This window comes from Aquarana catesbeiana, linkage group LG10 (genome assembly GCF_042186555.1).
Source record: "Aquarana catesbeiana isolate 2022-GZ linkage group LG10, ASM4218655v1, whole genome shotgun sequence".
Classification (NCBI taxonomy): Eukaryota; Metazoa; Chordata; class Amphibia; order Anura; family Ranidae; genus Aquarana; species Aquarana catesbeiana.
In genome coordinates this window covers 173034127-173178305 of record NC_133333.1, presented here as the reverse complement: position 1 = coordinate 173178305, position 144179 = coordinate 173034127, and the positions used below count along the sequence as shown (strand labels likewise).

The 144179-nt window shown below is 44.5% G+C and overlaps 1 protein-coding gene across 1 annotated transcript; it reads right to left on the bottom strand.

The window, feature by feature from the left end:
• Nucleotides 1-57450: 57450 nt before the first annotated feature.
• LOC141111043 (transmembrane protein 26-like) lies at nt 57451-136194 on the bottom strand. The gene is made up of 4 exons (XM_073602982.1): nt 135942-136194; nt 103587-103802; nt 68271-68394; nt 57451-63977 (listed from the first exon to the last, which is right to left on the bottom strand). The coding sequence occupies exons 2-4, from the start codon at nt 103781-103783 to the stop codon at nt 63363-63365; spliced, it is 936 nt and encodes a 311-aa protein (XP_073459083.1). The 5' UTR covers nt 103784-103802; nt 135942-136194; the 3' UTR covers nt 57451-63362.
• Nucleotides 136195-144179: the final 7985 nt, after the last annotated feature.

Genomic DNA, 144179 nt, shown 5'->3' with positions numbered 1-144179 from the left:
CAGTAAAGTTACCACAATTTTTTTGTATAATGTGAAAGATGATGTTACGCCGAGTAAATAGATACCAAACATGTCACCCTTTATAATTGCACGCACTCGTGGAATGGCGACGAACTACGGTACCTTTGAATTTCCATAGGCGACGATTTAAAAATTTTTTACGGTTACCAGGTTTGAGCTACAGAGGAGGTCTAGGGCTAGAATGATTGCTCTCGCTCTGACGATCGCGGCGATACCTCACATGTGTGGTTTGAACACCGTTTACATATGCGGGCGCGACTTCCGTATGCGTTTTCTTCGCTGCGCGAGCTCGCGGGGACAGGTGACGTCGCTTCCGCATTTACAACAAGAAGGCTGCAACAAAGCCGCTCGCAGCTTCGTTCCAGCCCGCCCCCAGCCGCCGAAGGCAGCCGAACGGACACCGGGCCTCCCGATCGCACGGGAGGCCCGGTAACAGCGGCGGGAGGCAGCGGGAGGGGGGGGATGTCCCCTCCCGCTCCTCCGGTATAACAGCCGAGCGGCTTTTAGCCGCATTGGTTGTTATACTCGGGTAGCCGATCGCCCGCTGAAAACAACGGTACTGGGATGATGCCTGCAGCTGCGGGCATCATCCCGGTATAACCCCGGAAAGCCGAGTACGCATATGTGCATTCGGTCGGCGGGAAGGGGTTAAACTGTATGTTGAGCTACATACACGCCAGGGGCAAACGTGTAGCGAGAACCGTACACAGACCACAGGACATGGTTCTAGTAATCCATGTCCTCAGTCTGCTTGTTTTCAGCAAACTGTTTGCGGCCTTTCTTGTGCATCATCTTTAGAAGAGGCTTCCTTCTGGGACGGCAGCCATGCAGACCAATTTGATGCAGTGTGCGGCGTATGGTATGAGCACTGACCGGCGGACCCCCCACCCCGTCAACCTCTGAAGCAATGCTGTCGGCACTCATACGTCTATTTCCTAAAGACAACCTCTGGATATGACGTGCACTCAACTTCTTTGGTTGACCATGGCAAGGCCTGTTCTGAGTGGAACTTGTCCGGTTAAACCGCTGTATGGTCTTGGCCACAGTGCTGCAGCTCAGTTTTAGGGTCTTGGCAATCTTCTTATAGCCTAGGCCATCTTTATGTAGAGCAACAATTTTTTTTTCAGATCTTCAGAGAGTTCTTTGCCATGAGGTGCCATGTTGAATATCCAGTGACCAGTATGAGAGAGTTAGAGTGATAACACAAATTTAACACACCTGCTCCCCATTCACACCTGAGACCTTGTAACACTAACGAGTCACATGACAACGGGAGGGAAAATGGCTATTTGGGCCCAATTTAGACATTTTCACATAGGGGTGTACTCACTTTTGTTGTCAACGGTTTAGACATTAATGGTTGTGTGTTGAGTTATTTTGAGGAGACAGCAAATTTGCACTGTTATACAAGCTGTACACTCACTAATTTACATTGTAGCAAAGTGTAATATCTTCAGTGTTGTCACATGAAAAGGTATAATAAAATGTTTACAAAAATGTGAGTAGTGTACTCCCTTTTGTGAGATACTGTATATATATATATATATATATATATATATATATATATATATTAGCAGACAACCTAGGGAATAAAATGGTGGTCATTGCAACTTTTTACGTTACACGTTATTTGCGCCGCAATTTTTTATAAAAAATAAAACCCCCACTAAAGTTAGCCCGATTTTACCTCTCTGCTCACATTCACGAGCATGGAGGGAAAAATGGCAGGCTCCTTGCGTATCTTGCCCACGGGGATTGTCAGGATGCCTCGATTGCCACAATTCAACTCCCGGACGGGTCGACTACATCTGACACATTGACTATTAACCAAATTTTTGCAGATTTCTATGGCACATTGTACAAGGATACGGCTATCCCTTCAGAAACAGACTTTTTGGGCTTTTTTGGAATCCCTTGACCTCCTGGCACTTAGTAACTCCCAGCAATCCCTTCTAGATAAACCCATTATACTGGAGGAGGTCACTACGGTCATACGTCTCCTACCCTCTAATAAAACTCCGGGCCTGGATGGCCTTCCCTCAGAGTGGTATCAGACACACATAGAGGAGCTGGCTCCCAGGCTCCTCAAGACATTCCAAGTCTCCTTTAAATTGGGGGAACTTCCTGACTTTATTGCCGTGTACACACGGGCAGACTTTTTGACCGGACTGGTCCGATGGAACGAATCCGTCGGACAATCCGACCATGTCTGGGCTTCATCGGACCTTCAGCGGACTTTTTCTGTCAAAAATCAGACGGACTTTAGATTTGGAACATGTTTCAAATCTTTCCGATGGACTAGAGTCCGGTCGAAATATCCGTTCGTCTGTATGCTAGTCCGACGGACAAAAAAGGACGCAAGGGCAGCTATTGCATACAAAAATATATATATGACTGCGCTTAGGATGCCGGATAGGTCTGCAGCCCCCCTAATAGAGCTCCCCTAGGGGGTCTCCAGGTAGACACAAAATAATAAATAGGGGTGAATGGTGCTACCTATTCATGACTAATATCAAGACATGAACAAAGAAAGGGGAGAGGGGGGGCTGAGTGCTACACCACTAATGGGTGTGCCACACCTATACCTAATGTATATGATCCCACCTCAAGTGTAATACCAGTGAGTCAGATATAGGTGTGTCTATGATCTGTCACTGAGTATTAGGTTAGCATCCTAATGCTTCTGTGACAAGTAGTGCGTCCGCTTAGTGCAGTCTCATCCTTTTTGCTATTTGGATTTTGGATACACACATGGTGATATTTTTATGAGTGTGGTTTATAATTTAATGATTTTATTTTATTTTCTTGGTATCAGGTCTTATACTCTGGTTATTAGTACCAGGGAACCACTAGGGAATCAATAACAGGCTACTGTATAGTGGGTTTTATATGTTTCCTAAAAATAATCTTTTGGGACACATTTTTCACGGATCACATTTAGTTCAGTTTATTTTACTTGCACTAAAAGTTTGAACACTTCTGCAAGGTCGCATATGCACATACCCCTATGGGGCATGGAATGTTAATATATATCACAGATTTATTTAATTTTGAAGTAATGGTGGTATAATTGAGTGTGGGTTTACATATTATTATACCGGATGCTACCCTAATACTCAGTGACAGATCATAGACACACCTATATCTGACTCACTGGTATTAAGCTTGAGGTGGGATCATATACATTAGGTATACCCCTATTTATTATTTTGTGTCTGCAAGGGCAGCTATTGGCTACTGGCTATGAACTTCCTCATTCTAGTCCCTTCATACGTCATCACGTTCATACCAACGGACTTTTGAACGGACTTTAGTCTGTACGTGTGTGGGCAAGTCCGGTTGTCCGAAAGTCCGTCTTAATTCCGTCGAAAGTCCGCTGGAAAGACCGTCGGATGTTTGATGCTGAAAAGTCCGCCTGTGTGTACACGGCTTATGAATGAGGCACTCGTTGTTATAGCCAAACCTGGTAAGGACAGGCAGCAATGTGGGTCCTACCGGCCCATCTCACTCCTGAACAATGACGCCAAAATTCTAGCAAAGATACTCGCCCTTAGACTTCAGACGGTCATTCTATCCCTCATACCGCCTGACCAATCCGGTTTCATGCCTGGCAGGAGTACATTTGATAACATTCATAGATTGTACTTGCATGTCCATGATGCAGCACGTGCGAAACGTAGTGGTTTAGTCCTGTCCCTGGACATATTAAAAGCCTTTGACACTGTAAGTTGGCCTTTCCTGTGGGAATCTATGGCACGGATGGGTATTAGCCCATACTTTATCCAATGGGTTCTATTACTATATGTGGACCCGAGGGCCAAGTCTGCATGAATAAGGATATCTCTGCAACGTTCTCTTTGAAGAGGGGTACTTGGCAGGGGTGCCCTCTCCACGTCTGTTCGCAGTGGCCATTGAGCCACTGGCTCTGAGATTGGGGGCATCCGATCTGGCCCTCTAGAAGAGAAGATCTCTCTCTATGCAGATGGTGCCCTGGTATACTTGGATGGTAGGGAGAGCTCTTTTACTAAATTATTACAGGTTGTAGAGGAGTTTGGTGCAGTCTTCGGGTGGGCTGGGAAAAGTCCCAGGCCTTTGTTATTGGTCCCCCCTCTCCTTAGGAATATTTACAGAGGTCACGTATCCAACTAACACCCTCCTTTAAGTATTCAGATACATACTGACCTCTCTAGGTATGAAGAACTCAATGTTGCCCCTATAGTTCATCAGATGACGGATAAATTCCGTACCTGGTCGTCGTTGCCCCTCAATCTAATTGGTCACATAAATATATTTAAAATTATTTATTTACAGAAATTCCTCTATTGCTTTAGGGCCTCCCCGTTTTTTTTCACAAAAATGTTTTGCAAAATTTGACTCTGCCCTTTTCACTTTTATCTGGAACGGTTGCCAACCTTGTAAAGCCAGGTCCTCCCTACAAGCGGCAAATGCCGTGGGTGGCCTGGCTTGCCCGAACTTAAGATATTATTTCCTCGCCTCCCAGCTCACCTATATCCATGACTGGCTGCACTCTGACCCCCAAACTCCCGCCTGTCATGGTTATGCAATAGAGTTTTGTCTGTCAGCTTACCTGTCTCCATGTGTTCATCTCTAGAGACCAGCTGACTCTCACCTGACTGCTTTTATAATCTCTCCTCTAGCTTGGCTCCACCCCAGCTTCTATCAGAGAACTCTATATTAACCTCTGCACTGCAGGCCAGCCCTGCCGATCAACCTTTGTGTGTTTTGGCTTCCTGTTTCCTGCCTGCCGTGTGCTCTATGTTTGTTTCTGTTACTGACCTTGGTGTGTTCTCAACTATTTCTGTCTGCTCGTGTCCCTGACCTTTGGCGTGTCCCCGACTATCCCTGTTTGCCTGTGACCCTGAACCTTGGCGTGAACTCTGTTGTCCTTGTCTGCTTGTGGCCCCGACCTTGGCTTATTCCCTTACTATACCTATCCTCCTGTTGCCTACTGTGGGTGTGAGCTGGGGGACCCTGGGGGTCACGACCTGGAGCCAGTTGCAGCCCAGTCCACCCTCACCACTAGAGGCTCTTGTGAACACCTGTTGGCTCTTAGACTCCGCACCCCAGGGAATTTTACGATCTAACCCCGGTGGGATCCATGTTGGTGTTCCAGCGGCCCTGCCTTCCTTACCACCCTGACTCCCATCCGCAGCAGTCAGCCGTAGCGTCCACTACCTTGCAGTGCACTCCTGATCCTAACGGTGTGCATCTGTCACCTAGCCTCAAGGTGACCTGACAGTAGATTATAAAAGCAGTCAGGTGAGAGTCAGCTGGTCTCTAGAGATGAACACATGGAGACTGGTAAGCTGACAGACAAAACTCTATTGCATAACCATGACAGTACCCCCCTTACGAGGCCTCCCCCTTCCCCGCCTGGGACCAGGTTTAGAGGGGAACCTTTAAATGAAACTTCCTCAACAGACGAGGTGCAAAGACCTCAGAAGCCTTGATCCACGACCTCTCCTCAGGACCAAACCCCTTCCAATGCACGAGGTACTGGAGTATGCCTCTACAGAGTCGGGAATATAAAATTTGGCTAACCGTGTTGTCACGTACCTGAAGGGAGACTGAAATGACGAAGTCGGCCTCTCTTGTATCTCCAGTCCAGGTCCCGCTGAGAGTGGAACAGAAGGAACCAAGGAACAGGAGGCACACAAGCGCCTGCAGATGGTGACCTGGAATCCTGTAGCAGGAAGTCGCAGCTGGCTGCAGGACTGTGATTGCAGAGCAGGAAGTCGCAGCGGGTTGCAGGACTGTGGTTGCAGAGCGGGAAGTCGCAGCTGGGCACAGGACAGTGGTTGCAGAGCAGGAAGTCGCAGCTGGCTGCAGGACTGTGGTTGCAGAGCAGGAAGTCGCAGCTGGCCACAGGACTGTAGTTGCAAGCACTCGGTTAGTTGTGCTGGGCCGAGCTGGGCACCAGGGCAGGGTCACAGGAATAGCCGGGTTTGTCAACAGGCTGGCAGCAGGGTACCGGAACATCAGGCAGAGGAAGGTCAGATGGGGAGCCGGGTTTGTCAACAGGTGGGCAGCAAGGTACTGGAACATCAGGCAGATATGGGTCAGCCGGAATCAGGAACCAGAGATCACATTAGGCAGAGTTCAGAGCCGGGTAAACAGGAGCCAAGGTCAGCAATGGGAATCAGGCAGAATAACACAGGTTTCAGAGTAACAGGACACAGCTGAAGACCAGTCAGCACCAATCAGTTGCTGGGCCTCCTTTAAATAGGCTGACTGGCGCCAACCGGCGCTAAGGTGTGTTCCTGCGCGTGCTCACCGGGCGTCGTGCATGCGCCTGCGCACGGGCATCTGTGGTCTCCCGTGTGCGCGCATGCGCACCAGCGCGCGCCAGGCGATTTCTGCTGGTCTCTTTACATGGTCTCTCTCTCGCGCGCGCATGCGCACCAGCGTGCGCCAGGCGATTTCTTCTGGTTTCCTTACATTGCCCCCCCTTAAGGGCAGCCTCTGGATGCCCACCAAGAATCTTTTCTCAGGATGGAGGCGAAGGTAAGCTTGAATCAATCGCGGGCGTGCACATCAGAGCAGGGTTCCCACGAATTGTCCTTAGGGCCATAGCCCTTCCACTTAATAAGGAACTGGCAGTGGCGGCTGGTGAAGTTTTAGGATGGGGGTCGCCAGGCCCCGCCCTTCCTTTTTGACTCCTCCCACTTGGTGAAAATGGGCGTGGTTTCAGCAAAATAGTGGGCGTGGCTCTAAGGTGGTGTGGTTAGTGTCTGAGTTGAAGGAGGGATGAAGGGAGAGGGAGAGAGGGATGGAGGGACAGCAGGCCCAGATCCTACACAACAATAGAAATATGTGTATTTCTATTATTACATTGCAATATAAAATGAAATCATTCAACTCACCATAATGCAGAATCAGTGGGAGCCCCGAGCGTGTCACTAGCCACGTCGCCTGCCACCAGATGCCATCAGGTGTCCCCAGCGGAGTCCCTCCTTACATCAGGTGTCCCCAGCGGAGTCCCTCCTTACATGCAGCCTGTGTCACATAAAATGCAGCCTGTGTCACCACCAAATTGCAGCAGCATGTGTCACCACCAAATTGCAGCAGCCTGTGTCACCACCAAATTGCAGCAGCATGTGTCACCACCAAATTGCAGCAGCACGTGTCACCACCAAATTGCAGCAGCACGTGTCACCACCAAATTGCAGCAACATGCGTCACCAAATTGCAGCAGCATGTGTCACCAAATTGCAGCAGTATGTGTCACCAAATTGCAGAAGCATGTGTCACCAAATTGTAGCAGTGTCACCAAATTGCAGCAGTATGTGTCCCCAAATTGCAGCAGTGTCACCAAATTGCAGTAGTATGTGTCCCCAAATTGCAGCAGTGTCACCAAATTGCAGCAGTATGTGTTCCCAAATTGCAGCAGTGTCACCAAATTGCAGCAGTATGTGTCACCAAATTGCAGCAGTGTCACCAAATTGCAGCAGAGCAGTGTGTGTCACCAAATTGCAGCAGTGTCACCAAATTGCAGCAGCATGTGTCACCAAATTGCAGCAGTGTCACCAAATTGCAGCAGCATGTATCACCAAATTGCAGCAGTGTCACCAAATTGCAGCAGTATGTGTCCCCAAATTGCAGCAGTGTCCCCAAATTGCAGCAATATGTGTCCCCAAATTGCAGCAGTATGTGTCCCCAATTGCAGCAGTATGTGTCCCCAAATTGCAGCAGTGTCCCTAAATTGCAGCAGTATGTGTCCCCAAATTGCAGCAGTGTCACCAAATTGCAGCAGTGTGTGTCACCACCAAACCCCCCTCCCCCCGTTACTTACTTTGCTATGTGTTGTCCTCTCCAGCGGTGTCTCCTGTGGAGAGCTCCGTTCTTCTCATACTTCCTATTTCCTCTCTCTCTCTTGAGAGAGAAACAGGAAGTGACATCATACTCAGATATCAATCAAACCGCCCGGCGATAGTAATAGATACTAGCGCTGGGCGGAAGCTACTCGGCGCCTCACAAAGCGCCGCAAGGCGGGCTAAATGCCCGCAAATGCAGCGCCATGTCTGCAATCTCGTGATTGCATAGACGTGGCACTTCCCATAAGTGCACTGTATCCGGCGTCGCACTGTGTCCAGCATCCAAACACCGTGCACTTAAGCACCGTTTTTTGTGTTTTTTTTTTTTTAAAGGGTCAGCTTTAAAAAAAATTTATTTATTTTTTTTTTTGCCTGGAGGGGGGGTGGCGCCCAGGCGCCCCCTATGGACGGGCCGTCACTGGGAACTGGGTTTGGCCCCTTCTCTTCCTGCAATCCAGGACAACCTAAACTTCGAACTCCTCATTCCCTTCCACCAACAGGGGAGCAGGAGTCTCGGATTCTCGGTCAGGAAAGGGATTAGCCACGGATCGTTTCAAGAGGGACACGTGGAACACTGGATGAACTTTTAGATTTTCTGGTTGGCTTTACTCAAAAGCAACAGCGTTAATCCTTCTTTTTATAAGAAATGGGCCAATGTATCTTGGTCCTAGCTTCCTTGAAGGGCAGGCCAGCTTGAGGTTTGTGGTAGATAGCCATACCTTATCTCTGGGTTTCAGATCCAGGTTACCTCTTCTCCTTCTGTCAAAGAATCTCTTGTCATCTACTTGGGACTTGGAGATAGCTTCTTTCAGGAATAGGTTATTGACTTTCCAAAACTCCAGACGATCCTGTACTGTCGGTACTGAGGATTCCTGGGGGACATCGGGCAAGAAAGATGGATGAAACCCATAATTAGCAAAAAAGGGGGTTTGCTTGATAGAGGAGTGTATTGAATTATTGTAGGTGAATTCTGCTAACGGCAAAAGAGACGCCCAGTCGTCCTGTGCAAAAGAAGAGAAACATCGGAAATATTGCTCCAGGGTCCGGTTCGTTCTCTCCGTTTGGCTGTTCATCTGGGGATGGTAAGCAGATGATAAGCAGAGTTTAATACCCAAGACTTCACACAGGGATTTCCAAAATCTGGAAGTAAACTGTACTCCACAATCTGACGTGATGTTAACAGGGATACCATGTAGGCATACCACTTCCTTGACAAAGGATGAGGCAGTCTCTGCAGCGGAAGTAGTACCTTTTAGGGGCACAAAGTGGGCCATCTTGGATAGGCGATCCACTATGACAAAGATCTGTCTGTTTTGTTCTGTAAGCACATAGTGCAAGATCTCACATAGTCTCTACAGAATTGTATTAAGTCTGGCCACCAGAAGGAGCGAAGGACCAGTTTCGAAGTTTTGTGTACCCCGAAATGCCCTGCCAGAGGATGATCATGGCACATGTAGAGGACTGCTGTTCGTAGCTGTTCTGGAACAAAGATCTGTGTACCATGGAAGTAGAGACCCTCTTTCAGCTGGAGATGAAGTTCTTGGGAGGGAGGATGATTCAGGACTGCTGTCTTGATTTGGGAAATGAGATCAGTTTGTAGTAACAGGAAGTTTTTTGCAGGTAGGATGGTATCAGGTTCAGGAGATACTTCAGTATCTTGAAACATACGTGAAAGAGCGTCAGGCTTCCCGTTCTTGGATCCGGGGCGGTAAGAAAAGAGCCACCCTGGCCTGGCGAGGTCTTAATCTTTTCGCCGTTCTTAAGTAATCCAGGTTTTTATGATCCGTGAATAAAAGAATAGGGTGTGCAGCTCCCTCTAGCAAATAACGCCATTCTTCAAGGGCAGATTTAATAGCGAGTAATTCCCGATCACCGACATCATAGTTCCTTTACGGATTACTCAGTTTTCTGGAGAAGAAGGCGAAAGGATGAAGTAGGGATTTTGTCCCTTGTCATTGGGACAATATGGCTCCCACGGCTATTTCAGAGGCATCCACTTCAAGGACATAGGGCAGAGCAGGATCTGGGTGTTTCAGGATGGGTGCGGATATGAAAAGGCCTTTCAGTTTTTCGAATGCTGTCTGAGCTTCTGAGGTCCATGTGAAGGTCGTACATAGCTTAGTTAACTGAGTGATAGGGGATACAATAATGGAAAAGTCTTTAATAAATTTTCTGTAAAAATTAGTGAACCCCACAAACCGCTGTACAGATTTTTTATCAGTAGGGGCAGGCCAATCGAGCATTGCAGATACCTTCTGTGGGTCCATGGCAATTCCGTCTGCGGAGATAATAAGCCCCTGGAACTGGATGGTAAGCTTTTCAAACTCACATTTCTCCTCTTTGGCACAGAGATGATGTTCCCTTAGTCTGTTTAGCAGTTTTTTCACGTGAATTTGATGGGACTCCAAAGAGGTGTAAAAAATTTAAATATTGTCCAAGTAAACAATAGTAAATAAATCAATAAAGTCTTGGAACACATAGTTTACAAAATGCTGGAAGGTGGCTGGAGCATTACAGAGTCCAAAGGGCATCACCAGCTACTCAAAATGTCCGAAACGAGACCTGAGGGCCGTCTTCCATTCATCCCCTTCTCTTATTCTAATCAGGTTGTATGCTCCCCTCAAGTCTAATTTTGTAAATATACGAGCCTCTCGTAACCTCTGAAATAGTTCCAGAATAAGAGGTAAGGGGTATCGATTCTTGATGGTTACTATATTTAAGTTCCGGTAGTCAATACAGGGCCGGAGAGAGTGATCCTTTTTTCCACAAAAAATATTCCCGCTCCTGCAGGGGAAGAGGATGGCCGGATAAACCCCTTGTCGAGGTTCTCATCGATGTACTTCCGCAATTGCTCCAGTTCTGGTTCTGAGAGTGGGTAGATCCTGCCAAAGGGAATTTCTGCACCAGGTAAGAGATTGATAGGGCAGTCATATGGTCTATGAGGAGGGAGAGTGTCAGCGTTTTTTTTTATTGAAAATGTCCAGAAAATCATGGTAAACAGAAGGCACAAGTTTAGTAGTTTCAGGGTCCATGTTAATGCAGAGGAGCGGTTCTACGGACTTAGATGATGCAGAATGCAGAATTCATTACAGTACTTAGAAGGAAAAGTCACTTCCCCTGTGACCCAGTTGATGAGGGGGTTATGTGCCTTCAACCAGGGCTGCCCAAGGATGACAGAAAATAGTGGAGATGTAATGACATCTAGCCGTAGCAGCTCACGATGCCCAGAAGCTATAAAAGACAGGAGGGGTTCAGTCTCTAGAGTGACAGGTCCTGATTTGATACTAGAACCATCTGCCAGGTGGACCGTGAAGCTGTTCTTCTTGGAGCACAAGGGGAGTGCGTGCATGTTTGCAAAGGCAGAGTCCACGAAACAGCTACAGGCCCCAGAGTCCACAATGGCCGAAACGGTAATGCCCACGGTCGGATTTTCCGATGGAAAATGTCCGATCGGAGTGTGTTGTCAGAAATTCCGACCGTGTGTGGGCTCCATCGGACATTTTCCATCGGATTTTGCGACAACTTTGTGTGACCGTGTGTATGCAAGACAAGTTTGAGCCAACATCCGTCGGAAAAAATCCTAGGATTTTGTTGTCGGAATGTCCGAACAAAGTCCGACCGTGTGTACGGGGCATAAGAGTCTTTCTGTTTAACAGAAGGGAAACTGGCAGCAGGGTGTGGTATTGACTGGAGTTTAATGCCACAACTGCAGCAGGAGGAGAAGATCTCCTACGATGTCTTCGGGAACAAGTCTGTAAGAAATGCCCTTCATCGCCACAGTAGAGGCAAAGTTTATTACGGCGACGTCGAGCCCGTTCTTGTTTAGACAGAGGGGTCATCTTTAGGTGAGGCAGAGGCAGGTGAAGGGTCCGTGGAGCAGACAGGCATTAGGTGAGGATTTCCAGCCTTTCAAACCTGCCTTTCACGCAGGCTGTGGTCTATTTGCATGCAAACAGAAATTAGGTCATTTAGCAAGCTCATCCTTGATGGCTTCAGATAGTCCCAGGCGAAATTGAAAATGTAAGGCTGCATTGTTCCATTCTGTATCAGAACTCCACAGGCGAAAGTCAGCAACGTAGTCTTCCACAGGTCTGGAACCCTGTTGTAGATGGCTCAATGAGGTTTCAGCAGTCTGATGACAAAAAGGGTCAGCGTACAGTTGGGCCATGGCAGATAAGAAAGAGTTGACTGAATCCAGGACAGGGTCATGCTGTTCCCGAAGCTGAAAAGCCCAGGCCTGGGGTTCCTCCAGCAGCAGGGAAATGAGAAATCCAACCTTCACTCCCTCAGTAGGAAAGGTGCGAGGAAACAAGGAGAAATACAGCTCACAGGAATACTAAAAAGTCCTGAACTTCCTACGGTTCCCAGAAGAGCGTTCGGGCAATGGTACCCTGGGCTCAGGAAGATAAGGTGGAACTGCTTGGGTGCAGGTCAAGCTGGAAGCACTCAGTAGTTGATCATGGATGCGGGCTAAGTCCATATGCAACCCTTGTACTACATGGGAGAGTGTGGTAACAGTCTGACAAAGGGTTGATAGCAGAGAGACCACCCTTTCAGACTCCATCTTGGGCTGACTGGTACTGTCACATACCTGAAGGGAGACTGAAATGATGAGGTCGGCCTCTCTTGTATCTCCAGTCCAGGTCCTGCTGAGAGTGGAACAGAAGGAGCCAAGAAACAGGAGGCACACGAGTGCCTGCAGATGGTGACCTGGAATCCTGTAGCAGGAAGTCGCAGCTGGCCGCAGGACTGTGGTTGCAGAGCAGGAAGTCGCAGACTACATGGGAGAGTGTGGTAACAGTCTGACAAAGGGTTGATAGCAGAGAGACCTCCCTTTCAGACTCCATCTTGGGCTGACTGGTACTGTCACGTACCTGAAGGGAGACTGAAATGACGAGGTCGGCCTCTCTTGTATCTCCAGTCCAGGTCCTGCTGAGACTGGAACAGAAGGAGCCAAGAAACAGGAGGCACACGAGTGCCTGCAGATGGTGACCTGGAATCCTGTAGCAGGAAGTCGCAGCTGGCCGCAGGACTGTGGTTGTAGAGCAGGAAGTCGCAGACTACATGGGAGAGTGTGGTAACAGTCTGACAAAGGGTTGATAGCAGAGAGACCTCCCTTTCAGACTCCATCTTGGGCTGACTGGTACTGTCACGTACCTGAAGGGAGACTGAAATGACGAGGTCGGCCTCTCTTGTATCTCCAGTCCAGGTCCTGCTGAGAGTGGAACAGAAGGAGCCAAGAAACAGGAGGCACACGAGTGCCTGCAGATGGTGACCTGGAATCCTGTAGCAGGAAGTCGCAGCTGGCCGCAGGACTGTGGTTGCAGAGCAGGAAGTTGCAGCTGGCTGCAGGACTGTGGTTGCAGAGCAGGAAGTCGCAGCTGGTCGCAGGACTGTAGTTGCAAGCACTTGGTTAGTTGTGCTGGGCCGAGCTGGGCACCAGGGCAGGGTCACAGAAATAGCCGGGTTCATCAACAGGCGGGCAGCAGGGTACCAGAACATCAGGCAGAGGCAGGTCAGATGGGGAGCCGGGTTTGTCAACAGGCGGGCAGCAAGGTACTGGAACATCAGGCAGATACGGGTCAGATGGGAAGCCAGAATCAGGATGCAGAGATCAGGTTAAGCAGAGTTCAGAGCCGGGTAAACAGGAGCCAAGGTCAGCAATGGGAAACAGGCAGAATAACACAGGTTTCAGAGTAACAGGACACAGCTGAAGACGCGTTCCTGCGCATGCTCGCCGGGCGCAGCGCACGAGCGCGCACGGGCATCTGTGGTCTTCCGTGCGCATGTGCACCAGCGCGAGCCAGGCAATTTCTGATGGTTTCTTTACATGGTCTCTTATGCTCGCACGCATGCGCACCAGCACGCGCCAGGTGATTTCTGCTGGTTTCCTTACACTCATACTCCTGATTATCCTCAGAGACCGGCGCTGCGGTAGAGAGAGGATGGGAGAACTTATTGAGGACTAAAGGCTTCAGAAGGGCAACATGGAAGGAGTTAGAGATTTTGAGGCTTTTAGGAATCTGGAGCTTGAAACAAACTGGATTCAGTTTAGAAGTTATGGTGTACGGATCAATCAATCTTGGGGAAAATTTGAGAGAAGGAACCCGGACTTTGATGTTCCTGGTGGAGAGCCAGACTTCGTCTCCTGGCTGAAGAGAAGGCGGCTTACGCCTGTGATGGTCAGCAAAACTCTTGAATTTGTTGGCAGATTTCTGGAGCGAATCATGAACGTCAGCCCACATGGAATTGAATGATTCCTGAACAGTAGCCAAGGCTGGAATGTCGGAAGAACAGGTCATAATCAGAGGGAGTTGAGGATGCCTTCCATAAACAGTGACAAAGGGTGTTTTCTGAGAATTGACATCGACATAATTATTGTGAGAGAACTCTGCCCGCGGGAGTAGTGTTGCCCATTTTACCACCCTGGAATCAAAAATTCCTCCTGGCAAGACCTTTGTTCCCACGTAGCTAAGAGCTAAGATCCTTCGTTGGGGACATAATTCCAAGGTGGCAGGTCATACTGGGTTCCTCCGATCCTTCCTGCTCATCAGTCGTCTCTAGTGGTGGCCTAATCTCCGCTCGGATGTTAAAGATTACATTAAGGCTTGTCATGTCTGTGCTCAGTCTAAATCTTCCTGCAAAAAGCGCACCTTTATAGCTAAGCATGGCCCGCGCTACTGGGCGTTGAACCACGCCGACGCTGCTCTAATTCTCCATCCCCCCTCCTCGACCACTCTTTCTGCCCCCCTCATCTTTTTTCAAAAAAAGACCGCTTTCCTGCGCGAGCGGGGACTCTGATCCAACCGGATCACACGTGGAGGGGAGGCTGGGGTGGAGGAGAGAGGAGGGCAGGTGGATGGAGAGCCGCTGTAATGGCGGCTGCAGCGGGAGTGGTGCGGCATACCACCAACTCCCCCATGGCCTCTAAATATTTACTTAAAGGAGAAAACCCACAAGAGCTAGAAAAATTCCTTAGGAATCTCCCTTACCTTATCCAGCTGCAGGGTTCCGTGGTAAAACAGACCCAATCTTCACCGCTCATGGTGGGCTCCATTAAAAAACCTTCAGGGACAGGGGCCCCCTTTTCATCGGGGGATCCACAGCCCTGGGCCTGTAAAAAGCACCCCGCCAGGAATATGGCTAAAAAAAAACAAATACTAGATCCTGGGGTCCAGCTCTCTAAAAAGAGAAGCGTTACAGGTAAAACCTAGTTTCTTCGGACACGAGGCGCCGGTACTATTTAAGTCGGCCTGGAAAAAGACACTTTGAATGGATCCGGTTGCATGGCTTGCCCCAGCAAGGAATATTCCAGCGGAGCTCAGCACAACACATCTATACTCGTGACCAACACCTAAGACACTGGCAAAAAAACTGAGGTAATCCCTGTAGGGGGAGGGGTTATATAGGGAGTTGAACTTCCTGTTTAGGGTGTGCCAGTGTCCATCACCTAAAGGTGGCCTATATAACCCACATAGTAACTACTATGGCTCTGTGTCCTGTGATGTACGATTAAGAAAAACAGTTTTACTGCTGGGGAAAAGAATGCTTTGGAAGAATTTTTCAGGCCCTGGTTTCACTAGTTAAAACTAGAAGGGAAGAAACATTTGCCCCCGGTGCCGCATTCAAAGGGGTGCCACTATCCACAAGAGAGAAAGGAGCTTAGTCCTTAGTCCATTTCTCTGTCTCAAAAGTAAAACATCAGAGGTCTGTTTAGATCCCTGATATTTCAACAAAGCCCCCCAATGGGCTTTAAAAAAAATTGTAATAAAATTATTTTAAAAAATTGTAAAAAATAATTAAAAAAAATAAACTTAGAGGGGAGCAGGAGGCGGAGCCTAGCAGAGCAAACATGCATTGTTAGAGCTCCACACCGCTGAGGAGAGAAGAGAAGGACAAAGCGGAGCCTGCAGGCTCAAAAGGTATCCATTTGAACCTTTTTGCCCCAGGGAACAAACTGTGAAAGTTTGGGCAGGAAATATGGTACTGGGAGGAAACCGTGGCAGAAATAAAAATCACCTCACAAAGAGCTCACAGGCACTCACTGCAGCTGAAGCAGCTCCAGTCACCTCACAAGATACAGCATCAGGGCGCTCTCACAGACAGAAAATGTCACAGCAAGACTCTCCATTTGAGTCAGATACAGAACAAATCCTCTCACAAACTTCTCCACAAGCCTCCTCAGTATCCCCAGTAATATTATTACAATTTGAAAAGATGCTTCATAAGGCTTTAAAACAAACCTCAGACCAAATAACAAAAAGCCTAACCAAAGAAATAAGAGAGCTGGGAAACCGCACCGCAGCCTTAGAAATAAAAATGGATGAAATTGAAATTACAACCCAAGAAAATATAACAGAATTGGAACAATTAAAAAAAGAGAATTTAATACTGCAAACTAAGCTCGAAGATTACGAAAATAGAGCCAGACGTTCAAACTTGCGCATAAGGGGAATACCTGAAACTGTGACAGACCTGCAATCTACTATTACTGCTCTATTACAAGAACTAAAGCCAGATATCCCTATTGAACGTTTAGAACTGGACAGAGTACACAGAGCCCTCACAGCCAAAATGAAAAATGGACCCCCACGTGATATAATCACAAAATTTCATTATTACAGAACGAAAGAACAAATACTAATTGCTGCAAGAGAAAAAAAGGAACTTAATTTTCAAGGACACAATTATCAAATTTTTGCTGACCTATCCCAACTTACTATTACTAAAAGACGATCCATGAAACCCCAACTAATGGAACTGCAACGCCACAACATTATGTATCAACGGGGCTTCCCCTTTTCAGTCAGATTTAACTACCAAGGTACAATTTACAGAAGCAGATCAGCAGATGAACTACAACAAACCCTTTTAAAATTAAATCTGACAGAACCCACAAGCAGCAACTCTCCCACACGCAGAAGAATGGCATCATCTTCACCTTCAGGCAGCACCCAGAAAATTTCAGAACAAAATGGGAATCATCATTCTCACAAAAGAGGCCGTTATGCCACATCATCCATGGACCAAGAAGATTCAATGGACTGACATCCTAATTCCTGATATCTCTTCATTTATTATACTAAGAGATGGTTCTCTATAAAAAACCTGTATTTATAACTGAATGTAACTGCATTCTGATAGTCACACACTGTGTGGGATCATGTTACATTCCAGTTATATTTCTTATTACTTCTGATTCATATAGCCTTAGAATATATAAGTGAAATAAGGAAATTCTTGTTCAGTTATATATTATCAGGTAATAACAATAGATTTATTACTTTTTAGGACAAATATGTTCAATAATCCAGAAGTAATGGAAGCTTTTTCTTTCTTTTCTTAAAACAAATATATTATTACCTAACTAGTTCCTAGAATTATGTTTTTGTTTATTCTAATCTGAAGCAATGCAACCTCAATTTTATGAGTTAACATATCTAAACAGTTACATATGAATAAAATATGTAATTGTTTACTCTAAAAGGGTTAAAATCCCAAAATAATTCAAACTATCTTCATCAATACCAAAGTTATTAACAGTACCTTTCTAACTGAATTATTTAGCCTAGGGCAAGACTAACCATATACAACCACCCTGCAATAAGTAATTTCAACAAAAACTATATTCTGCACTCCAATTAATGAAACATCATTTTGATGTCTTTTGACATAGCACTTCTCTCCTGTAAGCGGAAGATCCGTGTACCCCCATTAGCCCTCCTCATTCTCCCAACCATATTATGTGGGAGTGTGACGAAGGCACTTATTCCCCTGAGAGAGATATTTATTCTCTTTCACGGGTAAATTGTGATTACTTGCAAAAAATAATTTATACAATGTATCATCTAATCTCATATGTTTTTTGTTTACTCTTTACTCCAGAATTCACTGGTTTCTTTTCTATCTATTCATCTCTTCAGTCCACACAGGTTGATCTGCGCAGTCAGCTCTGCATAACAAAAAGTAAGTCAAAACTATTTCATCTATTGCCATGGCACCACTGAATATACTTTCCCTGAATGTTCAGGGAATAAATGTCCCTCAAAAAAGGACCAAAGCCTTCCGTACTTTCCATAACAAGAAGGCTCACATAGTATGCCTCCAAGAAACACACTTCACCAAAGATTCTACTCCAAAATATATTTCTCCTTTTTCCTTGTCAAAAGAAGTTTATTGAGTATACAATGTTATAAAGATACATAAAGTAAGTTTACAAGGATCTATAAAGTAAGCTCATTGTTTTACAGTAGGGTTTATATAGGTAAATATCATGAAATTTCAAATATTAAACATTGGGTTCACGTAAACCTAAATTAAAGATATATATCATTTCCTTAGTTACTTTTGTAGGTATTTAAATGATTTATACCTACTATACATATTGTTTACAAGTAGAGTGTATATAGGTCAAATAAATTCTGATAATGAGCTTTAATCATAAGGTGGAGAAAAGGAAAGAGAAAGAAGAAAAAGGGTTGAAAGGTAGAGGTATGGTCCACAAGGTTGTCCCGCACGTCAGTTTATTATTCTTTTTAGTTCTCTTTGAAGCCTTAGAATGGGTGTCTCTGTAAGTCATTTAATCTGTTACCATGGCAACAGGACAGAGTCATTGAAGTTTGACAGGAACTGTTGTTTTATCCAAGGATGCCAAAGTTTTTCAAATTTTGGAATTTGATTTTGATCGATGGCTACCATCTTAGCGTGGGACATTGTATTATTCATTCTGTGAATTGTTTCTGCTAGTACCAATGTAGGAGATTTCCATGCCTTGGCCACTGTTTGTTTTGCAGCCGTTATTAGTTGGATCATGAGTTTGAATTGAGAGAGTGTTAACCATTCCGGTTTTAGATTAAGTAAAGTTAAATATGGATCTGGTTGTATTATTTTTTTAAATATTTTAGATGCAATCACGAAGACTTCCTTCCAGAAGGTTTGGATTACTGGGCACGTCCACCATATGTGTAAATATGTGCCTATTTCTGGGCATCCTCGAAAACAAAGAGCTGAGGTATTAGGTGAATATTTTGCCACTCTAGCGGGTACAAGGTACCAGCGAGTTAGGACTTTATAATTTGTCTCCAGTGCTAAGATGTTGGGTGAAGATGACTTAGATGTGAGCCATATGTTAGACCAGTCCGTGTCTTCTAAAGTTCGTCCCAGGTCCTCCTCCCACCTCTGAACGTAAGAGGGTCTATTAAGATTTGCTACTCCATATAATTGATGATAAAGTGATGAAATTGTACCTTTAGCAAATGGATCTTTTGTACAGATTGATTCAAAAATGGATAATTGGGATAATGGTGTATCCCCCTTTAGGAATGGTGTATAGAAATTTTTGATTTGGAGATATCTAAATATCTCAGAGTTTGGTAGATCATATTTTTCTCTAAGCGATGGGAATGAAAGGAATGATTTAGATGCTATGAAGTCATTTAGTGTCTGAATGCCTGATGTTGTCCAAGCTTTAAAAGAATTTGGGTAGATCCATGCCGGATAAAAGGCCGGATTTCTGATAAAAGAAAGGAGAGGATTGTGTGGAGATTGTAACTGATATTTGGTTTTTAGTTTATCCCAGAGAGATAAGAAGTGTTTAGTTATGGGATTATGAATTTTAAAGCGGTCTTTAGGATCAATCCATAATAAGTTTGATATTAATAGAGGGTCATTTTCTGAAGCCTCTATAAATACCCATAATGGGATTTCCTGTTTTGCATGGTATTTGGACAGACTGGCCAAATGTGCTGCTCTGTAGTAGTTAGTAAAATTAGGGTATCCCAGGCCTCCTTTATTTTTGGGAAGATGTAGTGTGTGTATAGGTATACGTGGTTTAGAAGAGCCCCATATAAACGAAGTTGCTCTTTTTTGTACTATTCTCAAAAAATAGGAAGGAATTGGAATAGGGAGGACTCTGAATAGATAAAGCAATTTGGGTAGAATAGTCATTTTGATTGCATTAATCTTCCCTATCCAGGATAAAGGAAGTTGCGACCATTGTTTTATTAGATTTGTGATCTGTCTTAATACAGGAGGATAATTGGTTGAGAATAAGTCAGAATGAGATGCTGTTAAATGAATTCCAAGATATGGGATTGATTTTTCTGCCCATGTGAATGGGAGTGCAGCCCTAGCCGGGATCAATTCCATGTTTGTGAGTGAAATATTAAGCACTAGGCATTTCTTAGGATTAATCATAAGGCTGGATAGGGCTGCAAATCCATCAAGAGCTGGTATTAAGTTAGGACCAGAGACCTGTGGTGATGATAGAAAAAGTAATATATCGTCTGCAAATATACATAATTTGTGTGTAATACCTCCTACTTCAATGCCAGTTATAGTTTGGTTTGTTCTGATGTATTGGGCCATGGGTTCGAGTATAAGGGCAAATAATAAGGGAGATAATGGGCAACCCTGTCGGGTACCTCTTTCGATATTAAAGGCTTCAGATTTGTATCCAGCATATTTTATATAGGCTTTGGGTTTATTATATAATGCTTTGATCCATGTTAAAAAGTGGGGTCCAAAACCCCATTTTTGTAATTAATATTTCATATTTTGCCAGGATACTGTGTCAAATGCCCTCTTAATATCGAGAGATAGAAAACATAAAGGGATTTTCCGTTTTTTAGCAATATGTGCCAATAACACTGCCCTGCGTATATTATCGCCTGCCTGTCTATTTGGCATGAAGCCTACTTGATCTCTATGTATTAATTTTCCTATAATGCTATTGAGGCGTTTTGCTATTATTTTTGCTAATAATTTAATATCGAGGTTTAACAGAGAGATAGGCCGATAATTCACACAGGAAGTATCATCAGAAAGGGGTTTTGGGATCATACAAACAATTGCCATTAGTGTTTCTTGCCGAAAAGAATGTCCATCTAGAAGTTTGTTAAAAGTTTCAGTGAGAATGGGAGAGAGTATTTCTGAGAATGTTTTATAGTATAAAGCCGAGTAGCCGCCTGGGCCTGGTCTTTTGTTAAGTTTTAGGTCTTTTATGGCGTTAGCAACTTCATCTATAGTTATAGGCTCATCCAAACTGCTTTTTTGATTCTGAGATAACTCAGGTAAGGTTATTTTTGAGAAGAAGGATTCAGCCTCTGTAGGATTAAATTCATTGTTTGTCTTGTATAAAGTTGCGAGATGTGAGTGAAATTTATGGACTATTTTAACTGGATTACAAGTGTAAACATTTTTTGATAATTTCAAACGTATTGGTTTGAAAGATTTGTTAGTTGAATTTAATGCCCGAGCCAAATATGTACCTGGTTTGTTTGTATTCATGTAGAAATTGTGTTTGGAGCGTTTGAGGGATTTATCAACTGACTCAGTGAGAAATAGATCGTATTCCAATCTAGATTTTTCCAGATGAGATTTTGTACTCTGAGATGGATTATCTTGAAATGATATGTAGGCTGCATTAAAATTGAGTTCTAGTTTTTTTGCTAAATTTTTGCGTTCCCGTTTAAATAGTGCCATTTGTCTTTGTATTGTACCACGCAAGACAGGCTTATGAGCTTCCCACAGTGTTATTGGGGAGATGTCTGTTGTATTATTAATTGATATGTATTCCTTTAAAGCTTGTTCAATGGCCATCTGATGTAGTGGGTGTTTGAGCATTATGTCCGGTAAGTACCACGTTGGGTCATGCGCTTTTGGTATGGCTGAGGCTATAGTAGTGTATACTGCATTATGGTCAGACCACGGAATTGGAATTATATCTGATGCAATAATTTCTGGTATCATTCCTATTGTTAGAAAAATATGATCTATTCTGGTGAAAGTTTGATGAGGGTGCGAGAAATAAGTGAATTTCTTTTTCATTGGGTTACTTTCTCTCCACGAATCTACCAGATTGTATTTGGAAAGAAGTTGAGAAAAAGGTAATCTAGAGGTTATTTTGGATGGTGTAAAAGGTGATTTATCTAGAAATGGGAGGAGGACCTGGTTCGAATCCCCACACATTATCACTGTTCCTATTTTGTGTGTATTAATCACTTGTAATATATGTGAGAGGAATGGTGTAGGTTGTTTGTTAGGAGCGTAGTAGGAAATCACCGTGATTGCTGTATCCATTATATAACCCATGAGTTTCAGGTATCTACCTTCTGGGTCTTTAATTTCTGATGATAAGGTGAATGGTGTGGATCGGTGAAATGCAATTAGAGTTCCCCTTTGCTTGGTACAGGCAGAAGCCGTGTAAATTTGTTGATAAAAAGGAGAAATATATTTTGGAGTAGAATCTTTGGTGAAGTGTGTTTCTTGGAGGCATACTATGTGAGCCTTTTTGTTATGGAAAGTACGGAAGGCTTTGGTCCTTTTTTGAGGGACATTTATTCCCTGAACATTCAGGGAAAGTATATTCAGTGGTGCCATGGCAATAGATCAAATAGTTTTGACTTACTTTTTGTTATGCAGAGCTGACTGCGCAGATCAACCTGTGTGGACTGAAGAGATAAATAGATAGAAAAGAAACCAGTGAATTCTGGAGTAAAGAGTAAACAAAAAACATATGAGATTAGATGATACATGGTATAAATTATTTTTTGCAAGTAATCACAATTTACCCGTGAAAGAGAATAAATATCTCTCTCAGGGGAATAAGTGCCTTCGTCACACTCCCACATAATATGGTTGGGAGAATGAGGAGGGCTAATGGGGGTACACGGATCTTCCGCTTACAGGAGAGAAGTGCTATGTCAAAAGACATCAAAATGATGTTTCATTAATTGGAGTGCAGAATATAGTTTTTGTTGAAATTACTTATTCCAGGGTGGTTGTATATGGTTAGTCTTGCCCTAGGCTAAATAATTCAGTTAGAAAGGTACTGTTAATAACTTTGGTATTGATGAAGATAGTTTGAATTATTTTGGGATTTTAACCCTTTTAGAGTAAACAATTACATATTTTATTCATATGTAACTGTTTAGATATGTTAACTCATAAAATTGAGGTTGTATTGCTTCAGATTAGAATAAACAAAAACATAATTCTAGGAACTAGTTAGGTAATAATATATTTATTTTAAGAAAAGAAAGAAAAAGCTTCCATTACTTCTGGATTATTGAACATATTTGTCCTAAAAAGTAATAAATCTATTGTTATTACCTGATAATATATAACTGAACAAGAATTTCCTTATTTCACTTATATATTCTAAGGCTATATGAATCAGAAGTAATAAGAAATATAACTGGAATGTAACATGATCCCACACAGTGTGTGACTATCAGAATGCAGTTACATTCAGTTATAAATACAGGTTTTTTTATAGAGAACCATCTCTTAGTATAATAAATGAAGAGATATCAGGAATTAGGATGTCAGTCCACTGAATCTTCTTGGTCCATGGATGATGTGGCATAACGGCCTCTTTTGTGAGAATGATGATTCCCATTTTGTTCTGAAATTTTCTGGGTGCTGCCTGAAGGTGAAGATGATGCCATTCTTCTGCGTGTGGGAGTGTTGCTGCTTGTGGGTTCTGTCAGATTTAATTTTAAAAGGGTTTGTTGTAGTTCATCTGCTGATCTGCTTCTGTAAATTGTACCTTGGTAGTTAAATCTGACTGAAAAGGGGAAGCCCCGTTGATACATAATGTTGTGGCGTTGCAGTTCCATTAGTTGGGGTTTCATGGATCGTCTTTTAGTAATAGTAAGTTAGGATAGGTCAGCAAAAATTTGATAATTGTGTCCTTGAAAATTAAGTTCATTTTTTTCTCTTGCAGCAATTAGTATTTGTTCTTTCGTTCTGTAATAATGAAATTTTGTGATTATATCACGTGGGGGTCCATCTTTCTTTTTGGCTGTGAGGGCTCTGTGTACTCTGTCCAGTTCTAAACGTTCAATAGATATATCTGGCTTTAGTTCTTGTAATAGAGCAGTAATAGTAGATTGCAGGTCTGTCACAGTTTCAGGTATTCCCCTTATGCGCAAGTTTGAACGTATTTTCGTAATCTTCGAGCTTAGTTTGAAGTATTAAATTCTCTTTTTTTAATTGTTCCAATTCTGTTATATTTTCTTGGGTTGTAATTTCAATTTCATCCATTTTTATTTCTAAGGCTGCGGTGCGGTTTCCCAGCTCTCTTATTTCTTTGGTTAGGCTTTTTGTTATTTGGTCTGAGGTTTGTTTTAAAGCCTTATGAAGCATCTTTTCAAATTGTAATAATATTACTGGGGATGCTGAGAAGGCTTGTGGAGAAGTTTGTGAGAGGATTTGTTCTGTATCTGACTCAAATGGAGAGTCTTGCTGTGACATTTTCTGTCTGTGAGAGCGCCCTGATGCTGTATATTGTGAGGTGACTGGAGCTGCTTCAGCTGCAGTGAGTGCCTGTGAGCTCTTTGTGAGGTGATTTTTATTTCTGCCACGGTTTCCTCCCAGTACCATATTTCCTGCCCAAACTTTCACAGTTTGTTCCCTGGGGCAAAAAGGTTCAAATGGATACCTTTTGAGCCTGCAGGCTCCGCTTTGTCCTTCTCTTCTCTCCTCAGCGGTGTGGAGCTCTAACAATGCATGTCTGCTCTGCTAGGCTCCGCCTCCTGCCCCCATATTTCTCCTTTTTATCAACAAATTTACACGGCTTCTGCCTGTACCAAGCAAAGGGGAACTCTAATTGCATTTCACCGATCCACACCATTCACCTTATCATCAGAAATTAAAGACCCAGAAGGTAGATACCTGATACTCATGGGTTATATAATGGATACAGCAATCACGGTGATTTCCTACTACGCTCCTAACAAACAACCTACACCATTCCTCTCACATATATTACAAGTGATTAATACACACAAAATAGGAACAGTGATAATGTGTGGGGATTCGAACCAGGTCCTCCTCCCATTTCTAGATAAATCACCTTTTACACCATCCAAAATAACCTCTAGATTACCTTTTTCTCAACTTCTTTCCAAATACAATCTGGTAGATTCATGGAGAGAAAGTAACCCAATGAAAAAGAAATTCACTTATTTCTCGCACCCTCATCAAACCTTCACCAGAATAGATCATATTTTTCTAACAATAGGAATGATACCAGAAATTATTGCATCAGATATAATTCCGATTCCGTGGTCTGACCATAATGCAGTATACACTACTATAGCCTCAGCCATACCAAAAGCGCATGACCCAACGTGGTACTTACCGGACATAATGCTCAAACACCCACTACATCAGATGGCCATTGAACAAGCTTTAAAGGAATACATATCAATTAATAATACAACAGACATCTCCCCAATAACACTGTGGGAAGCTCATAAGCCTGTCTTGCGTGGTACAATACAAAGACAAATGGCACTATTTAAACGGGAACGCAAAAATCTAGCAAAAAAACTAGAACTCAATTTTAATGCAGCCTACATATCATTTCAAGATAATCCATCTCAGAGTACAAAATCTCATCTGGAAAAATCTAGATTGGAATACGATCTATTTCTCACTGAGTCAGTTGATAAATGCCTCAAACGCTCCAAACACAATTTCTACATGAATACAAACAAACCAGGTACATATTTGGCTCGGGCATTAAATTCAACTAACAAATCTTTCAAACCAATACGTTTGAAATTATCAAAAAATGTTTACACTTGTAATCCAGTTAAAATAGTCCATAAATTTCACTCACATCTCGCAACTTTATACAAGACAAACAATGAATTTAATCCTACAGAGGCTGAATCCTTCTTCTCAAAAATAACCTTACCTGAGTTATCTCAGAATCAAAAAAGCAGTTTGGATGAGCCTATAACTATAGATGAAGTTGCTAACGCCATAAAAGACCTAAAACTTAACAAAAAACCAGGCCCAGACGGCTACTCGGCTTTATACTATAAAACATTCTCAGAAATACTCTCTCCCATTCTCACTGAAACTTTTAACAAACTTCTAGATGGACATTCTTTTCGGCAAGAAACACTAATGGCAATTGTTTGTATGATCCCAAAACCCCTTTCTGATGATACTTCCTGTGTGAATTATCGGTCTATCTCTCTGTTAAACCTCGATATTAAATTATTAGCAAAAATAATAGCAAAACGCCTCAATAGCATTATAGGAAAATTAATACATAGAGATCAAGTAGGCTTCATGCCAAATAGACAGGCAGGCGATAATATACGCAGGGCAGTGTTATTGGCACATATTGCTAAAAAACGGAAAATCCCTTTATGTTTTCTATCTCTCGATATTAAGAGGGCATTTGACACAGTATCCTGGCAATATATGCAATATTCATTACAAAAATGGGGTTTTGGACCCCACTTTTTAACATGGATCAAAGCATTATATAATAAACCCAAAGCCTATATAAAATATGCTGGATACAAATCTGAAGCCTTTAATATCGAAAGAGGTACCCGACAGGGTTGCCCATTATCTCCCTTATTATTTGCCCTTATACTCGAACCCATGGCCCAATACATCAGAACAAACCAAACTATAACTGGCATTGAAGTAGGAGGTATTACACACAAATTATGTATATTTGCAGACGATATATTACTTTTTCTATCATCACCACAGGTCTCTGGTCCTAACTTAATACCAGCTCTTGATGGATTTGCAGCCCTATCCGGCCTTATGATTAATCCTAAGAAATGCCTAGTGCTTAATATTTCACTCACAAACATGGAATTGATCCCGGCTAGGGCTGCACTCCCATTCACATGGGCAGAAAAATCAATCCCATATCTTGGAATTCATTTAACAGCATCTCATTCTGACTTATTCTCAACCAATTATCCTCCTGTATTAAGACAGATCACAAATCTAATAAAACAATGGTCGCAACTTCCTTTATCCTGGATAGGGAAGATTAATGCAATCAAAATGACTATTCTACCCAAATTGCTTTATCTATTCAGAGTCCTCCCTATTCCAATTCCTTCCTATTTTTTGAGAATAGTACAAAAAAGAGCAACTTCGTTTATATGGGGCTCTTCTAAACCACGTATACCTATACACACACTACATCTTCCCAAAAATAAAGGAGGCCTGGGATACCCTAATTTTACTAACTACTACAGAGCAGCACATTTGGCCAGTCTGTCCAAATACCATGCAAAACAGGAAATCCCATTATGGGTATTTATAGAGGCTTCAGAAAATGACCCTCTATTAATATCAAATTTATTATGGCTTGATCCTAAAGACCGCTTTAAAATTCATAATCCCATAACTAAACACTTCTTATCTCTCTGGGATAAACTAAAAACCAAATATCAGTTACAATCTCCACACAATCCTCTCCTTTCTTTTATCAGAAATCCGGCCTTTTATCCGGCATGGATCTACCCAAATTCTTTTAAAGCTTGGACAACATCAGGCATTCAGACACTAAATGACTTCATAGCATCTAAATCATTCCTTTCATTCCCATCGCTTAGAGAAAAATATGATCTACCAAACTCTGAGATATTTAGATATCTCCAAATCAAAAATTTCTATACACCATTCCTAAAGGGGGATACACCATTATCCCAATTATCCATTTTTGAATCAATCTGTACAAAAGATCCATTTGCTAAAGGTACAATTTCATCACTTTATAATCAATTATATGGAGTAGCAAATCTTAATAGACCCTCTTACGTTCAGAGGTGGGAGGAGGACCTGGGATGAACTTTAGAAGACACGGACTGGTCTAATATATGGCTCACATCTAAGTCATCTTCACCCAACATCTTAGCACTGGAGACAAATTATAAAGTCCTAACTCGCTGGTACCTTGTACCCGCTAGAGTGGCAAAATATTCACCTAATACCTCAACTCTTTGTTTTCGAGGATGCCCAGAAATAGGCACATATTTACACATATGGTGGACGTGCCCAGTAATCCAAACCTTCTGGAAGGAAGTCTTCGTGATTGCATCTAAAATATTTAAAAAAATAATACAACCAGATCCATATTTAACTTTACTTAATCTAAAACCGGAATGGTTAACACTCTCTCAATTCAAACTTATGATCCAACTAATAACGGCTGCAAAACAAACAGTGGCCAAGGCATGGAAATCTCCTACATTGGTACTAGCAGAAACAATTCACAGAATGAATAATACAATGTCCCATGCTAAGATGGTAGCCATCGATCAAAATCAAATTCCAAAATTTGAAAAACTTTGGCATCCTTGGATAAAACAACAGTTCCTGTCAAATTTCAATGACTCTGTCCTGTTGCCATGGTAACAGATTAAATGACTTACAGAGACACCCATTCTAAGGCTTCAAAGAGAACTAAAAAGAATAATAAACTGACGAGCGGGACAACCTTATGGACCATACCTCTACCTTTCAACCCTTTTTCTTCTTTCTCTTTCCTTTTCTCCACCTTACGATTAAAGCTCATTATCAGAATTTATTTGACCTATATACACTCTACTTGTAAACAATATGTATAGTAGGTATAAATCATTTAAATACCTACAAAAGTAACTAAGGAAATGATATATATCTTTAATTTAGGTTTACGTGAACCCAATGTTTAATATTTGAAATTTCATGATATTTACCTATATAAACCCTACTGTAAAACAATGAGCTTACTTTATAGATCCTTGTAAACTTACTTTATGTATCTTTATGTATCTTTATAACATTGTATACTCAATAAACTTCTTTTGACAAGGAAAAAAATAAACTTAACAAACTACTGAGACTGTCCACTGCTCTACTGGCACCAACCTTTGCTCTACTGACACCATCTTCTGCCCTACTAACAAAGTCCGCTGTATTATTGACACGTCCACAGTGCTATGGTACCCCTAGAAGCTCTATTGCTGCAATCCTCGTTATGTATCACAAAGGATAAGTACTAGCACATATAAACTGTCATTAAACATGTCATAAACCAGATGGTGGGTACTGCAACTTTAAACCGCATATCTGTTCCCTTACAATGAGTTGATGCAGAAAGTACATAAATCCAGTCTCACCCACTGGTGAGTAGTGACATAAAGGGGATTATAACACATATAATCTCTATTATGAACACTTGTGTCTTGTAGTAGCACTGTCCATAGATGGTAACTATGTTGTGTAGATGGTTCTTCTAGAGATGGAGACCTAGTCTCAAAATACCAACCTAATCATTCTCTTCGCTCCTCCCAAGACCTCCTGTTCTCAAACTCCTGTGTCATCTCATCCCATGCTCACCTCCAGGACTTCTCCAGAGCCTCTCCCATCCTCTGGAATGCTCTACCCCAATCTGTCTGACTTTCTCCTACTTTGTCCACTTTCAGACGATCCCTGAAAACGTATCTCTTCAGAGAAGCCTATCTGGCCCCCACCTAACAACTGTACATTTACTTTCTCAATCAGCACATCCCCCCACAGTTATTACCTCTTGTATCTCTTGACCTTCCCTCTTAGATTGTAAGCTATAGAGAGCAGGGCCCTCTGATTCCTACTGTATTAAAGTGTTGTGTATTTGTAAATCCTGTATAATAATAATATTGATGCTGATGAAATATTGAATATATACGTAAGTGAAAGTTCCACAGATGTAATAAAATTGTGTCCTCAGGCTGTCTGATATATGCATCTTAACAAAAGAAACTGTCCCTTAAATTGTGCAGTATGGCTCATCTATCCAAGGAAACTGATCAAAGAACACTTACACTTCTCTCTGCTCTTTAGACAATCGGCATTGAATATGTGGATGGTGCCTAGGGATGATTACTTCCAGAGGCTGTTTGCTAGTAAGTTGTGAAGTTCATGACAGTTCCTTATGTGTGGTCAGACACTGGTGCTGGTGTGGTGCTGTAGGTGAAGCTACACTATGCTATATTTAGTGATCACTCGTACAGAGGCGACCATTACACTACATAGTCTTCTATACAGTGTTGGTTGATTTTTGTATTACACAGCTTGCAATATTTGATACATAATCAATGTAGACATTGTAAAAGTCTTATACATGAGCATAGGTGTGCACAGGGGGTGTGCCAGGTATGCCTGGGCACACCCTAATCACTCTGTGCAGTGGCGATTCCCTCTACTGCCTGGGCCTCCCCCATATTGCGCCCCCCTCCCCCACTGCAGTGCTACTAGCTTCCCCCCTCTCCCCTGGCTGCTGCAGGGAATGTTTCAGAATGGAGAGAGGAGGAAGCGGCTAATCAATATGTAATTTATGTGCCCCTAACTTTTCTAAATGAATGAATACAGTGAACACACTCACTCACTGTGTTCAATCATAACTGAAGCATGGTAAACTCTGTTTACTATGCTTCAGTTTATGAATGAATAGGAAGCCGCTTAGCACAGAGCACTTCCCATTCATTCACTGTTCAGTGCAGCTGAGGCTGCAGAGGAAGTTATGTGTGTTTGAGGTTTGTGGTGCACACCCTAATGCATACATGAATTATCCCCATACTCATCCTCATACTCAGGGAGAACAGCAGAGCACAGTATTTTGTGCAATTCTAAGTATGTCCATGTTTTGTGTTAGAAATATCTTATAGATTGAGACATTTTCATTGTCTTTCCACATTTTCCAAAAACTTATAGGAAAAAATTACATATACAAAACACTTATTTTGCCTCTAAGGAAATTATGTTGGAGTGTGCAGTCAGGAAATTAGACGTATAATTTATGCCCCTATTAGGGATGAGCTTCGCGTTCGAGTCGAACCAATGTTCAACTCGAAAATCAGCTGTTCGATCGTTCGCCGAATAGCGAACGTTATGGGCCGTTCGCGCCAAATTCGTGTGGCGCGTCACGGCCCATAATTCACTGCGGCATCGCAGTGCATTGCTGGCTGATGATTGGCCAAGCATGCACTATGACCCGCATGCTTGGCCAATCACAGCGCCATCGGTAGAGAGAGCTGTAATTGGCCAAAGCCAGGGTGGCTTTGGCCAATTATGGCTCAGGGGGTTTAGAACACGCCCCACACTATATAAGGCCACCTGCACGGCGGCCCTGTGTAGTGTGTTCCGGCGTGCTGAGAGATAGAGAGAGAGAGACAATGTCATTTCATTTGAGTTAGCTAGATTAGGCAGGACAGTCAGTGAGTTAGCTGCACTTACTGTGTATTGTATATATATATATGCATCCCAGGTGTTGCATATATATATATGTACACTGTACTCTGTTTAGCTAGCTCCGTTCCTGTTATCTTCCAACTGACAAGCAGGCTTGTCTTGTTACAGTATTTACAGCTACCTGAAGAAAATTGCTGGTGTTCTTTTGATCCTATTAGTACCACAGTCAGGCAGCTAGACTATTTACAGTTAGTGTAGTGCGTCCTCCTCACAGTGTTCAGCTAAAACTACAAGTTAGTGTAGTGAGACCTCTGCACAGTGTTCAGCTAAAGCTACAAGTTAGTGTAGTGCATCCTGCTCACAGTGTTCAGCTAAAACTACAAGTTAGTGTAGTGCGACCTCTGCACAGTGTTCAGCTAAAGCTACAAGTTAGTGTAGTGAGACCTCTGCACAGTGTTCAGCTAAAGCTACAAGTTAGTGTAGTGCATCCTGCTCACAGTGTTCAGCTAAAACTACAAGTTAGTGTAGTGCGACCTCTGCGCAGTGTTCAGCTAAAGCTACAAGTTAGTGTAGTGAGACCACTGCACAGTGTTCAGCTAAAGCTACAAGTTAGTGTAGTGCATCCTGCTCACAGTGTTCAGCTAAAACTACAAGTTAGTGTAGTAAGACCTCTGCACAGTGGTTAGCTAAAGCTACAAGTTAGTGTAGTGTGTGCTCCTCACAGTGTTCAGCTAAAACTACAAGTTAGTGTAGTGAGACCTCTGCACAGTGTTCAGCTAAAGCTACAAGTTAGTGTAGTGCGTCCTCCTCACAGTGTTCAGCTAAAGCTACAAGTTAGTTTAGTGTGACCTCTGCACAGTGTTCAGCTAAAGCTACAAGTTAGGGTAGTGCATCCTCCTCACAGTGTTCAGCTAAAACTACAAGTTAGTGTAATGCGACCTCTGCACAGTGTTCAGCTAAAGCTACAAGTTAGTATAGTGCGTCCTCCTCACAGTGTTCAGCTAAAACTACAAGTTAGTGTAGTGAGACCTCTGCACAGTGTTCAGCTAAAGCTACAAGTTAGTGTAGTGTGTCCTGCTCACAGTGTTCAGCTAAAACTACAAGTTAGTGTAGTGCGACCTCTACACAGTGTTCAGCTAAAGCTAAAAGTTAGTGTAGTGTAGTGAGACCTCTGCACAGTGTTCAGCTAAAGCTACAAGTTAGTGTAGTGCGTCCTCCTCACAGTGTTCAGCTAAACCTACAAGTTATTTTTTTGCGAGCTCTGCACAGTGTTCAGCTAAAGCTACCTGTAGAAGGTTGGTGGTGTTCTCATACTACAGGCAAGCAGTTGATTTTGCTAGCTGCAGTATCAGTACATATATATATATACATATATATATATATATATATATATATATATATATATATATATATATATATATATATATATATATATATATATATATCCCAGCTTAGTGCACCTACAGGCCATTAGTATGTCTGGAAGGCCAACAAGGAGAGGCAGACAGTCACAAGCCAATAAAAGAGGGCAAGCAGGCTCTGTGTCTAGAGGCAACAGTGCTGGTCGTGGAGACGGTGCATACTCATCAGCACGTGGCCGTGGGACACGCTTGGCCTTTTTTTTCGGCAGCTGGCCGTGTTGAGCCGCAACATGCGGAAGACTTGGTCAAGTGGATGACCAAGCCGTCCTCACCCTCCTCATCCTCTCTCAACCATGCTCAGGGTACTTTGTCTGGCAAAGCAGCGGCCTCTTCCCTCGGCTCAATGTCATCAGTGACTCCTTCCCTAGCCCCACCATGTCCTCCTGAGGAGTCCCTCAAACTGTTTGACCACAGTGTTGGGTACATGCTCCAGGAGGATGCCCAGCGTTTGGAAGGCTCTGATGATGATACTGAGCTAGATGAAGGCAGTAACGTGAGCATGGACAGAGGGAGTGCCCAAGAAAGACAGCAATCTGGCAGTCATGCTCCCCCTGCTGCAGCATACTGCCAGGTTTGCTCCAGTGATGAGGAGGGAGGGGATGATGAGGTCACTGACTCAACGTGGGTGCCTGATAGGAGAGAGGAGGAGGAGGCGGCACATCACCAACGAGGCAGGATGCCCTCCAGGGGCCAGCCTAAGGGCAGCACACTGATTGCATCACACCCCAAAGCTCCGCATGTGCAGGGCGCTGCAGTCTCTGCGCGTTATTCAAAAAGTTCTTTGGTGTGGGCCTTTTTTGAGACGAGTGCATCAGATCGCACCGCTGCTATTTGCAACATATGTCTCAAGTGTATCTCGCGTGGCCAAAACATCTCCTGCTTGGGCACCACATGCTTGACCAGACATATGTTGACCTGCCATGCAGTTCGTTGGCAAGCGTATTTAAAAGACCCACACCAAAGAACAAAGAGGACCTCTCCTTGCTCCTCATCAGCTGAGATCTCCAACCCCACTATAGCTTCAGTCCTCTCTGAGACCTGCACTGAGAGGAATGAAGGTGTAGAATTAGGTGTGTCACAGCCAATTACTTGTGGGCAATCTGCTTTCGGTACACTGACGTCAGATTGTACCAGGCAAATTTCCCTGCCCCAGCTGCTGCACTGCTGAAAGAAGTTCGCTCCCAGCCATCCACATGCCCAGTGGTTGAATGCTAGCTTGGCTAAATTGCTAGCATTTCAACTGCTGCCTTTTCAGTTGGTAGACTCTGTCCCCTTCCATGAGTTTGTGGAATGTGCGGTTCCTCAGTGGCAGGTACCCAAACGCCACTTTTCCTCATGGAAGGCGATTCCGGCTCTCTACCGGCATGTTGAAGGCAATGTCTTGGCCTCGCTGGACAGGGTGGTCAGCGGTAAGGTGCATATTACTGCTGACTCATGGTCCAGCAGGCATGGACAGGGACATTACCTAAGTTTCACCGCACATTGGGTGACTCTGCTGGCAGCTGGGAAGGATGCAGGACAAGGTGCAGTAGTGTTGGAGGTTGTTCCACCACCACGCCTCCAAAATGCCACTACTAATGATTGTGACACACCTCTGTCCTCCACCCCCTCCTCTTCTTCTTCCTCCATGGCCTCTTCCTGTGCTTTGTCCTCGGAACCAGCGGTGCTCCGTAGCCGTTCAAGGGGCTACGCAAGTATGCAGGCCAAAAGATGCCATGGGTGCTTGAGCTGGTGTGCTTGGGGGACAGGAGCCACACTGGGGCAGAGGTTCTGTCAGCTCTGCAGGGGCAGATTCAGAGGTGGTTGATGCCACGCCAACTTAAGGCAGGAATGGTGGTTTGCGACAATGGCACCAACCTCCTCTCTGCCCTCCGACAAGGACAAATGACCCATGTGCCCTGTTTGGCTCACGTCCTTAACTTGGTGGTGCAGCGGTTCTTGGGCAGGTACCCAGGCTTACAGGATGTCCTGAGGCAGGCCAGGAAAGTCTGTGTGCATTTCCGCCGGTCATATAATGCCAGTGCTCGGCTGGGAGACCTCCAAAAGGAGTTTAACCTGCCCAAGAATCGCCTAATCTGTGACATGCCCACCAGGTGGAACTCAACGTTGGCCATGCTGCAGTGGCTGCACACGCAGCAGAGGGCCATCAATGAGTACCTGTGCAACTATGGCACCAGGACAGGGTTTAGGGGAGCTTGTTTTTTTTCCCCACGCCAGTGGGCCATGATCAGGGATGCATGCACTGTCCTGTCACCATTTGAGGAGGCCACGAGGATGGTGAGCAGTGACAGTGCATGCATCAGTGACACTGTCCCCCTTGTCCACCTGTTGGAGCACACGCTGCATGGAATAATGGACAGGGCACTTGAGGCAGAACAGAGGCAGGAAGAGGAGGACTTCCTTAGCTCTCAAGGCCCCCTTTATCCAGACAGTGTTCCTGCGTGCCCGCCGATCACACAGGAAGAGGATGAGGAGGAGGAAGAGGAGGATTGTGTCAGTATGGAGGTGGAGCATGGCACTCAGCATCAGCAGCAGTCTTTAAGGGATCAGTCCCAAGAAACACATGGACTTGTACGTGGCTGGGAGGAGGTGACTGCGGACCATGTCGTCCTTAGTGACCCAGAGAACTCTGGACCGAATGCCTCAGCAAACCTACGCTGCATGGCCTCACTGATCCTGCAAAGCCTGCGTAAGGATCCTCGTATTCGTGGTATCAAGGAGAAGGACCAATACTGGCTGGCAACCCTCCTTGATCCACGTTACAAGGGTAAGGTTGCGGACCTTATCTTGCCATCGCAGAGGGAGCAGAGGATGAAACATCTTCGGGAGGCCTTGCAGAAAGGTCTGTGCAACGCGTTCCCAGAGACTGGGAGGTTACAAACTCCTGTTTCTGGACAACGTGTTGCTGAGGCTTTGGTCAGTCAAAGAAGGAGCGGTGGAGAAGGTGGCCGTCTGACTGATGCCTTCAGACAATTTTTTGGTCCGCAGCCCCAAGGTATGATCGGTTTCAGCAACCATCGCCAGCGTCTGTTTTACATGGTGCAGGAATACCTAGGGGCAAGATCTGACTTGGACACCTTTCCCACCGAAAATCCTCTGGGTTACTGGGTCTTGAGGATGGATCACTGGCCAGAGCTTGCACAGTATGCAATTGAGCTACTGGCCTGTCCTGCATCCAGCGTTCTTTCGGAACGCACATTCAGTGCTGCTGGAGGCTTTGTAACCGATCTCGGTCGTTCGACTGACCTTCATAAAAATGAATCAGTCTTGGATCACCACCAGCTACCAAGCACCTGATGCTGATGTAACCGAATAATTTTTTAAAAAATCTCAGATCCCTTCAAAGACTGCCTATGCTGATGCTGAGTGACTATCCTGAGTAATTATCCTCTTCCTCCTCAATGATCACGCTGATAGCTTGTAAGAACATTTTTGGTTCTGGGCGCCATCACCAGTGCCTAAGGCCCAATTTTTCAGCCCCTGTTTAACAGGGGCGTGTAATTACAATTTTTGATGCAATACTTTGCAGCAGGGCTCGTTTCTGCGTTCCAACTAGAGTATCTGTGAGGGGTTGCAGTGTTGTGGCACCAGCACCAGTGCCTAAGGCTCCATTTTTCAGCCCCTGTTTAATAGGGGCGTGTCATTAAAATTTTTGATGCAATACTTTGCAGCAGGGCTCGTTCCTGCGTTTCAACTAGAGTGTCTGTGAGGGGTTGCAGTGTTGTGGCACTAGCACCAGTGCCTAAGGCCCAATTTTTCAGCCCCTGTTTAACAGGGGCGTGTAATTACAATTTTTGATGCAATACTTTGCAGCAGGGCTCGTTTCTGCATTCCAACTAGAGTATCTGTGAGGGGTTGCAGTGCTGTGGCACCAGCACCAGTGCCTAAGGCCCAATTTTTCAGCCCCTGTTCAACAGGGGCATGTAATTACAATTCTTGATCTAATATTTCACAGCAGGGCCCGTTTCTGCGCCCACCAAGAGCGAGTGAGGACTTACAGTGTTGTGGCACTAGCACCACCACCACCAAAGGCCAAATTTTTCTGCCCCTGTTCAACAGGGGCATGTAATTACAATTCTTGATCTAATATTTCACAGCAGGGCCCTGTGAGGGCTTACAGTGTTGTGGCCACAACAACACCTAAGGCCCAAATTTCTGCTCAGTATATAGATCAGGCCCCTACTTTCAAACATCCAACTTACAATACTTTGCAGCAGGGCTCGTTTCTGCGTTCCAACTAGAGTATCTTTGAGGGGTTGCAGTGCTGTGGCACCTGCACCAGTGCCTAAGGCCCAATTTTTCAGCCCCTGTTCAACAGGGGCATGTAATTACAATTCTTGATCTAATATTTCACAGCATGGCCCGTTTCTGCGCCCACCAAGAGCGAGTGAGGACTTACAGTGTTGTGGCACTAGCACCACCACCACCAAAGGCCAAATTTTTCTGCCCCTGTTCAACAGGGGCATGTAATTACAATTCTTGATCTAATATTTCACAGCAGGGCCCTGTGAGGGCTTACAGTGTTGTGGCCACAACAACACCTAAGGCCCAAATTTCTGCTCAGTATATAGATCAGGCCCCTACTTTCAAACATCCAACTTACAATACTTTGCAGCAGGGCTCGTTTCTGCGTTCCAACTAGAGTATCTGTGAGGGGTTGCAGTGCTGTGGCACCAGCACCAGTGCCTAAGGCCCAATTTTTCAGCCCCTGTTCAACAGGGGCATGTAATTACAATTCTTGATCTAATATTTCACAGCAGGGCCCGTTTCTGCGCCCACCAAGAGCGAGTGAGGACTTACAGTGTTGTGGCACTAGCACCACCACCACCAAAGGCCAAATTTTTCTGCCCCTGTTCAACAGGGGCATGTAATTACAATTCTTGATCTAATATTTCACAGCAGGGCCCTGTGAGGGCTTACAGTGTTGTGGCCACAACAACACCTAAGGCCCAAATTTCTGCTCAGTATATAGATCAGGCCCCTACTTTCAAACATCCAACTTACAATACTTTGCAGCAGGGCTCGTTTCTGCGTTCCAACTAGAGTATCTTTGAGGGGTTGCAGTGTTGTGGCACCAGCACCAGTGCCTAAGGCCCAATTTTTCAGCCCCTGTTTAACAGGGGCATGTAATTACAATTTTTGATGCAATACTTTGCAGCAGGGCTCGTTTCTGCATTCCAACTAGAGTATCTGTGAGGGGTTGCAGTGTTGTGGAACCAGCAACAGTGCCTAAGGCCCAATTTTTCAGCCCCTGTTCAACAGGGGCATGTAATTACAATTCTTGATCTAATATTTCACAGCAGGGCCTGTTTCTGCGCCCACCAAGAGCGAGTGAGGACTTACAGTGTTGTGGCACTAGCACCACCACCACCAAAGGCCCAATTTTTCTGCCCCTGTTCAACAGGGGCATGTAATTACAATTCTTGATCTAATATTTCATAGCAGGGCCCTGTGAGGGCTTACAGTGTTGTGGCTACAACAACACCTAAGGCCCAAATTTCTGCTGAGTATATAGGGCAGGCCCCTACTTTCAAACATCCAACTTACAAACGACTTCTACTTGCAAACGGAAGGAGACAACAGGAAGTGAGATGAAATCTACTCCTAGGAAGGGAAATTCTCTCCTGTAAGAGTTAATATGGGAAAAAGGTTTCTCCTTTCCACTGATGCTTTATCACCAATCCTTGTTTCACAAAAAAACCCAAATTTTCAAAAAACATTTGTCATTGGGACAAAAAATGAGGTGAAATCTTCTGAAGAGGAGCACAGACAGCAAAACAAATGTCACAGGGGTGATAACCCTTCCCTATGTTTTCCAAAAAGCTTAAAATAGATTTTTTGGCTGGAGCTAAACACGTTAAAAATGTACCAGTTCAAAATTACAAACAGATTCTACTTAACAACAAACCTACAGTCCCTGTCTTGTTTGCACCGCCTGTATACTGCTGTTCAGAGTATATAGGGCCTGGTGGCCCCACGCCTTTCCTTTTTTTAATTTAGGTGTGGGGTTCCCCTTAATATCCATAGAAGACCCAAAGGGCCTGGTAATGGACTGGGGGGTACCCATGCTGTTTGTCTCACTAATTTTCATCCATATTGCCAGGACCCGACATTACATTAAAGCCGCAAGCAGTTTTAAGTGACTTTTTTTCCTTTAAAAATGACATTTTGTGCAGGGACTGTTCTAAGCACGGGAAACACGCGCCACTTTACAGGCATACTATAGACACCCCCCAGGTACGATATTTAAAGGAATATTTCACTTTTTTTTTTTACTTTAAGCATCATTAAAATCACTGCTCCCGAAAAAACGGCCTTATTTAAAAGTTTTTTTTGCATTGATACACCTGGGGCAGGACCCGGTCCCCAAACCCTTTTTAGGACAATACCATGCAAATTAGCCTCTAAAATGAGCACTTTTGATTTCGAACGTTCGAGTCCCATAGACGTCAATGGGGTTCTAACGTGCGAATTTTCAGTCCGTTCGCAGGTTCTGGTGCGAACCGAATTGGGGGCTGTTCGGCTCATCCCTAGCCCCTATAATGCCTGAAGGTGCTTCTTGGATGTTGGGCCCCTCTGTGGCTAGGCTGTGAAGAAATCTCACACGTGTGTTATAGCCGTACTCGAGAGGAGTAGCAGAATGTATTTTGGGTGTAATTCTAAGTATGTCTATGCTGTGTGTTAGAAATATTTTATAAATTGACAGCTTTCTGTTAAAAAATACACTTTCATTTTCTTTTTCACATTTTCCAAAAATTTGTGACAAAAAAAATAAATTTTTTAAATACTCATTATGCCTCTTAGGAAATATATTGGGGTGTTAGCATTCCAAAATGTAGACATTTTGTGGGTGTTTCCACTGTACTTGTGCTCCAGGGCCTCCAAAAATGTGACAGGTAGTCAGGAAATTAGGTGCATGATTTACAGTGCCTTGAAAAAGTATTTATACCCCTTAAAATTTTCCACATTTTGTCATGCTACAACCAAAATGTAACTGTATTTTACTGGGATCTTATGTAATAGACAAACACAAAGTGGCACATAATTGTGAAGCGGAAGGAAAATGATAAATGGTTTTCAACATTCTTTACAAATAAATATCTGAAAACTGTGGCATGCATTTGTATTCAGCCCCCCTGAGTCAACACTTTGTAGAACCAAAGACTTTTTGGGTATGTCTCTACCAGCTTTGCACATCTAGAGAGTGAAATTTTTTGCCCATTCTTATTTGTAAAATAGCTCAAGTTCTCTCAGATTGGATAGTGAGCATCTGTGAACAGCAATCTTCAAGTCTTGCCACAGATTCTCAATTGGATTTAGGTCTGGACTTTGACTGGGCCATTCTAACACATGAATATGCTTTGATCTAAACCATTCCATTGTAGCTCTGGCTGTATGTTTAGGGTCGTTGTCCTGCTTTAAGGTGAACCTCCGCCCCAGTCCCAAGTCTTTTGCAGACTAACAGTTTCTAATGCCACGTACATACGAGTGGAATTTCCGACAGAAAGAGTCCGATGGGAGCTTTTCATTGTATATTCCGACCGTGTGTATGCCCCATCGGACTTTTTCCGTCGAAAATTCAGACGGACTTAGAGAACATGTTCTGTATTTTTCCGCCGGAAAAAATTACTATCGGAAAAAACGCTTGTCTGTATGCTGTTCCGACGCACCAAAAACGACGCATGCTCTGAAGCAGTACGGGACGGAAGCGATCGGTCTGGTAAAACTAGCATTCATAATAGAGATAGCGCATTCCTCATGCTGCAAATTCTGTAATTTTTTAATGCAGCGCATTCTTTTGTGCTTTATAATGCTAGAAGAATTAAGTTATTTTGCTGCTGATATTCACACAGAGTTCTCAAAAACGTATTTCTTTATTATTTTTCGTGATCTCATGAATAATCTTTTATTTTTTTAAAGCCAGATCTCCAGAACAATGTTTATAATTATGTTTTATAGTCTTTTTTTTAATTTTTTATTTTATCAAGATCTCCTTTTTTTTTCTAGTGATCTCCATAATTTTATTTTTTTTGGTGTGTCAAGTTTCCACAATAACAAGGAGGTTGGTGTTGGTGTCCCTTGTTAATCTGACCTTGTATTTTTGAAATGTACCTGCCTACTCACAAACAAACTGTTCTTCTTGTAGAAAAACACGTAGGCAAGTATTTGTGAAAAATAAATACTACAACAGCCTGCATCTTCTGTCAGACCAGACTGAACCCAGGGCCATCACTTTCTTCTCTTTACTGCAGCCTTCCCTCCAAGCTTCCATGCAGCCTTCCTTGGAGGCTGTGGATCTGGAGGTGGACTTGTGGCAGGAGGAGGAGGAGGAGGGTGGGCGAGCTCACATACGTGGCTGCTCTCAGGCAGCTGGACCCTCAATCCCTTCTGAAGGGTCTGAGCAAAAATTCCCTCACAGAGTAAGCATTGGCCCTCCAATTTCTCATGGTCTCTCAGATTCCATAAAGGATGAAATAGCAGCCCGAGATATACCCACTGAGCTGGAAAGGTTGATCACGTTTGCCATCCTCATTGACTCCAGACTCAGAGAAAGACTCTCTTTTAAGGAGCGCTTGCAGAAGCCTCCTGTACGTTTGCCTCCGAGCTTTGCAGTCCCACTCGTGCCTCCCTCACCTCCCATGCCTCCTGGTACCGAGTCGGTCAGTGAAGATGAACCCATGCACTTGGGCTGCACGCGTCTCTCTGCGGATGAGAGAGCCTTTAGGAGGAGAGAGAGATTGTGCCTTTATTGTTGCCAGGCAGGTCACTGTTTGAAGTCGTGTCCTACTCGTCCAGGGAACGCCCGAACCTTGAGGTCCTGTCATGGACAGATCTTAGGTGGAGTTGTTTCGTCCCCAGTTATCCAGAAGGATAAGCCCCTGGTTTCGGTCACCCTTTCTTGGGCTGAATCGTCCATCGAGATACAGGCTCTAATCGACTCTGGAGATGCAGGCCTGTTCATTGATACTGCCTTTGTATCGCAGCACTCGATTCCGCTGCAGCTGCGTGACACTCCACTTGCCATTGAGGCTCTTGACAGGAGACCTCTACAGCCTGCCCATGTGACTCATGAGACAGTTCCGTTGTCCATGGCTGCAGGGGCTCTTCACCATGAGATAATCCAATTCCAAGTTATTTCCTCACCTAGGTTTACGCTGGTTATTGGTTATCCTTGGTTACAGAGGCACAACCCCTCCTTTGACTGGCTCCGTGCTGAAGTTCTCTCCTGGTCACCACAATGCAGTGAGACATGCTTCCAGATGGTAGCCAAGGTCCTGTGCACCTCTTCACTCTCCTCCCTGCCAGAGGAGTACCACGATTTTGGCGATGTCTTTGACAAAGATCAAGCCAGTAGATTGCCTCCACACCGGCCTTATGATTGGGCAATTGACCTTCAACCTGGTGCCATACCCCCTCATTGCTGGGTTTCCCCTTTGTCGGTCTTGGAGGATAAGGCCATGGAGAAGTATGTTGCAGACGCACTTTTTCGAGGTTTCATCCGCAAATCCTCGTCTCCTGCTGGTGATGGTTTCTTCTTTGTGAGGAAGAAGAGCGGTGAACTGAGACCTTGTATTGATTATAGGGTTCTCAATTGTTTCACGATTAAGAATGCCTGCCCGATTCCGTTGATTACAGAATATTTTGAGCGACTCAAGGGAGCAATGGCTTGATTTGAGAGGGGCATACAATCTCTTAAGGAGGGCGACGAGTGGAAAACTGTGTTTAATACCAGAACAGGCCATTATGAGTACCTCGTAATGCCTTTTGGCCTTTGTAACGCCCCGGCAGTTTTTCAGGAATTTATTAACAATGTCCTCTGAGATGTGTTGCAGTTATGTGTGGTGGTTTATCTTGATGATATCCTCATATTTTCCAAGTCCCTGGAGAGCCACCACACAGATGTCTGTCGTGTGTTCAGAAACTAAGAGAGAACAATCGCTATTGTAAACTGGAGAAGTGCAAGTTCTATCGTGAACAGGTTAAATTCCTGGGCTATGTCATTTCCACTGCTGGTTTTTCGATGGACCCAGAGAAACTTTCGGCAGTCCTACAGTTGCCCCGACCCATGGGTTTACGTCCTCTGCAGAGTTTCCTGGGCTTTGCCAACTATTATCAGAAGTTTATTCGTAACTTCGCATCTCTGGTCAAGCCCCTGACTGATATGACCAGAAAGGACGATATCCCACAGAGTTGGTCTCCGGAGTCCATTAAGGCCTTTGAGAGTCTCAAGGCTGCCTTTGTTTCTGCTCCTGTGTTGGCACATCCTGATCCTCTGTTGCCTTTTATCCTAAAGGTTGATGCTTCTGAGACTGGAGTTGGCGCCCTTCTGTCTCAACGTTCTAACTCTGAGAGCGCTATGCATCCATGTGGCTACCACACCAGCAGAGAGCAATTACGAGATTTGTGACAGAGAGCTGTTGGCGATCATTTTAGCCCTGAAAGAATGGAGACATCTCCTTGAAGGTACCACTGTGCCGGTTCTCATTCTTACTGACCATAAGAATCTCACATTCTTGTTTGAGGCTAAGCGCCTCTCTCCCAGAAGGGCGATGGGCTCTTTTCTTGTCGAGTTTTAATTACATTGTCTCATTCTTATCTGGTACTAAGAATGTAAGGGCTGACGCCTTGTCACAACAATTTTCCTGCACTTCCAAGTTGGAATCGGTTCCGGTTCCTGTGATTCCTCCTGATCGTATCCTGGCTACGGTTTGGACCAGTCTTACTTCTCCTTTGGGTGACAAAATTCTTGCTGCTCAGGTCCATGCTCCTCCTGAGAAACCTTGTGACTGCTGCTTTGTCCCAGAGAGTCTCCGTACTGCCGTGCTCCAGACTTACCATTCTACCAAGGCAGCTGGCCATCCTGGGAAGAATCAACTCATTTAGGCCATTTCCCAACAATTCCGGTGGCCTAGTCTATGGGCTGATGTAACTGCCTTCGTAGCTGCCTGTTCCATGTGTGCTCAGAGTAAGACTCCACGGCAATTTCCAGTGGGCCTCCTACAACCCACCTGTCTATGGATTTCATTGTGGAGTTACCCAACTCCCAAGGCAACACTGTTATCCTTATGGTGGTTGACCGGTTCTCAAAGATGTGTCATTGTATTCCACTTGAAGCTGCCCACTTCTAAGGAACTGGCTTCCATTTTTGCTCAGGAGATCTTTCGCTTACATGGACTACCCAAGGTGATTTTCTCAGAGAGGGGTAGTCAGTTTGTCTCCTGGTTCTGGCGAGCCTTTTGTGTACAGTTGGGATGTCAGCTTGCTTTCTCCTCTGCGTATCACCTACAGTCTAATGGGGCCGCAGAACAAGCCAATCAGTCCTTGGAGCAATTCTTACGTTGCTATATTTCTGACCATCATAACAACTGGTCAGACCTATTACCATGGGCAGAGTTTGCTCACAACAGTGCCTTGAATTCTGCTTCTCGATTGTCCCAGTTTATGGCGAATTATGGCTTCCAACCTTCCATGTTGCCTGACTCGTTTGTTCCGCAGAGTATTCCTGCGTTAGTGGAGCATATCCGTGGTCTTCGTTCCACTTGGGCACAAATTCAGGAGGCTTTGTAATGTGCTAATGATAGGTACAGACTCCATGCTGACCGCAGACGCCTGCCTGCACCTTCCTGCCATGTTGGGAACAGAGTCTGGCTGTCGTCTCGCAACCTTTGACTTCGCGTTCCTTCTTTGAAGTTCGCACCTCGTTTTATTGGGCCTTTCCGTATCCTTCGCAGGATTAACCCAGTGGCTTACGCCTTGGACCTTCTTCCTAGTATGCGCATCTCAAATGTGTTTCATGTCTCCTTATTGAAACCTTTGGTCTGCAATTGCTTTACCACCTCGGTGCCACGTCCTCACCCTATACAGGTTTAGAACCATGAGGAGTATGAAATACAATCCATTGTTGACTCCCGTAGGTTCCGTGGGCGCATAGAGTACCTGGTGCATTGGAAGGGGTACGGAACACTCTTGAGTCTCATCCTCGGACGTACATGCCCCTGTCCTCCTCCGTGATTTCCATAGACGTTTTCCCCTCAAGCCCGGTGGTCCTCCGAGGGGGAGGGGTCATTGAGGAGGGGGTAATGTCGGGGCTGGGCTCAGCCCTTCCGTCTCTGAGCTGGCTGCTCAGCTGTCGGCTAATTGCCAGCTCCCATCTCTCTCCACAGTTACCCAGCTGTTGTTGATTCTGCTCGTCAGTCCTGCCTACTTAAAGTCGTCCAGCTCACTTGATCTCTACGTTCCTTCTGGCTCCTGATCCTGCTTGCTGTACTACTACGTTTATCTCTGGCTCGCTGACATTTGCTTGGTTGACTACCCGATCCGGTTACTGAACTCTGGCTTGTTTTGACTATGCTTGCTCTCTTTACCTTATTATTATTATTAAACAAGTGTGATTTAACTTTACTTCTGTCTCAGTCTGATTCATGGTTCCTGATAATGCTGCTCCATGTGCTTTTCTTTACTGTTGTACAGTTTAAAATGGCAACTTTCATGTTTGTGGGCACAGTCATCGGTCGTAGGAAACATCGTTCGCTCAATAAATACGATGTTTTGGGCAGGTAAAGGTTAAATACATTTGGCCATGCCTATTTGTATAAAAATACATTTTGTACATTGCTGTCTAGATGTGTCTGTAACTAGAATGAAATGCAAGCTTGATTCAATGTACACATCTGGACTCAGCAGCACTAGTGTGGAACACAAGAACAAACTTTTTAAGGTGTCCCACACAGGTGCTCCAGTGGATACTTGGGGTTTCTCCATGTGTGAAAATTGTCACAAAAAGGTAAGTATTCCAGCTTTGGTAAGGTAAAAAATCATGTCTTCAGCTTGGAACTCTGCCCAAAACAGACAATTGTACCCCACTTCTGAAACATGCCTGTTTATACCAAAAAAAAATATATATATTGTAAAAAACTTGAGAAAAAAAAATTATTTTCCCAAAAAATTTTAGTTTGATAATCAACAATGTGTGGCTTCTTCTTTCAATGCTCAATACCAGTTTTATAAGTAATTTTGTGTTTACAGTGACAATGGGGCTTATTTACTAAAGAAAAATACACTTGGCACTACTAGTGCACTAGGAGAACCTAGGAGACAGCTAAAAAGAAACACAAGCAATAAAAAAAATCAAGATTTTATCAGATAATTTTTTTTTTATTAAAAAAATATTTAGAAATTGTCTGGCATAGCAATGGCCTCCCTACCTGTAAAATAAATGACATATTTCTGGCGAACTTCACGGGCACTTTGGGGTGCTAAGCCAGGACGGCCAGTATCCAGGCTTGTCAGGGGATTAGCAGGAAGGCCGGCCTCAGGCCCAACTGAAGCAAGATAATTTTCTACATTTTTGCCTAAAAAATTGTGCAATATGCAGCAGGATAATATGATGTGGTTAATTTTGTAGTTCGCCATATGTATTGCTGTCAGAAACAGGTGGAACCGGCTGGCCATTATCCTGAAGGCATTCTCAATGACTCTTCTGGCTCTGGCCAGCCGGTAGTTAAAAACCCTCCTCTCCGGAGTGAGAGTCCTCTGGGGGAATGGCCTCATCAGGTGCTCGCCCAGACCGAATGCTTCATCAGCAATAAAGACGAACGGGAGTCCTTCAACGTTGTCCGCAGCAGGTGGCAATGCCAGGCCACCAGTCTGGAGAGGTTGGTAGAACTCGGTCTGGGCGAAGACTCCTCCATCCGACATCTGGCCATTCTTCCCCACGTCCGCATAGAGGAACTCATATTGTGCCAACACCACCGCCATTAACACTATACTATTAAAACCCTTATAATTGTAATAGTAAGTAATGGGGTGGTAGCATGATGTGGACGTGCTTCCCATCTATAGCCCCTCCACAGTTGGGTAAGTCCCAACGGTTGGCAAAATGGGAGGCCACAGTCTGCCATTCCTGTGGTGTTGAAGGAAACTGTGGAGTCAAACCAGACAAGAAAATATTAGTTTTTCTGCACATAACATTGCAAGCAGATTACACAAAAACATTATTGGTCAACATCAGGATAACATTTATTTTAAGGAATATTTAAAGACAAAAATATAAGGCCCACTTATCAGATTCCTCACCCTCTCTGATGGCCCATTATAAAAATTTTAGGGGGGGGGGGGGTTTCGAGCTAAGTTTGGGTCCCAAAAAAAAAGCCTCTGGCACTCTGCCTAAATTTAAGGACAACAATAACATTTGGACACATTTTAGGGGGTGTTTAAGGTAAAGCACTACAATGGAGCTGAACAAAATACATTGTTAAGTGACTAGGCTAGGTGTATATGGGCCCAGGATAGCATGCTGGGGAGGTTAGTGAAGGCAAATATGCATGAAGGACAAAAAAGGAGCATTAAAAGCTCACAGCATGCATGAGGACAAAAGGGACATTCACAGCATATTACAATCATGGTAATTAGGGAATGATAAAATAAATATAATACATTAGCAAACATTAAATACATAGAATGTGATGTTAAAGGAGAAAATTTACCCTAATATAGTCCTTCTGCAGGACCTCAATGATGGCAGAACAGGTCTCTGGGATAATGGTTCCCAGAGCCTGGGCGGAGATGCCTGTCAAGAACTTAAGGTCCTGTAGACTTCCCCCCGTCGCCAAGTACCGCAACGTGGCGACTAGCCTCTGCTCCGGAGTGATGGCTTTCCGCATGTAGGTGTCCTGCTTCATAATATAAGGGGTCAGCAAAGCCAACAGACGGTGAAAAACAGGGTCTGTCATTTGGAGAAAGTTCCTGAAATCATCGGGACTTTTCTCCTGGATCTCCGCAGCAAAGGCATATGAGAGAATTGGTCACGCCGGAGTAACCAATTCTTGGTCCATGAACTCCTCCCTACCCTGTTCATGGACCGTGCTTGGGTCCAAGTATGAAACCCAACACCAAGCCCCCACACAGCACGAACTCTACGGTGAGTACGTACCCACAACATGGCTTCAAAATGGTTGGCTGCTCAGAACAAACGAACAGAACGCACTGAAGAACAGCAACAGTTATCAATCGGTATTTGCTTCTACCTGAAGTGCCCCAGACTTCACTCACACGTGCAGAGGGTGCTGGTCATCTGGGACTCCTTGGGCGCTGCGACTGGCTGCGGGGAGCGGGGTGGTGGACCCTTGGGTCTCGGACGCTAGCAGCGGACCACGCCTTTCACAGTGCGAATGGCGATCTGACTCTGCAATAGTCGGCTGAATGTGTGGTGTGCCACTTTGGGGTAGACTACAGGTGGATGTGTTGTTTGCTACTTGTGGTAGACTACTGATGAATGGGTTATCTGCTACTTGTGGTACACCCAGTGGCATTACTATGGGGGGGTGGGGGGTGCGGACTGCACCCGGGTGACACCCGCCAGAAGGTTGACATCAGGGCTGTTTTCAGCTGGAACATGGAGGAAGAGAGTGCTTTCTACCCAGTACTGTCACTTCTAAACACAGAAGCCAGGGTTCTGTATTTAGAAGTGACACGGCGCTCCTGTCCAGCTGGATTCTCAGCACCCATCCACACTCCCGCAGCATTGCTCACCGCTGTCTGTCACACTAGAGCCGGGGAGGGGGAGGTTTTTGCTAGGCGGCTCCTCCTCGGCTCTGACGTGTCTTACAGGTCATGAGAGGAGCCTGAAAGGAGGGGTATCTCTCCCACTGGACCGCACTCTGTACCCACCTGCACCCACCTGCACTCTGCACCCACCTGCACCCTCTTGCACTCTGCACCCACCCGCACTCTGCACCCACCTGCGCCCTGCACCCACCTGCACTCTGCACCCACCTTCACCCTGCACCCACCTGCACTCTGCACCCAGGGCCGGTACGGGGGGGGAGGGGCGGATACCCTGGGCAGTACTATTTACTGGAGGAAAGGGGGTGCATGTGAAGTGCTGGCTGTGTGCTTCTAAAACTGTCTGGACACACCAGCTACACCTGCAACGATGTGCTGAGTGCGCTCCTGCACCCAGCACAAGCCTAGAACAGACCAGCGCTTCACTTATTCACTCACCTGTCAGTGGAGATACACACCTTTACAGGCACTTGGTATTCCCTACTCAGCATCACAAACTGAGAGGCTGGCCGGAGGCGGGATGGGAGCAGTGGCGTGGTGTTGCTATGGGGATGGGGGTGGGGGGGCGACCGCACCTGGGTGACACCATAAAGAAAGCTGGCAGTTGTAGTGGGTGCTGTCAAGCCCCCCTCCCTCCGCCCCCCATCAGTGAAGCTCTGATAGTGGTGGTGTGACAGGGGAGAGGCAAGCTGCGGGATGTGAGAATGTTTCCCCCACTCGGACCCCCTTTCTCCTGTCAGCAGTGCGGGAGGAGAGATAGTGGCTCTCTCATTAGGTTCGCTGCCCAGCTTCCTCCCCGCTCTTTTCCCCTCCCCATTGGCCACAACACAGGACCAATCACAGTGATCCATTGCTCTCCACAGGGAAGAGACTACAGCTCCCAGCATGCACTCTGCTCGGGGAAAAAAGAGAGAGAGGGCTCGGAATCCAGAAACAAGCTGGGGGAATGAGTGATATACTTTAACTGCTCCAAAAGACAGAAACAGAGAGAGAGGAGTGTACCTGGGGAAGCCAAACAGAGAGCCATGCTGCTAACCAGAGAGAGCCACGCTGCTAACCAGAGTCCCCAGAGGGAGCCACGCTGCTAACCAGAGCCACCAGAGAGCCACGCTGCTAACCAGCACCACCAGAGAGAGCCACACTGCTAACCAGTGCCACCAGAGAGAGCCACACTGCTAACCAGCGCCACCAGAGAGAGCCACGCTGCTAACAAGCACCACCAGAGGGAGCCACGCTGCTAACCAGCACCACCAGAGGGAGCCACGCTGCTAACCAGCGCCACCAGAGAGAGCCACGCTGCTAACAAGCACCACCAGAGAGAGCCACGCTGCTAACCAGCACCACCAGAGAGAGCCACGCTTCCAACCAGCACCACCAGAGAGAGCCACACTGCTAACCAGCACCACCAGAGAGAGCCATGCTTCCAACCAGCACCACCAGAGAGAGCCACGCTGCTAACCAGAGCCACCAGAGAGAGCCACGCTGCTATCCAGCACCACAAGAGAGAGAGCGCCACGCTGCTAACCAGCGCCACCAGAGAGAGCCACGCAGCTAACCAGTGCCACCAGAGAGAGCCAGGATGCTAACCAGTGCCACCAGAGAGAGCTGCGCTTCTAACCAGCACCACCAGAGAGAGCCATGCTTCTAACCAGCACCACCAGAGAGAGCCACACTTCTAACCAGTACCACCAGAGAGAGCCACGCTTCTAACCAGCACCACCAGAGAGAGCCACACTTCTAACCAGCACCGCCAGAGAGAGCCACGCTGCTAAAGAGAGCCACACTGCTAATCAGAACCACCAGAAAGAGCCATGCTGATAACCAGAGCCACCAGAGAGAGTCACGCTGAGCCACTACCAGGGTACAGACGTGCTACACTACTGACCAGAGTCGCCCGGGGCAACACAGAGTGAGCAAACATCTAGCTGGAGGGATCACTGCGGCAGTTTCGCTGGGTCTGGTAAGAGGGCCTGTAGGCCATTATCCTTTACTAATCCCAGGGACTGAGCCATTAGGAACTGCCTAACCTGCTATCCTCTAGCCCTAATACTGCCTCTGCAGGCTAGAGGATAGCAGGTTAAGCAATTATTGACTGCCACAATGAGCTCCAATGCTGTGCTGCTGGCTCGAAAATATTGTGTGTGTGTGTGTGTGTGTGTGCGTGTGTGGCGCAGTTTGCCATCTTTGCCCTGGGCACCAAATGACCTTGTCCCTGCACTGAACCCACCTGCACCCACCTGCTCTCTGCACCCTGCACCCACCTGAACCATGCACCCACCTGAATTCTGCGCCCACCTGAACTCTACACTTTGTATCCACCTAAACTCTGCACCCTGCACCCAACTGAACTCTACACTCTGCACCCACCTAAACTCTGCACACACCTGCACTCTGCACCCACCTGCACCCTACACCCTGCACCTACCTAAACTCTGCACCCTGCACCCACCTGAATTCTACACTCTGCAACCACTTAAACTCTGCACCCACCTGCACCCTACACCATGCACCCACCTGCACTCTGCACCCACCTGCACTCTGCACCCTGCACCCACCTGCACTCTGTATGTAGCACACTCATGGTATTTAATGACCCTTTAGGACCCTCCCACACCCAGTTCCCAGTTCCTATAATGGATTTATAATCCATTATGCCCATAATGTGCACTCTTTTAGGTTAAAATATACTTACTTGCTCTCACCTTAGTGAACATGGCTGGTCTCTAGGAAAACTGATTGCTACTGGCTCACAGATGAGTTGAAAGACTGGAGGCATACCATGGAGTATTTGTTACAAAACATCAGTAGTACACCACATCCATTTGTGGTGTACCCAATGGTGTTGCTAGGATTGGTGTCGGTAAAACATGGTGTCCCCCCTCTCCTCAGCAGGACAGGCAGTAGGGCACGGAGCAGGCTAGCGCATCCCGTGCCTCTCACAACACCCCCAACCCCCCCTTGCCCAGCCTGCCACAGTACTAATTGATAGTGTCACCTAGGGCATTCTTCTCAGAGAAAAGGTGCAGGAACTCAACCATGCTCTACATTTTTCCCCAAAGTAGGGGGGCGGGTGGTTAGCGTCTGAGATGAAGGAGGGATGGAGGGAGAGGGAGTGAGAGAGGGAGGGAGGGACAGCAGGCCCAGATCCTACACAACAATAGAAATATGTGTATTCTAGAAAGTTTAACAATCAGCAGATAAAGATACTCCAAACACTTGGTGTTAGCACTTCAATCATCCGGGGACCATGGTTGTTATGGTGTTAGGATGATTGAAGCGCATTATTTCTATTATTACATTTTAATATAAAATGAAATCATTCAATTCACCATAAGGCAGAATCAGTGGGAGCCCTGAGCTTGTCACTTGCCACGTCACCTGCCACCAGATGCCATGAAGTGCCCCCAGCAGAGTCCGTCCTTACATCAGGTGCCCCCAGCGGAGTCCGTCCTTACATCAGGTGCCCCCAGCGGAGTCCATCCTTACATCAGGTGCCCCCAGTGGAATCCCTCCTTACATCAGGTGCTCCCAGCGGAGTCCCTCCTTACATCAGGTGCCCCCAGCGGAGTCCCTCCTTACATCAGGTGCCCCTAGTGAAGTCTGGGGAGAGGGCGGCGCCCGGGCATCCCCTATGGATAGCAGTCAAGATGAAGGCAAAGCTCTGGCCAGTGATAAACTCTCTATGATGTCTGATCCTAGAGTGAAAATGAAGTGGCCACTGATGCAGTTCAGCTGCTGTGGATGCAAGACTGCAGGCTGTTTCGCTAGTAGTCCATTGGGGTCAGTTAACCCTTATGGTTCATCCCACAGGTGACACATACTGCTTTTTAAGTTGGAGTAGTGACTGTTCAAGTCAGATCCGCTGATTTGGAAAGGGGATTAATCCCTTATGTTAATCGCCAATGACCAGAGGATAGCCAAAAGACAAAGTAACGAAGATTGAATGACAGGTAAACCTAGGAAAAACTATAGAAGAGAATGAAGGAATGAAGGAATCCATAATCATCTTTATTTGCTTACCTAAGAGCCGAGTCTACTCCATCTAGGAGCAATAAGCTATGTACACACCATAGAATTTTCCGACAACAAAACCGTGGATTTTTTTCCAAAGGATGTTGGCTCAACTTGTCATGCATACACACGGTCACACAAATGTTGTTGGAAATTCCAAACAACAAGAACGTGGTGACGTACAACACGTACGATGAGCCGAGAAAAATGAAGTTCAATAGCCAGTGCGGCTCTTCTGCTTGATTCCGAGCATGCGTGGACTTTTGTGCGTCGGAATTGTGTACCCACACTTGGAATTTCCGACAACAAGTCTTGTTGTTGGAAAATTTGAGAACCTGCTCTCAAACATTTGTTAGCAGTAATTCCGACAACAAATGTTCTATAGAGCATACACATAGTCAGACTTTCCGACAACAAGCTCACATCCAACATTTGTTGTTGGAAAATCCTATCGTGTGTACCGCCCAATAGAGTTTCTTCACCCAAGTCGCCCAGTAGGTGTCGGCCGGCAGAATTATATGTAAATGTGGGCATTAGGTTCAGGATCCATGGGTCCTGTGCATGAAGGAAGTCATTAGAACTTTTCGTTCCTCTCCTCCAATGCATGTCATTCCCTCCATGACTCCTTAGAGCAATTAACGCTGGAAAACAAGTGTACCACATCTTGTTGAACAGTGAGCCATCTAGCCAAAGAAGATGTCAGGGATTATGTCTGCATTGTCCTTAGCCAAAAAAGCAGACATGGGCATGAAGCAGAAGGATTAGGACCCAAAACGTCATAGTGCATCGTTGCAATCAAGCACTCAAGCCATCAGGTAAAATGGTAGGTTGTCTCTATACACATTTTGATACACTCATGCTTCTGCTAGGACCTTCGCTTGGCCATTCGAGAGTTCACTACGAATTCATCTAGCAGACTTTTGCCTTTCCACAAACACAGGGCATTTTTCAGGATACTAGGTCCAGTGGTGGCCATCTTGCATAAGCAATATAGTCAATGTTTATGTGGCGCTCCAGACGGAGTAATCCTTAGGGGTATAGTCTGTGGCTGTAATAGCTGGATGGTGATGTATCCATAGGTTGGATAATTGGAAAAGAAAGGGGTATTAAGGGTTAAAAAGGAAGGCAGCCATCCTTCAGAGTGTGTCCAGAACTCTACATGACATGTAAGGAAAAAACAGGGAGGGGAAGGCGCCGACCTGAGTGTAGTATTAAAATGATGACTTTAATAGGATAAGATTAAAAACACTTACAAGATGATAAAAGATGCATGCTCGTCAAAGTAAAGTGCAGTGCTGGCATTCCACATGGCTCCTTAGGTCCCACCACTGTTCCGGATAGCTGGAATGGATTGCGCAGCTGGCTGGAATGGATCGCGCAGCTGGCTGGAATGGATCACAGTGTTTCTCCAGGAGCAAAGGAACCAAGAAGCTCCACACTGACCAGCATGGACCGCGGAACAAGAAGTTATGTCACCAGCGTCTGATTGGACCCAGGCAGGGCTGGAATCTTGTCAATTAGGGCTGCAGTGGTGAAAGGCTATGCGCTCTCGGAACTGGCTGCCCCTAGAGGGGGACAGCTATATATACACAATATGTACACGATCTTGCGTGAGCAAGGGCTACAGGTGGTCCTTGTTTGGGCATCAGCCTGCTGGTGCAACGTGTTCTAAGTCCTGGGAAAAAAGTTCTAGCTCAGACTCTGATCAAATTGGGATGTGTCATCATCGAGAGAAGGCCAACTAGTCTGATTACAGCAATAACCTGGCTGGAAGCAGTTCTGACACTCAGAAGAATACATTAGAGTTACCCTCAGAGAGAGCGATAGTATTAGTATCTCACGTGAACAAGTTATAGCTCTTTCCCAGTGGTTGCATCCCATGGTCACAAAAGGATAGAGAAGTAGTCTGTAGTAATCCATGTGGTCCGAGGGGCTTACTGGAAGATTGAGAACTTTATTAACTGGTCGATGCAGTTATGGAAGACTTGCTCCCTGCACCTGCATTAGCTAAGCTAGCAAATTTTTTCAGCTTTTATCAGCTACCGGGCATACCAATGATCACAATTTATTGCTTTGTTGGGTATTCAGGCTAGTGGAGGGCAAAGTGTCCAAGGTCAGAGTTGCAAGGGTCTGAGGCTGAAGTCCTTCTGAAAACACAACAAAGAGAGCCTCAGCTATGCTCCAAAAATTCAGCAAAATTGGAAGGTCCTATCTTTGCTGTTAAGAAGGAATGCAAGACTAGTCAACTTCTGTCAGAGGTATCTCCCAGTCAGGTTTGCCAGCTCTTTGGGTTTGAGTCTCCTAGAACTTCCTGTCAGATGCTGTAAGGTACAAAGCCGTTGGATGTCAAGGCATGGTCTCCAAACCTACAAGCTGTTCAAGGGATCTACAACAAATAAGGTTATCAGGATAGTGACCTGACAGTAACCTGGATGGCTTCCCAGAGGTAGAAGCAGTGGAACTACTGATATTCAGCTGGGTCTGCAGATTATCCAATATGTATCCAACAAACCTAATGGTCTCCAGGCTCTTTATCAAGATCTTCAGTCATTCAGTGATGATGAGGGCAATAATTGCGGGTGGCCTGTAGGCCATATCTTCGGGAACAGTCTCTGACCCGGGAACCTCCTATTCTCCATCCTGAGAACCAAAACCTCATACAGATTGGCCAACTGTATCGTCCAAATTTGGACAAGTTATATCGGGATGCTGAAGACTCAAGAAGTGAAGGCTCACCTGGAGGTCTCACCTTTTAGTGTTTGAAACCCTATTGAAGCCAGGGCACCTATTTCAAACCTTAGGTATATTAGATCATAGGAAACCTTGCAGAATTTAAAAGATGGAATCCTCTGTTCCCTGCTGTAAGGATTGTATTGTATACATGTAAGCCTAGATATGGGATTAAGGGTAGATGAGGTTCGGCCGTGTCCTCACTCTCAGGGATCCAGTAACTTTTGCGTATCTTGGTAAACAATTACAAAAAACCTATGCAGATTGTTCTCTCCCCGTAGGTCTTCCAAATAGAGAGGGACACATTGGCTCACTCTCCATTCAGCTGGATAAAATTTCCTCAATATGGCCAGTAACAATGAAACAGTATTTCGTATGGCTAATATGTCTAGAAGAAGGATCTCAGATGTCCAAGCGTCAAGCCATAAATTACTTTGTTGCAGCCATTATCAGGCAGAATGGCTCTAGTCTCAGCTCTATACAGAGGTCTGCATCTTTGCATCTGGGTTAGGACATCATCCTTCCAGCGTATCCAATCTAAAGTGTCTGGAGTACCACAAGCATTGGAAATAGATTTGATTAAAGAGAGACACGGAAGTGGCCCTTCTTCAAAGGGCAAACAATGGACTATTCAGGCCTAGCAGCATCAGAAGAGGACAATCACTGTCCATTAAAGACAACTGCAGTGGTGCGGATCAAGTTAGTCAAGGGGCTTAGAGGGCTAGGGCAGATCCATCAATTGAGTGCAGAAACCGCTTTACCAGACGGATTGCACATCCATGGACAGAACTCAAGGGAGTACCTCCAGAACTAATATGTAATCGGCAACCTGGTATACACTTAACACGTTTAGGGCCCATTTTAAAGTGGACCCAAAGGGCTTAGCTACAATACATTTCAGTCGTTAGTGTAGAATAGTCTAATCTTCGACTTAAGCACTTCAGCATTACCCACCCTTGTCGTCTGGTGCTTTTTACATCCCCAAAAGTATATGCTGTCATGCTTATGTCAGGAATACTGAAATTGTTATACTTACCTGATGGTAATCTTCCTTTCATGATGCATAAGCATGACAGCATATAGATCCCTCCCTAAGGGCTTTACAGTGATGATAAGCTACAAGAATACTGTCTGAGGGAGGAGACTTACTTATATAGTATAACAGTCCTGGAATTGGGCAGGGGGGTGGAGTCAACCTATACATATATACTGTCATGCTTATGCATCAGAAAAGGAAAATTACTGTCAGGTAAGTATACTCGCAAACTGCAAATGGGCCTTTCTTAAGGCTTTCTTTCAACAATGGCTTTCTTTTTGCCATTCTTTCATAAAGGCCAGATTTTTTGGAATGCACAAAAAATAGTTGTCATGTAGACAGATTCTCCCACCTGTGGATCTCTGCAGCTCCTCCAGAGTTACCATGGGCCTCTTGGCAGCTTCTCTGATGAATGCTCTCCTTCCCCGGCCTGTCAGTTTAGGTGGACGGCCATGTCTTCGTAAGTTTACAGTTGTGCCATACTCTTTCCATTTTTGGATGATGGATTGAACAGTGCTCCATGAAATGTTCAAAGCTTGAGATTTTGTTTATTTTTTTTATAACCTAACCCTGCTTTAAACTTCTCTGGGGCTTTATCCCTGACCTGTCTGGTGTGTTCCTTGGCCTTCTTGATGATGTGTGTTCACTAAGGTTCTCTGACAAACCTCTGAGGGCTTTATACTGAGAATAAATTACACATCAGTGGACTCTATTTACTAATTAGGTGACTTCCGAAGGCAATTGGTTTCACTAGATTTTAGCTAGGGGTATCAGAGTAAAGGGGGCTGAATACAAATGCACGCCACACTTTTCAGATAATTATATAATTATAATTATGTAAAGAATGTTGAAAACCATTTATAGTTTTCCTTCCACTTCACAATTATGTGCCACTTTGTGTTGGTCTATCATATAAAATCCCAACAAAATATATTTACATTTTTGGTTGTAATGTGACAAAATGTGGAAAATTTCAAGGAGTATGAGTACTTTTTCAAGGCACTGTACATAAATTTTCTACACTCTGCGCCACTTTCAGAACGTATGTGAGACACTTTTGCTAAATCTGTATTTGCCGGTCTTTATGAATTCCAGGTAGTGTGTTCCTAATCCTTCAGGAAAGGTTCTCAAATGCATGTCAGAAGCAATATGTGTTTACGCTGGGGCACATGTATCAGTTCTGTCGCACAGTGAGGTAATGTTAAACATGAGCAATGAGACAGATTCTGAGACAAATCTATTATAATAATAAAGTATATGTAAATCCTCACCTTATAAAAACAGCCCATTCAGTTTAAAATAGAAATGAAAGGCAAAACATTTATGTATAAATGTAAAAATGTGTCCTTTTTATAAGTGATCACATACCCTCTGTTCTCAGCTGTATAAGGAGCACAGGGAGGAGAAACAGCAGAACATGGAGCTTCTCAATGAATGACTATGCCGGGGGCAAAGGGGCGTGTCAGGACCAGTGTAATCACTGCAAACTAATAGTGCTGCCTAATTAATTTTTAATATTGAAAGCAAATTCACTGCTTCATCCATGTTTCTATGCTTTATGATGTTGAGAAATTGCTGTTAAAAATACCTACCTAGCAGTTCTAGCCCTGGCCATCCTGAGTAAGGGCAGATGATCTAGCATTTACTTCATGGAATCCATCTGCCCTTAGCTCAGGCATACAGGCAGGAGAGTGTGCTTCGCTGAGAAATCCCCTCCTCCCTTATTCCAGATGAAAGAAAAAAAAAGCCCATGAAAACTTCTGGGATGTATGACATAATTTTGGCCTAGGCCAGAAATCAGGAGGCAACTGAAGAAATGTAAAAAAAAAGTTAAAACAAGTAAATATAAAATATATTCACATGTATTTACTAAGGCTAGTAGCATTAAGGCAAAAGATTTAAAAATAGTTAACTCTTGACTGAGATTTTTAGTTCTGTTTTAAAGCTTTAAAGTGATACTAAAGTCTATATTTTTTTCTTTTAAAATAATAAACATGTTATACTTACCCGCTCTGTGAAATGGTTTTGCACAGAGCAGCCTGGATCCTTCTCTTCTTGGGTCCTTCACCAGAGCTCCATGCCCCTCCCTCCTGTCGAGTATCCCCACAGCAAGCAGCTTGCTATAGGAACACCCGAGCCGAGCCACAGCTCTGTGTGCCCATTTGGCCCTGCCCCCTCTCTCTCCTGATTGAGTAACTGACTTTGACAGCAGCTGAGCCAATGGCGCCGCTGCTGTGTCTTAGCCAATCACAAGGGAAAATCCCCCTGGCTTAATCTCCTAAAAGCACTTTGTAATGGTACGTATAGGAGGCATTTTAATTGGTTGGTGCTGTGAGATGGACAATCAGAACCCGCCTAGCCCGTCCTGTCGGCACTGGAGAAGAGGAGAGAAAGTTGTGGTGATTTCAAATCCCTGGACCAGTAAATCGGCGACTCGATCTCTCACAGCTGGTGATCGCGGGGCTCAGGTACCTTGGGGCGGGGGGGATGGGGAGGGGGTCCAGTGAAAGTTCACATTACAGATTTTTTGTAAAGGTGAACTTATTCTTTAAGTCTGCTGCTCTAAAGTGAATAAAAAGATGCCCCAACCACCTCTTTCCTGACGCCAACATGGCAGCATACTAGTGATATATTTCTGCCTCTTGATCACTCCCTCAAGACCAGTGAATAGCATAAAAAAAGGACTAGTTAGTCACCCCCCCATTCTCTTTTTTTCCTCATACCTCCACGCACCAGTGAAGAGTAAGCAGTTCTATGTTTCCACCTCTGTCTCAGTGCAGTAGCTGTCTGGGTTCAAGCCTCTCCCAGCGTTCGAGCTGCTAAATGCGCTAATAGCTTGGGAACCCCTTCACCCCTTCTGTGGGTCTTGATGGGGCCCTGCAGTGTTTCCTCATTAGGAACGAAATCTGCCATCATGTAAGTGTCTGTTAGCTGCGGCTTGGGGGGGCAGCTAATTCCTTTCCCCTTTTTTTGGTTCCTTGCACCATAGAGGGCTGCCTATCCCTTTTACTCTTTCTGTCTCCTCATATGTGTTCTCCCTTACCTTGGTCTGTTTCTCTTTTGAGTGCCTCCCATGTCTCCATTTTTGTTAGTGTTATGTTCCCCTCTTGTTTGGCCATGTGGGGATCTAGACCGCGCTGCCTGGGGCAAGCCAGGCCTCCCTATAGGGAAAGAATGACCGCCCAGTGTTAATTTTTTGAGGCCAGGGCGCCCTCGATGACATGATCAGGCTGTGCCGGCAATTGGGAGTTCCGACCGCCATCTTGCTTATGGGCAAAAGCTCCCTCTTGCAAGCAAGAGCTCTCTCATCGCCCCCTACTGCTTTTTAACAGGTAGGACACCAAAAAAAGAAGAGAAATGCATATATATTAATTTATTTATTTTAGTTAAAAAAAAGAGAAATGTGTGTATATATATATATATATATATATATATATATATATATATATATATATATATATATATTATTTATTTTTTTTTTTTTTCTGTTTTTTATGAAGGCATATTTATTTTTTTCTCCTCTCTTTCATGTCAAAAGCCCCTCTGTCTCTAGTGCTATTTTCCTTTCTGGCCAGTCAGTCACCGCTTATGCAAAAAGACCCTCAAATTCAAAGGTACGGACCACCATGTTGGTAAGTTTGCAGGAAAAGAGTGCCTCCTTATGTGCATTGCTTTGAGTTTTTTTAGCCCCGCATGCTCATGCTCTCAAAGATCAAGAGCCAGGGAAAGGCGGACGGTCTTCGGAAAAGCATAGCCCTAGATGCTGCACCCACTTAAGGGAAAAAGTTCCAAGGAAGACCTCTTATCGCCTCTTCCCCAGAGCAACGCCAGCACCCCAGCATGAGTCCTGCAGGGCCTGTGGTGCAGCGCCTGTACCCAATAGGTTGGTGAGTAAAGACTGCCCAGAGGAGTTTGCAGGTAACACCAAATGTTTTATTATTTATGGTGCGAGATTCTATTTTGAACTCACTTCAATTATCCCGGCCAGGCAGCCCCCTCCTAGTTGCTACTAGAAGAGCAACCTGGCACCTTGGCATGTGGCGCTCAACCACTGCAGATAACAGTAGCTCCTTTTCATCAGAGGAAGACCCGGAGCTGCTTGGTTTCAGTTTTTTTGGGTTTTTTTTTCCTTTGTGGAACAGTGTGTCCAGGTGGCCATGCAGGCCATTACATGGGTGAAGAGACAAACTCATATTTACCCTTTCTTCAAAATGGCAATCCCTTCTCCATTCATGGAAGAATTTTAAATCAGAGGGATGGCAAAGTCCGGAGAGAGTTTCCCGTTTGATTGTCTTTACAAGTTTAATCCCTGTCAGAGACCGGATATAGCATCACTGAAATCCACTGCTCCTTCTCCAGACCATTTCTCTCCCATGGAGCTGCCTAACCTACCGCAAAAACGGGTTGGCTGCTACAATACTTACAGACGCTTGAGACTCGGGGTCATCATCCCGCTCCCCTTCACAGGAAAGATTGCACGTTTTCTTCCCAACCCTTTTTGTAGTTCGCAGGGGACGATGGCTAGCGTCCAGTTGCAGATCGGAATAGGTTGAACCTTTTTGGCCCTCTCAGAGATCTTTAAGATGGAGTCCATTCAAACAGTACAACCAGACAGCTGGATGCTACTGCTGGATCATCAGGATACCTATCCTCACATCCCAATTTTTTTTCTTTCCTTTTCCTTCCAAAATAAGTAAGTTTGGCGATCGGTTAGAAACATCTCAACTTTAACAGCCTACCTTTTGGATTATAAATATCTCTGAGGATGTTTGCAAGGGTCTCAGTGCTGTGTCAGCTCCACTCAGAGAACAGGTTCGCCACTACCAGGACATCATTCTTCTTCTACCCAGAGGACTGGAACAATTGCTGTCGCTTCAAGAGGTCCCCATATATACCCTGCAGGGATATGGCTAGGTTATCAACTTCTGAAAAAAAAAAAAAAGGTGAAAGCAAAGCCAACTTTCTCCAGTCGAACGGTTAGTGTACCTGGGGGTGTTCTGCTAGTTCCTCTGTTTTGCTTCCATCAGAGAAAGTGGTGACAGTCAGGAACAGAATTCTGAGGACAGATACTTCTTCTTGTTTGATAGCATCTCAGTGCCTAAGTCACCTGGGGACAACGTCGTCATGCATACCGATGATTCCTTGGGCGCATAGGTACCTGCACAAGTTTCAACTAGGATTCTTAGCGCAAGGGAGGAAACAGGATCTAGCACAGTTAATAACAGTGTCACTCAGTATGAATAGCAGCCTGCGCTGATGGAAAGACCTTGAGGAAGTTATGGCCCATTAGAACCGTTAGACTGGATAATTGTTAGGAATCATGTCTGCAAACAGCCTGGAAGGTGCACTGCGAGGGACTGTCGATCAAGTCAAGCGGAGATTCCCAGCCAAGGAGGGTAGTCTCAATTGCGTTGGAAGTTCAAACAGCCCTTTTAGCACTTTGGCCTTGCTACACAGAATCAAGGGAAGACCAGTCTCCTTGCAGTTGAGCAACAGGGAAGCCTATATTCAGCTCCAGGGAGGTACTCACAGCAATATCAGAGATAATATAGAGAGATGAAACCCATAATGTCTGGGACAGAAGATCACCAGCAAATTCAGAAAGCTTCAAAAACTCAAAAGCTTCAAAAACTCAAAAGCAGTTTACCTCCCAGCAGATTTTTGAACACACAGGCAGACCGACTATCGCGCAGAGCTCAACGAGTGGGTCTACATCCAAGGTCTTCTCAGAGCTGGTCCACAGGTAAGGACTACCACAGACAGACCTCTTCGCTTCCCACAGTAATCACAAACTTTGGGTATGTCTGACCTTGCTTCCGCACCTCAAGGCACAGGGGGCTGATGCTCTGGTCTGTCCTTGGGGCTGTAAGCTAGCCTATATATTTTCCCCCCAACATCTCCTGTAATGAGATTCCTCTTGAGTCTGTCAAAGGAGAACATGGTTGTCATAGCCAATCCTCCATATTGGTCACTAAGACCTCGGTTTTCCCTGGCCAATCATTTCAGGATGCAGAAGACATTTCCCCTCCACAACATACGCAGACTGGGGCTGCAAGCAGGGGCACTAAAAGGGGGGGCTGAGCAATCCAGGTTGCTCCAAATTCACTCCAGAGTGATCCTTACCTTGTTGTATGTGAGAAGGCACTCTACTTACAACATTCTATGCCTAAATCTGGAACAAGTTTGCATTTTTGCAGTGTTCAGTTCAGGCCATTACCTACAAGGCAGTATCTATTGCAAAAACTTTAAGCAGAAGATTGTCAGAGATTCAAGCTCTTGAAGCTTCAAAGAAAAAAATATATATATTGTTTTCTTTCCAGAAGGAGTAGAGTTTGGTCTTGTAGATCATCTTGCATCAAAAGTAGCAATAGCCCTCTATTTAACAAATATCTGGACATTGCCTAGCTTTCCAGAACATCACAGAGGAAAGTCACAAGAACTGTTCGTTTTCAGAACTTTAAAGAAGTAACTGTCCACAATTGCTCCTTTCAGGTCATCTAATAAACCTTTTGTCATTCCAGCTGGAAATCATCAAGGAAAAAAGGCTACTGCCTGCACTCTAGCAGGCTTGGATGTGCATATAGGACAAGGGGTCGCAAGCCTCCGTCAGCAGCGCACTCTACCAGAGTGGTTGCAGCCTCATAGGCAGCACTTTCGAGAGCATCTATGGTGTCCATCTGTAGATAGGTATCATGGTCATCCCAACATACCTACTTAAACTTTACGGAGTAGACCCAGGTTGTCATCAGGGGACTTTGTAGGAAAAACTATTCTGTCCTCTGTCCCATCCTAATTAGAAGATTGGTTTGGCAAGTAGAACCCACCCTGTCAGCTAGTTATTTATCACTAGTATGCTGCCATGTTGGCGTCAGGAAAACGGAAAATTGTATCAAATACTTACCATAATTTTCCTTTCCTGACGCCAAACCATGGCAGCATACGGACCCACCCTGTACGTTTAGGTATGTAGCTTGTTACAGAGAATGGGTGCAGCTAACTAGTCCTTTTTTTATGCTATTCACTGGTCCTGAGGGAGTGGTCAAAAGGCGGAGCTCTATCACTAGTATGCTGCCATGGTTTGGTGTCAGGAAAGGAAAATTAGGGTAAGTATTTGATACAATTTTCAGTTTTAGGCCTCTTGCACACTGCAGCTTGAAAAAGCTCAGTACAGTATTTTTTTTTTTTTACTGATCTAAAATGCAGCCCATTGTCTACAATGTGCCTGAACACATGGGCGACTAAACAAGCCATGTGTGTTCTTGAGTAAAAAAAAAATAAAAAATAGAAAAATCTGTGTTCACAGTTAGTATAATACACCGGTGCGTGCAAATACGTGCATATGAGCATAAATGCTAATAGATTTTTCCCTAGGAATGTGCACAAAAATGCATGAACTTGCACAAAACAAATGCTTGGAATTACATCCAGAAAAGCCTTATTGTGTTTCTGAAGTGAAAATTTTTCTCATATTGGTGAAAATCTGTCTCATCTGCAGTGTTAATTATGTTTTATACCTGTGCTAACCTGTCCCAATTGATTGCCTGGGGCTGAAAGCACAGGGGTCACAAATATCCATAAATACAGTTTATACTGTTTACTGCACAGGCTTTGGAAAATGAGGGGCAGCCTGATTTGAGTCCAGTTCTGTCACTAGTGCTTGATACAAGTCTTGATACTGACGCTCATGCATTAATGAACTATTAAACTTGCTAGGGGGAAATAATTATAATAATAAATAAACAAAAAATGTACCGGTAACTAAAAATCAGTTTCAGCATTATCTGTTTGGTTAGTTACAGCAGGATGTTGAAGGGTTTTCCTTTTACACCTATCCTTTCCCAGAAACATTCCAACTCTGTAGATTTCAAGTATAACTGTCAAAGCATTTTTACAAATAAAAAAGGTCATGGAGTCATTAAAAACTCCCTGTGCAGTGGCCAAATAAACTCGGTATACAAGAAACGGTCCATCTTGCATCCCAACGGTGATGATAACGCTCCACGTTTCATTGGTGCAGCATGAGGGCAAGCTGGGTCTCTTTCGGTCAGTTGTTGACTGCGACTTTTCTGTGAAGCTTGATGTTTGAGATTTTGTTGATGCTGTCTGAGTGAGCACTATTGTGAATTGCAGGATTGCCCAGGAAAAAAGACACAAACCAACAACAGCTACAGACATGTTAGTGTTCATCTTTGTCTCCTTGATTAGTTGTAAAACATCAAGTATGTCTGCCCCCAGCGCAATGTAAGTCAAGAGAAGCTGACAGAGCTGGTCTCTGCTCAGGTGACCTTTTGGCATTATCCAGCGTCCTATGACCAGGACCACAATCAGTATCTCCTCCATGGCTTGAAGCTCATTTGAATATTCAGTGTAGACCTGAGAGAAAGCAGAATGGTAGTTTTTAGTTTGGGTAAAAAATATATGTTTCTATATGTGTGACTCTGAACTGAGAAAGCTGAAGTTGTTTCACTTTTCAAACCAAGGTCGCAGTTAAATGTACTTTGTTTTATAGTTATTGGATAGGGATTGGGTTTCCATACAATATTCAACCTTTTCAAGGGTATCTATGGCTAAAACATTTTTGTTGTTGTTGGCTGTTGTTAAGATAGAATAGGGAAAACCTCTGGTAATTTTTTTTTGCGTTTTGTGTCCCACTGGGTTGATTTTTCTTCACTTTATATCTTGAGACACAACAAGAAGTGAGAGGATAGCTCTCCAAAATAATAGTCTCTTGGAAAATTGTCACCATAAAAATTGCCCTTATAAGAAGATCTAATCTAATCTAAAATTTACAGTTGTCACTATTAACTATTAACTAGGTAACTATTCCCGTTCCAGTGACAACTGTAAATTTTAGATTTTCCCGCACATTCAGGGCCCATTTAGATCTTGACATCCTGATGGGATATTAATGTGTGTTTTGTTAGGGCAATCCATTCAAGTGAATGGGGTGGCAATGCATTAAGGCGTCTAAAAAAAAAAACATGCACTATTTTGGTAATACAGCACACCACAATGCACACTAGTTGGCTTTTATCTTGGTGCATCCAAATTCTACTGTCAAGAAAATTCTAACTCAGCTAAACATTCCTTAGACCCATCAGGTTCAGGTATATGTTTGTCGTATAAATATGGTATAAGAAAACTAATGCTGAGAGAAAGATGAAGGCTGACCTCCTTCAGAAAATGCTGATTGCCTGATTGTGTCTGGCTTCAACGCTTTTTGAGTCACTGGGGGTTATTTATGAAAGGCAAATCCACTTTGCACTACAAGTGCAAACTACAAGTGCAAAGTGCACTTGAAATTGCACTAAAAGTGCACTTGGAAATGCAGTTGCTGTAAATCCGAGGGGTCGATCTGAAATGAGGGGAAGCTCTGCTGATTTTATTATCCAATCATGTGCAAGCTAAAATACTGTTTTTTATTTTCCTTGCATGTTCCCCTCGGATCTACAGCGACTGCACTTTCAAGTGCACTTTCAGTGCATTTTCAAGTGCACTTTGCACTCTATTGACTCAGCCCGCCCCTCGCTCCTGTGTCACTGGATTTGATTAACCGCAGCAGGAGCCAATAGCTCCTGCTGCTATGGATCTGTCCAATGAGGAGAGAGGCAGCGGCTGGAGCCGCTGCGCTCGTGCATATCGCTGGATCAGATTGGGCTCAGGTAATTAAAAAAGGGGGGGGGGGTCTGGGGGGAACTGCAGCACAGACGGTTTTTCCCCTTAATGCATAGAATACTACTGCAAAATTATTATTGCAGAAAAGCTGGTTTTAAAATGTTATATTTTAACAGGCTATTTATTTGTGTCTAGTAGTGATTTTTGGCTGGAGTCCTTCCTTAACCACTTAAGGACCGCAAGGATTTACCCCCTTAATGACCAGGCAATTTATTGCTATACGGCACTGCGTTACTTTAACTGACAATTGCGCAGTCATGCGATGCTGTACCCAAGTAAAATTGATGTCCTTTTTTTCCCCACAAATAGAGCTTTCATTTGGTGGTATTTGATCACCTCTGTGTTTTTATTTTTTTGCGATATAAACGAAAAAAAAAAACGCCAATTTTGAATAAAAAACATAATTTTTCACTTTTTGCTATAAAACATTCCCAATAAAAAAAATTAAAAAAATCCAATTTGTTTATAAATTTAGGCCAAAATGTATTCTGCTACATATTTTTGATAAAAAAATTCTAATAAGCGTATATTTATTGGTTTGGGCAAAAGTTATAGCATGTACAAAATAGGGGATAGATTTATGGCATTTTTATAAAAAATATTTTTACTACTCACTGGCGGAGATCAACGATTATTAGCAGGACTGTGACATTGCAGCGGACAGATCAGACACATTTGACACTTTTTTAGGACCAGTGACATTATTACAGTGATCAGTGCTAAAAATATGCACTGATCAGATCACTGTATAAATAACACTGGCAGGGAAGGGGGTTAACATCAGGGACGATCAAGGGATTAATTGTATTTCCTGGGTTTGTTTATTAACTGTATGGGGGACGTCTGACTGGGACCACACAGAGATCCGTCTTCAAGATCCTGTGTCATCCCCTGTCAGAAAAGAGATCTGCCTTGTTTACATCAGCAGATCCCGTTCTGTCCCAGTGGAGAATGATTGCGGGCGGCTGACGGACATCGTGTCCCCGGGACCCTCTGATATCCCCAATATAACTGCGGTGCGTGGTCAGAAAGTGGTTAAAGGAGAAGTCCAGCCAAAGCTCGTTTGGCAGTACTTCTCCTATGGATCACAGAAGTGCAATTTGTTTTGCACTCCTGTGACCTGTTTTCAGCAGACAGCGGGTTGAAGTACGCTCTCTGCTGACATCACGAATGTCAGTCCAGGCACTGTGTCATCCCGACCACGGAGTCAGGATCCGCCAGGTGCCTATTCATTAAGATCTCCAATTACATCACTTCGCTTACTGTAAAGTAAACCATCAGTAATTGGAGATAAAGCATAAGTACTTGGAGATTTAGGCGAGTTGCTGTTTATGCACAACACCGGCAAGCGTGTACACTCCGGTACACGATATTATGAGCGGACATTGTTAGACCGCTCAGTGAGCCGCTGAGAGCCTGAGACACTCGCTCCGCCCCCTCCACAGTCAGGTGCTCCAGTGAGCGAGGAGGGACAAGAGCAGAGAGCTGGGACTGACAGTCTACAGCTCTCTGCTAATGGAGCTCTGAAAACCGAGTGATCAGCGCTGTTCGATCGCTCGGTTCTCAGACCGATGCTGCATCCACCTAGGTAAGTATGATGGGGGGGGGGGGGGGGGCAGAAAAAACATCCTTTATTTCTCTTTTAAAGCTATTTTCAGACGGAGGTCAGCATGGTAATCTACTTATTTCTTTCAGCACAGATTTCCTTTAATGACTGACAAAAAGGACCTTTTCTGAAACAACATCTAGTAAGTGTTCTTTCATTGAAATTGTTAGTAAAGAAGCCTTATTACTATCTCCATTTCAGTGCTGATATTTTCAGATTAAATAGAGATTGTTATAAACATAGGCATATAATTTAGGAAAAGCTCTTAAACCTGAACTCCTGTCACCTGATAAAAACCCAGACATCAATATTAAGGCTCTAATGCTTGTTCAGGGTAAGGGGCATGTAATTGACAGAATCACTTATCTTATTCCTTGCTCCTCACTTAGCTGATCCTGTTGCTGGTCTTGCAGCCACCCCCCACCCCAAAGATAAATATTCCTCTCAGTCATACCCCATACATTAAACCAGCAATACAGCTTTGCTATGGGTGTGTGCATATGGAGGGTGCTACCAAAAGGGGATTTTTATAAGCTGACCAGAGTTTAACTTTAAAATTTACTGGCCCTAACTGAACAAATTATCTTTCATGCCCAAATTTTAAAACCCAGGCAACTTCAAGGTTCATAATACAACACCTGTGCACAAAACCCCTGCACTCTCAGCAACCAATCAGGTTTTCCCTTTCATGCTTCTACTGCAGTAAATCACTGCAGCATTGCTGAAAAAGTTTGGCTTGTTGCTATAGGCACAAATCCATTTATGAACAAAGCCTCAATTTCTAGCGCTCTTTCTAACAGCGCTTTAGTGCTGTTTAAGCGGCACTTTTCAGTCACTCGCAGGGCGCTTTTAACCCCAAAGAAGGGGTTGAAAACTCCCATGTTGCGGCTCTTCCGAAGAGCTTTTCAGGCGCTTCAGTATCGCTGCACATTCACTCCAATGGGCAGGGCCTTTTGGGAGCGCTAAATACAGCGCTCCCAAGCCGCCCAAAGATGCTGCTTGCAGGACTTTTCGTAACGTCTCGCAAGCACACCGCCCAAGTGTGAAAAGTCACACTTGAAAGAATGGGAGTCGGTTTTCAGGAGCTTAGCAGAGTCTATTTCCAGCACTAAAGCACCTGAAAATCACCTCAGTGTGAAAGGGGTCCTAGATGGGTAGAGGAGAACTCAGACAGGGCTGAAAACACTGCTTAGGATTTCAGTGTAGCAGGTGCAGTGTGGTTAGTTCACTAAAGGAAGATAGGAGCTTTACGAATTTCTGACAGATTGACATATCATTTTCTGTACTTGCAGCATTTTTAAAACATAGAGAAATGTGCATGTTTTGCAGAGATACAGAGACATACACTTTTTAATAATATATGTTTGTAGTTAAAAGATACATACACTGTCCATACACTCATGATGTGTCGTATTGCTTAATTCAATTCTGACTTCTAGGAGACCCAGTTCCATGATAAAAATCGGTGGGAGAACGGAACACAGATATATAAACACCATGGGGGAAAACCTAGAATAGAGCAGATGCAAGTCATTTCTGTAGCACAGTTTTAAACCTGCTTACAGCCATGTGAGGTTCTTTTAAAATATGAGGCACTGCTATTAGGTGCAAGCTCATGTTTTTTTCCTAAAACATTTCTGTATTTGGGTGGACAGTCCATCCATTTTAACCTCATGGGATAAATGGCCTGGTGGCCTATATTGTGATTTTGGGACTCCAGCAGAATAGTATTGTAGCCCGGTGTCCGTTGACTGTGTGATCTTCCACCTGCTCACCCCCTTTCTCCTCTGTACAAAGACAGGATGACTGTGCTGCGTGCTTTCTCTTTCACTCCCACAGCTATCCTGCTGGCTGTGAGCAGAGAGGGCTGTGTGAAATCCCCCGCTCGTCCTTTTGCTTCCAGGCAACAACAGAGTCTGGAAGGAGGAGACTGATAACAAAGCAGCTGCATTGGACACTGGGATATGTAGTCCTGAAGAAGCGCTGGAGGACATGTAATATCCTAGCTGTTGTTGTGCCCTTGTCCCCTCAGGGCTAAAAAGAACTTACCAGAGGACAGAATTAGAAATAGACTTGAAAAACTTAACACTAATAAGTCACCGGGACCAGATGACTTGCACCCGGGGGTCCTTAAGGAACTCAGTCAAGTAATTGCCAGACCATTGTTCATAATTTTTACAAACTGTCTACTGATTGGAATGGTACCAGCTGTTTGGAGAAAAGCCAATATAGCACCAATATTTTAAAAAGGGCCAAGATACATCCCTGGGAATTACAGACCAGTTAGCCTAACATCAATTGTATGCAAGCTCTTGGAGGGGTTGATAAGGGACTATATGCAAGATTTTAGTAATGACAACAGTATCATTAGCAGTAATCAGCATGGATTCATGAAGAATCGTTCTTGCCAAACTAATCTATTAACCTTCTATGAGAAGGTGAGCTGCCATCTAGATAAAGGAAGGACCGTAGACGTGGTGTATCTGGATTTTGCAAAAGCATTTGATACAGTTCCCCATAAATGTTTTCTGTACAAAGTAAGGTTCGTTGGCAAGGGGCGAGTTCAGAGGGTAGTGATAAATGGGAAGTACTCAGAATGGTGCGGGGTGGAAAATGGGGTCCCCCAGGGTGTCCTGGGACCAATCCTAATTAATTTATTCATAAACGACCTGGAGGATGGGATAAAAAGTTCAATCTCTGCATTTGCGGACAATACTAAGCCAAGCAGGACAATAACTCCTCCGCAGGATGTGGAAACCTTGCAAGAAGATCTGAACAAATTAATGGGGTGGGCAAGGTTTAATGTAGAAAAATGTAAAATAATGCATTTGGGTGGCAAAAATATGAATGCAATCTATACACTGGGGGGAGAACCTCTGGGGGAATCTAAGATGGAAAAGGACCTGGAGGCCCTAGTAGATGACAGGCTCGGTTATGGCATGCAATGCCAAGCTGCTGCAAGTAAAGCAAACAGAATATTGGCATGCATTAAAAAGGGGATTAACTCCAGAGATAAAACAATAATTCTCCCGCTCTACAAGACTCTGGTCTGGCTGCACCTGGAGTTAGCTGTCCAGTTCTAGGCACCAGTCCTCAGGAACGATGTGCTGGAACTAGAGAGAGTCCAGAGAAGGGCAACCAAACTAATAAAGGAACTGGAGGACATTAGTTATGAGGAAAGGTTATAAGCACTGAACTTATCCTCTCTGGAGAAGAGACCCTTAAGAGGGGATATGATTTCAACGTATAAATACCATACTATGACCCCAAAATAGGGACAAAACCTTTTTGCGATTTAATAAGACACGCGGCCATTCACTGAAATTAGAAGAAAAGGGGTTTAACCGTAAACTGCGTAGAGGGTTTTTTTACTGTAAGAGTGGTAAGATGTGGCATTCTCTTCCACAGGCAGTTGTTTCAGCGGGGAGCATCGACAATTTTAAAAAAACTATTAGATAAGCACCTTAATGATTACCATGTAATACTAACATAAAATCACACACAGAAGTTGGACTTGATGGACTTGTGTCTTTTTTCAACCTCGACTACAATATAACTATGTAAGTGGGGATGAATGATCTTGTCGGGGGACTACTCATTCCCTTGGCTCAAAGCAAGACATACCAACCAAGAGTGTACACCCCATGCTACAACATGTGTATCAGTGCATGTTACAAGAACAGAAAGTCCCAGCAGGAGGAGTGGGGAAGCTGTGGCAACTAGACAGAGGTGAAAAGATACTGCAGCCAGGTGAGATGGCATGTCTACAAGCTTCAGTCAAGTTCAGCTGAGATCAACCAAGGCCCTTTGTTGTACTTGAAGCCAATTGTCATGGAAAGGACAAGGGAGTGGAGTTGATCCCAGAAGAAGTGTCCGCTAGGGCCTTACAACAAAGGCTTAGGAAGATTTCTATCATCCCATGCAAACAATTGCCTGATCCTCCAGTGTACCAAATCCATCCTGATGAGAGGACAGGGCCTTTGAAGACTTGGCATCAAAATCATCTACTGCCTCTGGGTGAAGCCAGCATGGTACCTGCAAGAACCAAGACGCCTTCGTCTAGCCCATCTACTTTCAGTCACCAGGTCGCAACCTTCACCACCAGACAAAGATGCAGGAGAAAGCAGTGAGGAGGAAGATGTTTGTATGGTCTGGATGTGGCCATCTACACCTAAAGACGTCACTTCATCCCCTCCTCTTGCAGAGACTGACACTAATACTCTCAGGTCTGAAGCTTCAGAGTTTGTACCTTAGGGTTATTACTCAGAGAGTCAGGAAGACTCTCCCGTATCCCCAACATATAGATTATCCAATCACCCCCAGAACTGGGTGAAGAATCGGCTGGAGAGGGGTCATCGGATCCAAAAGAGTAAAGACCAAAGAGGACAATTCTTCCAACCATGAGATTGGCTTGCAAACACTGAGTGAGAGTGCAGAAGAGACTAGAAGGTCTCAAGAGAAACCAATTCTTTCTGCTTCAGTTTTGGTGGAAAGTGACTCTAGACCACCCCATGACACACCTTGGTGGGAGGCCCTCATGGCCAAAATGTTTAGTAAAAAAATGTGCTATTAGATACATTTTTTTTCTGCTATGCCTGTTTGAATGCTAACTGTTTGCTCTCATGTGATTACTAAAATGGTTCTGCCGCCTATTGTTTATGCAAATTTTGTACCAGGTTATGGACATTTACATATCGCCAGACATGGTCTTTCCTTTGGGGGACCAAAGGTTCTTTGGTGGGGGTGTAGAGCTGGTTGCTTACTGGCTATGTGATCAACTGCCTGTTCGTCCAGAAACAGGCTGGCTATGCTGCAGTCTTTCGCTCTCCCTCCTGCAGCTGAGCTGCTGGCTATGAGCAGAACGGGCTGTCTGAAATCCTCTTCTTGCCCCCCCTCCCACCTGGAAACACCAGAACCTGAAAGGAGGAGACTGGTAACACACCAGCTGCGTGGGACATAGGGCTATGTAGTCCTTCAGAAGCACTGCTCAGGGGGAAAGAATACAATTAAAAACTACAACACCAAGGAATCCCTGGTGACAAAAAGAGGCGACACTTCGTTTTTCCCAGGCAGTTCTAGAGAGATTGGCGTCTTTTGCCAGGGGGGAAAGAAGAGTGTACAGACCTGCCAGAGCCCACCAGGGAGATCACTACATAGGAGACACAGCAGGGCGGGAATAACAGTGTGCAAACCTGCTACTGTGTCCTGAGAGAGCTAAGAGACTGAGCCACAGAAAGTCACTGTGTTGTGGGACCAGAGCAGGGGCCATACATGCCTACATCTGTGAGACCCTCATTGTGAGGACTGAGACATCTGGGACTACTGACTGTCAAGTGTATGGGACCGTATCTGTTGCATGCAAGGCGTTGTGAGCGGAACTACCAAGCTTAATCCCTTGCTTCACACAGTTAATGCCAGTAGAGACTGCTCCTTACTATCAATCATCCATTGCACAGCATCAAAACGGACAGATCCATGTGCACAGGGCCGATCCTAGGGTCACTGGCGCCTGGATGCAGAAATATTTCTGGCGCCCTTACATTTGCGTGATCATCTTACTAACACCTCCCCTTTTCAAATGTTTCTATGGCAATGAGTCAATGGCACAACACCTGAGGATAATGCTCAACATCTTTTCTCCGGTAATTCTAAACTTTTGAGTTTACAGTTGTTTTAGTAAGCCTAAAGTGCAAGCATGTCAACCACATCCTGAATTTTACCAGCATTAACTAATCACATATATAAATGTGAAAAAACTTTCCATGCTATCCCTATGTATAAACCACAGTCGCAGAATTACCAGGGTTGCAACAGTCGCACTTGCGACAGGGCCCTGGCATTCCGTCATTGTCGGGGGGGGGGGCGCCCAGTGGGGTTGCTATTCACACGACTCTGAGCAGAGAGCATGTCTCTCATTGAACAGCAGAACAGAGATCCTGGCATTGACAGTTCTATCTTGAACTTGAATGCAGTAAAAGTCTGCAGCTTCCATGGACTCCTTCAACATTTCTAACACTGCTCAAGAAAAAGGAAATAACCCTTTCAAAGGATGTGTTAGCACTTAAATCATCCAGACACCATGCTTGATATGGTGTCAGGATGAGTGAATCACATTATTTATATTACTACATTGTAATATATATTGAAATAGTTCAACTCTCCATAATGCAAATTATTGGGAACCCTGAGCTTGTCACTTGCAAACAGATGCAGCGTGTCACCATCGCCTGCCACCAGATGCAGTGTGCCACTGTCGCCTGCCACCAGATGCAGCTTGTCAATTGCCACCATCAACTGCCACCAGATGCAGCGTGCCACAGTCGCCTGGCACCAGATGCCACTTGTCACTTGCCACTGTCACTTGCCACCAGATGCAGTGTCACTTGCCACCTTCGCCTGTCACTAGATGCAGCTTGTGACTAGGGACTGCATGTTCCATGATCTGTTCCTTTTTGATTGTTTTTTTTTCCTTGGCCAATAGGAAGGAGAGGGAAGTAATATAGCGGCTGTCCTTTTAAGCGCCGCTCCTGAGTACAGCAGCACGAGGAGGTGAGGGAGAGGGGAAAGAAGACACAGAGACACAGCTGCTCTCTCCGCTGCTGACAGAACAGGGAGGGGGAATGAGCGGGAAAAAGAGAGACCTCTTCTGACAGTGGCAGCTCGAGCAGGGAAAGGAGGGGGCAGCACAGTTTCTCCTCCTCGGACCTGCTCACCTCTTCTATCATTTGCCAGCAGGAAGAGCAAGCAGGAGGGGATCTGTGGCACCTGAGTTTCTGCGCCCCCCCCTCTGTCTCAGCTCAAAGCACCTGGGCATGGTGCACCCGCCCAGGATTGGCCCTGCATGTGCACTACCTTACAGACAGGCCCCAACATCAGCCAGCTTAACATTGCACATTAGGTGTGACGTATCACCCAGCCACCTTCCAGGGGTACCCTGTTCAGAAACACTTATGAATACCCACATCTGGGGGTATCACTACAGCATGCACTCCAGGACACTTTCTTTGATTGGTTATTGCATATGCTGCTAGAATGCATTTGATGACAAGTTCTAAAAGTGGGTGGAACTCCACTTTAAGTACAATGTCATCATCTGTGTTGTGTGAATCTAGTTTTTGCCTGTTTCCTTGGAATTTACTTCCCAAATCTTATGTAAATCATGCCAAGGGCTACAAGAGCTAATCAGGCTTTGCTGAAGTGCACATGAGGACAGGAAGAGAAAATAGAGTGATGATTCATCTTTGTACTGACAGTTAGTTCTCAGTATTTTCTGAAAAAGTGTAAATTCTGCAGCACCCCTAACTGTCTCTGTTCTAATCTGTCCCTAGCATTAGGCAACCCCTTTACAATTAACCCACACACCTCTGTAGAGCTACCCCCAGAGGAGCCCCTAAATTGTTCTGTGATTTCTCTGTATACCTGAAGATTACACACCTCACTCACCTAGCACTTATCAACACACCTTAGGTATTTCAAAAAATGTATTAGGCCAAGCATAGCCTCAAAGTAGAGAGGATTTGCAAGTGTACATATCAGTGGCAGCTGGTGGTAAATCTTTTGAGGGGGCTGCAAACAGTGAACCCCCCTGTCCGCTCAGTCAGGTCATCAGGAGCACTGGTACTTACCCCATCTATGGCGGGCAGTGCTTCACATAGGTGACAGCTTCTCCTTCTCCTGCTCTCCTCCTCAGCATCAAGGGCATCACGGGCAGCTTCCTCTTCCCCTGCTCTCCTCCATGGACATCACGTGTGGCTTCCCCTTCCCCTGCTTTCCTCCGCAGGTATCAAGGGCATCATGGGTGGCTTCCCCTTCCCCTGCTCGCCTCCCAAGGCATCACAGTGGCTTCTGTCTCCTCCTTCCACCTCCTAGGCCAATTGGAATGCTTCTCCTTTCAGTCAACCGGAAAACGGGTCCCAGACCTGTTACTGAGGAAAATCAGTATGAAAATAGCGAATATTCATTCGCTGTTGTCACACCCTTTTTTGAAGTCTATTAGAGACTTTGGCTCTAATCACTTGCTTCAAAGCCCCCCCCCCCATTGAAATCCATGCATCTGGTGCCCTGCATGTAGATTAGGGGGGCCAGATGCATGGATAGGGGTGCAGCGCCTGTACGCCCCTTATGGATGGGCCGCCACTGGTACATATACAAACAGTCAATAAGACAATAATGTTGCTCTTAGAGATCTGGTCAAACACCTGCAATATTCTGGATAACATTTATCTAACAACAGTATGTAAAGACAGCCTTAACATGCTATAACAGTTCCTGTTTTGTCACACTGGCCAGTGAATGATGGTAAATAATTTTGACCGGCAAAGTTGGGGCCCTTGAGGAAAACATAACAGTTGCCATTAGAAAAAAGGTTATGTTAGGGCTAATTTAGGCATGGGGTGGAGCCGCCCCCCCATTACGCTGCAATAGGTAGCGGATAGGGGTGTTTGCATTCCGAGATCACGATGGTTAGCTTTATGCCCTTGGCAAAGTTTATGTAACATGTAGCGTTCGGGTGGCAAGCAACATTCAAGTAAATGGGGAAGCACTGCAAGGAGCCACAGTTTCAATGTGTTTGTCAGCAAAAATGGGGTAAAACAGGTGGAGAAGAGCCTCTGGAGCGTAATCCAAATGCATAATCCAAATGCAGATTGGACTTCAGCTGAAAGTGAGATTTAGATGCACTTCTAAATCTACCCTTAGTCTCTTGCCACACCCAGGGCACCCTCTTCTGGGTCTCAGGGTCACATGCTCTGATTCAGTAAAAGCCAAGTTCAAGTCAGATAGGAATAGAAGTTGCTGTGATCTCTATCTTTCAATACTGCTGAGTCCCTCCTTTCCTTCCTTCTATGGTGGGAGTGCTGAGACAGTCCCTTCTTATCCTGGTTCTGTGGTGGGAGTGCTTCCTACTACACTTTGATCACACCAGGTATCCAAATCACACCTCACACTGAGTGATGAGCAGTCTCTCCCGATTATGGACAGCTATGGCAGAGTTCTGCTCAGCCAGCAGCAGCAGCAGCCCAGTCTTTTCCCTACAGACCTACTGGCCTCCAGCCAGTCCTCTCTCACTAACAAGCTCCTAGCAGTAGTAACCAGTAGCAACCAATGGTCCTCACCTGATGGTCAGGGGTATGCTGATGGTCAAAGCCTTTTGCCGCATCCAGCAAGTGAAACACTGATTCCCAGTGTGGGCTCTCTAGATCCAGGTCCCCTTACATGTCGCACAGAATTTGATATCAGCAGTCTCTAAACAGCGCTCTTCTTTTGAGCAGCACATCATCAGATAGCTCCTGCAAATTCTGACCATGCACCACTGTTCCCCACTCAATGTAACCTTGTGGAGTCTCAACTCTTGCAGGTACCCTTTGCGTTGCTATGGCCATTTGTATTGTCTTGATAGCAATTATATAGAGTTAGATTTTTAAGAGCATATGTTTGCAGAGAAGCCAAGCTTAACCCCCCCCCCCCTACATTGATATGTAAATAAACCAGTTTGATAGGTTTTGGAGCTGAGCAGAGGAAGTTGGTATGCAGGAAGTTGGTGGGAGGGGCTTGGGGTCTTTTGAAACAAGCATGTGGAGAAAGGAACGGAGAGGTGTTAGGGAGGACGATGGGGTAACACATGGCTGTCGTAAGCTGGATAGCTTTAAAGACATTTTAAGTTGGACTGAGCAAGGAACCATGAAGGACATTACATCTTGATCCCTAAGTTGAGTAACTGTTTAGTTACTTAATGCGTACCTATTGTACATGCTTATATTTGTAGACATATTTTGTAAGCTATGAATTGTGTTGTATTGTGTATCCTACAGTTGTATGTGCAGCTTTTCTGTTTAGTAAAGCATTGATACACTACAGAAGTCTAAGCTTCCTTGGTTTTACTGCAAGAACCTTAATAGATAGACATAAAGCATAACACCCTGACAGCTTCACTCAGGGGCAGTAAATGGTTTTGATGCCAAATATTCAGAGGCCCTGTCCTGCCATCAGAGCGGATTTGGTATACGGGTAGGCCAGGCATATTGCTGAGAACTCCACCAGTCAGGTAACTTATGCTTTCTAGGAGGTCCCAAATTTCTTAGCATAATCTTGTCTCCAGGCTGTAAGTCATGTACTTGAACGCTCAGATCATAATTTCTTCTGTTCCCACTGATCAATGGCATCAGAAGCTTCTCAAGCTTGCTCATAGGCTGTCTTTAGGTTCTCCTGCAGCCTGTCTGTGAGTGGTAGCTGATGTTCTGTCTAGGGAGATGGTAAAGGCCAAATTCATTGGCTGATGGGCTTCTCTCTCAAACATAAGTCTATATGGGAATATCCAGTTGTATCATTCTCAGTACTATTGTAGGTATGCACGACAGTGAAGATGCGTCTGCTCTGATACTGTATTCTTTCTGAAGAAAGGATCTCTAACACATCAAGGAGGATATGATTAAACCTCTCTAATTGTGCATCTTCTTGAGGGTGGTAAAGTGTTGTTCTTGACTTGTTAATGCCCAGATCAAACAGCGGTTTGATGAACCTGCTCTTGAAATCTCTTCCTTGAACACAGTGTATTCTCTGGTGTGCTCCATGGTGAACCAAAAACTCCTCCTTTAATATCTTGGTGACTGTAGCAGCTTGTTGATATCTCATTGGAAAAGCTTGGACATAACAAGTGAAATGATCAGTCACTACCAATACAGTCCTTGGTCACTCGTGTCAGGATCAATACTTAAGAAACCAATGCACAACAAATCCATGGGACCTTGATTCTGGAGTTGGCATATTGGGGCAGCTCTAAAGGGTAGAGTCTCCCTCTAGATGCAGTGAAGACAGGAGCTTTGGTACACATACAAGGTCAGTAGAAACAATTTCTAACTAACTTGATCCTGTCAGGTCCCAAATGTCCATGCCCATGTAACACATACAGCACTGCCCCCCTATGTTTCTTGGGGAGGAACAGTTGCCATCTTTCTTTGGGCTCATCCAAGGGGCCTTTGGTAGACCACCCTGTCCAGCAACTGTAAACGATCCCACTATTTGAAGAATAGTCAAACCTCCTTTAGAAAATCTGCGGCTAGTAGAAGCTCTGGACAACCACTCTCCAAGGCTTTCAAAGTCAAAGAGCAGAGAGGATCTTCTGCTTGGTCTTTACTCAAGTCATTCTTGGATAGAGTAGGCAGCCCCTTATTCCTCACCGGGGTCATCAGGAATGGTAACTTCAATGGCCTTGGCCCCTGTCGCCCCTCTGGCTCTGTATTTGATTCCTTGGCACAAAGCTTGGGCTCCTGAATTAAATTGAGTCCATTCTAACTTAGAAGTCTCCGAGGCACAGGGTCTTCTTGACAGAGCATCAGTGTCTCTAGTCACAACTCCAGGGCAGTATTTCAAACTGAAATGGACCTAGGGCAGTGTCTCCAACCATTGATCTCCCGTAGAATCCAGCTTGGCCTTGGTAAGAACATATGTTAGTGGGTGTCTTAACCTCAAATACTGACTTGTGCAGGTGCTCATTGAGTTTTTCGATGAATTTGCGACAACATGCCCAAGATAAGTGACCGATCGCTGATAGAACTGACACTTCTCAAGAGGCAATTTTAACTGAGTCGCTTCAAAACTTTCTCCAAACGCTCCTCGTGCTTTTCTTAAGTACGTCCAAAGATGATTATTATGTCCAAGTACACCAGCATTTCAGTAAGGCTTATGTCACCAATGGTTCGCTCCATCAAATGATGAAATGTTGCAGGGGCTCCTGTTTGACCTTGTGGCATCCCATTAAATTCACAGTACTCCACAGGGCAAATAGAACCTGTTTTCCCCTGATCATCAGGGTGCATGGGTACTCACTTCCCAAGTCCAACACCCTTAACCATTTGGCCCCCTATAGGCATTGCAGAACATTGTCTATTTGAGGAGTAGTGTTTAGAACTGGTACTCTAACAACTCTTCTGTGCCCCCCCACCAAGTCATGGGGTGCAAAGGGTAAAGCTTGGTTCAGTTGTCCCATCATCATTCAAGCTCAAAGCTTTACTGGAGAGTTAGTAATATTGCATACACTGACAGGAACTTTTCCATAGGTTCTGCATAGAACTTTCGTAGAAACTACTTCAGTTCCAAACCCAAATCTTCACTTTGTGGATCACCCTCAAGGATAATGTAAGGACCAGGTTGATCCCAATTCAATTTGACTGAAGCCAGCATACATGTTACTTCACCTGGCTGCAAGACCTTTTCCATCTTGTCCAAATTCCATAGCTTTCCCACTCCTTCAGCTGGGGCTCACCCCCACTATTACGGAACTCTGATTAGCCCCTGGAGGGCAGGAACACTAGATGGCTAATGTGTCAGTAGTATCTGGCCCGCCTACCATCATGGGACCAAATTCAAGCTTGACTGGGAGGTAAAGCTTGATCTCATCATGGTACCCATCATAGGGGGCTTCTTAATCCCTATACCCCAGTTCTCTAGATCTTCTAACTTCTGTAGAGGCAAGTGCTTAAGGTTTTTGTCATAGAAATTGTGGTAGAGAAAGGTCACTTGAGTGCAGAGTCCAGAAAAGCTTGCATATATACACCTTCCTTGTTAACAGGTACTATAGAAGAGCACAGCAGCTTGTCAGAAAATTTGCTTAGAGGAGCTGAGGTGACTTGTTTTGATGCTTGAGGTTTAACCTTTCTTTTGGTCTGATGGTGATTCTGTTATCGTCTAGGCCAAGGGTCTTCAAACTATGGCCCTCCAGTTGTTCAAGAACTACAATTCCCATCATACCTAGCCATGTCTGTGAATGTCAGAGTTTTACAATGCCTCATGGGATGTTTAGTTCCGCAACAGCGGACCGTAGTTTGAGGATCTCTGGTCTAGGCTGATGGTTTTGGGTTTGGTGTGCAATGATCCCCCACAACCTAAGGCCTGAGTCTGAGGCAACCTAATCAAAGCTTTAGATGAGACCTGACATAAAGGCTTGGGCCCTACCTGCTCTTTGTTTTGAATCTGGGAACTGGAGCAAGCTGACTTAGTTCGGTATCTGGCTGACTATTTTACCAGTGGCCCTCTGAAGTTTTCCACCAGCTTGTAATGTTCTCTCTTCTCTGGATCTTGGTGGGCTTGGACAGTCACAGTGGTAGGTGGTAGTGACCAATGCCCCCACACTTATTCCCCGTACACACGGTCGGACATTGATCGGACATTCCGACAACAAATAAAATTCAAAAAAATGAGAGTGGCAACAGACAAGTGCCTAAAGGCCTCATAAAAAATGAGGATAAATAGTGATCACTAAGCAAATATTTCAATGCTAATCAGTGTATAAATGCACCATAAAAAATTAAATTTGTAGAACACAGATATTACTTTCTATGTCCATAAAAAAAGAAACACTCAATCATAAATAGCTTGATGCGGGCAATAAGTGAATGCCTCAAAACACTAAGGCAAAAAATATAACAGTGTGACAGAAATATGTCTAAGAGAGCCGTGTTACAATACTAGAAAAATAATAATCAATGTATAAAATAAACCAAGCTTATAAAATCCCAAAAAAATTCATAGCTGTACAGAAACAATAATGATTATAGTCCGTACATGCTTCGTAGCACACATACAAAACAAAGTAATAAGTGTCCCCAAGTGCTTAGTGAATATTGGAACCAAAACTTGCTGCAGTGAATAGGGTACGTAGACAGACCTCCACCGTTCAAAAACTGCTGCCTCTTACCAGAAAAAGTTGGTCTCTTAATTATAGGAGATCTAAAGGGCGGATGGCTACAACCCCAGCCAGGGATCTGTACAACAGGCACTTGTTGTCATCCGAATCCAGGAACTCTCTCCGCCAGTCACACCTCAGTAAGTAGGATGTGTCCCCATAAAAGAGATAAAGAGCTCCACATAGCATAAAATCTAACGTTTATTGAATAAAAAAGGATATGGATTGCACTTACAAAATCAGTTGTATATAAAAGCGTATGGGAAAGCCGGCCGGCTCCAAGACAACCCGTGTCTTCCGGGTGTTCGAATCGCGGTGTCGTCGGGACGTAGCTCCTCCTCCCATTTTCGTCACAACAGGACGTGATCACGGGATGCGAGCAACGTCCCGACGCACCGCTTAAATAGACACACTAACAACATCTCATTACTATAGAAGGCATTGAAGCGCCATCTTGCTTAAGGGAAACAGTATGGGCAATACAAAGCGTTACCTTTGTGATAGATGTTCGGGGCATAATGACAGTGTATGGATAGTCCCTATCGAGCCTATCATATCCAACACATATAACAAAGAAATTACAAGACTGCTGATGAAAAGGATTCGCTTAAAAAAAGAAAAAACTCCATGCAGTCAAATGATAAATTGGTTTTACTTAAAGGATTAGATATATAAATAAAATTATATATATCACAAAAAAAGGGAAATTTCCCTTTCTTTTCCCTTCCTTTTCTCTTCTCCTTTTTTCTTCTTCCCTTCCCTTTCCCCTTCCCTTTCCTTTCTCTCCTTCCCTTCTTCTTCCCTTCTTTTTTATTACAATAATCAAAATACCAGGGGTCACCAAACACAAAGACACAGTAAAAATGGATAAAAAATATTTAAATGGAGAATTATTAAAAGTAAGGTACCGTTTCCCTGAAATGAGAGAGCACTCCAAGTACAAAAATTCATAAAGCGTCTATGTATGCCATGAATGCAGGTATTATCCTCACATATAATGTATAAATCTAAAAAAATAAAAAATGTGTAAAAAGAAACCGGATGGTAACAAAATTAACCCCCACTCTCTAGGAATTGTCTATAAAAGAGTTAACATCGACATCGATATTAAGGCCAAAGGGGGTATAGGTCTTCAATTTATGGACCCAGTCCATCTCTAATCTGGAGATACTACGAAACAAGATGCTACCCCTCCAGTGGGGCTTGAATTTGTCTATCCCCAGAAAAATAGTGCCTGTGGGGCCCCTGCTATGAGCTGTCAGGTAATGTTTTGATACAGAGTGCTTTGTAAATCCTCTCCTGATATTATTAATGTGTTCGTTTAATCTCACCTGCAGGGGTCTTTTCGTTCGGCCCACATACTGCAGGCTGCACGGGCACTGCAGTAAGTAGACGACCCCCGTAGTGGAGCATGTGATAAAGGGCTCAATGGTAAAGGATTTACGTGTGCAAGTAGAAGTAAAGTTCACCGATCTTCTACTCCTACAACCATTTATCGAACAGACCTGACACCTCCTACACTGGAAGTATCCTGTCAGCTCAGAAAAGAAACTGGGTCTTGAAATAGGAGGGTCAAAAATGTTGGGTGCCACTTTATCTTTAGGGGAGGAGGAGCTACGTCCCGACGACACCGCGATTCGAACACCCAGAAGACAACTTTTTCTGGTAAGAGGCAGCAGTTTTTGAATGGTGGAGGTCTGTCTATGCACCCTATTCACTGCAGCAAGTTTTGGTTCCAATATTTACTCAGCACTTGGGGACACTTATTACTTTGTTTTGTATGTGTGCTACGAAGCATGTACGGACTATAATCATTATTGTTTCTGTACAGCTATGAATTTTTTTTGGATTTTATAAGCTTGGTTTATTTTATACATTGATTATTATTTTTCTAATGTTGTGACACGGCTCTCTTAGACATATTTCTGTCACACTGTTATATTTTTTGCCTTAGTGTTTTGAGGCATTCACTTATTGCCCGCATCAAGCTATTTATGATTGAGTGTTTCTTTTTTTATGGACATAGAAAGTAATATCTGTGTTCTACAAATTTAATTTTTTATGGTGCATTTATACACTGATTAGCATTGAAATATTTGCTTAGTGATCACTATTTATCCTCATTTTTTATGAGGCCTTTAGGCACTTGCCTGTTGCCACTCTAATTTTTTTAGCGCAACTTTTTGAATTTTATTAGATTATATGGTTTACTACTTTTTAGTCGCAGCTTATGTAAGTTTAATTAGTGTTAGCGCAGTATTTATTTTATACCATTCCGACAACAAAATCCTAGGATTTTTTCCGACGGATGTTGGCTCAAACTTGTTTTGCGTACACACGGTCGCACAAAGTTGTCGGAATTTCCGATCGCCAACAACGCGGTGACGTCAACCACGTACGATGAGACTAGAAAAGGCCAGTTCAGAACCAAGCGCGGCACCCTTTGGGCTCCTTTTGCTAATCTCGTGTTAGTAAAAGTTTGGTGAGAGACGATTTGCGCTTTCTCAGACTCGTGGCTTTCAGATTGTTTTCTGCGGTTCAGTTTGTGCTTGTGGGTTTGTATCAGCTCTTCAGTGCGTGCAAGCAAGTTCCGCGTGACTTAGTCATTGTGTTCTTGTTCGTTCGTTACTGTTTTTCAGGTCGCTCTTCACAGGCCTTGCTGTTCTTCAGTGCGTTCTGTTACTGCGTTCTGAGCAGCCGACCGTTTTCTAGCCATGTTGCGTATACGTACTCCTTGTAGAGTTCGTGCTGTGCGGGGGCTTGGTGTTGGGGTCCTGACCTTGACACAAGTCCAGTCCATGAACAGGGTGGGGAGGAGTTCATGGACCAAGAATTGGTTGCTTCAGCGTGACCAGTTCTGTCATATGCCTTTGCTCTGTGAGATCCGTGAGAATAATCCTGATGATTCAGGAACTTTCTCAGGATGACGGACCACGTATTTCACCGTCTGCTGGCTTTGCTGACCCCCTATATCAGCAGGCAGGATACCTGCATGAGGCAAGCCATCACTGCGGAGCAGAGGCTCGTCGTTACCCTGCGGTACTTGGCGACAGGGAGAAGCCTGCAGGACCTCAAGTTCTCGACAGGCATCTCCCCCCAGGCTCTGGGTATCATTATCCCAGAGACCTGTTCTGCCATCATCCAGGTCCTGCAGAAGGAGTATATTAAGGTAAGATTTTTATCCTTTAACATCACATTTTATTGTATATAATGTTTGATAATATATTGTATTTCTCTCCTCATTCCCAAATTACCATGATTGTAATATGCTGTGAATGTCCCCTTTGTCCTCATGCATGCTGGATTTTTATGTAATAAATTTTTTTCTCCTTCATACATATTTGCCTTCACTTACCTCCCCAGCATGCTCTCCTGCCCTATATTCACCTCATGTAGTCACTTAACAATGTATTTTATCAGCTCCATAGTAGTGCTTTACCCTAAAAACCCCCTAAAATGTTTAAAAATGTGATTTGTGGTTTAAATTCAGGCAGAGTTTCAGAGGCTTTTTTTGGGCGGTCCCCAAATCATTTGGAACCCTCCCTCCCCCCAACTGCTAAGTCAGCTGATACCAATTCTCTATCTATCCTCAATCATCTATCTGCTGACTTTGCCAAACCCATACACACTATACCAACCTCTTTTGTGGTCAGATTTAGGGATGAATTCACCAACGCATGTAGTGCAAGGGCCTGCCTGAATACTTTCAAATGGTACTGTTTAACATTTTTGTATCCTATTATTATCTTGATAGGTAATAGCAGAATTTCCAAATGTGCTAAAATGTGTACAGTGTGGATTTATATCTTTGTATTATGACACGTCTTACCTGTCCAGTGGGCTGTCAATAGTGTAACTAAGGAGGGGCTGGCCAAAGTAATGCTTTATTTTCGTTTTCGTTGCTACAACAGTTCGATATAGATAGGAGATTCGACATGATGATGACAATAACAGTCTGTGTCCATCAAACCTGTGGTCGAATGTGCCTAAGCTTAGCTCTATTAGTCCAAGATTATTCTACATAGAGAGAAAAGATTTGACGTAGAGAGAAAAGATTCGACGTAGGGGAGAAAAGATTCGACGTAGGGGAGAAAAGATTCGACGTAGGGGAGAAAAGATAAATAAAAATAATGATGATGATGAATGTTATTGGCTGATTGTAACCAAAGAGGAGGAGCAGTAAAATAGCTAGAACTAAGTACACACATACTTTGGCTTATGGTGTCTGTTGAAAGTTCTAAGAAGATTCGACGGAGCAAGTAAACTATACGGCGTTGTACAGTTTAGCTGTACATTCGACAGACACCATAAGCCTTCAATGACAGATTCGACCTTAATTTGGATTTTCGGACGAATGCAATTTTTAACGAAAAATGAGATAAATAAAAACGAATTTCGGGAGTAACTAAATACATTTATTTTTCGGACGAAAACGAAATTCCGAAATGAAATATTTCAGTGTGCACATGTCTAGTATGTGGACGTGGGGAAGAATGGCCAGATGTCTGATGGTGGAGTCATCACCCAGACGGAGTTCTACAGGCATCTCCAGAATGGCAGCTTGGACTTGCCACCTCCAGAAGAGAATGTGGAAGGACTCCCATTCGTCTTCGTTGCTGATGAAGTGTTTGTGCTAGGGGACCATCTTATGCGGCCATTCCCGATGAGGACCCTTACCCCGGACCAGAGGGTTTTTAATTACCGGCTGGCCAGAGCCAGAAGAGTGGTGGAGAACATGTTTGGAATCATGGCCAGCCGGTTCAACCTATTTCTTACACCCATACACATGGCGGAGTACAAACTGAATCACATCATCCTGGCATGCTGTGTTCTACACAACTTTTTACGGCAACATTCTGCCAACTATGCTGGCTCAGTTGGGCCTGAGGCCGGAATTCAGAATGAACCAACCCTGACGGCGCTTGAAAGTGGCCATCCTGGCTTGCCCCCCCTGAGTGCCCGTGATGTCCGTCTAAGATACCTTGAATACTTTGCGGGTAGGGGGGCTATTAATATGCCAGACAATGTCTGAACCCTTTTTCAAATAAACAAAAAAATTTAACTACTAAAATCTTTGGTAACATTTACTGCTTGTTTCTTTTAGCTGACCCTGACAGAAATGTGGTGAGTCCTGAAAATGGCGTGATTGTGTAACATTACAAAGCATTGTTGGGTGTTATTTACTAAAGGCAAAGACACTTTGCACTACATGTGCAGTTGAAACTGCACTTGTAGTGCAAAGTGGATTTTCCCTTAGGAAATAACCCCCATTGTCACAGAAAACACCAATTAGAGCACAGCAAAATTTTTGGAGCGTTGAAACAATAATCCATACATTCTTGATTAACAATCTTTTTAATACCAGCACAATCACATGTGCATTTGTAAAAGGTTTTTAAAACAAACCAACATGTTTGTTGTATAACAATTTTTGGGGTCACATTAGAAAAAGTAGAAATGTCCATTTAAGATAAAACAGGCATGTTTAAAACCAACAAGAAAGACACAAATCTTGAACTTACAAAGTTCACATTTGGTAGAACTTGAAGGCAATATCAGACATGAGTATTTACAAACTTTGTTTGATATTGCCTTCAGATGGGGTGAAGTCACCCCTAGAAAAGCCAAATTTTGAAGATGCACACAAATTGCAGAATGTCAACATGTGCTATCTGCCATCACGGGGGATCAAGGGACGTGTTTTGTGGGTGCAACCCCTTCCTCACAGCTACTTTACTATTGAGGAAGGGCTTGCACCCCCAAAATGCCTACATTGATCTCCCGTGATGGCAGATAGCACATGTTGACACACTGTATGCATCTTCAAAATTTGGCTTTTCGCAAATATGTCAAAAAATGGTCAAAAGTTTTAGCTCACAAAAAGTACAAAAAAACAAAGGGATTTTGCTTGGTTTTAAACTCTCCCTAAAACATCAATGATGTTCTTCATTTTTTTTTAACATCATTGATGCTTTTCTGGATGTTTTCCAAGTCCCTATTACACCCCATGATCTCCCCGATCAGGATCTATGCACTTTCAGAGGTGAAATAATCTGGATCCACAACATCACGATCACCTAAAAAGATAGAAACAAAAACACACCATGTATTATAAATCTGCCAGCATCCATCTCTTACCTGAGCCTGTGGTCGCAGACACTCACCTGTTGTGGTGACAATTTCCACCACGTCTCCTTCCTCCTCCTGCTCTGCTTGACTTGGGTGGATCTCCACTTCTTCATGAGGTAGGGGGTCTCTGGTCTCCCCGGATGAGGGGTGTCCTCCGAGTCTTTTATCCCCTATGTAAAAAAAAATAGGTATACTTAGCACACAGATATTTGATGGCAGAAATAGGAATATGAAACATTGCTTGGAAGTGGGGTACAATTGTCTGTTTTGGCAGAGTTCCAAGATGTTGAAATGTTATTGTCCTTTGTCAAGCTTCAATACTTTACCTGTTTAGTACAAACTTTACAGATGGAGACACCCCTATAGTATACACTGGAGCACCTGTGTGGACCCCCTAATAAAAAGTGTGTTCTTGTGTCCCACACTAGTGCTCCAGCGTCCAGATGTGAAAACTGCTGAGTGTCCTCTCCTTACACAGAATCTAGTGTGCATTGCATTCTAGTTACAAACCCATCTACACAACCAAATTATTTTCAGACAAGTAGGCCATAAAAAATGTTGGCAAATGCATATGGCCAAAACAATGGTGTTTTCTAGGCCGAACGAACAATGTTTTAAAATAATGTGCCCATGAACATGAAAGTTGCCATTTTAAACTGTACAACAGTTAAGAAAAGCACATGGAGCAGCACGAACGTAAGAAAAATAAAGAATCGGAACACAGGACAACTACTTACTTTTTTGCAACACTCTCCGGATCCTTCTGTACTGCTCATGCTCTCTTAATTTCAGGTCCGACCACCGCTTCCTTAGCTGATCTTTCGATCGTCGTACCCCGACGTCTGGATCGGGACGTTTCAGGCTCTGGGCTTTGCTCCTCCCCCTCCTCGTTGGTGTAATTATCTGACACCTGCTGTGTCTCCGCCATGTGCTCTTCCCCCACTGAGCCGAACGAGAAGGGGCGGGGAATAGACTAGAAAGAACATCAGGGGCGGGTGGAGTTTCACGCATGCGCAGTGTCTATAAAGCGTAACACGCGTGCGTAGTACGTACGATCTGTGAGCAGAGCAAGGAGTAACGGAGGTGCCGATCGTGATAGCGAAGGCAAGATTTAACATTGGGCCTATACTGCTTCTAGTTTGAGGCCTGTATTTGCACAAGTTTAGAAGACTTTAGGCTGACATTAGGGTTTGTCTTGTGTTGTTTCTTGCAGTTAAAATGGATATCTTGAAGGATCAGGACTTTATGCCAATCTTCATTGATATGTTCAGGGAGCTGCCCTGTCTGTGGCAGATAAACCACCCCGAATATAAGAACCAAACAAAGAGGAAGGCAGTGCTGGATAATTTGCTGCAATTTGTGAAGACGGTGATCCCCACGGCAGACATCATCTATTTGAAGATCCTAATTGGTGGCCTGAGGAGCACTTATCTAAGGGAGCACAAGAAGGTCCAGGATTCCCAGAGATTAGGAGCTGCAGATGACATTTATGTCCCAGGGTGTGGTACTATGACAGGCTGCATTTTCTGGCAGGTCAGACTGAACCCAGGCCAGCACTTTCCACTCTTCCTTCCACGCTTCCTTCTCCCCCCAGCTGGGGCTTCTGACGCCCAACCTGGGCCTTCCAGGCAGCAACATGTGGAGGAACCCAGCTTGAGCCAGATATAGCATTCTTCTAAATATTGCTGGTTGTCCAATCAATGATGTTAAATAGATGTTAGTTTGGAGTACTAATTTGTACTAATTGATTGTGATTGATGAAGCAAAAACTAAAACGATGTCCCTTTTTCATACACAGGGAAGTCTCAGCCAGGAGGTGGCCGGGCCAAGCAGGCTGCCTGATACCCAGGTCCCTCCCCTCTGCCTTCAAAGACAAAGTGGCAGGAAGAGGAGTAACCTGGAGGAGGCTGCCATAGGCCTATTTTGGAAGGCTACAGAGGCCCTCAGAACACCCCACAGTGTGGAGCAGGACTTTGCTGGCCTAACTGCATGCAAAATGATGCAGATGGAGGAGGGCCAACGACTCCTGTGTGAGTTCTTAATTTTGGAAGCTCTAAATAAGGGCTTGAGGGACCAAATCACATGTGCAACCCACATTTGTGACCTCACACATAGTTCTCCTCCTCCAGGTCCTACTCCTGCCACATCTCCAACACCAGAGCCACAGTGTGGAAGGAAGCGTGGAAGGAAGACCATAGAGTGATGACCTGGGTTCAGTCTGGTCTGACAAAAGATGCAGCCTCTTGTAGTACCACAGCGTGGGGACATACATATCATCTGCTGCTTTCAGGATCTCTGGGTCTTCTGGACCAGACTGCACTCCCTTATATATGGACTCCTCAGACCACCAATTTTGCTGTAAAAGAATTGATGTCTGCCCTTTGGGTCCAAGGCTTCGCCAATTTATGATGTTTATCCAGCGTTGCCTCCCTCTTTGTTTGGTTCTGACCCTTAATAAAGGAATTTTTGTTTCATTTATACTCGCCTATGTGTGTTTCCTTTCAAAAAGGACAGTTTGTTTGTGAGGAGGCAAGTACATTTCAAAAATACAATGTGAAATTAACAAGAGACACCAACACCAAGCAACCTCCTTGAGATTAAATAATACAAGATAATAATGGTGTTGTGGTAACTTGAAACACCAAACACACACAAAAATATTCTGGAGTAAAAAAAAAAAAAAAACATCAGCCTTGAAAAAAATACAAAACAAAAATAAAAAAAACAAAAAAAAATGTTGTCAGATGTGACAAATCAAAATATATTGAAGGAATCACGATAAATAATAAAGAAATAAGTTTGTGAGAAGTCTGTGTGAATATGAGCAGCAAAACTACTTAATTCTTCTAGCATTATAAAGAAGAAGAGAGAGTGCTGTAACAATTTTAAACATTGCAGCCTGATGAAAGTGCTCTATCCATTCCGAAAGCTAATTTTACCAGACCGAGCTGTTCCATCTTGGAATTTCTTCTGAGCATGTGTGGCACTTTGAGTTGTCCACACACGGTCGGAATTGACACGATCAGATTTTGTTGTCGGAAAATTTTATAGCCTGCTCTCAAAACTCTCAAACTTTGTGTCGGAAAATCCGATGGAAAAAGTCAGATGGAGCCCACACACAGTCGGATTTTCCGACAAAACGCTCCGATCGCACATTTTCCGTCGGAAAATCCGACTGTGTGTACGGGGCATTATAGCGTACCACTGATCTGGATGGCTTTTCAATGGGAGCATTTTGTGGAGCCTTTGAGTAGGTCTTGACCCATTCTTCCCCAAATGTGTAGCAATCCTGGCAGACAGCACAGTCATCACTGCCATCATCTGGGACATCTGTGTCTTTAAAGCTGCTACTGGATCTCCACTGTGTCTATAATTTCTATCTCCATAACAGATGCATTTGATGAACCAACAGCAGCTTTCTTGGCCTTATAAAGAGCCTCTTCTTCAATTTGGAGTAGGTTAACAGTTCATTCTGATCTCTGGTTCAAAGTTTCAACATGATGTGATCTAACAGGAGTGTCCCTTTAGAAGTCTGTGTCAACAAAGGCTTGCCCGCCTTGCCTGGCTCTGTGTTGACTTTTAGATAGATCTGGTGTAGAATCTTTTCCAGCCGCATAACATGGCAGACAACTCCTCTCCCTTATATTTATAGGTATGTGAAAGCATGTAAACAAGTTCATAACAGTTTTCAGTTTGCCTGTAAGCTCCCGCAAGTCTTCTAGACATTCAGTAACCATGCAGCCTGGGTTGACTCTTTTAAAGTTTTCAATGACATCAGAAGCAGGAGTTCTCAGACTCTTGATTATCCTCTTTCTCTTGACTTCTCACTCCTCCATAGCATGGACTGCTTGATCTATCTAAGTCTCAAAATCTTTTTCCCCTAATGGCACTGGGACTTTTCCAAAATAGAACCTCAACTTGCAATACGCATAATTGTTGGATGACGTTCAGTTCTGAACTAGGGTTTCTACTGCCTTTATTAGTGAAGAATGAGGCCGGGGGGAACCCTGAGGGTCGGTGGTAGCAGCAGCCAGTACTCCTGAATCTGACTGTATGGAACCAGAATTTTCTGGGTGTCTGTTTCGCATATTTGGCTGTGTAAGCTAAGCTTTAAGATCCCCTGGTAGCTGTATGCTATCCCCTTGAAAGCCAGTCAGGATTCCTGTTCCCCATTCTATTAAAGCATGAGGCTGTCTGGTCAACTTTTGTGTCCACCACAAATGTTTTTTGGTTAGGTTCCAATATCAATACCACTTGCTGGATCTGTTCATCTGTCCAGGTGACACCAGCAAGGCCCATAACTAAGCAGAGCCCAAAGCTGCCATTTTGCTCTTCACACCACTCAGCAGTAATGATGGGGTCCATCATGGTGACTGGTGGTGCTGATCATCACTCTTTTGCCAGTCCAAATTCAAATCTTGGAGGAGCCCCCACTTTGAGTGCTACCCCCAGAGGAGCCACTGAATGTTTTGGTGATTTCTCTGCATACCTGAATATGACACACACCTCACTCACCTAGCACTTACCAACACAAATTGAGGAATGTATTAGGTTAATGATAGGCTAAGAAGAGAGAGGGTTAGCAAGTGTACATATACAATCAGTAAGACAACAATGTTACTCTGAGAAATAAAGTCCTACCTGCAATATTCAGAATAATAGAAATGAACAAAACTGAACTGCAGTTAACTAGCAACAGTATATAAAGACAGTCCTAACTTGCCATAACAGTCCCTGTTTTGTCACACTGACCAGTGAATGATGGAAAAAAATGTTGTCCGACAAAGTTGGGACACTTGAGGAAAACACAACTGATTCCAGCAGACAAAAGGTTAACTTGTGCAATGTTAGGCCTCATTTAAGTTTGCGGTTGGGGCAGAGCCATCCCCCTTATGCTGCAAAAGGCAGTGAATGGGGGTGTTTGCATGCCAAGGTCACGGTGCTTCGCGCCCTCTGCAAAGTTTTCTAGACATGTAGCGATCGATGGGCAGCAAGCAACATTCAAATAAATTGGGATAGCACCACAAGCAGCCTGCTGTTTACCTAGCAACAGTATTTAAAGACAGCCCTAACATGCTATAACAGTCCCTGTTTTGTCACACTGGCCAGTGAAGAAAAAACAATTTGGCCAGCACAGTTGGGGCCCTTGAAGAAAGCACAACAGTTTCTAGTATCCAAAATAATAACTTGTGTAATATTGGTCTCTTATTGGACCCAGAGCATCCTCCTCTGTGTCTCTGAACACGTGCTCTGATTTAGTAAAAGTTAAATTCACACAGGGATAGAAGATGCTGTCATCCTGGTGAGACAGTCCCTCTTTTCCTTTCTTACAAGTGGTGGGAGTGTCATCTAGTACAGTCTGTTCACACCAGGCATCCAAATCACACCACACACTGCGAGATGAGCAGTCTTTCCTAATTGTGGACAGTTATGGCCAGAGGCAGAACCAGAACCTTCAGGGCCTGGGTGCAAAAAACCATGAGGGGCCCCCCTTCCATCCGAGCCCCGGCCTTCCAATTTTGGGAGGGTGTCCATGGACATCCTCCTTAAACCGTGTTTCCCGCATGCCCCCTGGGACACGCATCCAGCGCAATCCCAGCAGCCCTTTACCATGTGATCAGCAGATTACATGTAAACAGAATTGCTGGTTATCCGCAGCCCTTTCCTCCCACGCTGTGTCTGTGTTAGGAAAGGACTGCTGTTAACTGTCAAGAATGTCAGTATATTGTTTACACTGATAATCAGTGCCCCAATCATCAGTGCCATCTATCAGTGCTCATTAATGCCGCCTATTAGTGCCCATCAATTCTGCCTATCAGCACCACCTATCAGTGCTCATTAATGCTGCCTAACAGCGTCCATCAGTGCCACCTATCAAGACTCTTAAATGATGCCCATCAGTGCCCATCAATACTGCCTGAGTTCTGCCTATCAGTGTTCCTCAGTGCCCATCAGTGCAGCCTATGAGTTCTGCCTATCAGTGCTCATCAATGCCCATCAGTGCCACCTATCAATGCCCATCAATGCCACCTATCAGTGCAGCCTATCAGTGCACATTAGTGCCTCCTGTCAGTGCTGCCTATCAGTGCTCATCAATACGGCCTATCTGTGCCCATTGGTGCCTCCTATCAGTGCCCATCAATGCTTATCAATGCCCATCAGTGCCTTCTATCAGTACCCATCAGTGCCTTCTATCAGTGCTCATTAGTGAATCCTATCAGTGCCATCTGCCTTCTCAGGACAGTACAGCTCTGAGCGGAGAGCGTGTCTCTCATTGAACAGCAGCACAGAGACACCAGCATTGACAGTTCTATCTCACCCTCTGTCCGTCCTCTCTCGCACAGGATGAGAGGACACAGCTGATTTGCTCTCCTTTCTGCCCCCTCCCCTCTCCTGTGTGTGCTCCGCGGAAAATGTGAGCTCATTAGCTTCACACTTGACTGCTCGCGGAGCACACACTGGAGAGGGGAGGGGGGAGAAGGGAGAGCAGATCAGCTGTGTCCTCTCATCCCGTGCGAGAGAGGACGGACAGAGGGCGAGATAGAACTGTCAATGCCGGTGTCTCTGTGCTCCTGTTCAATGAGAGACACGCTCTCCGCTCAGAGCCGTGTGAATAGCAACCCAGCTGGGGCCCCCCCGACAGTGATGGAATGCCAGTGCCCCATCGCAAGTGCGAATGTTGCAACCCTTGCAATTCCACAACTGGTTATGGCAGAGTTCTGTTCAGCCAGCAGCAGCCCAGTCTTTTCCACTCATACCTGCTTGCTTCCAGACAGTCCTCTCTCACAAGCTAGCGCCCAGCAGTAGTAGCCAGTGGTCCTCTCCTGATGGTCAGGGGTATGCTCATGGTCACAGTCTTTTGCCTCATCCAGCCAGTCCAGTGTGGACTCTCAGGATCCAGCTCCCCTCATATGTAGCACTGCACAGACTATGATGGCAGCAGCAGTCGCGGATCAGCACTTTTCTCCTTGGCAGCACAGCTTCAGATAGCTCCAACAAACTCTGGCCACACACCACCATTCCCCCCTTCACTGCAACTTTGTGGTGCTCTCAGCTGCTTAGCACATGGTCTCCACAGTGGCTTCCTCCCTGCATTCTCCATGTTGGTTGCACAACCAAGTTATCTTCCTCCAGAAGTCCAGTTCACTGTCTTCTTGCTCTGTTGCATCAGCCATTCTTCCTCTAACCATGATAATCAGGGCTGTTGAACCCTGACTACAGTGGTCAGCTTACGTCCCTCCGTCATCCGCAGCTCTCCTCTGTACTGCTCTCCCCCTCCCTCTCTGCCTGTCAGCTCCCATGTCTGTGTCTCTGCCCCCCCCCCTCCTATCGCTATTCGTATAATGGTGCGTACACACGGTCTGACTTTTCGACCGGACTTGTCTGACAGACGCCGACGGACCAAATCTGGCGGACAATCCGATTGTGTGTGGGCTTCACCGGACCTTCAGCGGACTTTTCCAGTCACAAATCTGACGGACTTTAGATTTGGAACATGCTTCAAATCTTTACGTCGTAACTCCGCCGGACCCAGAAATCCGCTCGTCTGTATGCTAGTCCGACGGACAAAAACCCACGCTAGGGCAGCTATTGGCTACTGGCTATCAACTTCCTTATTTTAGTCCGGTGTACGTCATCATGTACGAATCCGTCGGACTTTGGTGTGATCGTGAGTAGGCAAGTCCGGTCGTTAGAAAGTCTGTTGAAAGTCCGCCAAAAGTCCGTTGAAAGTCTGTCGGACGGGCTGTCAGACTTTTGTAGCTGAAAAGTCCGACCGTGTGTACGCGGCATTAGAAAAACTTTACAAAACATCCTGGCAATTCATTTCCTTTATCTGGCAATAACTCATTCTGTAAGTGTTTGTTTAAAAAGATGCTTCAAAATACCTTTTTCCAGTTGTCTTCAGGCCGGTCACGTGACTCACGGACGCTCTGTTACTATGATCCAGGGCTACAGTGGGAGGTGCCAAGCGGCCAGAATGGCAGTCATGTGATGACCGGCTGACGTCAGAGGTCTCAGCTCCTCCCACTGTAGCCCTGGATCGTAATAGCAGATTGGCTGGAAGTTACGTGACCGGCCTGAAGATACCTGGAAAAAGGTATTTAGAGGCATCTTTTTAAACAAACACTTACAGAGTGTGTTATTGTTAGATAAAGGAGAGGGGCTGCCAGTGAAAGGCTCTTTTAGGGTTACAACCACTTTAAGCAGTGGAAATACTGTACCTACATTTGACCTAGGATCAGCCTCATACAGTCTTCTGTACAGCAGAGCTCAGAGAGAGGGAAGGAGAAGCAGCACATATAGTTAAGTCTTCTGCAGTACAATGAAAATCTCTAAATTGGCAGAAATAGAAATCATTCTGCAAGAAAACACATCTCATATATGTATTTCATCTGTGTATTTAGTTGTTTGCCTCGGGTTTATCCACAAACAGTGCTGGCAATAATACTGTCTGGAATGACTTGACCCTAGATGAACACCAGCCACCAGCCTTGTATAAAATAAATGTAGCACTAACTCACGGTGGAGCTGCTGATTTTTAGCGGGCTGTTACTGTCACCTTTTTTTACCTGTAATTTCACCAGTACCGGGTCTAGGGTCCCGTTGAGCTTATTATCCGATAATGTAGGCACCAGTCACTTGAGTACTTTTCCAATGCTTTAATGGGAGATAACTGGAAGAAGTAGCAGGAGAGAGGTAGAAGAAGAGTTGCAGGGAAGTTCAAATACCTTTTCTTGGCATAGCACTAAGGAATTGGAATCTTTGGGATGAATAGATCCCCAGCTCAGAATTAAATCTTTGCCTGCCTCTCACCAACCTAGCAGCCCGGACGCAGCACAAACAAAAAGTCTCTGCCACAGACTTGGGTGAAACAAAACTGTACGATCCTCTGCCACAGGATGTAGTAGTTTTTCAGTGAACAGAAAACACAAAACCAGAAACTTTAAGCCGACCTGGCAATACTTGTGTGGTAGAGTAGTTTAGGATGCGTCCTCCAATCGAGTCACCAGGCCCTTCTTAAGACCAGCCTTGCATGGTCCCTTCCAAGATGGGTCCTCCCCTGGATCTTCCCAATTGTCCGGCTTCCTCCCGCAGGACAGACAGCACAGGACCATCCCAGCAAAAGCAGGCCCCAGACAGGCTTCTGGGTCTACCCGCTCGGCTGCCGCAACGCAACCCTCCCGGCCAGGAGCTCACTAACACATGCCTCTAGGCCAGGAGGGCCACGAGGTAAAGCTTACTGAAACATGACGTCTGTCCCATAAATACTCTCTCCCAGAATGCAACCCGGAGGACCACCTCCGCCGAGTTGTCTACGGGACAAAAGAGCACTCATATACTTCAGCTTGTTGCTTTCCAACACCGACCCAAGGTGACAACGACACCCACAGGCAGAATGCGGAACTGCACGCAACACAGCCAAACTAGAACAGAGGCTAATCTAACTGTAAATTAAATCTGAACTATATACAGAACAGATGATCCACTAAATTTACCTAGAAGCGGTAGATTGAAAAATCTACCAGTGCTACATAAAGACTGTAAATGACCAGATCATCACAGGAAACATTAATCACACTGTTGTATATCTGCATCACTTTTCTTTTTCACTTTGTGGTTTCCAATTACTGTCTCTCAAATTTGTTTCCAAGTTGCATTCTGTTCTGTTCAAAAATGTTCCACTTTCATTAAATGAAAATGTGCCAGTACAGATGTAGCAAACAGTTTATTCCTGCAGAGTCATGCTGTGAATATGTGTACATTACAAAGAAAGTAAGAAAGTATAGGCCTGGAGTTGAAGCGCAGCATAAGAGTAGGGCCGACATGATGGGGTTTTCCCTATAAGGCTATAGCAAGGTGGGGGTTGTTTAATAAATTGATACAGTTGGTAGGAGGGATAAGAATTAGGAGGGATATGATAAAAGGTACCCCATTGGAGGATAGTAGGGTGGGGCAGGGTGTAGCTGGGTGGTCCTAATGGGTTGTTAGGTGGGTGTTGGTCTTTCAGCATCACTTGGAATTTGGCAGCAACTGAGCAGATTCTCTGAGAAGATTCTCTGTGCCCTGCAGTGAACAGATTTAGGATGGAGGATCTTGAAAATATGCTGGCCACTATTCGCGCAGCGGCGGTTGCCAATGGACCGCAATGGCTGCGTGATCAACTTTCGGGACTTTTGCCGGGGTCGGGGCAGGTGATTGCTACACCTGCCCCTTCTTTTACACGCACTAGGAGGTCACGGCCTCCTGAGCGCTTGAGCCCTGAATTGACCCCGAGGGGGTGTCGCAGCGCTGGGAGCCCAGTAATGGAACCTTCAGCTTCCGCGGCCAAGAGATCGCCTTCTCAGCAGGCTGGCAGGGCTGGGAGGAATCCCCTTCACAGGCATGCCCCTGGGGGAAAAAGTGGGTTAGCCACCCGATCCCACCCCCCTTCTACAGATATGTGGGACAGTGCGGCTGGATCTGCGGGTGCTTGCCTGCCGTTAGAGCAGCCCTGCGTGGGAGAGGAAGATTGCCCAGTGCCGGCCTAATGCCTGGGACGGCGGCCGGGACTGCCAGCAGGAGAAGCGGAGGTACCAGTAGGGGAGCCGGCGCCCATTATACTGCTCAGCGGGACCAGCATGCCGCTTCTGTCACCACAACAAGGCAGAGAGCGCAGCTGGGAGGAGGAACACGAAGGAGAACGGAACGGCGGCCTCCAGTGACGTCATCGGCCGACGCCTGTCGGAAGGTGTGCGGGCAGGCTGCAGGATGAGGCTGAGCGGTCGGAAGGTGAACTGACGTCATCGTAAGATGGAGAGGTGGGGGCGGATGACGGCTCGGGGAGAGGATCGGAGGATCAGCTACAGGGATCCGGAGCGACGGCTGCGCGGTCTGGGCAGCCTGGTGAGTACAATCCCTATGTGTCTCCCCTGTCTGATGTTGTGTCGTCTTTGTCTGAGGTCGGTACAGGGATGTTGTTACAGGGGCAGGTGCAGGACAAGGGGGGCTTGGTGGCAGAAGGAGGACGGCATTCTGTGGGGGGGTGCTGTGACAGGGCTAAGGCAGGACACTGCTGTGAGGGAGGGAGCTTTCCAGGGCACCGCTGTAAGGGGGGGATCCTTGACAGGGGTGCCTCAGGTGGTGCCGGAGCCGGCAGCCGGGGTGAATAGTGTGGCCGGCTTGCTACAAGCGTTTATGGCCGGTTTTAGCGAGGTGCTAGCTAGGTGCGACACGGGCACAGGTACGGCTGGGGTTGTTTCCCTGGCATCAGCATGGACAGCTGCGCTGTCTCCAGTAGTTTCATCAGGGGCTGTGGCCACAAAGGGCTCGCCAGGGGGGCTAGCGGGAGGGGTGTCGGTGACGTCCCCTCAGGTGGGGGCAGGGCAAGCGGTAGTGGCTACGACCTCCGAAGTAGCATTGTCGCAGACTCCGGAAAAAGCGGCTGAGGAGGGAAAGAAGTCAACGGGGGACAATGAGGGTGTGTGTTTAGCGGACGCTGCAAAATGCGAAGTCTATGTGTTTCGAGGGACCACTGGGATCTCATTTAAAACGGGAAGTGCAAGACCGGATTTGGAAAGGTGAGTACATGGAGATATTCTCCCTGATACCTATGGAAAAGTTCAACCTAGACAAGGTCAAGCCAGATGAGAGTAAGAAGGAGGAAGAGGAGAAGAGGCGCTACCGGCTTATTCCCAGGACGTTTGGGAATTGGCTACAAGCGTTCAATATTCTTGCTAGCGTGATAGGCGAGAGGTCTCCATACCAGTGCTCCACGCTGTTTTGCTATGCGGATGCTATTGGTGAATGCAAGGCGCTCAGGCCATCGATTAGGTGGGACCACAAGGATATCAGCTTGTGGATGAAGTTGATGACCCAGGCAAGGGCGACCAACACTCCCTTTCAAGGGAGGGCTGGTGGGGGAGCAGGAACCGCGTCACCATCGGCCGGAAAGAGGAAAGGTTTCTGTTGGCAGTTCAATGAAGGGAACTGCAGATTCCGGGGGATCATGTCGGTTCTGACATGAATGCTCGGGCTGCGAGGGATCTCATCCGCTCGCAAAATGCTTCAAGCAAAACAAAGGTAAGTCTGGTGAAGCTGGCAAGAGGGAGGACGCCGGTGAAGGTGGAAAAACTGGCTCCATTCCTAAGTAGGTATCCTGAGCAAGCAGCGGCACGGCTTCTTTTACACGGTTTTTCTGTGGGTTTTGTGATCCCTTGCACTTTATCCTGTGTTCCTCCTGTCCCTGATAACTTATTGTCCGCACGACAACACCAATCGGTGGTGTCGGCGAAATTGGCTAAGGAAGTGGCCTTGGGTAGGATGGCGGGCCCTTTCGATGCACCCCCTTTAGCGGAGCTGGTTGTCTCTCCGTTGGGGGTGGAACCCAATTCATTTCGGTTGATCCACCATCTTTCATATCCGCAAGGTTTGTCGGTTAATGATGCCATTGACCGCGAGTTTTGTGCGGTCTCTTACGCATCTTTTGACAAGGCGGTTAGATGGGTTTGCAAGTTCGGCAGGGGGGCTCTCTTGGCAAAGACAGATATTGAGTCGGCTTTCCGCCTACTTCAGGTGCATCCTGACAGCTTCTGTTTGTTAGGATGCATGTGGGAGGATCATTATTTTGTCGATCTCTGCCTGCCCATGGGTTGTGCCGTTTCTTGTTCACTTTTCGAAACATTCAGCTAATTTTTGGAATGGGTGGTGAAGGACGTGTCCGGTTTGCATGCCATAATTCACTACCTGGACGATTTTTTGATTTTTTTGGTGATTGGCCCTTCGGAGGGCAGGGGGTGCTATATTCTGCTGACCACTTTGCAATACGTTTTTGAGTTATTCGGTGTCCCTCTGGCGCAAGAAAAAACTGAAGGGCCGGTCACCACGCTAAAATTTCTGGGGATTGTGATTGACACGGTGCGTATGGAATGCCGGCTCCCCATTGACAAGGTGGAGGACATGCGGGCAGCAGTGTCCTTTACCTTCGGCAGCAACAAGATTCGCTTGCGTTCATTGCAGTCTTTGTTGGGCAAGTTAAATTTTGCGTGCCGCATTATGCCCATGGGCAGGATTTTCTGCAGGCGTTTGGCTGCAGCCACATCGGGGGTCAAGGCATTGCACCATTTTGTGCGTTTGTCTAAGGCACACAAAGACGACTTACGGGTATGGCAGTTGTTCTTGTCACAGTTTAATGGTAGGTCCTTGTGGATGGATGAGATGGTTTCTGCGAGCGACTTGGAGCTGTATACAGATGCGGCCGGGGCAGTAGGTTATGGAGCGATCTTTGGGAGTCAGTGGAGTGCTGGTACATGGCCGGACTCGTGGAGCAAGGCGGACTTGCTGGGCAATCTGGTGCTGTTGGAGCTATTTCCCATAGTGCTGGAGGTGGAAATTTGGCAGCAGGAATTCAGGAACAAACGGGTTCTTTTTCATTGTGACAATCTGGGGGTCGTGCAGGCTATTAACAAAATATCCGCATCTTCCCCCCCGGTGGTGCATTTTCTTAGGCATTTTGTGCTTTTATGTTTGTGTCTGAATTGTTACATTCGTGCTGTACATGTGCCGGGTGTGACCAATAATGTGGCTGATGCATTGTCTCGCTTACAGTGGGGCTTAAAGTGTTGGCGCCGGGAGTGGAGCAGCATGGCAGGCCTTGCCCGGACCACTTATGGGACACCGAATTTGAACGGTAACAGGGCTAATTAGGGATTCAGTGTGCACTGCCACGTGGACCACATATGAGAAGGTATGGGGGGAGTGGCTCGCACTCGAACAGAAGGTGGGAGGGTGTTCTAGCGAAGGTGACCGTTTGTGCTTGGTGCTAGAATTCATTGGCAGGAACGTGGAATTCGGAGTTTCCGCCTCCAAATTGGGTCAAAAACTGTCGGGCTTAGCGTTTTGGTTTCAATTGTCGGGGGTTGTGGATGTCATTAAGCATGCGTTGGTAAAAAGGGTTTTACGGGGCTACAGACGGGGAAAGGCCGCAAGGGATCCTCGCCGCCCGGTTTCCTTCAGCATGCTAGGTGCTATCACAGGTATCATGGGTGAGGTTTGCTCATCGCCTTATGAGGCTGCACTTTTTAGAGCGGCATTTATATTGGCGTTTTTTGGGGCGTTCAGAGTTGGAGAATTAGTGTGCAGGTCAAAACGGGGAGGTGGTGGGTTGGACTGGGCTGATGTGGTGCTCAGGGGTGACGTGGTGTCCCTTTTCATTCGCAGGTCCAAAACTGTAACCCATGCAAAAGGGTGCATGGGTTACTTTAGGAGCAGTACGGGGGTCGCCAGTGTGCCCTGTTCGGGCGGTTCGGGAATGGTTAGATATCAGGGGCACGGAACAAGGTCCTTTTCTTCAACATCGAAATGGGTCCGCGTTGTCTAGGTTTCAGTTTGGGGCAGTTTTTAAGAAGTGTCTCCTGGCTGCGGGTTTCTCGACGCTGAACTACTCCTCCCATTCGTTCAGAATTGGAGCGGCCACTGAAGCGGCCCGCTGGGGCCTGGAAGACAAGCTGGTGCGACAAATTGGTCGATGGGAGTCACAACGTTTCAGGCTGTATGTGCGGCCTCACCTATTGTGAGATTGGGTAGGCTGTAGGAAGGCACTGGGAAGGTGGCAGAGAAGGGTGGTCAAGTTTTATGTGTGTTTATGTTTCTTGTGGTTTTCGTTCATGTTTGTGGGTGTTCATTTGTTGGGTTCATGTTGTGGCGTTTTGGTGCTGGGGATTTGTGTTGTTTATGTTTTGTGTTGCCTTACAGGTCCGGAATGTTTGGTGTGGATCCTGGGCCATTCTTACGTTTTCTGGGGGGCTAAGAGGGCTGAGGTTAGGCATGATGGTCGCCAGTTGGGCTTCTCCAGAGAACAGGTCAGGATCAGGTGGATCGGGGTCAGGGGCATGTGGTGGTCCATGGTTCTTCCAGAAGTGCACCATTACGCCAGGTTAGACAGGCCCCCCGACGTGCTTCTGCTTCATGTGGGGGGAAATTATGCAGGGACATTATGCAGGGACATTAAATATGATTTATTAAGATTGCGTACCCTGTTCCCAGACACAATTGTAGTATGGTCGGACATGGTGGCTAGGGCCTCCTGGCATTTAGCGGTATCTGTGGAGCGGATTAATAAAGCCAGGATCAAGATCAATAAAGCAGTAGCAAAGTTCTTTGTCCACAACGGAGGTTTGGCGATCCGTCACAGGGAATTGGAGCAGGATCCGTGGTTGTACTTGAGAGGGGACGGGGTTCATTTGAATGCAGTGGGGATTGATCTTTGGTTCCTGGGCTTACAAGACGGTATTCAAAGAGCTCTGTGGGTGTGGCGGGCCGCCTAGGAGTAAGGTCTCACGCCGGGCGTCTTGGCAGAGGTTGTAGGGTTTTTGAAGGCAGGGATAGTTAATTTCTTTGGAAAAAGATGGGTTGGGCCCATCTCTGATAGGGGTGTACCTGCCCTAATAAGGGCGGAAGTAATAGTTGGCTGTATCGGCTGGTGAATTTGCCTAAATTTGTCCCAGAGCTGGCGTAAAGCACGGCTGGGGGCCATAATAGGCGAGGTAGTGCCAGATACAGAGATTTGAGCAGTCAAGGGCGCCTTCAAAAATCCTATGCAGTTGTTCATTTCAGTTATTTCTTTTTATTAAAGTTGTTTGTTATGGTTTGTTTTTTGTGTAATAAAATAGGCTGCTATGGCCATTTTAAACCCAAAAATAAGTTGTCTGGCTTAATTATTGTAATAGGGTAAGGTGGTAAGTGGGTATTGGGTGATGGCATACAGCCGATAATTGGGCAATACCCCAGGCAAGCTGTTTTTTTTCTGTGCCCAATCCAGCTCCTTTGTTTTTGGTCATTTGGTAATATTTTGCTTATGAGTATGTCATTCAGGAGGAATGTTCCCAAAAGCACCCATTGTAGGATCCTTACTGTCACTCACATACAGAACGCTAAACTATCAAAGTGTTTCCTACAGCGAACTTTCAGTTTTAGACCTGCATGGAAGTTTGCAGCGAAGTTGTGACCAGGGATGAGTTTGGGTTATGAGTCCAAACTGGGTTGTTTATGAAAGAGAGAGAGGAAGTAACACAGGACAAGCTTTAGGAAGCAAACCCTCCACCAATAGTTTCTGTGTAACAATCAGGTAAAAATTATGGTTAATTAAGTGTAATTTCTGATTTTAGCATGTTTGCATTCTCTGGAATTGCAGCTACTGATTGGTTTTGCTTGTTAGTGTGGAATGGCTCTGTAAAGCTCATCTCCTGGGAGAAAAAAAAAGATGTCCCTAGCCATTCATTAGTTTACCAAAAAAAGTCTGCTCTAATATGAAGATCTGTGGCACCCCTACCAGTGAGTGAGAATGCTGATTGGTAGCTGCACTCTAGCTGTCGCACCTCACATCATCATGGTACCATGACATTGCCACTAGAAGCATGGAGGACAGCTTGCATACCCTGCGATGGACACTTTTGGCAGGCAATGGAAAGCATCAACATCAGTAGGAAGTAATGTGGGCCCTGCAAGAAGAACCCTCCAACAGTGCAGATCAGGAAAAAAGGGAAATTGGGACCCTGCCTGTCACATAACTGCGTTTTGGATCAGAAAATTGATCTTTTGCTTGGATGTTTAAAAACATATCAACTAGTGATTGGCTAAAGAAAGGTAAAGTTAGTAGAGTAGAGAGCAGGCTTATCTTAGAAATAAAAATATTAATTGACAAAATTACCCATAAAATAGTCAACTAATTTAAGCTACAATCTGGAGCATTTCTTTTGCCCAAATCTGTCAATACTTCTGTCAATGGCCATCTTTACTAATGGTAATTTATTTTACATGCTTTGATTGCCATTGGAAATGTCTTTTTTAACAATCTAATTAATAAGTAACTTAGCTTATAAACTTATACTATACTATAACTTATATTAGCTGATAATACCATTTCCATTCTCCTTTCTTAGTTTTCTGTAGCGTGATGATCATCTCAATGAACAATAGAAGAACAAAACTTAGTAGTAGAAAGTAATTATAATTATTTGTCATCACTGCTAGTAAAGCTATCATGAGGGATCCATGAAGGCCGAAAAACAAGCGACTGACAATGGCTGCCAGTATCTTGAGGCATTTACTCTTCATTGTGACAGCTTCCTATGATCTGTGAAAACACAAAAGTACAGATATATGCTTAGAACTTCAACATGTTGTGAATATTACTAAATACAATATATTAAAGAGACCCTGTCACCTCCCCATGCCTAACCAGTTAAGTATACTGAGTAAAGGTACTTGCAAACCTATAGGTTATACTGGCCCTATTTTCCAATTTTAATTCCACACTCTACTAAAATTCACATCAGCCTAAAGCTCTGCATGCTGATATGAAATCATCATACAGTCATTGGGTAAACAAACACTTTTTTTGTGTTACTGTTTTTTCACTTCTTGGTTGATTGAGGTACTGGTGATGTAACCAGAGCCTTTAAATTCATCCTGGGAAGGCTGTATCGCCAGTGCCTTTCCCCTCAGATGGCATTTTCTCACATGTTCCAGGAGACAGATCCAGAGTTCCAGGAACTAAAGGCAAGGCCGAAACTAGGGGGGCATGTGCCCTGGGTGCAGCATTAAGAAGGGTGCCATGGCTGGTTCCAGTCCTCCTGCAGCAGCTGACAGTCCTCTTCTCCTCCTCTCACTCCCGCCAGCATTCAGCTGCTGCAGGAGAAAAATGCAGGAATTGGTACCAGTATGCTGCCCCAGCTGTCACTCCTGTCTATACCCTTTCTTAAGCTGTCCAACCCCATACTCCTCTGGTTCCCCCTGCCCCCTGTGCTCCTCTAGTCCCCCCACCCCCCCTGCAGCACTCCCCTCCTCTCCCTCTGGCTAGTTGTGCAGTAAGCATGATCGGTAAGACAGCCACAAAATAGTTACAACATAACTCTCCTTGGCACTCATTCTCCTGGTCTTCCCTTCCCCTGCTCTCCATCCTGAAAAGATTCCCCAAAGCAGCCTTAAGGATGGAGAATGGGGGAAGGGAAGACCAGGAGAATAAGTGCCAAGGAGGGTTATGTTGCAACTATTTTGTGGCTGTCTTACCGACCATACTGAGTATTATGCCTTTATTCAGCCCACACACTTACTGCTAGGCTAGCCGATGTCAGAGGAGGGGAATGCTACGGGGAAGGGGGGGGACCAGAAGAGTATGGGGCTGGGCAGCTGTCTGCACAGCTATTGCCTGGGAGTCTGGGACTTTCTGGTTTTCCTACCTTATTGAGCACACCTATGGTATCAGCTGTTGCACACTATGCATAGTGCACCCTTAAACCCTGCACTCTGTACACCTTGCAACCCTAAACCCTGCACTCTGTATGTAGCACACCCCTAAACCCTGCACTCTGTACACAATGCACCCCTAAGCCCTGCACTCTGTACACAGAGCACCCCTAAGCCCTGCACTCTGTACACAGAGCAACCCTAAACGTTGCACTCTATACACAATGAGCCCCTAACCCTGGTTTCTGTACTCAGTGCACCTCTAAACCCTGCACTTTGTACATACCGCACCCCTAAGCCCTGCTTTCTGTACACAGTGTACACCTAAACCCTGCACTCTGTACACGGTGCACCTGTAAACCCTGCACTCTGTACGTAGCACACCCCTAAACCTTGCACTCTGTGCACAGTGCACCCCTAAACCCTGCACTCTGTATGCAGCGCAACCCTAAATCCTGCACTCTATACACAGTACAACCCTAAACCCTGCACTCTGTACCCAGCACACTCCTAAACCCTGTACCATGAGTCTTTACACAGCTCACTCTTGAACACTGCACTCTGTATGTGATGAGGCTGGTTAAAGTAATTTACCGGCCCCTTTCTTTTCTGAATGAACACAGTTGTGTTTTCTATGTTTCAGTTTCTGAATGAACAGGAAGCCGCCCAGCACAGAGCACTTCCCATTCATTCACTGCCCAATGCAACTGAGGCTTCAGAGAAAGGGACTGGAGAATTTGTCCTCAGTTTCTTTATGTCTCAAAAATCAGACAGCAGGGACCGTTTTAGGCAATTTTGGCAGTTTGGCATCTTCGCCCAAGGTACTGAATAAAACTGTGTCTTTGCCCCAGGTGAAAGAATGTTTAGCTTCACCACTGACTAAAGGGACATGGATTCATTTGCCCCATTCACATCTGTTTACTCAGGGAATGCTTGCGGTGTCATTATTTCTTAATGACACCCCAATGTGACTAACAGAAGTGGGTTTTGTCACAAGACAAAAAGTGTAAAAAAACTGCCAAAACATACAGTTAAAAAAGGTGAAAGGCTCACTGCCCACAAAAGTTGCAGGAGCTACTTTGGCACATTTGACGCCTGTAGCCCATTTAGGTGAATGAGGTGCTCTATGCTGTCACGTGACAAATGCATGAAAAAACACACATAAGCGCATAGCTCAGGTGTGAGTTGGATCTTAGTAGAAATGGCCACTGTGAGAAGAATAGGGAGGAAAAGAAAAATAATGTATACAAAGATTGCCGGCTAATCATTTCTAAAGATGCCTTTGTTTGTATCATTGTTGCCAATGTTGTTTAAAGTGAAACTATGCTGCATTGGAACACCACAGTTTATTTTGCTTAGAAATCCCTTTGAAAAACACTCTGGCATTTCTAGCCATGACAATCTTGAGTAAGAGCAGATGATCCAAGTAGTATTTACTTCCCTGAATCCATCTGCTCTTAGCTTAGGCATGCAGGCAGGAGGGTGTGCTTAGTTGAGAAAACTTCTCTATTTCCCTCCTGAAGACTCCTGAGATGTATGACAGCATTTGCCTAGGCCTAGAAACAATTAAGTAACTAAAGAAATGTAAAACAAGTAAATATGATATACTTTCCTATTTATTTTCTAAAGGTGGCAGCTAAAGGATTAAAATAGTCAATGTTGATTGAGAGAGTGAAGTTTCACGTTAAGATAAGCGTGATGATTCTCTTTAATAATTTCAAGAATTTGGAGCTTGAATTTGACATTTGGAACTTGGAATTCAAAACTCAGATTTTGTAATTTGAATTCGGAATTCAGAATTTGGAATACAGAACTTGTAATTTGGAACTCAGACTTTTGCATTCAAAAATTTTAATTTGGAATTCAGAACTCAGAATTTGGAATTCAGAACTCAGAATTCAGGGCTTGAATTTGAAATTCGGAGTTTAGAATTTGGAATTCCAAACTCAGAATTCAGAATTTAGATTTTGGAACTGAGAATTCAAAATTTGGAATTAGGAATTTGGAATCTGGAATTCAGAATTCAGAATTCAGAACTAAAAGAAATTCAGAACTTGAATTTCAAAATTCAAAATGCAAAATTTTGAATTTGAAACTCGGAATTTGGAATTCAGAACTCAAAATTTGAAATTTGGAAATTGCAATTCAGAACTTGGAATCCAAGACTCTGAATTTGGAATTCGGGACTTGGGAGTTTGGAACTCAGAATTTAAAATGCGGAAATTGGAATTTAGAACTCGGATTTTGGGATTTGGAATTTGGATTTCAGAACTTGGAATTCAGAACTCAGAATTTGAAGCTTGATATTCTAAAATCAGAACTTGGGATTTGGAATTCGGAAACTCTATATTTGGAATTAGAAAGTTTGAATTCAGAACTCAGAATTTGGAACTTGGAATACAGAACTTGGAATTCAGAATTCAGAACTTGGAATTCAGAATTCAGAACTCGGAATTTGGAAATTGGAATTTAGAATTCTGAACCTGGAATTTGGGATTCAGAATCTGGAATTTGGAACTTGGAATTGTTTCTCTATAACTAAGCTCCTGTGATGGAGGGAAACATATCAGTAGTTGTCATATCAAGTGGATTCTGTATGCTGCATTCTTCTGCTTTACAATAAATTTATATTGGAAGATTCACATGATGTCCCAGACGTGTCGGAGGTGCTTTCAAATATATTTAGGCTGAATTACTAAAGGAGTTGAGAATCTCCATTCAATAAACTGAATGAAAATTCACTGCAATCATGTGAACAGCAAATTTCTGTTTATTAATTTAATCATGACTGGGTATTAAAAATCAACATGGTTACAATTCATTAGTTAAAGATTTTGGATACCTTTAGCAAATCAACCCAAAAATCTATTTTCACAACATCGGGCCATCAAAACTGAAAAAACCTTTACTCAATTTGTCTATTTGCTTAGGCATAGGAACTCTTTAAAATGAATACTTTGTATTACTCAACTCTTCTTCGATCTTCCAAACCAAAATAAGTTTAGCTGTCTGCATCTTCCGGGAATATCACATATTCGACTATTATATTTAACTAAAAAAATCCATGCTTAGGTATATGTTAAGCTGCAGCCTCCCTGGAAAGAAGATTTCACAAGTGGAGTCCAAAGAATTGATAATCAAAGTAAGGGAAATTGGCCCTGCTTAAAACGAATATTTAAATAACGTATGTGCTACCAACCATGATACTACATGAATTTAAAAAATATTAATATATAACAATATCCGTGAGTATATTGTCTGTTTGAAACAGTATAATAAATATAGACACCCAAATGAAGTGAGAATAATGATTAAATTAATATATAAAAAAATAATTAAGTCAATATTGAATCCACTTCTAGAAAAAATATATATAATAATAAGAAAATCTATCCAAATCAAATGTTCATATTCCCATAAAGTGACTTGTGCTGATTTCCAAACGCGTGACTTAATTATTTTTTATATATTCATTTAATCGTTATTCTCATTTCATTTGGGTGTCTATATTTATTATACTGTTTCAAATGGACAATATACTCATGGATATTGTTATATATATTAATATTTTTTCAATTCAAGTAGTATCACGGTTGGTAGCACATACATTATTTAAATAATCGTTTTATGCAGCGCCAATTTCCCTTACTTTGATATTCGACTATTGTATGGGAGACTATAACCCCCATGATTCCTCACTACACTGATAGCATACCTTTGATTCTCCAAAAACTAAGTGCATTTGATCTGGATTTGGATGCATTTGGAAAGTTCATATCAATGATACACTAACAAAGATGCATAACACAAAAACAAAAGTTAAATTGTGGGTTTAATCAGAAGAACAGAGGTGAAACTCAAGTTAAAATATTTGTGTTGTTTGGATTGAATAGAAAGGGTTAAAACGTTTCCCCTGTAAAAGTATTTTTGCTCTTGTATGCATTTGAAATGAATACAAAGTGTAATGAACAAAGAAAACTTATTTCAGGATTCCTACCTGGAAGGGGATGAGGGGAGATATTCATATTGTCATAATCCCTTAAAAAAGGGGCCATGCCTGGTCCCCAAACATAGTATTTTCTTCTGATGAATATGGATCTATAATAAATGTGATCTGGTGCTACTCTATGAGTAACAACAGCGGATATCAGAATACAATTTCCTGATGGGGATTCCTCTATCCATCTCACTTTTGTGGATGGAGGAATCTTAGTTTTTGCTTAAAGCAGGGTTCCACTCAAATTTTTAACTTAATCTTACCCCCTTCAGTTAATTGCATAGATGTTCAAATGGCGCACAAATTTTTTTTTATCGCTGTAATTACCTTTATATTGTACTTTATTGTGGCACTTCCTGTCTCTCCTCCCATGGGAGTAGGCGTGTTTATTGCCTTTCCTTGGTGCCCCACTGTCTCCTGGGAGCTTAGTGTCAGGCTTCCCAAGATTCAGTGCGGACACAATGATCATGCACGTGAACAAGCTGTGAATGAACAGCATTCACCGCATCTCAGAAATCAATGTCTGTGGGCTTCACATGCCCACAAGCAAGATGGAAATAGCCAGCATCGCATTTTTAAAGTTATTCTTCAGTACAAAAACAGACAGAGGCAGAAATATTACACCCAAACTGTGAGTATTATTTTGGGATTAGCAAAGTGTCTGAATGACCTAAAAAAAAAAAAAAGATTGGTCACCGGACTCCCACTTTAATGAAAAAATACTAATCATTCATGCCCATCGTAACACTATCCTGTCCACAAGGTGACAACACCATTATGTGATTTCACAGCAGAACAAATAGCACTGTTACTCTGGTAAAGGAAGTGGAAAATATTGGATCTACAGTTTAAGAGGTATTAAAACTATGACATGGCTAATTCATAAAAACAAAAACTGCTGTGTTAACACCATTGACAGACTACAGTATTTATGTACATTTTTATTTTGTCCATATTTCCATGTTGGTATTTAGATCTCCTTTTGTAACTTTAACAGCCTCTAGACTTCTGGCAATGCTTTCCACTGATTGTAGGGTCATTGTTAGGGTTGTTTGTACTCAGCCAAAAATGTATTAGTGAAGTTGGCAGTGATGTTGGTCGACCATGCCTGGCTGTCAGTCTGCATTCCACTTCATATAAAAGGTGTTCGTTTTGAGGTGAGGTCTCATTCTTTCATTCTAATCTGCTGGAGCAGATCTAGCAGACAAGAAATATTTTGAACCGATTTATTGGAAAAGTGGCATGTTATGATGGTGTAAAACATGGCTAGCCACTGTGAACCTCAGTACAGTCTATTCTACTGGAAAGGTAAGTTGCTGGAGAATGGCTTTGTGCCTAGTTATTCATCTGTGTAATATATATTAATTGGTGTCTGCCAAACTGTGGCCATATATTGTGTTTATATTATTCTATTTCCAACAATTGCAGTATAAGTACACTGTAAATGAGGAGTGTACTCAGTTTTTAACATTTTTCCACTGATTATTCATTTGTCCAGCACAGCCTTTCTCAACCTTTTTATTCCAGAGGAACCCTTTAAATATTTTTTAAGTCTACAGGAACCCCAAAAACCTATTCATTGATGGTCAGTGGAAGAAAATGTCCCTTGAGACGAATGTGGAAAGAATGTCCCCCTTACAGTGGTGATCAGAATGCCACCCTTACAGAGAGCTATAAAGACCAACAGGTTCACGGCAGCTGGCTCTGCCAAGTGTTATTGATCCCAGAACTATGCAGGCATGATCAAGTGAGATGTCAATCAGTCACAGCTCAAGGAACCCACAGAAACATCTGGAATAACCTTAGAGTTCTACATAACAAAGAGACTGTTCTGAAAATTAGATTGCCTTGAAACAACTAAAAAAAAACCCCCATCTATTTGTCCTTATTTCACTCACTGCATACAAATGTGGCCATTCATGACATCATGAACGTCAAACACAAACATGTCCGGTTTCTCTGCGAGGGAGTCCTTATAATTCACCTATCTATAGAGACGATTGAATAATCATATTTAGGATCATGGCAAGTCCCAACAATTCTCGCAAGGATGGGAAGATATCTCTCCATTAATCATTCAGGTAGATATTTACCCATCTATGGTAAGTCTTAGGTAAAGAAGTGCATGGATTTAGGGTACTCTGCATTCATGCATGATTTATCCACTAGAAGGAAAATGTGATCTAAGCATAAACAGATTGCATAAATTAGGAGTATTGGGTGGGGGGAGCTTGTTAAAAATGCAGGCACGATCCCTAAACAGTAGCCAAAATTAAAGAGAAAGTGTCCCCATATCTATTCATGTGACAATACTGAAGAAATGAATCTACGTTACAATGAAAAGTAGTGATTGTACGGCTTGTTTAACAGTGTAAATTTGCTGTCCCCTCAAAATAACTCAACACACAGCCATTAATGTCTAAACCGCTGGCAGCAAAAGTGAGTACACCCCTAAGTGAAAATGTCCAAATTGGGCCCAATTAGCCATTTTCTCTGCCCGGTGTCATGTGACTCGTTAATGTTACAAGGTTTCAGGTGTGAATGGGGAGTAGGTGTGTTAAGTATGGTGTTATCACTCTCACACTCTCATATTGGTCACTGGAAGTTCAACATGGCACCTCATGACAAAGAACTCTCTGAGGATCTGAAAAAAAGAATTGTTGCTCTACATAAAGATGGCCTAGGCTATAAGAAGATTGCCAAGACCCTTAAACTGAGCTGCAGCACGGTAGCCAAGACCATACAGGGGTTTACCAGAACAGGTTCCACTCAGAACAGGCCTCGCCATGGTCGACCAAAGAAGTTGAGTGCACGTGCTCAGTGTCATATCCAGAGGTTGTCCCCTATGAAATAGACGTATGAGTGCTGCCAGCATTGCTGCAGAGATTGAAGGGGTGGGGGGTCAGCCTGTCAGTGTTTAAACCATACACCACACACTGCATCAAATTGGTCTGCATGACTGTCGTCCCAGAAGGAAGCCTCTTCCAAAGATGATGCACAAGAAAGCCCGCAAACAGTTTGCTGAAGACAAGCAGACTAAGGATATGGATTACTGGAACCATGTCTTGTGGTCTGATGAGACCAAGATAAACTTATTTGGCTCAGATGGTGTCAAGCGTGTGTAGCGGCAACCAGCTGAGGAGTACAAAGACAAGTGTGTCTTGCCTACAGTCAAGCATGGTGGTAGGAGTGTCATGGTCTGGGGCTGCATGAGTGCTGCCAGCACTGGGGAGCTCCAGTTCATTGAGGGAACCATGAATGCCAACATGTACTGTGACGTACTGAAGCAGAGCATGATCCCCTCCCTTCAGGGACTGGGCCGCAGGGCAGTATTTCAACATAACAACCCCAAACACTCCAAAATCACTACTGCCTTGCTAAAGAAGCTGAGGGTAAAGGTGATGAACTGGCCAAGCAGGTCTCCAGACCTAAACCTTATTGAGCATCTGTGAGGCATCCTCAAACAGAAGGTGGAGGAGCGCAAGATCTCTAACATCCACCACCTCCGTGATGTTGTCATGGAGGAGTGGAAGAAGACTGCAGTGGCAACCTGTGAAGCTCTGGTGATCTCCATGCCCAAGGGGGTTAAGGTAGTCCTGGAAAATAATGGTGGCCACACAAAATATTGACACTTTGGGCCCAATTTGGATATTTTCACTTAGGGGTGTACTCACTTTTGTTGCCAGCAGTTTAGACATTAATGGCTGTGTGTTGAGATATTTTGAGGGGATAGCAAATTGACACTGTTATACAAGCTGTACACTCAATATTTACATTGTAGCAAAGTGTAATTTCTTCAGTGTTGTCACATGAAAAGATATAATAAAATATTTACAGAAATGTGAGGGGTGTACTCACTTTTGTGAGATACTGTATGTATATATGCACACATACAGACACAGACAGACACGTGTACACACACATTCAAACACATGTACAAACACACACACACACACATACGTACACACATATACAGACACACATGTACACACATATATAGACACACATGTACACATACACACACAAGTACACACATACAGACAAATATGTACACACACATGTACACAAATACATACACATGTACACACACACATGTACACACACACACACTCACATTTACACAGACACATGTACACACATGTACACACACACGCACACATACACTTAGATACACATACACACACATGTAGACACACACATACAGTATACACACATGCATGGTGGGCACATGGCTGCATTGGTGGACACAAGGCTGCATAGTGGGCACATGGCTGCATTGGTGGGCACAAGGCTGCATTAGTGGACACAGGCTGCATTGGTGGGCACAGGCAGCCTGCATTGGTGGGCACGGATAAAGTTGTTGTTGTTAATATTTATAACTTAATTCTGCATAAAACATTTAAGTGTCAATTCATGAGAATTTATGAGGGTGTGTTTAGGGGCAGAATTAGGGGCGGGGCGGGCTGGGGCAACTGGTGGCGAGCAACTCTTGAGGCCTGGCTAGTAGCTCAGGACTTGAAATTTTGAGTCCTGTCTATATTAACCTGTGCACTGCAAGACAGCTCTGCTGATCAACATTGTGTGTTTGGCCTTTGTGTGCGACTTGCTGTGTCTAGGGGTCGCGACCTGGAGCAGGACTGCAGCTAAATTCATCCCCACTACTAGGGGCCTCTGGTGAACACCCACTGGCTCTTAGATTCCCCTCCCTGGGAAATCTCATGCTCTATCTCCCAGTGTCATCCGTGTTGGTACTACAGAGTACCTGCTCTCCTGTATCACCTAGAGCTCCATTCGCAGCAGTCAGGCGTAGGGTCCACTACCTTGTGGTGCACTCCAGACCCCAAAGGGGTGCATCTGTTACCTGGACTCAGGTGACCTGACAGTTTGATCAGCCATGGACACTGCTGACGTGCTGCTACCCGCAGATGATCCATTGCAGGGCATAATCCGCAGACTTGAGATTCCTCCCAGGTTCTGGTTTCCCGCTTCGAGCAGCTTCAGGCCTCCTTGGGAACCCTGAGTCAGCAACCTAAAGTACAATCGGTGGCTGAACTTATTCCAGTCGCAGCCACACATTTACTACAACTGCCAGCTCTGTCCCATTTCTCTGGGGACTCCAAGGCCTGCAGGGGGTTCCTCAGCCAATGCACCATTCATTTTGCTCAGCCTCAAAACTTCCTGCCTGATCGGGCAAAGGTAGCCTATATCATTTCCCTCTTCCTTGGTGAAGCTTTAGCCTGGATTGCCCCCCTGTAGGAGACAAATGGTCCGATGGTTTCCAGCCTGTCTGACTTCTTGAAGCCCTTTCGTAACATTTTTGAAGAGCCGAGTCGGGTTTCTTCAGCGGCTAGTGCCCTTTTAAGTTTTCGCCAAGAATCTTCTTCAGTGGCACAATATGCTTTTCAGTTCCGTATCCTTACAGCTGAATTGAACTGGAACAATGAGGCCCTTCTTACAACCTTTTTACATGGCCTCCCTGACCGAGTGAAAGACAAATTAGTGGGAAGAGCCATCCCTGCCGGTCTGGACAATGTCATGTCATTTCATTGTGTAAACAGATCGACATTCGTTTTCAGGAGAGGTCTCTAGAAAAAAGACACCAGCACTCCCTGGGTCCTAGCCAGTCTGAGCTTTTCTCCCTTTGTTCCGTGGAGCATCTCCTGCCTACTGAGGAACCTATGCAGCTGGGCCGGACCAGACTAACCCCCGAAGAACGTGCTAGGCGCAGAACTCTGGGCTTGTGTCTCTATTGTGGGGGCAAGGGTCATTTTCGTGGCTCCTGCTCGCTTCATCCGGGAAACGCTCGGGTCTAATACATCTGGAAGGTGGAGTATTGGACCCAGAAACATCACCTTCTCATCTTCTTCTTCCGGTGTTCCTTCATGTAGGCAGTTCTCCTCAATCGATCTTTGCATATCTGGATTCCAGGGCTGCTGGCAATTTTATAGACTGGAGAACTGCTTCTTCCATGAAGCTTACCCTTTTGCCCCTCACTACCCCACTGGTAGTCTTGGCAATTTGGCAATTGATGGCACTGTTCTCCCAGGGGGGCCCTATTCGCTTCCAGACGCTACCTATTAGGATGTCTGTTGGGATACTCCACCAGGAGTGGATATCCTTCCTCATTCTACCCAAGGCCTCTACCCCCATTGTATTGGGCCTTTCTTGGCTACAGCTCCACTCTGCACATGTGGACTGGGTCTCTGGGCAGACCCTGGCTTGGAGTCCCTCATGTTTCTCGTCCTGCCTTGTCAAGGTGGCCCCCAAGGAGAGACTTCCGGTTGCTACCACATCTGTATCTTCTGATCTTCCCTTTTGCATACAGCGATTACTGGGATATGTTCTTTAAGAAATCAGCTGAGCTGCTTCCTCCCCGCAGGTCTTTTGACTGTGCTATTGACCTTGTCCCTGGAGCAACTCCACCCAGGGGTCGTACCTACCCTCTGTCCATCCCAGATACCCAGGCCATGTCACAGTATGTTGCCAAGAATCTAGAGAGGTTTCATCCGGAAATCCTCATCGCCTGCAGGAACAGGGTTCTTTTTCGTTGCCAAAAAGGATGGTACCATGAGACCCTGCATCGACTATCGAGGTTTAAACGCGGCGACTATCAAAAATTGATACCCCTTACCCTGAATATCTGAGCTATTCGACAGGTTGAAGGGTGCCTCCATTTTCACCAAGTTGGATCTCAGACATGCATACAATCTGATTCGGATACAGGAAGGTGACGAATGGAAAACTGCGTTTAACACTAGAGATGGGCATTACGAATACCTAGTTATGCCTTTTGGTTTGTGTAATGCCCCAGCTGGGTTCCAAAATGTTTTGTCAATGAAATCTTAAGAGATCTGCTGTACCAGTTTGTTGTCATCTATCTGGACTTCGTATGGATCCTGGAAAGGTCTTGGCCATTACCAGCTGGCCTGTTCCTGCTAGCCTCAAGGCCACACAGCACTTTCTTGGGTTCACAAATTATTATAGGCAGTTCATAAGGAATTACTCCTCCATTGCTGCGCCTATTATTGCTTTGACCAAGAAGGGTGTGAATGCCAAGGACTGGCCTCCTGAAGCTGTTTCTGCATTTCTCGACCTGAAACAGGCCTTTGTTTCTGGACCTCTCTTGAGGAGACTTAATCCTCAGGGATCCATTTCTTATTTAGGTGGATGCGTCTTCAATGGGGGATGGAGCTGTGCTTCGTCAAACCTTAGAGAAGAAACGTCAACCATGTGCGTTATTCTCCAAAAAAAATTCTCAGGCAGAGATAAATTATGCTATTGGTGATCGGGAACTTCTTGCAATTAAATTAGCATTAGAGGAGTGGCATCATCTCTTGGAGGGTTCCCCTCACTCCATAAGGGATTTTTACTAATCACAAGAATCTACAGTACCTACAGAATGCTAAACGTCTGAATCCCAGACAGGCCATGTGGAGTCTTTTCTTTTCCCATTTTAATTTCACGATTACGTACAAACCTGGTTCCTGCAACGGTCGGGCTGATGCACTCTCTAGGTCATTTGACACTTTGGATGAGGAGTCCACCCCTGAACCTGAGTCAATTGTTCTGACCTCATGCATTGTTGCCCATTCTACCACCCTGGAGTCAAAAATTCCTCCTGGCAAGACCTTCATCCCCACTGAGCTAAGATCCTTCATTGGGGACATGATTCCAAGGTGGCAGGTCATGCTGGGTTCCTCCGATCCTTCCTGCTCATCAGTCGTCACTACTGGTGGCCTAATCTTCACTCGGATGTCAAAGACTACTTTAAGGCTTGTCATGTCTGTGCTCAGTCTAAATCCTCCACACAAGCCCCCGCTGGTCTTCTCCTGCCCTTGCCCATTCCTAAGGAGCCCTGGTCTCACATTTCCATGGATTTTATCACCAACCTTCCACTGTCAGAGAATAATAAGGTCATTTGGGTGGTAATCGATCAGTTCTCCAAGATGGTTCATTTTGTTCCTCTTCTTGGGCTCCTGCCTTCCCATTTTTGTTCAAGAAATTTTCCGCCTCCATGGGGTTCCTTTTCATATTGTTTCCGACAGGGGCATTCAATTTACGTCTTGTTTTTGGAGAGCCTTTTGCAAATCCCTCAATATTGTCTTTGATTTTTCCTCTTCTTACCACCTTCAATCCAATGGACAGTCTGAGAGGGTTAATCAGGAGTTATAGGTCTTTTTTCGCACCAGTCTCTGTTTATTATGATGATTGATCCTCTCTACTCCCGTGGGCAGAATTCTCTCACAACAATTATGTAAATACCAGTTCTCAGAAGAGAACTTTTTCACAGTTTATGGAAAACACCCTCAACTCCCTCTTCCCATGACCTGTTCTCCAGATATTCCAGCTTTGGCTATGGCTCAGGAGTCTTTCATATCTGTTTGGGGTGACATTCATGATTCCCTCCAGGCAGCTGCTGACAAATTCAAAGGCTTTGCCAACCGCCGCAGGTGTAAACTGCCTTCTCTACAGCCAGGGGACAAAGTCTGGGTCTCCACCAGGAACATCAAGCTCCAAGTTCCTTCTCTGAAGTCTGCCCCAAGATTCATTGGTCCGTACACTATAATCTCTAAACTGAGTCCAGTTTGTTTCAAACTCCAGATTCCTAAAAGCCTCAAAATCTCTAACTCCTTCCATGTTGCCATTCTGAAGTCTTTAGTCCTCAATAAGTTCTCTTGTCCTCTCCCTACCACTGCCCTGGTCTCTGAGGATAATCAGGAGTTCGAGGTTAGTCAAATTCTGGATTTCTGGCTCTGTAGAGACATTCTTCAGTACCTTGGGTGGAACTCCACTTTAAGTAATCTCTCCTCAAAGCATGGCTCCACCCCAGCCCCTATCAGGGAACTCTATATTAACCTGTGCACTGCAAGGCAGCCCTGCTGATCAATATTGTGTGTTTGGCTTGGCTTCCGTTGACCACTTGCTGTGTGTTCTATGTCGGATTCCAGTTACCAATCTTGGCTTGTTCCTGACTATCTTTACCTGCTTGTTGCCCCGACCTTTGGCTATCTCCTGACTATCTTTACCTGCTTGTTGCCACGACCTTTGGCTATCTCCTGACTATCCTTTGTTGTCACAGTCTGCTGCTTCCTCTCTACCTTCCTTTAGTATACCGTGAGCTGGGAGGCCCTAGGGGTCGCGACCTGGAGCCAGACTGCAACTAAATCCATCCCCACCACTAGGGGCTTCTGGTGAACACCCGCTGGCTTTTAGATTCAGTGCCCTGGGAAATCTCATGCTCTACCTCCCAGTGTCATCCGTATTGGTACTACTTCACCATAGTGATCAGGTCTGGAGAATGATTGTCTCCCCCACTGGAGGGGGAAGGTGTGCAGCTGTCCTGGGGACTTGTGAGTAATGACCTTGAGTTGATTCCTGATGACCGTATGCTTTTGCGATATACGTATGGACTAAGAGGGGTCCCAGAGTACTGTCTATTCCTTTCCATTCCAGCAAAATCCTGGAGCGTGAGCTTAGGGAAAAGTGTTGTCTTGTTTACTATGCAGCGTTTTGGAGTATCCCATGCCCTAACCCCTCTCCTGTTTAAAGCAGAGCTCCATTCTACCTAACAAGCATATCCCCATTAGTGGCTAATGCCTTTGGCTTCAATGTTTGGAAATGGTTTGTTTTTTTTTTTAATTTATAAGTCCTTTTTTTTAGAAATTCCTGCCACTTCCAGCCCTGTCAGCATGGAAATTTACACCATCCAATGGTGTCCCATTGACCCCTGGGATATCAGGGTCATCTATCCCAGAAGTCAACGGGCATCCTCTGCTTCTGGCATTGTGTATTTCAAAACCGTATATGACTGAATACCAGGCGGAGTTAGGCGCCATTTATGGATGAAGGACTTGCTGCTGGGTGTTCGCTGTATCTGTGTTTACTGCTTCTGTGTTTCCTGTTGTTTACAAGTTGCTATGGCATCAGCTAACTGCATAAAATACAGGAAGAGAATGGCAGGCGGCTTCGGATGCCAGCAGATGACATAACCACCATCAGCTGTTCTGCAGCAACATTTCGGTAGGGATTTAAATAATATACACACCAGTGACATTTTTAGCAGTACCTAAAGATAGAAGATTGATGATTAACAATCACAAACACGTATTTTATTAAACTCTTTCCTCAAGCAATAGATTTCAAAATAGACATCCCCTAGACTGAGTTATCAGAGCGCATGGACTGGTGCTTGTGGTGGTGGGCAGCCTCTGTACTATTAGGGAAGAACCAGCTGTTACCAGTGGTCCCTGTAGAGGTATCGCATCTGATATTTAAAATGTTTTTGTGACTGCAACAAAACAAAAAATATAGAATTTTGTTATTTATGTTAAAATGTATTGGGCAATGATGTCATAGTGCATGACAGTTGGGTGGGGAAACTTGCCTCATAATTTCCTATGTCACTGTCAGTCATTTCATTAGGAAATTGCAATGAATAACATTCACCTTTTACATTCAGTGAAGAATAAGAAGGTGGAGAGTCTGTATTTCCAGAATCGAATTAAGAGGTCCAAAGAATTTTTTACTAGTTCAAGGCCCAGGAAGAAAAGGGGGATGAATAGATTCATCTGTTATATTAGTCAAGACTCAAATATAGGTGGGTATATGTAAATCTGATCCTGGTTCAGTTTTGGTTTGGGCAAACTAGTTCACATATATACTATGTAAACATACAGTACCTTGAAAAAGTATTCATACCCCTTGGAATTTTCCACATTTTCTCATGTTACAAGTCTCAAGTCTTTTGCAGACTCTAATGCCCTGTACACACAGTCGGATTTTCTGACGGAAAATGTGTGATGGGACCTTGTTGTCGGAAATTCCGACCATGTGTGGGCTCCATCACACATTTTCCATCGGAATTTCCGACACACAAAGTTTGAGAGCAGGCTATAAAATTTTCCAACAACAAAATCCGTTGTCGGAAATTCCGATCGTGTGTACACAAATCCGACGGACAAAGTGCCACGCATGCTCAGAATAAATTAAGAGACGAAAGCTATTGGCTACTGCCCCGTTTATAGTCCCGACGTACGTGCTTTACGTCACCGCGTTCAGAACGATCGGATTTTCCGATAACGTTGTGTGACCGTGTGTATGCAAAACAAGTTTGAGCCAACATCCGTCGGAAAAAATCCATGGACTTTGTTGTCGGAATGTCCGATCAATGTCCGACCGTGTGTACGGGGCATAACAGTTTTTAGAGTAGACTCTGACCAGCTTCCCTGTCTCTGCTGAAGAAAAGCATCCCCACAACATGATGCTGTCACCACCATGTTTCACTATGGGGATAGCGTATTCAGGGTGATGTGCAGTGTTAGTTTTCTGCCACACATAGCGTTTTGCTTTTAGGCAAAAAAGTTAAATTTTGGTCTCGTCTGATCAGAGCACCTTCTTCCACGTGATTGCTGTGTCCCCCACATTGCTTCTCGCAAACTGCAAACGGGACTTCTTATCGCTCTCTTTTAACAATGGCTTTCTTCTTTCCAATCTTCCAAAAAGGCCAGATTTGTGGAGGACACGACTAATAGTTGTCCTGTGAACAGATTCTCCCACCTGAGCTGTGGATATCTGCAGCTCCTCCAGAGTTACCATGGACCTGACAGTGCATGACAGTTGTGTGGGGAATCTTGCCATAATTTCCTATGTCATTGTCAGTCATTTTATTAGCAAATTGCAATGAATAACATTCACCTTTTACATTCAGTAAAGAATAAGTCCTCATGCACACGGACGTTTTCACAGCTGCTTTTTTGAGCTTTTTTTGCAGCTTAAAAAGGCCTGTCTATGTTAGTCTATGGCTTCATGCCCACCTAGGCGTTTTTGAGCTGCAAGTGGCATAGGCGTTTTTAAGCTGTAAAAAAACCCCAGGACCAGTGGGTTCTGAAAGACGTTTTTCAGCTGTAAAAACGCTCTAACGCTGAAAAACGCTCAAAAAAGTCATTCACCAACGTTAGCGTTTTTGATCCATTGAAAAAAAAAAAAAAAAAAAAAAAATTTGAAAAAAAAAAAACGCTCAAAAACGCTAACGCGGACAAACGCTCAAAAACGCAAAAAAACGCTATTGCAAAAACGCTGAAAAAAGCTGAAAAAAGTTTTAAAAAATCACTGCAAAGATACTGGCATTTTCATAACGTTTTTTTAACAGCCTGTGTGCATGAGGGCTTAGAAAGTGGAGAGTCTATATTTCCAGAATTGAATTAAGAGGTCCAAAGAATCTTTTACTAGTTCAAGGCCCAGGAAGAAAAAGGGGGTGAATAGAATCATCTGTTATATTGGTCAAGGCTCACATATAGATGGGTATATGTAAATCTGATCCTGGTTCAGTTTTGGTTTGGGCAAACTAGTTCACATATATAGTGCCTTAAAAAAGTATTCATACCCCTTGACATTTCCCACATTTTCTCATGTTACAACCGAAAGTGTAAATGTATTTTATTGGGATTTTATGTGATAGACCAACACAAAGTGGCACATAATTGTGAAGTGGAAGGGAAATGCTAAATGGTTTTTAAAATAAATATCTGAAAAGTGTGGCGTGCATTTGTATTTAGCCCCCCTAAATCAATACTTTGTAGAACCACCTTTCGCTGCAATTACAGCTGCAAGTCTTTTTGAGTATGTCTCTACCAGCTTTGCACATCTAGAGAGTGACATTTTAGCCTATTCTTCTTTGCAAAATAGCTCAAGCTTTGTCAGATTGGCTGGAGAGCGTCTGTGAACAACAATTTTCAAATCCTGCCACAGATTCTCAATTGGATTTTGGTCTGGACTGTGACTGGGCCATTCTAACACATGAATATGCTTTGATCTAAACCATTCCATTGTAGCTCTGGCTGTATATTTAGGGTAGTTGTCCTGCTGGAAGGTGAACCTCCACCCCAGTCTTAAGTCATTTGCAGACTCTTATGCCCCGTACACACGATCTGATTTTCTGACAACAAATGTTGGATGTGAGCTTGTTGGCTGAAAGTCCGACCGTGTGTATGCTCCATTGAACATCTGTTGTCAGACTTTCCGCCAACAAATGTTGGCTAGCAGGTTCTCAAATTTTCCCCCAACAAAACTTTGTTGTTGGAATTTCCGATTGTGTGTACACAAGTCCGACTCACAAAAGTTCACGCATGCACGGAATCAAGCAGAAGGAGCCGCACTGGCTATTGAACTTCCTTTTTCTCGGCTCGTAGTACGTCTTGTACGTTACCACATTCCCGCATTCGTAATTGTTGGCCAACATTTGTGTGACCGTGTGTATGCAAGACAAGTTTGAGCCAACATCCTTCGAACAAAAAGCCACGGTTTTGTTGGCGGAAGGTCCGATCGTGTGTACGGGCATAACAGTTTTTAGAGTATGTATTTGGCTGTATCTGGCACCATCCATCTTTTCATCAAGTCTGACCAGCTTCCCTGACCCTGCTGAAGAAAAGCATCCCCACAACATGATACTGCCACCAACATGTTTCACGGTGGGGATTGTGTATTCAGGGTGATGTGGAGTGCTAGTTTTCTGACACATATAGCGTTTTGCTTTTAGGCAAAAAAGTTACATTTTGGTCTCGTCTGACCAGAGCACCTTCTTCCACATGTTTGCTGTGTCCCCCACATGGCTTCTCACAAACTGCAAACGGGACTAATGGCTTTCTTTTAACAATTCCTTTCTTCTTTCCACTCTTCCATAAGGCCAGATTTGTGGATTACACAACTAATAGTTGTCCTGTGCACAGATTATCCCACCTGAGCTGTAGATCTCTGTAGCTCCTCCAGAGTTACCATGAGCCTCTTGGCTGCTTCTCTGATTAATGGTCTCCTTGCCTGGAATGTCAGTTTAGGTGCTATGTCAGCTGATCAAAGCTTGGGATAGGTAGATTCTATTTACTAATTATATGACTTCTGAAGGCAATTGGTTCCACTAGATTATAGGGTTTTAGGGGTATCAGAGTAAAGGGGGCTGAATAAAAATGCAAGCAATGCTTTTCACATATTTATTTGTAAAAAAAATTGAAAACCATTTATCATTTTCCTTCCACTTGACAATTGTGTGCCACTTTGTGTTGGTCTACCGCATAAAATCCCAATAAAATACATTTACGTTTTTGGTTGTAACATGACAAAATGTGGAAAATTTCAAGGGGTATGAATACTTTTTCAAGGCACTGTATACAAGGTTTTCAGCGTACAACCTTTTCCTTTTACATGTTTAACTTTTTAAAAACAGATATGTTTTAGGGAAAGAAATTTATTTGTGAACAATACAGGCTAAGCTTGCCAAACCCCACTATGGAATTTAACCTGTAGTACTTTTTTGCCTGCCAGATGTGTCTGTTTTTGTTGGCTTAGCAGTGTGAAAGTATTATATTCATGTTCAGGCTGGAAACAACAACAAAAGCCTATAGCCATAATATACAGTAAGTGAACATGTAATACCGAGTAGATATACACTGTTGCTTTTGCAATATTCAGACTATTTTTATTATTATCTTTATTTTAGCATTTACCTTCATGTTATGGACATGAGAGGAGGAGGGGTATTCTGTGGTTAAAATCAGGACCCCATCCAAAGTAAAGTAAGAGATATAGCAAAAAAGCCTGGAAAAAACAAATGCAGCTACCACATCTAATTGGAAAGCTGTAATATTTTACATATTTGTTTTTGGGTAGATATACACTTTAAAGGCAAAATATAGTATTTGCAGTTTAATAGGAGAATGTTTTCAGGTTAATATAAATACATAATGCAATAAATACATATACCATATCACCCGACTTCCCCTGATTCCAAAGAACTTTCCCAGGATTTTAACACAATGGCAATGTTACGCAGATTAGAGCCCTGGAGCCCAGAGCTGCAGCACTTGGTTCACCCTAGCTTCAATTCTATGCATACTCTGTGTGATGGTTCAATGCCCAATGTTATTTGTATATTGTTGGCAGTAGAAGGAAAGAGAATATCAGCATGGGACTTCTGTGCAAGGTAAGTGTTCTCTACTGTCACCAATATTTATCCCCATTAGTGTTTTTCCCCACCCTTGACAGGGCACTGTTGTTCCTTCCCACAGGATATTATTGTTCCCCTTACCTCCACTAAGCATTATGTTCCACGCCCATCCCCCACTATTTTTCTCCCCATCCCTCCACAGAGCACATTACTCTTCCTTATCCCACGCTGGGCACTATTGTTCCTCTCTCTCTCTGCTGGGTACTATTATTCCTCCCCACACCACTGGACACCACTAACTATTGTTCTCCCTCAGCTCCTACTGTGGACTAATGTCACCTCCCCCTTCCCCACTGGAAACTATTTTTCTCCCTCCATCCCTGGCAGGACACTATTCTTCCCTGAACCACCTGCTCAGCACAACTGTTATTCCAACCCCCATGCCTAGCACCAATGACCACTCTCACCCTCCTTGAACATCAATATTGCTCCCTCACCTCCCACTGAGCACCAATGCCCACCACCATGCACCACATATGTACTTTCACAGTGTAAAAAGGATTTGGTGTGTCACCTAGGATTCTCAGCCGTGTAGGTTAAGGGGCTTCAGGATACAGTTTAGATACCGAAAAAAATGATTTTTAGTGTTCTACAGGGTTGGCAAATCCTAGTCAGGGGCCTGTAAACTGTGTCGCGTATTGGGTGGGATATAGAGGCACCAAGCCTGCAGTCTTATGTCTATGATATGATGACAACCAGCACCCTGATTGTGTAGATCTACGCAAGCCTCATGTTAGGGGTACTGACTATAGTTCAGGGATCCACCCAGCCGACAGAGGAGGGTGCTTCTCTTGGAGATAAATGAGCAGTGTGGGTGTGTGAACAGACATGTGGCAAGTGCCTGAACTAGTCAGGCCAAAGCCTGTGAGCTTGGCTCTGTATGGCGTCAAACTGCAGCTCTGAAAAGGCAAACTAGCCAGGAAGCTGAGAGCATTAATTTGAATTTGTTCAGTATAATGATGAAAACCCCTGTGTGGACAGCATTTTTTTTCATTTTTAAAGACTTTACTTTTATTTTTTTAATTCTTTTTTTATTAAGTTTTCCAATAACAATTCAAAGAAAACATACCAACATTAAAAGACAGCCTGGCAACCAGGCAGCACCTGACACACAGAACAATTAAAGTGGTTATAAACCTCTCTGTGTCACTTGCACCTATAGGTAAGCCTATAAAAAGGCTTACCTATAGGTACTGTAAATATCTCCTAAACGTGTGTCGTTTAAGAGGTATTTGCTGTACACTGCACTGATAATGTCAGTGGCGCATGCGCTGTGAAGAAACGGCCCTCTGTGCTGTTTCTTCACTAGCAAGTGCTGTGACTGACGGCTCCCGTGGGCATGCGCGGGAGTGACGTTACGCGACTCTGGCCAGTCACAGAGCTGGAGTCCGCGGCCCTGGAAAGGAAGAGGGGCAAAGATGGATGCGGTTACCAGCGGGACAGCGTAGGCTTCGTTTGCAGGTAAGTACCACATAATGGGCTAGTATTTGAGGCATACTAGCCCATTATGCTTTTACTTTGCAGGGGAAAAAGGAGGAAGTAAACCCCATCAGGGTTTACTTCCTCTTTAAGCCTTCAGCACTGGGCCATTAGTATTTTTCCAAGGCAGATATAAAAATTATAATCTCAGTAAACCCACTGAACAGAGGTAACAAATTTAAATCCTTACATTTTGGTATTGACTGGCTCCCATATCTCACTGCATATGTCAGCACTGAAGAACAACAGACCCTAAAAATTGTACACAGATACTCACATCCAGAGTAGCTCATTACACAATCCCATAATACCCATATTCAATATATCCAATACCAAAATATACTCAATACCCAAATTTCACATATGCAAGACACTGCGACTGCCATGAGCATCCTAATATACCAATTTATTCAGACACTGCCATCAAACTATTTGTCTTTCCTCTCCAAACTTTATCAAACTTATTGGGTATGTCCCTGCTAGCATTCGTGGCTTTATACAAAGGGGGAGCGCTATTAATGAGTGTCTCCCAGGCCGGGACAGCAGGAGGAATAGACTTTTTCCAGGAGTGAACTATCAGCTTTCTAGCGTAGTAAAAAAATAATGTCTAAAGGGTACGCATCACCTAAGGGCCAGGGCGTCAACACTTCAACAGCTGGCCTTACACATTACACAATCCCATAATACCCATATTCAATATATCCAATACCAAAATATACTCAATACCCAAATTTCACATATGCAAGACACTGCGACTGCCATGAGCATCCTAATATACCAATTTATTCAGACACTGCCATCAAACTATTTGTCTTTCCTCTCCAAACTTTATCAAACTTATTGGGTATGTCCCTGCTAGCATTCGTGGCTTTATACAAAGGGGGAGCGCTATTAATGAGTGTCTCCCAGGCCGGGACAGCAGGAGGAATAGACTTTTTCCAGGAGTGAACTATCAGCTTTCTAGCGTAGTAAAAAAATAATGTCTAAAGGGTACGCATCACCTAAAGGCCAGGGCGTCAACACTTCAACAGCTGGCCTTACACATAGTGTAGTGACCTCCTCTATGCATTCAGTAACCTCCAGCCAAAATCCTTGTATAATTACACAGTCCCAAAAAATGTGTTGGAAATCTGCTCTGGGTGAAGTGCACCACCAACAACCCGGCTACTGGGTGGGATATATTCTAGCCAATCTGACTGGAGTGAGGTAGAGCCGATGTAGGAATTTGTATTGAATAAGATAATCTCTAGATGATACCTAGAGAAATTTATTTCCCAAATATCATCCTAGTCATCCCTGTCAAGCTGAGGGATCACTGCCTCCCAAGCCTCTCTGCAAGGCACAAGAACCCTATTAAAGGTGTTGAAAACCCTCGTTTTTATTTATTTATTTTTTTAAATAACAAACATATCATACTTACCTCCACTGTGCAGTTCGTTTTGCACAGTGTGGCCCCGATCCTTCTCTTCTGGAGTCCCCCAACGGCGCTTACGGCTCCTCCTCCCATTGGTAAACCCCCTAGGAGAAGTGCTCTCCCTGGGGGTTACCTTGCAGGCGTGCTTCTGAGTCCAGCATTTGTGTCCATAGGCACAGAATGCCGGACTGGGCCCCACCCCCCGCCGTCTGCGTCATTGGATTTGATTGACAGCAGCGGAAGCCAATGGTTGCGCTGCTATTAATCTATCCAATCAAGAGCCGAGAACCCCGGACAGAGAGGTACAATGTGTCTCCGCTGAGGGAACGAAAGGGCTCAGGTGAGTAAAACGGGGGCTAGGGGGCCAGTCAGTGTCAGAAGATTTTTTCACCTTAATGCATAGCCCCTTTAATAAAAAATTGCTTATAGCTAGAGTACAATATTTTAGCTAAAGAGTCGTCTCCGAGCAGAGACTCCAATTTGACCTCTTTAGCAGAGGGACTTTACTTTTGAACAAAAATGGGCAAAAAGCGCTTGAAAAGTGTTACATTTGAGTTGAACCCCTGTAGTACATAGGCTGTGCTTAGACTTCCCTTTAATCAGGAAATGTTTTTGACACTCACCAAAAAAAATTGAACAGCAAGCAAGTAAAAAGTAATATCAAATATTACATTCGGGCTAAAATAATATTCAAGTATATGTATATAAAGTGTAAGGGCTCATTCAGACTACCAATTGTGGGGGAGGGGAGCGTTAAAAGTGTTAAAGCACAATTGAGCCAACCACCCCCCTCATTAAGCTGCAAAGGCAGTGAACAAGGGTGCTCACATTCCGCAGCTGTGATGCTTTGCTTTGTGCCTGTAGCAAAATGTATTCCTCCTGGCACATTGAGCAGGCAGCAAGCAAGCTAAAGGTGGCTTACACAACCGCATAAAGAAAATGCGGCAAGCACTCTGCACGTTGGTGCGGCAATTAATGGGTTAAAACAGGTGGTAAGGAGCCAACCCATTGCCTCCTGACAGCCTGTGAAACACCTCTGAGAATCTATCCAAATACAGATAGCTTTTCAGAGGAGTGGCAGTTTAGACACAAGCCTTAAAGAGGAGCTCCAGTCTCCTGTGTAAAAATTAAAAGTCAGCAGCTACAAAAACTGTAGCTGCTGACTTTTAATAAAAAGCCACTCACCTGTCCAAAGATTCAGTGATGGGCTCACCCCAGCCATTTTCCCCTTCTGTCATCTGTCCCTGGTGCCTACATATTAACTGTGGGTACCCGTCTGTGACAGCTTGTGGCATCAGAGCTGGGTGCCCACTGTGCATGAGCTGCACTGCACTGCCCATTGTGAATGGTCCTGCAGTCTTCAGGGATCTGTGACATGTCCCAGAAGACTGCAGGGAGGAAGGGGGTGGATAACTTCCGCTTTCGATCGCCTAAGCAGTCAGAGCAGAAGTGGCAGCAAATACCTGTCAAAATCAGGTGCCTGCTCCAACCCCCCTCCCAAAAGTGCCATTTCACAAACAGGGGCAGGTCTGGAGGCCTTAAAGCGGAATATCCCTCCGCTTTAAGCCAACCATACACGGTTCGACTCATGTATGAGTAGGCTGAATGTACCCTAGTTGATCAATTCAAATCAATGTTTCTCAAACTTTTTTGTCTTGCAGCGCACCAAAAGGATCTAAAAATTTTCACGCCACATCTGAAACGATTTAAACATTTTTGAACAAACTTAGACTATTATTGTAATTAGAGCAAATACATAGGAGAAAAAGGCACTGTGCCAATGGATGTGTGGCAGTTTATTGTGGCTAAAGTCTATTTTTTAACCAATTCTTAAGACTTCATAAGAGGCAAAAAAAGAGAGAATCCACCTGGGCTGCCGGTCCAAGTGTTGAAGGAGACTCCTAAGTTAACACTGTAGTTTAGACAAAAGAGAAAAGGGGATAGGCGCCTGTAAGTCTAAGTGTAGTATCTCACAACATTTATTAAAAGAATCAACAGATATCCACTCACATGAGGGAGGAAGTATACAGGCCCATCATAAATAGAAGGTGCTTTCGTGGTCCTGTTGAAGTTGGCACAGGGCTCGCGCTCTCAGGGAGCTTGAGAAAGGAGTGTTTCGGCCTCTATATAGACTACCACGCATGCTCTCAAACACGTTGCATCACTTCCTCCTGTTGATCCACTTCCAGCGGGACTGCCATCATGTCCTACCACCCTGGCCCGTGGGTCTGACCACTGTTACAGTCTTTGCTGATGGCTCCCCGAAATATTTTGCAAGACTTCCACGGTACACCTGCACACCTGTTTGAGAATCACTGATTTAAATAATGAGTAATATCTCAATGGATTGGGGACAGGTGAGTATAAGTTTGGGACGGTCAGCGGTGGGTTCCAATATAAATGTAATTGCACCAAAGGTGCACTGAAATTTTAATACTGTTCAATATACTTTTCCTTTATATGGTGTTCATGAATTCTGTCACCACACCCACATTTTGACAAATGATACGATTTTAGTTTTGCTTATGGTTTAGCTGCAAGTGGAGATTTTAGGTTAAAAAATAATACACAGCTTAATTTTCCTGCTTAGGTGTTTAAAGCTTGAACTTTGGATTGAGCAACCTATTACACAGAAAATGAATTCTCAAGAAATATCTTGTGGCATCACAATAAAGCAAATATCGCACAGCAAATAAAAACATTCATATTTAATAAATATCATTAAAAGTAATTATACAAAATCATATTGATCTGTGTACTATGTCCACTTATGTCATAATTAACAAAATGAATAATCGTAATTACTATAACATGATTCCGTGACTGAATACCCCTCATACTTTAACTGCATTGTCATTATAAAGATAACTTGCTGAGGTTCTCAATCCTGACTTTCGCACAAAGCTTATTTCTGACACCAGACCGAGCTGTTCCGTGTCGGAATTTCTTCTGAGCATGCGTGGCACTTTGTGCGTCGGAACAGGCCACACACGGTCGGAATTGACGCGATTGGATTTTGTTGTCGGAAAATTTTATAGCCTGCTCTCAAACTTTGTGTGTCGGAAAATCCGATGGAAAGTGTGTGATGGAGCCTACACACGGTCGGAATTTCCGACAACAAGGTCCTATCACACATTTTCCGTCTGAAAATCTGACCGTGTGTACGGGGCATAAGACAGGAAGGTAAATAATAAATTGTCCAAAAAGTATTTCTTACCGGTTTTGATGTGATAGGCCTGAGCAAGCTTTTGTACGTTTGAGAATATAGAGGAGCGCCCATCTGTACGAGGTTTTTTTTTTTTTTTTTTTTTTTAACCCTTTCGCTGCCAGGTCCGTAGGTCGTATGGACCTGACAGCAGGGGGTTTCACACCCAATCCGGTGGCTGTAGCCACCTAGACTGTGTGTAAAACTGACAGGCAGACTCCTGCCTGTCTGGTGGAGGCATTCTGGCGGCTGCCATCATATTGTTTTCACACAGCCCCGGTACCAGCGCCCCTGCCATATATTCCGGGCTCCACTTGCCTACCTGCTGTCCCAGGATCATCATGGCGGGTGCCGGCAGGTGGAGGGGAGGGAGAACAGCGAACACACATCCGCTCTCAATCCATTCTTGCTGTGACCCAGAAAGCAACGTGTATGACGTCATTCTGGCTCACCCCATCACTTTGCGATGTGCATTGCCCAGAGGAGACATGAAGGATCTTTTAGACTCTGCATGACTCATTAAAGAGATGAGGAAAAGATGAACCGCATTCCGGTGATTGCTCTTAAAAAGTGTAATATTTATTGACAAGCCACATTGACCAAACGCAAATAAGAACAGTTGACGCGTTTCGGCCTATAAGGCCTTAGTCATGGTGGTTATGACTAAGGCCTTATAGGCTGAAACGCGTCAACTGTTCCCCATTGCGTTTGGTCACCGTGGCTTGTCAATAAATATTACACTTTTTAAGAGCAATCACCTTTTCCTCATTTCCCTACTCAGCCAGCGACTGTGGATCGAGCACCTGGGATCTCTGTATGAGTAGTAGCACTGACTTTTTTATTTATACTCATTAAAGAGAGCCTGTTGCCTAAAAAATCATCACATAGGGGACTTTTTTGGAAAAAAATAATGTTACATTCAAGCACATAAAATTCCCCCAAATTTTTTTGAGGCCCTCCATTACATACACGCACGTACAAACGTAAATGCAGGAACCTTAGGGCATCTACGTGTGAAAATGGTGATTGCAATAGACATGTTACAAATTGCCGCACATGCCAGAGTGATAGCAATAATTCTGGCACAAGACCTTCTGCGTAACACTAAACGGATTACCTATAGGAGGCTTTTGAAGCTTTGCCTATAGAAAATATAGGGTACTGAAGTATGTTGCCATTTCACAGGCGCACACAATTTAAGGTTTGACATGTTGGGAATCTATTTACTTGGTGCAACCTCATCTTTTATATTTTACCAAACATTTGGGTAGTTTATTGTGTTTGTTTGCCCTAAAATTCACTTTAGTGTGTATCTTACTAAAATTTTGCGTTTCAAAGACCTTTGCAGTAATTTATCAAGAAAAAAAAAATCGGATTTACTGTCTTTTTTTGGGGGGGGGGGGGGGTCTGAGCTTCAGAATTCTGTGCCTATAGGCTCCTGAATTGTAAATCCGGCCGTGCTAGTGTTGCGTATTGCCAAAAGGACTTTCTATATTCATCTACCTTTAATAGCACACAGAAAAAACATGCTGCAGTCTTTTCTTTCTCACGTATTAAACAACCAACATGTTCTTGAGGCTGTATAAACTAAGTTAAGAAGATGCAGAAGTACTGTTAGCAAAATGTATAACTTTAATGACTTTTATTAAATGTGCCAGAAAGGTGTGACTAATTGGATATATATTTTAAAGACACAATAGGCTCCATTCACAAAGTTTTAAAGCAGAGCTAAAGGCAAAATGACAAAACTTACAAGTAGGGAAGAGTTTAGACTTCAAATTTAACCTAGATTGTTTGGCTGTTCGGTTGGACACCCATCATTTTCCTTTTGGGCGGGAGCCAATCGTCATGTATAATAGCAGTATTACTACAGCCATTATACACAACATATTCCCCCTGTCATTGGTTGACTGTCATGTTCATATATGGTCAATCAATTCCGCCCCTTAGATTACATCAACTGTCTTCAACGTGTCGTTGGGTCTGCCATCGTGTGTCAGCGCTCGGCAGCTTTATTTCTTTAGCCAGGCATTGGGCATCATGATGGATGTGGATCTACTTTGCTGGATGACAAGAGTGTTAATAATGTACATCACTTTTGGGGGGGGGGGGGGTGTTGTTGTTAAAGGACATGTCAAAAACTGTCTCTGTCCTTATTTACACTTCATAGTTTTTGTGGGGTCCCCTTAAAAATCCATACCAGCCCTGATATGAATAAGGGGGAAACCCCTATAATTTTTAATTTTTTTTTGTGAAGGGCCCCTCATTAATATCTGCTGTATATGAGACCCTCATCTACGATGGGGGATAAATCAATAGAATCCCTGGCCACTTTCCTTACAAACAGAACAAAGTGTCTGGGAGCTGTCTTTTTGCTTGCAACTTAACTTTGTAAAGTCAGCTTTGCTGCAGTAGGTTCATTATATACATTACACAGATGTACCACTTCACAGGCAGGGTCAGGGCATCCCCCAGGCATGTTATTTAACTGCTTCAATACAGGGCATTTTCACCCCCTTCCTGCCCAGACCAATTTTTAGTTTTCAGCACTGTCGCACTTTGAATGACAATTGAGTGGTCATGCAACACTGTACCCAAATGAAATTTTTATGTTTTTTTTCCCCACAAATAGAGCTTTATTTTGGTGGTATTTGATCACCTCTGCGGTTTTTATTTTTGGGCTATAAACAAAAGAAGAGCGACAATTTTGAAAAAAACACAATATTTTTTATTTTTTGCTATAATAAATATCCCAATTAAAAGAAAAAAAAATTCCTCAGTTTAGGCCGATATGTATTTTTATTTTATTTTTATCTTATATTATATTTTTGGTTAAAAAAACGCAATAAGCGTATATTGATTGGTTTGCGCAAAAGTTATAGCATCTACAAAATACGGGATAGATTTATGGCATTTTTATTTATTTTTTTTTTTTTTACTAGTAATGGCGGCGATCTGCGTTTTTTTTCGTGACTGTGACATTGGGACGAACATATTGGAACACTTTTGACACATTTTTGGAACCATTCACATTTATACAGCGATCAGTGCTATAAAATGCACTGATTACTGTGTAAATGTGATTGGCAGGGAAGGGGGTTAACGCTAGGGGGTGATTGAGGGGTTAATTATGCTTCCTAGGGAGTGATTCTAACTGTAGGGGGAGGGGATTCACAAGGGGAGGAGAACGATTGGTGTTCCTCTGTACTGGGAACACACCTTCGGTCTCCTCTCACCTGACAGGATGTGGATCTGTGTGTTTACACACACAGATCCATGGTTCTGCTGTGTTAACGGGCAGACGCAGCCGGCCGGCAGATCGGTCCCGAACAATGGGGCGGGAGCGCGCAAGCCCCCTAGACGGCCGGGAAGCCCAGGACGTCATATAATGCCCACCCAAGATGGGAGATCCCTCCTGCATACGTCATTTTACTATAGCCGGGTAATGAAGTGGTTAAATTAATTTTTAATTTTTAATGTTTAAATGTAAGCATTACTAAAATCGCTACTCCCAGTCAAACAGGGTTTTTACAAAAATGTTTTGCTGTGGTACATGTCCCCCAGGTCAGTGCCCAGCCATCCCTTATGCCATTTGTTTGAAAATCCCTTGTCTCTAAGGCAGGCCACAGACAATACAAAATTTTCCCTCCTGCAACCCATGCAATTCACACAATTCCCCCATCAACACAGACAGCGCTGACAGGGGAATCCCTCCTGCTGAGACATTGTGTTCTCCTGGTGGGTGCAGGCAGGGAAGCTGTCCCTGCCAGGAGAAGACAGTGATTATTGCTGGCGGCTATAGCAGTCGATAGCAGCGATAATCACAAGTAAAACTGGCAGGCTGGTTGTACCCAAGTTGGTCGATCGATCAACTTGGTACATTCAGCCTGCCCATACACGGTTAAAATCTCAGCCGGTTCCTGCTGGATTCGTCTATGGCTGGCCTTAGCCTAGAAAAAAGGCCATTGCTGTTTTCTAACATTCAGCTTCGATTGACATCAATGGGGTATAGATTCAGCACACAAACTTTAGTAATGTTTGCTTAACCTGCCTCGAACTGAACCCAGGTACGTTCAACTCATCACTACCTACAAGCAGGCAGGCTGATTATTGCAGAAAAGCCAGGCAATGTGTCTTCTGCAATAAAATAAACCTTCCTGCCTGCTGGCAGTCTTTGGTAACATGAACAGTGAGTTGGGCGTGTGCAGCACAGTTAACTTTGCCTGCACATTCGCTGCGTGGTGGGATGACTGATTTCTGCGCATGTGCAAGACTTACTTCATCCCATGCTGGTAAATCAATATGGCTGAAGACTGGCTTCCAGAAGAAGCCAGGAAGAAGATGCTGGCAAGGGACCCCTCAAAAAGGTGGAACATTGGAGAGGAAGTAAGTATTGTGACTTTAGTTCTGCTTTAAATGGTTAGTTCACCTTTATGTAATAACTGCTTATGCAGGTAAGGGTGCCCTTAGTCAAAAACAAACTGAGCACATTCGACTAAAGTTGGATAATGCCCATGCTATACAGGTGCAGGCCATTTACGTACTTGCCAAAGCTTGGCCAGAAAACTCCCAGACGTTGCTAAGACACTCCCAGACGTAATTACTTACCCTCATCATCACAGGATCAAGATCTCTAAGCTCTGCACATGTGTCGTCCACTATCTTCTTCATCGCAACATCACTGAGCTCAGAGCTACTGTGACAGGGAAGAAAGAGCACAGACAAGGGGATTTGATTCGGCAGAGAGTGTTTTAGCAATGTCCAAGAAACAAGGCAGGATGGAATGTTGCCAACTCTTGGAGTATTTTTGTCCAGCTTTGGGAGCTAAGTAAATGGCCTACTCCTATAGCGAGTACATTATTAAACTTTAGTCACAGCTGCACAGCTTGTTTTTCTTTACATACACCCCTTACCTGCATAGGCAGTTCTTTGGTAAAGGTGAACTAACCCTTTAACATCAGCCTAGGGAACTTTTCTAATTTCATTTGACCCATTTTTTTTTTCAATTAAATCTCGTCTTTACAGTAATCACCCACAAAATACCTGATGTCCAAGAGAAAGTGGTGGCATCACCCCTTCGCCATGTGACTTTGCTCGGAACTACCAATTGGCCACCGAGTCCAAGCACTCTATGATGGGAGGAGACCCCATAGCTGGAATCACCAGGTATTTTGAGCTAGCTATGATGGAAGGAGAAGCAGGGGATAACTGGAGGGGTTATTATCAGAGGGTTCAGGGGTGGACTTTATAGAGACACTGTCAGTTTGCCCTGAATGGACAAGTGACAGTGTCTCTTTAAGTATACTCCATTATGACAAGCAAGATTTCTGTACAGTATCCATTATGCTGGAACAATATTTAATGCAGACAAGCAGTTAACGTCCTGGTATAAAACAGTGTATAATATCTGTGACTGTTGATAACCTGACATACCTATTTTAAGTCGATGTACAAAACAAGCAGGGTTGCCAAACTCCCGCAGCATTTTTTTACTGACAAAACATTGTAAATTTACTGGCAGAGCACATTTTTTTACTGGCAACCTGAGAAATTACAGAACTCCTATTGAAAACTAACACACAGTGAATATTTGAACAGTATAAACATAATATGGAAACACTGACAATACTTATAACAAATTAATTTGCTTGATTTACACTTAAAAAGTCAACACAGCATGAAATTATCAGCCCCTGATATTTACTGGCGGTTGGCAACCCTAAAAACAAGCATAATGTGAATAGCGAAATAACCCATAGCAACCAATCAAAATTCACATTCCATCAATTTGAAGTAGCTGGAACAATGCTAAATGATTTAAGATCAGTTGCTATAAACCTGCATATATTTAGTTTTACAAAAATGCTTTCAAAATCTGGCTATCCAATATCAATAACAGTTGTGATGTCATGCACAAAAAGTAACAATATTACTTACTCAGTGACAGCCTTGTCTTGTTATTTAGCAGTACATAGATTATCGTATTCGGCAGGATCCATGAGATGAACACGGAACACAAGTTTAGAACTTGGTAATCGCTGCCAACCTCCAGAGGTGAACACTCCCCTCACACTTGGAAACACTCACATGATTCAACTGCTTTAATGCAAAAATGTACTCTCTGCCAGAGTAACATTTCCTGTCCATGGTTTACATATCTACAACCATCCCCAGATGTCTCTGCTCTGTTTATTTTAAAGACTGAAAAAAAAATTCTAATGGAGAGAAATACAAAATGCCCACACCCTTTTTTGAACTGCGCACACATCTAGAAAGGAGCCCACATGAAAACACTATACAGGAAAAGTGTTCTATTCAAGAGTTTCCTGAAGTTTTTTTTTTGTCAAAAGTAACTTTTATGGGGCATTGTATAGGAGATGTGAAAGGTGATACTTTCCATTTCTTGATATATATATATATATATATATATATATATATATATATATACATACACACACTATTACCAAAAGTATTGGGACACCTTTACACGCACATGAACTTTAATGGCACCCCAGTCTTGATCGGTAAGGTTCAATATTGAGTTGGCCCACCCTTTGCAGCTATAACAGCTTCAACTCTTCTGGGAAGGCTGTCTACAAGGTTTAGGAGTGTGTCTGTGGGAATGTTTGACCATTCTTCCAGAAGTGCAGGAGGAAGGCACTGATGTGGACAAGAAGGACTGGCTCGCAGTCTCCGCTCTAATTCATCCCAAAGGTGTTCTATCGGGTAGAGGTCCGGACTCTATGCAGGCCAGCCATGTTCCTCCACCCCAAACTCGCTCATCCATGTCTTTATGGACCTTGCTTTGTGCACTGGTGCGCAGTCATGTTGGAACAGGAAGGGGCCATCCCCAAACTGTTCCCACAAAGTTGGAAGCATGAAATTGACCAAAATGTCTTGGTATGCTGACGCCTTAAAGTGGAGTTCCGTCCAAATTTATTGATCCGTGCATCATTCATTTTTAAAATAAAAAACAATTATACAAGGTTAATTGTGGATCTTTCTAAAATATAAATTTACTACTTACAATTTTCTCCCTCCTGTTGTGGCCGTTGCCATCATGATTGTGGGCATGTGAAGCCCAATCGATATCTCTTCCTGGATAAGCCTCTCGATCTCGCACATGCGTGATTCACCGGCGGCCGTAGCGCCGATTGTTTCTAAAGTTGCTATAACAGCAGGCGGCGACGGAGGAAGGTCCCGCCCCGTTGTTATGGCAACATAGATAAACACATCTCAGCGTAGAGTTACTCGCTACCAGTTGCCCCACCCAACCCCTACACTGCCCACCCCTAATTCCGGCCCTAAACACACCGTTGTAAATTATCTCATGAAATGAGACTGTTAATTTTTTTATGCAGAATTAAGTTACAAAAACAATTAACAACAACAGCTTTAACATTATTAACATAAAACAAATCAGTACCCATCAGCGCAGCCTTATCTGTGCAGTCTATCAGTGCCTCTCGGCGCAGCCTCATCAGTGCCCATTAGTACAGTGTCATCAGTGCCCATCAGTGCTGCATAGCAGTACCCATCAGTGCAGCCTCATCACTGCCCATCAGTGCAGCCAAATCAGTGGCCATCAGTGCCATCTATCAGTGGTTATCAGTGCCCATCAATTTATCCCCATCAGTGCAGCACATCAGTACCCATCAGTGCAGCATATCAGTACCCATCAGTGCAGCCTCATCAGTGCCCATCAGAGCAGCCTTATCAGTGCAGCCTATCAGTGCAGCCTCATTAGTGCCAATCAGGGCAACATGTCAGTGCCCATCAGTGCAGCCTCATCAGTGCCTATCAGTGCCACCTAGCAGTGCTTATCAGTGCCTATTAGGGATGAGCTTCGTGTTCAAGTCGAACCCATGTTCGACTCGAACATCGGCTGTTCGATCGCTCGTCGAATTGCGAACGATATGGGCCGTTAGTGCCAAATTCGTGTGGCGCGTCATGGCCCATAATTCACTGCGGCATCGCAGTGCATTGCTGGCTGATGATTGGCCAAGCATGCACTATGACCCGCATGCTTGGCCAATCAAAGCACCGTCGGTAGAGAGAGCTGTAATTGGCCAAAGCCAGGGTGGCTTTGGCCAATTATGGCTCAGGGGGTTTAGAACACACCCCACACTATATAAGGCCGCCTGCATGGCGGCTCTGTGTAGTGTGTTCCGGCGTGCTTAGAGAGAGAGAGAGACAGTGTCATTTCATTTGAGTTAGCTAGATTAGGCAGGACAGTCAGTGAGTTAGCTGCACTTACAGTGTATTGTGTATATATATATATATATGCATCCCAGGTGTTGCATATATATATATATACACTGTATTCAGTTTAGCTAGATCCGTTCCTGTTATCTTCCTACTGACAGGCAGGCTTGTCTTGTTACAGTATTTACAGCTACCTGAAGAAAATTGCTGGTGTTCTTTTGATCCTATTAGTACCACAGTCAGGCAGCTAGACTATTTACAGTTAGTGTAGTGCGTCCTCCTCACAGTGTTCAGCTAAAACTACAAGTTAGTGTAGTGAGACCTCTGCACAGTGTTTAGCTAAAGCTACAACTTAGTGTAGTGCGTCCTCCTCACAGTGTTCAGCTAAAGCTACAAGTTAGTTTAGTGTGACCTCTGCACAGTGTTCAGCTAAAGCTACAAGTTAGGGTAGTGCGTCCTCCTCACAGTGTTCAGCTAAAGCTACAAGTTGGTGTAGTGTGTCCTCCTCACAGTGTTCAGCGAAAACTACAAGTTAGTGTAGTGCGACCTCAGCACAGTGTTCAGCTAAAGCTACAAGTTAGTGTAGTGCGTCCTCCTCACAGTGTTCAGCTAAAACTACAAGTTAGTGTAGTGAGACCTCTGCACAGTGTTCAGCTAAAGCTACAAGTTAGGGTAGTGCGTCCTCCTCACAGTGTTCAGCTAAAGCTACAAGTTAGTTTAGTTTGACCTCTGCACAGTGTTCAGCTAAAGGTACAAGATAGGGTAGTGTGTCCTCCTCACACTGTTCAGCAAAAACTACAAGTTAGTGTAGGGCGACCTCTGCACAATGTTCAGCTAAAGCTACAAGTTAGTTTAGTGCGTCCTCCTCACAGTGTACAGCTAAGACTACAAGTTAGTGTAGGGCGACCTCTGCACAGTGTTCAGCTAAAGCTACAAGTTAGTGTAGTGCGTCCTCCTCACAGTGTTCAGCTAAAACTACAAGTTAGTGTAGTGAGACCTCTGCACAGTGTTCAGCTAAAGCTACAAGTTAGGGTAGTGCGTCCTCCTCACAGTGTTCAGCTAAAGCTACAAGTTAGTTTAGTTTGACCCCTGCACAGTGTTCAGCTAAAGGTACAAGATAGGGTAGTGCATCCTCCTCACAGTGTTCAGCTAAAGCTACAAGTTGGCGTAGTGTGTCCTCCTCACAGTGTTTAGCAAAAACTACAAGTTAGTGTAGGGCGACCTCTGCACAATGTTCAGCTAAAGCTACAAGTTAGTTTAGTGTGTCCTCCTCACAGTGTACAGCTAAGACTACAAGTTAGTGTAGGGCGACCTCTGCACAGTGTTCAGCTAAAGCTACAAGTTAGTGTAGTGCATCCTCCTCACAGCGTTCAGCTAAAACTACAAGTTAGTGTAGGGCAACCTCTGCACAATGTTCAGCTAAAGCACAAGTTAGTTTAGTGCGTCCTCCTCACAGTGTACAGCTAAGACTACAAGTTAGTGTAGTGCGACCTCTGCACAGTGTTCAGCTAAAGCTACAAGTTAGTGTAGTGCGTCCTCCTCACAGTGTTCAGCTAAAACTACAAGTTAGTGTAGGGCAACCTCTGCACAATGTTCAGCTAAAGCTACAAGTTAGTTTAGTGCGTCCTCCTCACAGTGTACAGCTAAGACTACAAGTTAGTGTAGTGCGACCTCTGCACAGTGTTCAGCTAAAGCTACAAGTTGGTGTAGTGCGTCCTCCTCACAGTGTTCAGCTAAAACTACAAGTTAGTGTAGTGCGACCTCTGCACAGTGTTCAGCTAAAGCTACAAGTTAGTGTAGTGCGTCCTCCTCACAGTGTTCAGCTAAACCTACAAGTTATTTTTTGCGAGCTCTGCACAGTGCTCAGCTAAAGCTACCTGTAGAAGGTTGGTGGTGTTTTTCTGATCCTATCACTACCGCAGGCAGCTAAATAATCTACAAGTTATTTTTTGGCGAGCTCTGCACAGTGTTCACCTAGAGCTACCTGTAGAAGGTTGGCGGTGTTTTCCTGATCCTATCACTGCCGCAGGCAGCTAAATAAGCTGCAAGTTATTTTTTGGCGAGCTCTGCACAGTGTTCAGCTAAAGCTACTGAACTGACTTTGCTGTGAAATATTTTTGGTAATTGTCTCCTGCTGCCATATCTTTAAACTTCCATATTTACTGCTAGCTCTATAACAAACACACTGCAATAGCAATATTACCGGTGATTGATTCTCAACTCCATGTGGCTTGAGTGATCAAGAGAGGTAATTAGCTTTACGACCCTAGCCTGTGTCTGTATCTGGTCATCTCCTCCCCATATTCAGGTGTCTCACATCAGACCCAATAATGACCAACTGAGAAATGCATCCCAGCTTAGTCTCTCTATAAATTTATGGCAGCTTATGGGGTGGCGCAGACAGGGGCAAGGTGCAGACATCATGGCTCTGTCTTGAGTGGCTCTGTCACGAGTGATGCGCAGTTTCACCGACGCAGTTTAACGAAAGCAGGATAACTAAAGCTGCATCAACAAGAACTCTGCTCCACTCTGCAAGACGACAAGCAAACCAGCTTTGACATTTATTTTATATTAGGTTAGTTTCCCACGCTCTATCCACTAACATGCGCCTTATTCTCTTCCTTCTCACATTCTATCCTCAAATTATCTTTACTCTACCCCTCCTCTCTTCCCTGCAGCATGCACATATCACCCTCACTCCTACCCTCTCCCTACTATGGCACCCATCATCTCCTGCAGTTGCTGCACCCACATGCTGACTTAAACACCAGGGCCACTAGACACGTGTGCTCATGCACATCCCACTCCCACCTTGCCTTCCTCACCCTCCTCCTTCTCCTAGTCTCAGGTGACATTTCTCCTAATCCTGGTCCGCCATTTTCCAAATGCAAGCCACATATCCAATACCCCTCCCCCTCTGGCAACCACCGCAATCCACTCAGTTTAATTTCTATCCCCCTGCTTCCTCAAAGCAGCCCACCAATCTCATGTGCCCTTTGGAACGCCCGCTCCATCTGTAACAAGCTAACATCTGTACATGACCTCTTCATCTCTCATGGCTTGAACATACTCGCCATAACAGAAACCTGGCTTCAAAATTTTGACTCAGCTTCTCCTGCTGCCCTCTCCCATGGTGGTCTCCATTGGACTCACTCCTCCAGACCCAACAGACAGAAAGGAGGTGGAGTTGGCTTCCTTCTGTCCCCACAAAGCACCTTCCAAGTCCTTCCTGTCCCTCCCTCTCTATCCCTCTCTTCTTTCGAGATGCACTGTATTCGTCTATTTTCTCCCATTTCTCTGAGGATTGCAGCAATTTATAGGCCTCCAGGACCGGTATCGCGCTTTCTTGATGACTTTGATGCCTGGCTACCCTACTTTCTCTCCTCTGAAATACCCACCATTATTCTTGGTGACTTTAACATTCCTGTCAATGTTAACAGCCCAACTACAGCTAAACTTCTCGACTTAACCTCATCTTTTGACCTAACCAAATGGACACATACTTCCACTCACTCCAGTGGTAATACCCTTGACCTTGTATTCTCCCATCTCTGCAACCCTGGCAACCTCACCAACACCCCCTTTCCTCTCTCTGATCACAACCTCATTACTTTCACTGTATCCTTGCCTCCAACCACCCATCCCTCCAAGCAGCAACAATTACTTGTAGAAACCTTCGCCACTTTAACCCTTCTCTTCTCTATTCTGCTACTGACCACCTATATGACATAATCTCTCCCCTGTCCTGTCCTGACCTGGCCACCTCTGTCTACAACAGTTCACTCTCATCATCACTAGATGCACTTGCTCCTCTAACCACACGCAGAATCAGGCCCCGACCGTTACAACCCTGGCAAACTGACAACACTAGAAATCTCAAGAGACATTGCCGTGCTCTTGAACGACTGTGGCATAAAACCAAATGCCTGCAAGACTTCACCCTATATAAATCTGCCCTTCTAAAATACAATTCATGCCTCCATGCTGCCAAACAAGCCTACTTTGTCTCTCTTATTAATTCCTTGTCATCCAGTCCCCGTTGGCTCTTCTCAACCTTTAACTCTCTGCTTCGTCCACCACCCCCTCTACCCACTAACTCACTCACTGCCCAAGAGATTGCCAATCACTTCAAAGACAAGATCGATGCAATTCGTGAGGACATCTCCACTGTGCGTACATCTTCCCCACCCAACATACCTTGCCTAGCAGCACATTCAACACTCTCCTCTTTTGAATTGGCTACTACGGAAGAGGTTACAAAAATTTTCTCGGATGCCCACCTAACCAATTGTCCCTTGGATCCTGTTCCCTCACAACTACTACAGTCACCCTCTTCTTCTATCCTATGCTCCCTCACCCCCATCTTCAATCTCTCCCTCTCTAGTGGCATTTTCCCCTCCCCTCTAAAACATGCGCAGATCACTCCCATTCTTAAAAAGCCCTAACTGGACCCTACCGACCTGAACAACTTAAGACCCATCTCATTGCTCCCATTCACCTCTAAACTTCTAGAACGCTTAGTCTACAACCGTGTTAGCTCCTACCTCAATGAAAATAACCTTCTTGACCCCTTACAGTCTGGCTTTCGCTCGCAGCACTCCACGGAAGCTGCCTTACTAAAACTCACTAACGATTTACTAACTGCTAAAACCAACAGCCAGTACTCCATACTCCTACTACTTGACCTCTCTGCGGCCTTTGATACCGTTGACCACCCGCTCCTTCTCAATAAACTACATTCCCTTGGCCTCCGAGATTCTGCTCTATCCTGGTTCTCTGACTATTTATCACAGCGCTCCTTCAGTGTCACCTACAACTCTGTCTCCTCCTCTCTATTGCCCCTTTCTGTGGGGGTCCCTCAAGGCTCGGTTCTTGGACCCCTTCTCTTCTCTATCTACACCTCCTCCCTTGGTCACTTAATAACTGCCCACGGCTTCCAATACCACTTATACGCTGATGACACCCAAATCTATCTGTCTACTCCTCACCTCACTCCTTCAGTCTCCTCTCGCATTACTAACTAACTAACTGACATATCAGCATGAATGTCGCACCACTTCCTTAAACTAAATTTCTCTAAAACTGAGCTATTAATATTCCCCCCCGCCCGTGCCCCCCTCCATGACTTTTCCATCAAAATCAACAATGCAACCATCAATCCCTCCCCTCACGCCAGGGTACTAGGTGTAATCCTAGACTCTGACTTGTCATTTCAGCCTCAAATCCAATCGTTGTCAAAAGTTTGTAGAATTCACCTCCGTAACATCTCTAAAATTCACCCTTTTTTAACAAATGAAACCACCAAGCTCCTCATTCACTCCCTTGTTATCTCTCGCCTTGACTATTGCAACTCCCTTCTCATTGGCTTACCTCTCCATATGCTATCCCCTCTTCAGTCTATCATGAATGCTGCTGCCAGACTTATCCACCTTACCAACCGCTCAGTGTGTGCCAACCCTCTACTTCAATCCCTACACTGGCTCCCAATCACCCTGCGAATTAAATTCAAAATTCTAACCACAACATACAAAGCCATTCACAACTCTGCCCCAAGCTACATCACTAATCTTGTCTCCAAATATCACCCAAATCGACCTCTCCGCTCTTCTCAAGACCTCCTGCTTTCAAGATCTCTCATCTCCTCCTCCCATGCTCGTCTCCGGGATTTCTCCAGAGCCTCTCCCATCCTCTGGAACTCGCTATCTCTATCTATCCGGCTATCCCCTACTCTTGCTACCTTCAGGCAATCCCTGAAAACTCATCTCTTCAGGAAAGCCTATCACGTCTCCAACTAATCTCCTACCACTTCCACCAGCTCATTCCCCACAGTTACAACCTTTTGTACCACCTGCCCCACCCTATTAGATTGTAAGCTCTTCTAAGCAGGGCCCTCTTAATCCTATTGTATTGTATTATAATTGTATTGTCTCCTTTTTATATTGTAAAGCGCTGTGTAAACTGTTGGCGCTA

Excerpts from the sequence above, each read along its gene's own strand:
- LOC141111043 (XM_073602982.1), bottom strand. The coding sequence starts at position 103,783 with ATGAAGAGTAAATGCCTCAAGATACTGGCAGCCATTGTCAGTCGCTTG. Across the intron at positions 68,395-103,586 it reads AAGAAAGGAGAATGGAAATG|GTTTTCCCCCATGGTGTTTA; the intron begins GTATTATCAGCT and ends GCTCTATTCTAG. Across the intron at positions 63,978-68,270 it reads ATCATGAGTGTATGGACAGT|GTCTACACTGAATATTCAAA; the intron begins GTATGTATCTTT and ends GCTTTCTCTCAG.